The following is a 144,179-nucleotide window of genomic DNA, read 5'->3' on the forward strand; positions in this document are numbered from 1 at the left end:
TCCAGATCCCACATCCTGATCCCAAATCCTGAGGGAGTGCAGAATGAGCTCCCACCCTCCAACCGCCAGGAGGACTAAGGTGGAGCTCTGGGGGAGGACAGAAGTAGCTTCAGCCACCACCTGTGAAGGTACCAGCAGCCCCTGGACCCCTGGGAATGTCAGGATCAGGATCCTGACTCAGTTCTACTCAATTCCCAGAATGGAAGAAAATCTGGGATGCAGTGGCCGACTTCGTCCTGGAACACCTCCTGCTGCGGAACAAGGTCACTTCAATTCCCCTGCCATGTCCCATCCTGGGGGTCAAGGTCACCTCTGATTCATTCCAAAATCCCAATATTCCTCTTCCAGAGGGTTCAGATCCCAAAATTCTGAAACTCCTTTTGCAGGAGGGTGCAGACCCCAAAATCCCAAACTTCCACTTCAAAATCCAAAAATTCTACTTCTGGGAGGAAGCAGATCCCAAAATTCCCAAAATTCTGGTTGCAGGGGGTGCGGATCCCAACCCTTGGTGCCCTGCATGTAGTGCCCTGGCGGGTGCAGGTTGGTGACATGGAGGTGACAACACGGAGGCCGATCTTTTGCCTGGCCAGGAATTTGGTCCAGGGCCACAATTTGATGGATGACTGGGAATTCCGTCCTGGTAGGACTATGGGGATTCTGAGGTGGACATGGATGGAGGGGGAGGATTGAGGGAAGCGGTGGAAAATTGGGAGTTGAAAGATGTGAGAAGAAGCAAAAAAAATGTAAGGAGACCATAAAGCCCCATGAGAAGAACCCAAAAATCACAATGAGCCCCCAAAAAACTGGGATGAGACCCAAAAATAAATTACATGACCCCAAAAAAGCACATGACAAGAACCCAAAAATAAAAAAAAAAGGAAAACCCATAAAACTATGGGAAAACCCCCAAAAAAGCACAAGAACACCCCATAAAACCATGACAAGACCCTAAACGACCATGAGGACACCCCCAAAACCAAAAGGATACTCCAGAAAACCATGAGGAGACCCAAAAATACTTCACAAGACCTCAAAAAAGCATGTGACAAAACCCCAAAAAACCATGAGACCTGAAAAAAACATAGGAAGACCCCAAAATTACAAGGAGATCCCATAAAACAATGAGGAAACCTCCCCAAAAGACAGGGATACCCCATAAAACCATGAGAAGATCTCATAAAACATCTCATGAGAAGACACCTAAAAAACACAGGAAGAACACAAAACCCACAAGAAGACACCAAAAAATCATGAGAAGAACACCTAATACCCATGAGGAGACCCCAAAAATTTTGTGAAGACCCCAAAAACTACTATAAGACCCCAGAAATCACGAGGAGATCCCAAAATCATGAGGAGACATAAATGCATGTTAGGACCAAAAAAAAAAGAGAAAGCCCCCCAAAACCACAAGGAAATCCTAAAAAAACACATAAAGACCCAAAAACCACAAGTAGACCCCAAAATACCATCAGGTGACTCTTACACCCATGTGGACACCCCAGAAAACACAAGAAGACCCCAAAAATCATGAGGACACCCCCCAAAAAGCACATAAATCAAGGAGAACCCCATAAATCAATGAGGAGATAAAAATACAAAGGCACCCCATAAAACCATGAGAAGACTGCAAAACACATGAGAAGACCCCAAAAAATGAAGAGAACACCCCAAAACACTGCAGCAAATTTCAAGAAACCATGAGAGGATCCCAATAACCACAAGGAGACCCCATAAAACATTGAGAACCCCCCGCCCAAACCCCCTGAGAATACCCTAAATCCCTCTATCTTCCATGCCCTCCCAGGGAACCTGGATCCCCTCCAGACTTTTGGAGTGGCCACAGTGCTGGGACTGCCTCGGCGCAAAGTGGAGGGTTCCCTCCAGGCCACCATGTCCCTCCTGTCACAGTGCCTGGGGATGGGTGAGGATGTGGCCCTGGTCCTCAGGGATATTGGAGTCCTTCTGGTGGAGAGGCGCAAGGTCCGGATGAGGTTCTACCACAGCTTCCTGGAGGCAGTGGCTGGGAAGGAGAACCTGGAAAAGGGGATCTTCAAGGTGAGGGGGTTGAGGGGATGGGAGCAGGGGAGTGGGGTGATCCTTTAAAACTACTTCATTCATGGGGAGAAAGTCCCAGCATCTTTGGTCTCCTTCAATGTTGAGTTCCTCATTCACATTGAGGAGGTTCTACCATCTTTGGGATCTCTGAGTCCCTTGGTCATGTTGAGGAGATCCCACCATCTTTGGGGTCCTCTCTGAGCTCCTACAATGCTGCATTCCTCATCTTTGAGGTCTTCCATCACTGACCTTCTCATCCATAATAGGAAGCTCCGGCCATCTTGGCGCTCCTCTAATGCCGAGCTTCTCGTCCATGAGAAGGTCCCACTATCTTTGGAGTCTTCTATTGTTGAGTTCCTCATCCCCATGGAGAAAGTCCCATCCCTGTTCTCTTCCACTGCAGATCCAGGAGCTCCTGGACATGGTGGTGCCTCGGGGAGTCCCTGTGGCTGCTCTGACCTCATTTGGCTCTGTCATCGTCTTCCCTGAGTGCGTCCAGGGGCAATCCAGGGGCTCTGGGATGGGACTGGAACAGGGTACAACCCACTCCAGGATTACTTGGATTAAGAGGGCCTGGAATTCTGCCTTGGGAGGGTATGGAGAATGGTGGATTTTGGGAAAATGTAGAGTATTGCAAGGAAATGGGGGATTTGGGGAAATATGGTGGATTTGGGGGAAGGTGAGGAGGACTTGGAGAAAACCATGATGAAATTTAGAATGGGGTTAATTTGGGAGAAAAGGCAGGATTTGGGGAAAAAAAGATGAATGGGGAAAAGTCATGATGGGTTTGGGAAAATGTGGTGGATTTGGAGGAAAATGCGGTGGATTGTGGGAAAAAACCCAGGTGAATTAAGGAAAATGTGAATGTGGCAGAATTGGGAAAAACATGTATTTGGGGAAAAACAGGGTGGATTTGGGGAAAAACAGGGTGGATTTAGGGAAAACAGAGTGGATTTGGGGAAAACAAAGTATATTAAAGAAAATGTGTTGGATTTGTAAGAAAAAAAAGGTGGATTTGGGAAAAATATGATGGATTTGTAAGAAACAAAAAGGTGGATTTGGTTATAATGGAGTATTTAAGAAAATACACGGTGGATTTGGGGAAAACCAAGGTGAACTTTGGGAAGATGTAATGGATTTTGGAGAAAATGGTGGATTTGGGAAAATAGTGTGGATTTGGGGAAACCTATGGTGATTTTTGAGAAATTGGGTGGATTTGGGAAAAAGTGGTGGATTTAGGGAAAACATCGGTGGATTTGGGAAAAACAAGGCAGATTAAAGAATATGTGGTGAATTGAAGGGGAAATGTCATGGATTTGGGAAAAATGGTGGTGATTCCAGGGTGGTTCTGGGGTGATCATGGAATTTCCCATCCAGGTTTGAGAGAGAAATGGCCCAGGCGCCAATTCCGAAGGCACTGCTGCTCCAGAGCCTCTGGCACCTCCCCAAGGAGATCCCATGTCCCAGGGAGGAAATGGGGCCATGGATCAGGAAAGAAGGGAAAGACAGGAAGTCTGGGAAAAACAGAAAAGGTAAACATTTTTTAAAATTGAGAAAAATGCAAAGAAATGGGGAAAAAAGAAAAAAAGGTGGAATAGGAAAAAAATTGGGAAAATGGGAATTAATTGGGAAAATAAAGGAACATGGGGAAAGGAAAGCAATATGGAAAAAAATCAAGGAAAGGTGCAAAATAGCAAAAAGTGGGGGAAATGGGAATTTTTGGGGATAATAAAGCAAAAAAATTGAGGAAAATCAAGGAAAGGGAGCAAATAGCAAAAAATAGGGAAATGAAAACTAATTGAGATAATAAAGAAAGTAAGTGGAGGGAAAGAAAAGAAACTGGAGAAAAAACAAAGAAAAGAGGGAAAACAGGAAAAATTAGGGAAATGGGAATTTTTGGGGAAAATAAAGCAAATAAATAGCAGAAAGGAAAGAAATTGGGGGAAAATCAAGGAACATGGGGAAAAATGGGGGAAAGGGCAAAGGGGGAATGAGAGTGAAAAGGCAAAGAAATGGGGGAAAAGCAAAGAAATAGATAAAAAATGGGAATGAAGAGGGGGGAAAGCAAAGGAATGGAGAAAGAAGAGAGAAATGTGGAAGAAAAGGGAAGATATGTGGGGAAAAAAGGGGAAGAAAAGTGGGAGAAAAGAGAAGAAATAGGACAAGTGATGTCACCTCTGACTTGACTTCTACTTCTCAGTTCCAGAGGCAGCTTCTGGAATGTCAGGAGCAGAGGAGCAACCTGAGCAAGAGATTCCAGAAAACCAGAAAACCCAGGGGAGGAAGGCAAAGGAGAGGAAGTCAAAAACAGAGCTAGAGGAGAAAAAGTCAGGAAAGTCGGAAACCAAACTGGGAAAAAAGAAGTCAGAAACTGAATTGGACAGGAAGAAAAAACTGGAAAAGTCAGAAACTGAACTGTGGAGGAAGGAAAAGTTGGAAATGACAGAAACTGAACTGGGGAAAAAGAAGTCAGAAACTGAATTGGGGAGGAAGGAGAAATCAGGAATGTCAGAAACAGAAATGGGGAAAAAGGAGAAGTTGGAAAAGTCCGAATCCAAAGGGATGAAGGAAAAGCTGGAAAAGTCAGAAAAGTTGGAAAAGTTGGAAAAGTCAGAAAAGTTGGAAAAGTCAGAAAAGTCAGAAAAGCTGGAAAAGCTGGAGAAGTCAGAAAAGTTGAAAAAGTCAGAAAAGTTGGAAAAGTCAAAAAAGTCAGAAAAGCCAGAAAAGTCAGAAAAGTCCGAGAAGTCAAAAAAATCAGAAAAGTCAGAAAAGTCAGAGAAGTCAGAAAAGTCAGAAAAGTCAGAGAAGTCAAAAAAGTCAGAAAACTCAGAAAAGTCAGAGAAGTCAAAAAAGTCAGAAAACTCAGAGAAGTCAAAAAAGTCAGAAAACTCAGAAAAGTCAGAGAAGTCAAAAAAGTCAGAAAACTCAGAAAACTCAGAAACCGAGGGGAGGAAGAAGAAGTTGGAAAAGTCCTCAAACAGGTGAGGCTGAAGGCTCAGAGACAACATGGTGTCTCCCAGCTCAGGATGACCTTTCTCATTGGATCCTTCCAGGGATCATCCTGAGATTCCAAAGGCCAGACAGCGCCAGGACCACTCTGGGCGTCGGCTCCAGATGCACACAGCCAAAAGTCCATGCTCCAGAGGAGGAAGAGGAGATGGAGATGGGGAAGAGGTGAAAAATAAGGAGAAATCCAAACAGATCAATCTTCAGGATCCCTGGAGCTTCCAAACGCCAGTGATTGCGGTGCTGTCGGCATCCAGCTCTGGCTCCAGCATTCCTGAGGATCCTGACCCCAAGGAGCCCCTGCCCAGCCCTGTGAGGCCGAAGACAATGAGGACAAGCAACGAGAACTTCTGGCCAGTGCTGGATACATCTCTGGAGTAGCTGGGAATCTCTGGGAATCTCCAGGAACCTCCAGGAATTTCCAGGAATCATCAATAAATGCCTCTGGTTGGGAGGGTGGAGGAATAACTAGGAGGAGCTTTCTTCCCTCACTCAGATTTTGCCTTTTTTGCCCCAAATCCCATTGGTTTAACCCAAAATTCCAATAGATCCAAGTTCAAATCCCAACGGATCCAAGTTCAAATCCCAACGGATCCAATGCCAAATCTTATCTGTCCCAATCCTGCCTTCGGGTGTAACTCATGGTGATGGGGTATCCAATGGTCATTTGAGCCACAAATGGTCAGTGTTCACCCTGGACCTCCCGCAGCTTGAGAGATATCACCAGAGGTGTGAGCATGGCCAGGACCCTGCTGGAGTGGAGCCAAGGCTGCCCCTTCCATTCAGGAATGAGGAGTGGCAGTGTGGGTGACAGAGTGAGTGTGGCTGCCCAGGGTATTGCTACCCAGGGGTTTTCAGCACTGCCACCAAAGTCTCCCTGCTTCCCTGCTCCCTGATGCCTGGGAGCCTGGAACCAGCTTGTGCAGTGCCACCTGGGGCTATCCCCACCAGGTCCCTTTCTGTGCCATCACTGCCCAGGAAGATCCCACCCCAGTACTGGAGTGCCCCCTGCTGGCTGCAAGACAGCACCTGCCCTGCCCACCCTGTCCTGCCGGGGCCACCAGTGCCCCCTGTGGGGTGTGGCCAGAACTGCACTCAAGGGGGAAGGGAACTCCTGGGATTGTTCAGCTGTTGTTTATTCTGTTCTGTTGCCATCTTCCTGAGCAGACACCTGTTTTTTAAACCATGACGTTCATCTACCCAGTGACCTCACACAGCACCCCTGTGTGAGCACCCCTGTGCACCATTCTGTGATGTCAAAATGCACCCTGTGATGTCACACCACCACTCTGTGATGTCACACCTTGCTCTGTGATGTCAAAGTCTGTTCTGTGATGTCACACAGGTGCCTTGTGATGTCACAGCCCCCTCCATGATGTCATGCAGACACCTTATTAAGTCACAGCTCACTCTCTGAGGATACAGCTCACTTTATGATGTCATATACCTGCCCAGTGATATCACAGCCCACTCTGTGATGTCACACACCTCCTTCATATTGTCACAGCCATTCTGTGATTTCACAGCCCTCTCTCTTGGACATTCCCTGGTGTCACCTTTTGGGTGGGAAGGAGGGGTGGCCTCCAGGTGCATTTCAGCCCCCTGTGCCTGCAGTCCCCAGTGCGCAGAGGTGCCCAGCAGCTCCCACAGGCTGCAGAACCTGTGTACCATCCCTGACAGCCCTGGTGTACCTGGCACCACTTGGAATCCAAGTTGGAGTGTGGCTGTGGAGCAACAGCCAGGCTCATCAGGGCAGGGTCCCCCCAGAATGCCCCCAGTTCTCTGGCACCTGGCTGTCCGTCTTGGGGAGGGTGATGAGCCGGTTCTCCAATGGGCCGCCCTCCCGGCTCACTGCCTGCTCAGTGCTGATGTCAGTGATATCAGGGATGTTGCGCAAATGTTGGTGCTTTGGTGGGGACACTGCTGGGGTAGCACTGCTGCTACCCATGTCACCACGCCATGGGACCCCCACTGCAGCCACCACCAGTACCTTGGAGCTGCTGCAGCTCCAGGACATCTCGGTCTCTCCAGCGGGGATGGCGATGTCCATGCTGGATCGCAGGCAGGGGATGCACGGACACTCCTCCTCACTGCAGAGGCACTGCAGCCACTTCAGGGCCAGCAGGGACTGGAATTTCAGGTGGGTCCTGTGTGTCCAGAAGCTCCTGACCTCCCACAGGGGTTTGCTGGAGCGGAGGTGCTGGCAGGCAAGGAAGCTGTGCCACTGGATCTGGCCCTGCAGATGTACCGGTATGCGGGACTTGGAGCTGCTGAGGACAGGAGGTATGGGTGGGTGGAGGTGTGTCCCCAGGGATGTCAGGCTGTCCGCAGGGATGCCGGAATGCCCCCATGGCTGTCAGGCTTTCCCAACAGATGACAGGCTTTCCCCATGGATGCCAGGCTGTCCCCATAGGTGTCACAATGCCCCTGTGGCTGTCATGGCCTGATGAGCAGTGGCTGCCAGGCCATCCCAGAAATGTCAGGTTTTCCTCATGGGTGCCACACTCTTCTCATGGGTGCCAGGCTGTCTCCATGGGTGCCAGTCTATCCTAATGGATGTCAGGCGGTCCACAGTGATGCCAGGCTGTCCCTATGGGTTCTAGGCTGACCTAACTGACTCCTGCCCTAAAGGGTGTCCGGTTGCCCCCATGGGTATCAGTCTGTCCCCTTGGGTTTCAAGTTGTCCTAGTGGGTGCCAGGCTGTCCCAATGGGTTTCATGCTGTCCCCATGGGTGCTAGACTGTCCTGATGGATGCTGTCACACTGTCTCCATGGGTTTCAGGCTGTCCCAGTTGGTGCCAGGCTGTCCCCACGGCTGGTGCCACACTGTCCCCATGGCTGCCAGGCTGTCCCCAGCAATGTTCTATGGATGCCACACTGTCCCCCAAGCCCCCAGCTCACCTAATGTGGCTGCAGATCAGTCCAGGGCTCTGCCGCTCCTCTTTGGTGATGTGTGGCACAGCCAGGCTCAGCCCCTCCTCCTGTGTGAGCAGATTCAACCTCATGGCAACGTGACCCCAAGGAAATCCCTGTGGGACTGGGCAGGACACAAGGGTTTGGGGGTGTCACGATCCGCTAGTACTAGCGGGGTCGTGATGATTCGTTAACTGATCTCAGAGTGCAAAAACAACACAGAGAGGATTTCAATATTGCTCAAAACAAATACACCTTTTATTAAATGACCACAGCAAATGCGATTGAGGGATTAGGAAAGAGATAAAAGATAAAGAGAGAGAGAGAGAGAGAGAGAGAGAGAGAGAGAGAAGGGATATAGCTACCAAAAGTAGAGACGAAATCCTTGTGGTCCAGGTCAATGGAAATTTGCCTAGTCATGTCAGGGAGAACCTCAAAGTCCTGGTTAACTCCGGGGTCTATTATAATCCTTTGCCAAGGGTGGGGGGAACAGGTAAAAGACAATAAAGAATAAGTGCCTTGAAACTGCCAAGGGGGGAACAGATATTGAAGATGGATACAGACAGTCCATGTCCTCAGCAGTGAGCGAGACCCATTGTTTTCTTGGTCCAGGGAACACACCTGGATAAACATCTCACTTTGATCAGGCTAGTCCCTTCCCCGTGTTAGGATTATAGGCGTCTCAGTCTCAGTCCTTGGGAGGGGGCTTCAATCTCCGTCTGTCATGGTGGTAGTGAAGCAGATGAAGGGTTTTCCATGGGGGACCACCGAAGTTACCCCTGAAAGTTCATTTGGACAAGAGGTGGGGAAATTCATGGGCTATTGTCAAGAAGCAGGGTGCAAGCATATAGGGCAAGATGGTCCTTTGCCAGGCCCTGCTACAAGCAGTATACCATAGTGGCACTGTAGACACAGCTGCGAACAATCACTGGTGAGCATCCCACTTCAACCAGGCCAGAACTCCAGTCAGGGTCCTCAGCGTCCTGATCTCTGTCCTTGGGATGGTTGTGAGGCAAATGAGAGAAACTTCAGATGGTCTCTTACAGGGGGGTTTTCCCATCTCCTGCTGTGACAGGACACCTGAGGCACCCCAAGACCCCTGGCCCATGGTTTTATTTTCCTCATGTCCCAGTGGCCACATCAGTCACATCCCGTCTGAGGCTCTGGGTTCCTGCTGCTTTCCTGGCTCTATCCCTGGGGTGTATTCCCCCCAGGGGACACAGTGATCCCCATCTGGACAACCTGGGGTGCCCTGCGCCCACTGTGGGATGGCCACAAGCAGCTCCAGGTGAGCCAGGTAAGAAGATCCATATACCCCAGGCACTGGCGGGTGGTGGAGGACCCTGTGCTAATGGCCAGGACCCTGAGTCAACTATTGACATTGAGAGCCCACAGCCAGGACCTACTGTTGAGAATGAGCAAAAAACCCCAATCCCAGAATAGAGACTCACAGGGTACACATGCTGCACAGTGTGCTGTATCAAGTTCCTGCGAGCCCAGAATAATGGAATTAGTGCAGATGTAGATCTGCACAAGAGAGCTTTTAATCCACTTTCTCTGTTTTCCTCCCTCAGGGCATGGAGGGAGCTTGTGACTTCAGCAGGTGACTTGTGTGTGCAAAGAGCAAATCTGGACACAATTGGTTCAGGGAGGGTTTGGGGAATATCAGGATCTGTTCTGGACACAGAAGGTGTTTTCCATTAGTCTAAGACTGTCTGCTGTGGAAAGTGGATTTAATGTATAGCCAGAGGAATGACTTTTGCATTTTATGGTCTGTGCCTTCTCTTGGTTTTGTTTCCCTGACAATAAATGAACATCTCTGTGTGTGTCGGACAGCTGCTTCTCCAAGGAAAGCAGGTGGGAGTTGGAGACAAGTGTTGGAGAATTTTGTTCAGACATGGCTTATAGAAAGGCCATGATTACATACAGCTGGTTAAAAAGTAAAAGGCAGCTGTAAGCAGCAAGTTCTCAGGCTTTTTCCTTTAAAGAGTAAACACCATGTCCTTGAGTAAAGTGGTGAGAAAAACATGGTGGAAAACATGGAGGCCTTGAGAATGGTAAATAACAAGTCAACAACAGGATGAGAAAAACAAGTATTAGCCTCAACAAGAAAACTACAGGTATTGGCAACAAAGGAGGGGTTGGTGTGTAATCTGTAACCAATGATGAGCTTGGGTTTTGTAATATGTATAAGCTTAATTAACACTACTATAACAGTGTGTAAGCTGGATCAATAAATCGGAGTTCGATGCTGATCAATCAGGATGTTGTCGTCTCCCTTCACTTCCTCAGACAAGGAGCTGAAAGCTGCAGGTCCAGCCTGGGGTGGAGGGAACTCAGACTTGCACAAGGCTGCTCTGAGTCCCAGAGGCTGCATGGGGGAAATGGTGGGGTGGGGGTAGGGACAAAATCTGATTGATTGTCAGACATAAAGAGTCTTGATTTTCAGACTGCATTAGGAGGTGCTTGGGATCAATGTCAACTGGAGATTGCTGATATCAATCCATAAAAAGGAAAAGAAAGCTAAACAAGACAAAAAAAGTCCCTGCATTTTTTAAAGATACAGTATATTCACTTGGAGTACATTTCTGAAATCTGTCTAATTCACCACAAAAGAGTTGAAGACTTTAAAACAAAATTATTCCCAGGGACTTGTCTTGTTGGAATGATTTGAAATATTAATGACCATTTGTCACTGAATTCCTGAACTGAAGAGTTGAAGACTTGAATAAGCCAGCTGAGAATTAAAATTCATCAAAGAACCTTCAAATTGCTAAGGATCAATACTCACCAGAGTAGGAATGAATAGATTCCAGGGGTGTGGAAGCCCATGAGCCTACTGGGGAGAGGGCAAGGGTAATGCTCTAGAGAAATGTACCTTAGGCTCCAGGCATTCCTCACAGCTCAGGATGAGGAAGGAAGTTTCCCCCATGGTGCTCTGCAACATTATGTTAATTTGTCTCAGTTCTGTCCTCCCCATTGGCCTGTTGGCCTTCCCTACCCCTTTTACCCTTATATGTTCATATTCTAGTAAGTTCTCCCTTTCCAGTTACCCCATTCATTTATGTAACTCCACCTATCCACCCTAGCATTCCTATTGGTTTCTGTCCTTTTGTACCACCCCTGTGTTCTCATCCTGTTGGCCTTGATGCTCTTTTCCACCCCATCTTTTCCTCTATTTATGCCCTAGACCCTCCTTTGTCTTTGGCCCCTGGACGCTTTCAGCATCACCTGAAATAAAGTACGTCGGAACTCCATCCCTGCACCCTCCCATTACTTCACTGCCAAACTGCTGTGTGCGTGTGTGTGTGTGTGTGTGCGTACGTGCGCGCGTGCGCGGATGCTCTCATGGCTCCTACCTGTTGGCACAAGACACTCTCGGAGAAGGTTGTGTCTACCACCATTGTGGACTGCAACACTGGGGTTTCTAGGATGCTAAAGAGCTATGCAGGCACAGGGTCTCCATGGTGACATCCCAGGAGTCCCCAGGCTGCCAAAGAACCTAGATGTCACATACACTCCCAGGGCTTCCTGTCATGGGCAGAGTAGGAGCTTCTGGCAAAGTTTATTAGAGAAGCTCCTGTTGGATCCCAAGGTGTAGAAAGGACCCTCAACATCCCAATTATACCCCTAAACTCTCCCAAACCAGGACCACCAGGTTTTCTAAACTCCTTCTTTTAGAGGAGCCTGGGAGTGCCTGGATCCAATATGAGCCCCAGACTCTGTCAAGGATTTATGTGTAAAGGATTATACAGGTGGAATTGAACCTTTTTACAACTTTGTCCTGTTATGAATGAGGTCCCATATGTGCAATTAAATAAATCACAAACTTAAAATTTAGCAGCAGTTTTAATTGAGGTTTGCAATTTTAATTGAGATTAATTAATACAATCAGGTATAATTCAGTAGTTACAGAAAAGAAATTTTGCAGTAGTTTGACTAAAGCATAAGCAAAAACTGGTCGATTTGGGTATGGAGAGGGCTTCCCACCCTACTTCATGTAGGTAATGTATGTTAGAAATAATTCATGCTATAAAAAGAATGTGTTTTATAAAGATTGTGAAATCCAAATGAGTCTCTGACCACAAGTAGCCTGGGAGATGGATGTGTATTCAAACTCCAAAATTCCTGAAGGCAACCAGATAACGATCGGCATTTAGCTTATGAATAGACACACCCAGCACGATGATCACTGTTATCCCAAGCCATCGAAAACCGCCTAAGAGCAATCATTGCTCTGTTAATAACATCGGTTAAGATAGCTGAAGTCGCCAGAAATATACATGTGAATAAGCGACTTCCCGGGATTCGATCAATGCTGGCTATCAACCAGGAAATGGCGATTGTCCAGCTCTGCACAGTGAAAGAACCAACCATGAATATGAAGAGTTACAAAAGAAACTTAGACTCCTTTGCCTCGAGCATAATAAACTGTATAAAACATCCCTGCTAGAAGCGGCTCATGTGAACGAGGGGGGATTCGATGCGATAGAGGTCGGATCCAGGTTCATCCAGCGCTGATCCCAGGCTTGACGCTTTCTCTTTGGCTGTGGTGGTTTTGAGGACCATATTTTGGTCGCAGAAAAAGATAAATAAATCTTTTCGCAATTTTGATAATTTGGCTTTTGATTGATCATTTATACCAGTTCTGGTGACCCCAACATGATTTGAATTTGGGGTTCGGGGACCCCTCTCTGGTCAGGAGGCGCCCTGCTGATTTCAGCGGCCTGATAGGATTGGGAGTTCATGAAACCAATCAAACACCAAACCGAAGCCAGAACCACAGCCAAAGAGGGATAAAATGGGCCCAGAGTTCTTGGAAACTCGGAACGATCTGAAGAGCAATCTCCGAGGCTGCGGTGCTTTTTTTTTTCACTCAGAAAATCAACACGCATGAAGAATCCACATGGGAAAGGAACTGTGAGTACCGTGTGGTTGAGTGGGGTGTGATCGAGCGTGTGTGTGAGACGCGATTCTATCACGAAGCGAATGTGAACCCCATGATTGCAGTTCCACTCTCCTGCAAGGGAAGTGGTTGGTCAAGGGGAAAACAAGCACTTTTTTTGTCATATGTGGGACCTGGGACTCATAGGGAGTTCAGGGGATCAATCACAGTTGGGTCAGGAGGGTCTGTGCCAGGGACTCTTGAATTGGCAGAACATTGGTTTCTGCCAGGGAGTCCTGAACTGGCAAAGCATTGGTCTGTGCCAGGGACTCTGTGGAGAGTTAGGGATATGTGTGCGGAAGAAATCGGGCTGTACAGTCAGTCAGGACATTCCCCCGCCCCTGCAGTCAGACCTTTGCTTTGTACCTGGCCGCACCCAGCCGGACGTGAGCAGAAGGAAATGACCCTGACTGCCCAAGCTATAAAAACCCTTGTGACCCCTCAATAAATGCCATTTACTGCCCACCACGTTGGTGTCAGGAGCATATGGACCAAATGACCCTGGAGTTTGGGCCACCATGCCGGACTAAGAACCAGGTCGCCACGCCTTGAAAAGGCAACATCTGGTGCTGAAACCCGGGACACGATCGCCGCCCGGGGTTCGGGGATGGCCTGGACGAGGGACCGGCGGCTGCACAGCTGGCCTAGTGCAGCGGGGGGGACGCCCCCGGACCAATGAGGAGCATGGACTCTATCGCGAAGGTCGTAAGTCAAATCCACGCGCAGTGGGGTATCGAGTGTAAGCTTAAGCTTTTATGTCTCGCAGTACCGAGACTGATTAAGCTTGGGGCTAGAGAAAGCCTGGTAGAAATTCTCCATCCGGAGATATGGGATAATTGCACAAACGCTCTGGCCAAGGAAACCATGTCCTCAGGCTCAGGGAAAGCCCTCAAATCGTGGGGCAGATTTATCCAGGCTCTGCAAAAAGGTTTGAGCAAGAAACCTGGAAAGTCACTCGAACTTGTCTATTAGCCACGCCGCAGTTGGGGGTAGGGGCAGCACCGCGAACCGCGGAGGACTTTGACCCGGTCAGGTGCGCAGAGGTGCGAACGCCGGAATCCCCTCAGCGAACGGACTCACCATCGGAAGGACGGGGGGCGCGCGCGGGCGTTTTGGCAGGAGCTAGCAGAGGAGGCGCGGAATGCTGCTATAATATCAGACCCCGAAGCAGTTGATAAAAAGGCACCCCTGCCACATGCGTTTAAAAATGGCACTGGAGCGCGTGACCAGGGCTGGAATGATGATGTGGGGGGAGGAAATGCAGAAGGCTTGCTGAACAGTGCAAGCGTGGGCGAGCGGGGAGGAGGGGCGGCCCCTGAGAAGGAACTTAAGACCAATCAAAGTGCTCAATTTAAATTAGGTCCTTATAGGGCAAGAACCTCCCCCAGCAGGAGGCGGGGGGAGCCCAGGGGGAGGCAACGGCCCGACCCACCCAAGAAGGGGCGGGGCTGGAGCCCGAGAAAACGGCTGAGCAGCCTGGAAATGTCCGGCCAGTCAACTTCCGACTCGGACTCTGACTCGAGCTGGGACAGGCTCGGAAGGTGCTCGGAGGATTCCGACACTGACTCGGACTTTAACAAAAAGGGAGCAGCGGCATACAAGATCACCAGCTGCAGCGCTCCTGTGTGGGTTAAGGGGATATCAGAGAAAGATCGAACCCCGCTTACAGACTGGCGGAAAATAAAAATGGCTTGCGAAAAGTGGGCTCCGTCTGCCACACTGGTTTTCCCGGTCTGTGTGGGGGGGACAGGTGGAAATCAAAGAACCTACTCCCCGGTAAACCCGAAAGATGTGCAGGCAATTGTTAAAGCGGTTGCAGACAGGGGGATTAATTCTGCCATGGTTTCCACACTCATTGACAGCATTTTTGGAGGCAATGATATGCTTCCCTTTGATATCAAACAGACTTGCAGGCGGATTTTCGATGGGGCGGGAATGATCGTATTTAAACAGGAATGGGAGGACAACTGTGTAAAGCAACTAGCCTTAGTAACAGGGGCAGACCATCCACTGCACGGCTCCAGCATACAGAGGCTAATGGGCACAGACCCCACTATGATCACCCCCCAGGCGCAGGCTGAGGGCCTGCGGGCCCATGAGGTTATGACATGGACCTGTGCTGCCCAAGAAGCCATCCGTGTTGCTTCCAAAGTAATAGCCAGACCATCGGCATGGTCCACTATAAAGCAGAGTGAGAGTGAGAGCTTCACTCAGTTTGTGGACCGCCTTCAGGCAGCATTAGATTCCTCTGCATTACCCTCAGAGGCGAAGGGTCCTGTGCTGGCAGAGTGCCTACGCCAGCAATGCAACTCAGTCACCAAGGACATTTTAAGATCACTGCCACCTAAGTCCAATGTTGCTGCCATGATCAGACATGTTGCAAAGGAAGAACACCTAGCTCCCATCCAAGCAGCAGTTGGCACTGCAATAACCAGTGTGATGGCATGCTTTAAATGTGGCCAGGCAGGCCACTAGCAGTAAACTGCCCCCAGTCAGGATGCCCCCGCAACCCATACGCCCCACTACCAGGAAAGAGAGAGAGACCACCGAGCAACCCGACATCACCTGAGAAGCTCGCACCATCAAAATCAAAGCAGCAATGGTATCTCTGTGTGATCTTGTTTCTAGGGTTAGCAGGCGGAGGACAGGCAGACACAAAACATTACCCTCACCAGCCATTCAGGTGGGTTCTACGCCATCTCTCAGTTGAGGGGGTCATCAAAGAAATTGTTACAGCCGACACCCCATCTTTTGAGTTCAGGCTAAAAGACATTTTTCCCTTGCATACAGGGCACCCCAAATTTGAGGAGACGACATTATTTCAGACCTACTGGTGCCCTGCTTCCAACCCAGGAAAAAGTTACTGTAATTACCCAGGGTGTGGATATTGTGGATATTGGGGGTGTGAAACTATTGTGACAAGCAATAGATGGAAACCACAACAGCCTGATAAGTTCCTGCAAATTAAGTATACTCCCCACAGCTGTCTGGAACCAAAATTTGGTATGGATGGGTACATGATTTTGCCCCAAGGCAGGAAACAGCACACCTGCACAGGCTACATAATGACTATCCTGCAACCGACCCATGATGGCTGGGCCACGGGCAAAGTGTGGACAGCGTTTGTTTATCTCTCTCACCGCATCTGGGCGAACATAGAAATTATCAGATCCCCACCTCCAATATCCCAATCAGTCGGACCCAATCCGATTCTTGCAATGAGTAGACCCAGGAAGGGGATCACAGCTAACGGTAGTTCTAGCCACAAAACACAGATGCTAAAACTTACCTCCTCCCCATCCGATCTCTTAGCCAAACCAACCCTCTCCAATCCATTCTTAAGCGTGTTAAATGCTACCTTCTTATCATTAAACCAATCCAACCCGAACCTCACAGAGTCATGCTGGTTATGCTATGATGCACAACCCCCTTTTTACGAAGGTGTTGCCCTCGATCTCCCATTCATCTTCTCAAAGTCAGACAATCCATGCCAATGCAGATGGGACACCCCCCGGAGAGGCATTACCCTGAGTCAGGTTACGGGCCAAGGCAAATGCTTTGGCAAAGCAACCTTGGCAAAGCAGATGGGCAACGTCTGCCAGGAATTCGTCAAACTTAAGGGAGGGAAGTTCCAGTGGGTGATCCCAGCTGCATTGGGAATGTGGGTCTGTCAACGATCCGGGGTAAGCCCATGTGTACTCCTTGACAAATTCAATCATTCTACTGACTTTTGTGTCCAAGTTTTAATTGTCCCCAGAGTCCTGTATTGCCAGGAAGAAGAGGTGTACCGCTTGTTCGAGGAACCCGACCGGCTCCACAAACGAGAAGTGATAACAGGCATCACCATCGCAATGCTCCTCGGTTTAGGAGCTACCGATGCTGCCACAGGCATCTCGGCCCTTGCAACACAACTCAGGGACTGGCACAACTGCAGATGACTGTCGATGAGGACTTGCAGAGGATCGAGAAATCCATCTCTTCCCTAGAAAAATCCCTTTCCTCGCTCTCAGAGGTTGTCCTCCAAAACAGGTGAGGACTGGACCTTTTGTTCATGCAGCAAGTAGGCCTGTGTGCTGCCTTGAAAGAGGAATGCTGCTTTTATGCGGAGCACACCGGAGTCATTAGAGACTCCATGGCCAAACTGAGAAACTGACTAAACCTAAGAAAAATGGACAGAGAAGCTCAACAGGGCTGGTTCTAGTCATGGTTCAACCGGTCCCCATGGCTCACCACCCTGATTTCTACCCTAATAGGCCCACTCACTATAATCTTACTAACCCTAATCTTCTGGCCTTGCATATTAAACAAACTGGTGCCATTCGTTAAAAAGCGTTTAGAAACTGTTAACATTATGTTTGTTGAGCGCCGACAATTACTTTAAGGCGTGCCAGTTACTAACACACTTACAATTTTATACTAATTTTGCTAACCCATGAAATTTTGTAACCTCTACATTTTATAATTTTATACGATTTTTACTAATCATGAGGGAGGAGGAAATGTGGAGAGTCAGGGATCTGCGTGCGGAAGAAATTGGGCTGTACAGTCAGTCAGGACATCCCCCCCTGCAGTCAGACCTTTGCTCTGTACCTGGCCGCACCCAGCCGGATGTGAGCAGAAGGAAATGACCCTGACTGCCCAAGCTATAAAAACCCTTGTGACTCCTCAATAAACGCCATTTACTGTCCACCACGTTGGTGTCAGGAGCATATGGACTGAGGGACCCTGGGGTTTGGGCCACCGTGCCGGACTAAGAACCAGGTCGCCACGCCTTGAAAAGGCAACAGGCACAGGACATGATATCCAGCATAAACAGAACACACAGATGGGGATACAAACATCCTAACGTCATCTTAGGACGTTAACATGTGGTGACAGGCACTGACACCCCCAATTTGGGCTCTGCAGCCCCAAATTGGGACCCCCCCCAATCTGGGATACCCCACCAAATTGGATGCTGGTGCCTTAAAATTGAGTGTTGAGCCCCTAAATAGGCGATGACCGCCCTAAAATAGAGTGGTGACCCTCCTAAATTGTGAGTTAACCCCTTCAGTTGGGTGCTGACCCTGCCAAAGTGGGGTGCTCATTTTCCAAATTGGGTTCTGATCCTGCAGACTTGACTGTTGGTCCCCCAAAATTGGGTGCTGACCCTCAAACTTATGGTCTGATGGCCAAAAATGGATGTTGACCTCTAAGACCTGGGATCTTAAGGTCCTGATCTCCTATGTTTAGCTTCTGATCCATAAAATTGTGTGCTTAACCCCCCCAAAATTGGTACTGACACTTTAAATTGGGTGTAAAATCCCTAAATTTTTCCCCAAACCCCTAAAATTGGGTCCTGACCTCTCTAAATTGTCTCCTGCCCAAATCGTGTCCTGCCTTTCCAAAATTAGATCCCCGCTCTGTAGACCAGGTCCTGCCCCTCACAAATCAGGGTCCACCTGTGTCAGTGGTCACATCCTGGTGACACAGCCTCGGTGACACCCAGGGGAGATGGCAGGACCGTACACCACTGGGAAGGTGCTGGATGCCATCGGGAGTGGGGATAGAGTCACTGGAGCTCTATTGGGATGGTGGCGGCTGCTGGAGCCACAAGGTGGGTTGCAGCATTCCCAGGGCCTGTCCCCATGTCCCCAGCGTCCCTGATGTCACTGTGCCCCTGTGTCCCCACAGTGTGCTGTTTTCTGGCTGCCGGGGGTTTCTCTTCATGATGTTGATGGCGCGTCTCTGTCAGAGCCTGAGCCTGCAGCTCTTTTCCCACCTGGTGCACCAAGACCTGGACTTCTTCCAAGGAACACCAGCAGGTAACGGGGCATGGCCCAGCCCCATCCCACCTGACCCATCCCACCTGTCCCATCCCATCCCATCCCATCCCATCCCATCCCATCCCATCAATCCCATCCCATCCCATTGATCATATCCCATCCCATCCCATTGATCCCATCCCATCCCATCCCATCCCATCCCATCCCATTGATCCCATCCCATTGATCCCATTCCATTGATCCCATCCCATCCCATCCCATTCCCACCATCCCATCTGTCCCATCCCATCCCATCCCATCCCATCCCATCCCGTCCCATTGATCCCATCCCATCCCACCACTCTATCCCCATCATTCCCATTCCCACCATCCCATCCCATCCCATCCCATCCCATCCCATCCCATCCCATCCTATGCCATCTTCCTGGCTTCATTCTACTCCAATGTTCCATCCTGTCCCCATCCCACTTTCCCATTCTAGCCGCTGTTCTGTCCCCATTATTCTCACTCCCGTGCCTCCACCCTGTTGCATATCCCCAGCTTCCTCCCAACCATCCCATCGCCCCATCCCACCATTTCCATTCCCACCATCTCATCTCCCCTGTCCCACCCCATTCCACCCTGACCATCTCCACAGCCATTCCCATCATTCCATCCCACTGCTCCCCATTACATCATTCCCATCCTGAATGGGATCATCCAGGATGGGATCATGCATCACTATCCCAACCTCTTTTCCCACCCTGCAGCTGAGCTCCTGGCTCAGTTTTCCATGGAAGTGCCATGGGTGTGCAGGGCAGCACCGAGTGGAGCCAACCAGCTGCTGCGGAGCCTGGTGATGGCCCTGGTGGTGGAGGGGTTCACGGTAGGGCTGGCACTGGGGCTGGCACTGCTGGCACTGCTGGAGGTGCTCCTTGGAATCGCCACTCGCTGCATCCAGAGCACCCACAAACAGGTCAGGAGTAGGAAGGAAAGAGTGGGAGGGGACTGAAGAAAGGTGGGAATAGTGGAGCTGGGATGGGGTCTAGGGGAATGGGATAGTGGGGATGGGATGTGATTGAATGGAGAATGGAAAGGAAGACAATGGAGGTGGAAATGGTGGGATGAAATGGGATAAAGACGAGGGGGATGGGAATCGTGGGGATGGGATGGGATGGAGAATGGAAAGGAGGACGATGGAGGTGGAAATGGTGGGATGAAAGGGGATAAAAACCAGGGGAGTGGGATGGTGGGAGTGCTGACATGAGGATAGAACAAAATGGTGGAGATGGGAATGGTGTGGATGGGAAGAGAAGGATGAGGTAAGGTGGGATGGTAGGGATGAGATGAGACAGTGGGGATGGGGATGGTGGGATTAGGACTGGGAGAATGGATGGGAATGGTGAGAGTGAGAGAGAAGGGTGTGGGATGGCGGAAACGCAATAGTGGGGATACAGTGGGTGTGGTGAGATGGGATGTGGATGGTGGGCCAGGAAGGTGACCTGGGAAAGTTGGAGATCCCCCGTTGCTGCCACAGGCCCTTCAGCGATCCATGCTGGAAGCTTCCACCTGCACAGCTGCGGGGGTACAGGAATCTGTTGCTGCCATCGAGACCATCCGAACCTTTTCAGCAGAGGAGGAGGAGGAGGAGCAGCACAGATGTAACCTGGCCAAGGAGCTGAGGCTGAAGGAGCAGATAGAGCTGGAGCTGGCAATCCTTGTCCTTGTCTACAGGGTCAGGGGGGACTGGGAATGGGAACAGCAGGGAATGGGGATGCCAGGATCAGGGATGAGGACACTGGGAATGGGGGTACTGGGGATGAGGACACTGGGACCAGGAATGGGAAACCAGCGGCTGAGATGGGGGCACTCAGAGCAGAATGGGGCACTAGGAATGGGTACAACAGGACAGGGACATTGGGTTCAGGAGCAGGCATGGCAGGAATGGGAATGGTGACATTAGAAACAGGATGGGGACACTGGGATAAAGGTTGGGAACATCAGTGTGGTGGTGTTTGCGGGTCCCCAGGATGAGAAAAGAGACAAAGTTCTTGACTTCATGTTTCAGAAAGCTGATTTATTATTTTATGATATATATTATATTAAAAGAAAATAATATGCTAAAGAAAGAGAAAGGAGACATTAGAAAGCTAGAAAGGAATGAATAATAAAATCTTGTGACTCACCAGAGAGTCTGACACAGCTGGACCTGTGATTGGTCATCAAGTAAAAACAACCACATGAGACCAAGGAAAGATGCACCTGCTTCATTCCACAGCAGCAGATCATTATTGTTTACATTTCGTTTCTGAGGCCTCTCAGCTTCTCAGGAGAAAAATCCTGGTGAAAAGATTTTTTAGAAAATATGTCTGTGACACATCAGGGTCAGAAATAGGGACATCAAGAGTGAGATGGGGACACCAGAACTGGAATGAGGACACCAGGAACAGAGATGAGGCCACCAGGAACAGAGATAAAGGAGTGGGATGGGGACAGGCAGAATGGGGACACCAAGAGTGGGTTGGGGGCAGATGGAATGGGGACACCAGGAGTGGATTTGGGGCAGATGAAATGGGGACACCAGGAGTGGGTTGGGGGCAGCAATATCCCTACAGGTGATCAAACTGGCCATCCGGGTCATGGTGCTCTTCAGGAGCCACCAGCAGCTCCCTGTCGGATCCATCACTCTTGGGGTCCTCGTCACCTTCCTGCTGTAACCAGGACAGAGTTGGTAGCCATGTCCAGGTGATCCCATGGAATGCTTGTGTCTGTCCGTCTAACCGTGCTTCTGTCCATCCCGGTGCCACCCCCTTCCTTCTCCCCAGGTGCTGCTCTACGGCTTCAATGAATTCCTGACCAACGCAGCTGCTGGACAGAGGATCTGGGAATACCTGGATTGGAAATCCACAGGGAATGTCGGGGGGACATGGGAGCCCCCCTGAGCTTCGGGCCACGTCACTTTCCAGAAGGTCTCCTTCACATATCCTGGAAATCCAGAGCGCCCTGTGCTGAAGGTGGGTCTGGGGGGAGGTGGGATTTCCCGGGGGTGGGAATTCTGGCATCACCTGCTGTCACAATCCATCCTTATGAACGGGTTTCTTGATAGTTCATGGATTGATCTCAGAGTGCAAAAAAACCGACACGGCACAGGGGGTTTTGCAGTAATAAAACAAATGCAGCTTTATTGAATGACCACAACAAAATGCGATAGAGGGATTAATGGAGAGAAAAAGATAGAGAAAGAGAGAGAAAAGAGAGAGAGAGGGAGGGGGATATAGCTACCAAACATAGAGACGAAATCCTTTGGTCCAGTCCAGTTGAGGATCCACCTGTTACATGGGGGAGATCTCAGGGTTGCAGTCCATCTGGACCCCAATTATATTCTTTTTCGATGGGAGAAAGGGAATGGATTTTGCAACTGAATCAAAGGTAGTTTATTGTATCTTCGGGGAGGAAAGAATAGTATTTGGAAAAGGAGTACACACAGTCCATGTTCGGCAGTGGGGCAGTGGGCTTGACCCATTGTTTTTGTGGTCCACTGCTCCCATCTGCAACATCCATCTTGCTTTGATCAGCTTGCGTCCCCCACACACCTCCCCCAGGTTAGGGGTCTCAATCCCAGTCCTTGGAAAGAGTGTGGGGGGGCCTTTTCACCAAGGGGTTTCGTGTCTCGGTCTTTGATGGAGAGGCTTCTTACATCTCAGTCTGTCTGTCACGTAAGTTGTAGGACGAGTGAGGGGTCTTCTGTGGGGGACCACCCAAAACTCAGGAGAAGTCCAGCCAGGCAAAGAGGGGACAGGTTCCGAGGCTACTGTTACAAAAAGGCAAGGTGCCCCCTTCTTCTTTTCATTGGGCTCAGTGTAGCATATAGTAAATACACCTGTGGGCAATGGCTTAGCAATGCTCGCAGGTCTCGGGGCCTTGTTGTCATGTGACTTTATCCTTCAGAACCAGAGATTTTAGACAGTGGGGTCTTCTCTTCAGTGGTCCCCCAATGGCGATCGTGAGGCAGATGAGGAATATTTCAGACAGTCTCTCACTCCTGTCCCCATCCCACAGGATGTGAGCTTCGAGGTGCACTCCGAGGAGGTGACAGTGCTGGTGGGGCCCAATGGCAGCAGGAAGAGTGCGGCCGTGGCGCTGCTGAAGCAGGTGTGGGATCCTGGCAGGGGGGTGGTGCTACTGGATGGGATCCCGCTGCCAGAATATGAACACCAGTACTTGCACCTCAAGGTGGGACAGCAGAGACACTGGGAACGCTGGGCATGGAATGGGGAAAATAGGGACAGGGGTCAGGGGACTATTGTGATGGTGTTCACAGGGGTTTTTGGATGAGGGAAGAGACAAGGATTTGACTCCATGTTTCAGAAGGCTTGATTTATTATTTTATGATATATATTACATTAAAACCATACTAAAAGAGCAGAAGAAAGGATTTCATCAGAAGGCTAGCTAAGAATAGAATAGGAAAGAATGATAACAAAGGCTTGTGGCTCGGCTCTCTGTCTGAGCCAGCTGGGTTGTGATTTGCCATTAATTACAAACATCCAACATGGGCCAATCAAAGATCCACCTGTTGCATTCCACAGCAGCAGATAATCAATGTTTACATTTTGTTCCTGAGGCCTCTCATCTTCTCAGGAGGAAAAATCCTGAGGAAAGGATTTTCCATAAAAGATGTCTGTGACAGAAAATAAAATAGAACTGTGACCACAGGAGCATGGGAGCAGAAATGGGGATACTGGGAAGTGGGATGGGGACATCAGGAATAGAATGGGGACAACAAGAAATGGGATAGGAACATTGGGAAGTGGGATGGGGATGACAGGAATGGGAATGGGAAATGTGAGAAGTCAGGGGTGGGGACACTGGGGACACAGATGTGGAGGATGGGATCAGGGATGGACACTATGGGGACACCAAGGATGTGATGGGGTCATGGAACAGGACTGGGGACACCAGGAGCCAAGACAGCATCACAGGGGTTGATGCTGGGGCAGGTGGTGCTGGTGGAGCAGGATCCCGTCCTGTTTTCTGGAACGATCCGTGAGAACATCCTTCTGGGGCTGGAGTGCTGTGAAGAGTCAGAGCTGTGGGAGGCTGCCACTGCTGCTGGAGCCATGGACCTCATCCAGGGGCTGGAGCAGGGCTGGGACACTGGTGAGAGCCAGGGGGATGGGGCACCCCTAGGGCACATCCCCCTGATCCCAGGATCCTCTGTCAGCGATGGGAGAGTGGGGTGGGTGGCAGATGCTGGAGTGTGCGGGGGATCCCTGAGGTCAGATCCCACTGATCCCATGGGGTTGCTCACACAGTGGTGAGGGAGTGTGGGGGCTAGGGGAAAGGGGAGGAACCTCTCATGCTGGGATCCTGCTGATCCCAGGATCCCCCCCCCCAGAGGTGGGGGAGCACAGAGGGTGGGAGAAAAGGGGAGAACTCCAGGGCTGGACCCCACTGATCCCATGTGGTTGCTCCAACAGAGGTGGGAGAGCGCCGGAGGCGGCTGGCGGGAGGGGAGCGGCACCGTGTGGTCCTGGCCCGGGCTCTGCTCCGGCATCCGGCCGTGCTCATACTCAATGAGGCGCTGGATGCTGGAGATGATGGAGCAGCGAGTGGGGTGTGATGGAGGGGGTTGGTCTGGATAGGGGTGCAGTTGGTGAAAATGGGGTGTGATGGTATGGCTGGGATGACTGGAATGGGATGGTGGGATGAGGTGGTGGCAATAAGGGATAATGATTGGCATGGAGTGGGAATGATATGATGAAGACAGGGATTGGATGGGGTGGTGTGGGTCAACAAGGTGGAGAAATAGGACAGGATAGTAGAATGGGATAGAGACCAGGGGTGTAGGATGGCAGGAAAGTAGAATCAAAGGATGAAGACAAGTAGATATGAAGGGGTGGGGTGGGATGGGGTGGGAATGAAAGGGATAGGAATGCTGGGATGAGGACAGAGATGGAATGCAATGGGAAGGGTTGGAGTGGTAGGAGTACGATGGGATGGGACAGTGGGAATGGGGATAGTGTGGGCAGGATGGCATAGTGGGCATGGGGATGGGATGGAGAACAGGGAGGTGGGATGGTAAGAGCAGGATGATGGGATTAGGGTGAGACTGAGAGTGGGGTGGGATTGGTTGGTCAGGACTGGGTGGGATCAGGTGGGACAGGGTAGGACTGAGTTGGATGGGTTGGGATGAGCGTTATCTGAGTTGGATGGGTTGGCATGAGGGTTCTCTGAGCTGGAAGGGTTGGGATGAGCATTCTCTGAGTTGGATGGGTTGGCATGAGGGTTCTCTGAACTGGATGGGTTGGGATGAGCATTCTCTGAGTTGGATGGGTTGGGATGAGCACTCTCTGAGCTTGATGGGTTGGGATGAGCATTCTCTGGCCCCAGGCACAGTGCTGGGTGTGCACTGGGCTGGCCCAGACCGTGCTGGTCGTGTCCCACCGGCCGCGGGTACTGGATGGGGCCGATCGCCTGGTGGTGCTGGAGCGCGGGGCCGTGATGGAGACGGGAACACCAGCGGAGCTGCGGGAACGCCGCGGAGCCTACAGCCACCTGCTCCTTGGAGGAGGCAGCACCTGGCAGCCCGAGGGCCCCGGGACGGGCAGTGAGAAGGGGGCTGCATCTGGCAGGGAATAAAGGGTAATTAGCCCCAGTGTCCCCATTCCCGGTGTTTGTGTCACCAGCCAGCTCCTGGTGTCCCCAGTCACGGTGTCCTGTGAATCCTTCATCCCCACATCCTCAGGATGCCAACTCCCTGTGTCCCCCATGTCCCCACTGTGTCCCCCAGGCCCGCCCATTCCCTGGATGTGTCTGTGTCCCCTGTATCCACCAAGTCCCCATGATCCCTGGTCCCCATGTCTGCTCCTGGACATGGGACACAGGGTGGGAAATCAATCCCAAGGAATGGATCTGGGCATGGGTGTCACGTCCTCATCTCACTCCTGCTGTGCTCACTCCAAGCTCCTGGTGTCCCCAGTCCTTTCCCAGTGTCCCCATCCCCAGTGTCTTTATCCCAGTTCCCAATGTCCCCTTTTCTATTCCTCATTCCCTGAGAGGAAGTGCTGGGCACTGGAGGATGGGACTGAGATTTATTGCCCAAACCAGGGTATCTATACATGAGAAATAAACATTTTGAACAACTGTAATTCTTGTGTTTAAAACATGGCAAAACAGGAATTCAGTCTGTTGGGAAGGGCTGCTGTGTGATGAGTGGGAACAGAGGATGAGCTCTGCCAGCAATTTGTGGCTTTCTGCAGGGAGAGGGAAGGGGTTGGACCTGCACCATGGATCATTCAGCTGGTGATTCCTGCCAGGATGAGAGTAAGAGTTGCTGTCACCCTGTCTCTGTCCCCATCCCATGGGCTGGATCTGGCTGAAGAGCCCACAGAGAGCAAGGATCTCACCAGATCCTGCTGCATCCATTGCACCCCAGTCCTGCTCCACCAACACCACCTGATCTGTTTTGGAATTCCCTCAATCCTGATCTGGAATCCAACTCCAATCCTGCTCCATCCATCCCACATGATCCTGCTCTGGAATCCAGCCCAGATACACTTTAGAATTCTACCTGATCCCGATCTGGAATCATGCCTGGGTCTGGAATCCTGCCCTATATCCCTTCTGGAATCCCGCACAGATTCCCCTCTGTACCTGTGGTCAAGCAATTTGGTTTCTCTGCCTGTTTCTGCAGAATGAGAGGATCGATGAGATTCCATCATGGATCACACAACAGGATTCACCTGCATGGAGATGATCCAGAGCTGGATCTGCCTCTGTGTTAGGTCACATGTGGAGGGTGAGGGGCACAGGAGACAGAGACCACTCACCCTGATGTTCGTGTGGCAAGAGAGGGTTTTGTTTTCCACTTCCTCCTTTATATAGAGCATTTGAGAGGCCTGGTCTGGGTGCTGTCATTGCTTTGAACTCCACACCTCTTTGGGTCCTGGGCCAATGAGATGCCTGCAGGCTTATGAGAGATCAAATTGGCCAAAGCCCTTGTCACTGAGCCCAGGGGCTGGCAAGGTGACGCCAACATCTCACCCTTTCTTTTCTATAAATTTTGATTTGCATTATAGCTGCAGCATTTATGTCCAGGAACTGCTAGGGGAGAGCTCAGGTAAATATGCCCCAGGCATTAGGCTTATAGGTTACAGATTGCAACTTATTTGTAAAAACAACAAACCATTTAAGCCTTGAAGAAAATAAAACAGTCTGTAAGAACAAGAATCATTCAACCCTTATTAAAGGAAAAAAAAAAAACAAATGCAAAAACTAGGAAACAATGTGTAGACAAGCAAAACAGTTTTTAAACAGGGATATAATATGTAAACAGATGAAACTTTATGTGAACTGCAGTCCCAGATTTCTGTGAGGTTGTCATCAATCACTGATCACACGGCTCTGTGTCTGCTGAGGGTTTATCAGGAGGGTGCTGTCAGGATGCAGAGCAGGCTGGATACATCTGGCAGGTACATAATATGTCCCACTGTCTGTTGGAACACATGAATGTCCCCAAGCCCAGGTAATGAGATCTCAGGGACCCGCCCCTTGTATTGGTAAGGAGGTCTCGTGCCATTATCTTGGATTTGGGCAGCTGAACATCACAGGATTGCATTGATAAGGAGTGATTTAGCATAACTGGGTTCTGGGACTTTCCTAATACTGTTAAGTGAGTTAATGTGTATAGAGCTGTAGCTATTCTACTCTGTGGGGTCTCACCACATACCTCCTTTTTGTTTATTAACTATACCTTTTCAAGCACCATGTGCTCTTTCCACTATTGCTTGTCCAGCTGGTAAATGAGGGATGCTGGTTTGGAGTGATACACCCCAGAGCTGTAGAAGTTGCCTGGTTTTCTGTGAAGTGTAGCAGGCCCTTTATCAGTTTTGATGGTTTGAGGAATGCCCAAGGCTGCAAAAGCTGATTGCCAGTGTGCCATGGCATCCAGTCCCCTTTGCCCTGTGTGTACTGTAGCCCATATTGCTGAGGAAAAGGTGCCAATTAAGACATGGGTGTATTTTAAACGGCCAAATTCAGGGATGTGTGTGACATCAATTTGACAGATTTTCAAAGCACACAGTCCATGAGGGTTCACTCTCATCTGCAATGGTGCAGCATGACCTTGATAGCATAGATGCTAACAATATTACAAACCTCTGTGTTTGACAGCTGAAATTGCTGTTGTAAAGCTCAAGCATCTTGGTGGAAAAAACTGTGCAATGTCTTTGTTTGTGGAAGCACATCTGGCTGTGGTGCTGAAAAGGTACCAGAAAAAAGTACCCGGACCGTCTGTAACTCTTTGTTTTTATTGTCTCATATTGTCCTAAATCCTAATTGCCCAAATTTTTATTACTCTAGTAATATTGCTATTTTTATAACCATTTTATTACTATTAAACTTCTAAAGTTTTAAAACCCAAGTGATTGGTGTTTTTCATGCAATGCCTGACACAACGGACAGGGGGGGTCACAGGATGTGAAAAACGCCAATCATGTCACTGCTGTGTCCCGGCGCTGCACCGAGGACATCCCCCTGCGTGATGGCTGTGTCATCCCCAAGGGTATGGCATGGCCAGGGTGTCCCCAGTATCACCACCCACCCTCACTGCTGTCCCTAAAGTGGCCATTCCCATCCCACCAGGGGTCATCTGCCTGATGAGCATCTACAGGACCCACCACAGCCCAGATCTCTGGCCCAAGCCTGAGGTAGAGCCACCCTATGAGGTGTCCCTGTCACCACAGTGGTGACAGCTGTGTTCCCTTGGTGTGACTGTGTCAGTGTCACCCCAGGTGTTCAGTCCTCTGAGGTTCAGTCCAGAGAACAGCAAGGGACGGTCCCCGTCGTCCTTCATCCCCTTCTCTGCTGGCCCCAGGTATGTGGTGGAGTGGGGACAGGAGTGTCCTCAAGTGCCACCCCTGTCCCTGGCTGGGTTCACAGTGGGGTGACAGTGACAGTGGGGATGTGGTGGCAGGAACTGCATCAGGCAGAGCTTTGCCATGGCTGAGATGAAGGTGGTAGTGGCATTGACACTCTCTCGGTTGGTGCTGCGGAGGGACAATGCGGGGCCACCCCTGTGTCGCAAGCCCGAGCTGATCCTGCATGCCGAAGACAGGCTCTGGCTGCTGCTGGAGCCACTGGTGGGAGTGGCCTGATGGACACGGGTCACCAGGACATGAGGACATCCCACAAGGCGGGTGTCACAGCCAGGGGAGGAGCAGGGAATAAATGGTAGCATGAAAGGGACAGTATCATGGTGGTGGTGGGGATGTGTTGTCCTTGGCCATGGGACACTCCATTGCATGGCCATGTCAACCCATGGACTTGTCCCCTAGGCCACTTTTGTCACCATCCATGGCCATGTCCCCCATGTCCTCATACATGGCCATACATCCCCATGTCACCATCTCTATCTGTGACACACCCCCCCCATGCCCTATATCGCCATCCACAGCCATGTCTGCACCCATGTCCTTGTCCCCATCCCCACCATGTCCCCACCCACGTCCCACAATGTCACCATCCGTGTGTTAGTTAAATGTCTTTATATTTACCCCAATGTTGGGTGAAGGACAATTAAAGAAAATAAAGGCCAAAATAAAAGCATTTACATGTCCATGCTGGCTGAGTATCCATGTGCTTGGGTGGGTAGAAGTGACCTTTTTTAAGAGGGATTTCCACTCCATTGTCTCCAAAATCCTGGTTTTTTTGCCCCAGTCCATCACCATTTGGCCGTGGAAGATGCTGCTGAGCCAGAGAGAATTAGAATCATGGAATGATTCAGGTTGGAAAAGACCTCCAACACCATTTGGAATTCCTGGATGCCACCCAAAGCAATGATTGGATGCCAAAGGTCAGATTTTTTTGGTGTCAAAAATAAAAAAATTTGCTATCCCCTATGAAATTCTGACATCAGTTTGCATCCCAATGGATTTTTCTCTGGCTGTGTCCAAGTGCCCAAGGGAAGCCAGGAAGATGTGGAGACCATCAGCCAGGTGTCTTCCCAACATGGATCACCAGGACTATGGATGACCAAGTCTCTGCCCAATGATGGTCACTGTGGACCATCCAGTGGGGGTCCTCTAATGGGGGATGGAGTTGAAACAGCGCTCAAAGCTCTTCCTGTCACTGTAGGACACAAAACAACACGAGCGCACACACTGTTGCTCTCAAGGGGAAGAAAAGGAAAGTTTATTTTCTGACTCCAACACCTATAGTTTTCTAAAAGTGACAGTGGATTGGAGGGTGAAAGTGCCACCTCTCCAATGACACTGGACAAACCAACAGTCCATCAAATTTTTCTGCTTCTATAAAAGAATGCAAAACAATAAGTTATTTACAGAAAGTGTATGAGAAAGTTTGCTACAAGAATGTAAACATCAGAAGGCTTAGAAAATCTTAAAAAATCAAGGCGACACTCTTCCTGCACACAGGGCACTTGTAGGGCATCCCTTACTGCTGCCTCCCTTGGTGTTGGGTCACGGCAGAGTTCTGGGAGAAGCTCTTCCCACACTTGGGACACTGTCAGGGCCTCTCCCCAGTGTGGATACGCTGGTGGGTGACAAAGGTGGAGTTTTTCTTAAAGCCCTTCCTGCAGTCAGGGCAGCAGAAGGGCCTCTATTCTGTGTGAATCTGCTGATGCTTGAGGAGACGGTATCGGCTCTGAAACCTCTCCCCAGACTCAGAACACTCATAGGGCCTCTCCCCAGTGTGGATCCTCTGGTGAGCATTCAGGCCGGAGCTCTGGCCGAAGCTCTTCCCACATTCTCCACACTTGTAAGGCCTCTCCCAAGTGTGGATCCTCTGGTGCATAATCAGGCGGGAGTTCTCAATGAAGCTCTTCCCACACTCTGAGCATGTGTAGGGGTATTCCCCAGTGTGCATTGTCTGGTGAATGATCAGTTGAGAGCTGTCACGGAAGCCCTTCCCACATTCCCCACACACAAAGGGTTGTATCCCAGTGTGGATCATCTGGCAGAGTTTCAGGTGGGCTTCTCCTGAAGCCTTTCCCACATTCTCCACATTGATAGGGCCATTCATTGGTGTGGATCCTCTGGTGGGCGATCAGGTTGGAGCTGATCCTGAAGCTCTTCCCACATTCCCCACACTCATGGGGCTGTTCCCCAGTGCGCATCCTCTGGCGGATGATCAGGTGGTAGCTTGTGGGGAAATTCTTCCCACATTCCAAGCATTGGTGGGGCTTCTTGCCATCATCAAGCTGCTCATAGACCACCACCTCAGAGCTCTGGCCAGAGCTCCGGCTGCCTTCCTGGCACAGGCTGGGTCTTTCATCCTCAGAGCATCCTGGACTGGCTTTGCAGCCCCTCCTCCTGCGGGATCTCCAGAGCTTTTCCTCCCCTTTGCAATCCTGTGCCCTGGAGCCACTCGAAGTGGCCTCTGCCATGAGGTTCTGCTCTGGGGATTTTTCCTCCCTGGTCTCCATCCTTAGCTCCTGCTCTGGGGGAGGAAGGACAAGGAGAGGATGGGATTTGCCTCTGTGCCAGAGAGAAGGAGAAGAAGATCCCCCCAGTGCATCCCTGGCTGGACAGCAACAGCAGTGGAGATGTCCTGCAGCCGGGGGCCATGCTGGGCTGGGAGATGGAGCAGGACAGAGGGGGAACGGGGCAGCGACTTCCTCCTCACCTGCCTGGGTGCCCTGGGGCATCTTCGGCTTCCTTGCAGCCTTCTCCTCTATCTAGATAAGCTTTGGGAATGGGAAATCCTGGTCTGGGGAAAAAACAAGATGTGAGTGCATTGCCTTCAAAGGTCCCACTGACCAAGTCCATCTCTAGAAGTCACTGGGTGTCTGGTGGCCAGAAATATCTCCAAAATCAGGGAGTCCAAAAACCTCTCCCAGGAGTTCCTTGTTTCTAGTGTCCTCACTTTGGGGTTATGGGGCTCCCTCTTCTCAGAGCTGCTGGGGGGCGCATAGGTCCTGGGAACTCCCCCTTTCCTGGGTCCTGTGGGGTTTTGATTATGACCCATGGAGCAAATTATCAACCTTGTATGAAGATCAGCAAGCCACAACAGTTTAAGTAGAGTATTAGTGAAGTTATCATGGGTTGGAAAAGTAGATTTTAGGGTTTTTGGTATGGGGGTTCAGGAGGCAAAATGGAGGGGACTGGGTGTGTTCAGCCTCTCTCCTTCTTCTTGGCCTCCATCTTCTGCTGTGATGTTGGCACTTACAGATTGGTTTAGAGTAGAAGCTCACTGTCTAACATAGGTGATAGGTATTGGAAAGTAATTGTAAACATTGTGTACGTAGTTTGTAGTATAAAGACATAACACTGCCCTGGGGGCAGGCAGAATGCCTGGAACTGTCCTGCTGGAAGGACCTTGGCAGGGCAGGAGAAAATTTTTTATAGATAAGATAAAATAAACAACCTTGAGACCGAGAAATGAAGAGCCCTGACTCCTTCTTCAAGCACCGGCCTGGGAAAAGAGCCTTTGGAACTTTTCTTAGGGTCACTCTGAGCAGCTAGAGATCCCAACAAAGATTAATCAAGGATTAATACAGAAATAGATGTTCTAATCTATCCTTGCACTTCTGCTGGTCCCTAGGAAGGCTGGTGGGTGATTTCTGTCTGTGTTCAAATATTTAAAGCAACAACAAATAATCCCACACTTTTTATTTCAGATAAATAATTTAATGGCATCTTAACATTGTTTTCACGATCTCATAATGTGCATATTTTACTCCTTGTGAAGCTGAAATCTTTTTAAATACAAGTAATTCTACTGAAATTTTAGAAGTTTCAAAACCATTTTAGCATACTGAAAACAAAATAGTCTAAAGAGACAGGTCCAACAGCCATTAAGGCGCAGGAAAAAGAAAGAGGACTTCAGGTAAAAGTACATACATTTACAGCTACATTTCTTCCACTAAGTATTTATGTGTTAAGAAAAACACAGTAAATTTAAAATAATAGTAGTTCTTTAAAAGCAGAATTTCTAACGCCAGAAACAGCTTTGAAACAACTTTACATGTAGTTCTATTTATTTCAAAATTTAAAATTGGCTCATTTTTGTCCCAACATTTTGAAGCACAAGGGAGGAACGGTGGAAAATGCTCTGCAGGGGTTGCAGTTATAGATCTATAAAGTTCATATGTGTAAAGGAATGAACACATTATTAAACACACTGAGTATGACAGAAAAATGCAAAGTCCTAACTCTGAGAAAAAAACAACCCTGCAGGCAATGCCAGGGCACTGGGTATTTCTGCATTTTAAGCAAAGAACTTTACAGCATCTTTAATTTTCCTTTTCCTGTCCATTTTGGAGAGCGCAGACCAGCCCGCCTCGCGCATTCTCCTCATGGTTTTGAGATCCAGAGCAGAGCCTGGAGATTTCACACTGGATGGAGCTGGGGTCTAGGAAGGAAAATAAATCCATCCTTTAGTTTCTGTAAACAATCTGATTAACTATTTGGTTTAATCTTAGGAAAGACTAACTTAGATTTTTTTTGGTGCTGTGGAATGTAATTGTGTAGCTTGTGGATAATCTTTGTACAAATTTTTAAACATGTTTTCTTCTGAGACTATGCTCTAATAAATTAAAAGTTATAAGTTAAATTAAAAGTTACTTAGTCACACTATATTAAAAATACTTTTCCTTTCCCCCTAAGAACATTAACTATGGGGAAAAAAAAACGTTAAGATGTCATTATGAAGCATAATAGTTCAATAAAAAGAATGTTAATTATGTACATACAACTACAGTTCCAGAAAGAACCAATAAATTAAAAAAATACACATAAATATTGGTTTGGATGTGGAAGCCCAAACTCTTTATTTTCATTCTCAGCCCCAGCAGTGAGCACAAAGAGCTCCTCAGCCCATGACTTGTTCTCTGACTCTTATCAGGAGCTCAGTGTGCTCAGAGCTGTCTGAGTGTCCAGCTGCACAAGCACTTTCTGCTTTTTCCTGCTGCTCTGCTCTGCAGGCAGGTTTGTGCTTCTTCCACTTTCCACTTTATCTATTGGAGGAGTCTTTATAACATATGTCTGGGAAAGAAAATGTTTCTATTTTTAGATTCTATTTTATGGGGTAAGTATGGAATCTAAAGCCAAACTCAGGACCCAGTTTACAGTCTGAGTGTCCAAGAATTCACCTGAGAGAAATGGTGGAACTCTGATCTTTCCATCCAAACATGAAGCAAAGACCCAAACAAAGTGGGGTGGAAATATAATTTTTTATATTATTTTTGTTGCCAAAGGAGGAGAATGAACGGGAAGCTATGGAAGAGCTGAGTTTCATGGCACATTGTATTTAAGTTCTCCATGCTTATCTGCAGAAATTCAGGTTATTCTGAACTGTAGCCACTACATGTGGACTATATCAAACATCAAAGAAAATGGGAACAAACAAAACTGCAGGAAAAGGCTTTCAAAGAAAGATTGATAGCTATATCAAGATTGGTGTTACTTAAAATAGTCTTTTCACTAGAAGTTAAACTGAGAAACATTGAATGGTCCAGTGCAGTCCTTTTATAGACAGATAACATCAAAATGGTGCTGGATTCCATTGTTCCAATATGAAAACCACAAGTGAACTCCTGACAGGGAAGAAGGGTAAGTTCTGCAGTCAGGACTACTTTGATACTTGGACCATTTTTACAGCTATATCAGCTTTTTTCTCTTCCATAGAGAAAAAGTGCCTTTACAAATGGACACTTTTAAGACTAAGTAAAATAATTCTAGAGACATAAAAAAATCAACAACTGAGCAAGAAAAATTACGCACTGGGAGCCCTTCCAGAAACTGCTGTCTAATACCTCCATGGAATGGTATGACCCTTTAAAATCCCTTCTTACCCCAGGGGGGAAAAAAAAGCATCTACAGAGAAGTAAGAAATACAGGCAGAAAAATGCAACAAGAAAAATTCACTGTCAGGAGTTATAAAATATCAATGTTGGCCTGCCTAAGGGGCTTCCTGTTCTGAAGGAGACTTTTTTTTAAAATTTTTTTTATTTTAGGAATATTATTTGGAGACTTTCTATTTTTTACATTAATAGATTCACTGTGTAGATCTAAAAAAGGTTTCGGAGTCAGGAACAGAAGTTTGTATTTTCTATAATTTAAAATTTTAAGTCAAAAGCATTCTAATGTCTTTTGTTGAATGCAAATAAATTATCAGGACACTTCAATTGATTCTACACGTATAAACACTACCAAATTCTAAAAGCAATTTAAAAGTTAAAGTTACCTTGTGTTTCTTTTCACTTTCAGGAATCATACTGCAAGAGTTCTCCTTTACAAGATTCTCCTAAAAAAGTTACGTGACAGGAAGGAAATATTTATTTGAATTCAGTTGTTAAAAATCTTCTTGGTGTAATTACAAAGCACAGTCTATAATCACAGACTGCTACAAAGTTCACACAGAAATATGACCACATTTAATACAACCTCAGCATTCACATGTCACTCAAAAATCCTACAGTTTAGGGAAATGTTTTGCTTTAGCTAGTTAAAATTAACTAAAATAAAGGGAAGTTTTGTTTGTTTGTTAATTTATATATAATCTATAATCACAGACTGTTACAAAGTTCACACAAATCTATGACCAGATTTAGCACAACCTAGCATTCAAAAGTCATTGTTTTTCCGTTCAGTTTCATTTTTTATCCAATTTCTCCCACAGCACAAGCCCAGGCCACACCTCTCACCCCCACTGCTCAGTGAATAAAAAACTCCACCTTTTCTTCAATTTCTGCTTTCAGTTGCTCCTTAAGGGAAGACAGTTCACTTTTCAAACATGACAGCTCATTTTCCTACAAACCATTAAATAAAGGACAGGGTTAACTATGCACAGCCCAGAAAAAGGAAAACAGTCCCAAGTGAGACAGTAATTAACAAGGACACTCATTAGATACACAAGATAATTCTATTTGCTTTTCAGCCCTATACTTGAAGCTTTGCTTTAGGCTTGTTTAAAAAAGACTGAAGCACTATAAGAAACAGGTACTTGATCAGAAGTGTTCAAGGTAATACCTTAAAACATTTGGGAGAACAGGGGTGAGAGGGGACAATCTAAATATTTAAAACAAAAGTTTCCTATTCAAAGTGTGAAGTCAGAACATGGCACACTATCTGGAAGAGCAGACACAAACACACTGCTACTCCAACTTATTTTTAGAAACATTTGGAGTTTTTAGTGCCCAGAATAAGATCTGTTGCAGCAGTTTGGGTGGGACTGCTACTTGTAAAAATTCAAACCACAGGGGAAGAGTTCCCAGAGAACTGTCTCTGGTAGGAATGACCCCAGAGCACATCAAGAAAAAGAAACTCTCTAAGCAAACTGAAAAAAGATTTTTAGAAGTCACAAACGGACTGAAGATCACATCTTTTGTCTCTCTGTGCTGTCGGTGGGAGGGATTGGGAAAAAAAGTGTTTTAAAGGTTTATTTTAATTCTCATTACCCATTTTAAATTCTATTAATAATAATTTTTATACTATTTAAGTTTGAACCTGCTTTACCCTCAAAGTGTTTTTCTCCTAATCATTATCTCAACTCATGAGTCCTTGAATTTTTCTTTCCCCTCCTCTGCTCAAGTATAGCAGAGAAAAATGAGTGAATGTTTTTTTTTGTGTGTGCCTGGCACTTAGCCAGTGTAAAACCACTACACAAGGACATCAGCCCCTTCACTGAATTATTGACCATTGCAAAGTGCTCCTTACCAGTGCTCTTTCTGATGAGAACTGCTTTTGCTGTTTCACTTTATATACTTTTAACTCTGCATCTTTTTCTTCAACCATTTTATCATATTCATTCTGTGTTTAAAAAAAACCAAATCAACAACAAACTCAAAACATGTGACTAAATGTTACAATTATAGAGTTATCTGGTCTTAAAACATCATTTTTTCAAACCATGCTCTTAAGATTCAGAAAGAAAAGATTCATTGATGCTTCTGCAGAAACTATAAAACAGGAAATGCTCAATTCAAGTATTATTTTGTGGACTGGCAGAGTTTTATTTCTATGCAGCAATATGTGCTCAGCACTAAGAGCCAGCTGTGCCATCATTATTAATGTATCCGCTAAAGATATTGCAAAAGGAGGAATAGAAAGGTAAACTAAAATGTGTCAGGCTAGGCTGCTGACAGTCACTAAGTAACCTCAGAGAAAGAGCCAAACTGATACTGAATAATATTGCATTCACATGGTATCAAAGGAAGCCTAAATTGAAAAAAAAAATCTAAAAATCCCAGAAGTTTAGATGAATGGAATTTATCTGCCCATAGGAATCTTTTCAAAATCTTCAAATGAATTTGATTTTAGATGATGCAAAGCCCAGCATGTGTTCAGCTTCCTTTTCCCAGATTCAGGACTGTTTCTGCTTTTGAAAGGTCATTAACGTGGTGTCACAAGTTATAAACATGGTATCACACATTGCAAACCACAGCAAGCAGTAAAATCTCTGACCTTGTGCTTTTCTATCAGTGCCATCATCTCAGTTATCTTGTGCTGACATCTGCTATCAGTTTCTCTCTGTATCATTGCTGTTTCATCACAAAGCAACCTCATCTTTTCTACCTGTTAGTAATAAATTGCATTTCATTCATCAACATAACAATATATTTCTTTTAAATCCTAATTTCTTCTGCCCCCTGTGGGTACAAAGTTTACAGTCCCACTTGGGCTTTATTTGTTTTTAAGATCCCTTTCAAATCCCAGATCTTTTCTGCAGATTGTTAAAATGGCCAAGATCAAAGGTACAGCCATGGCAGGCAAGTTCACTTTAAACCAAAAGGCCATTTCAAGCACTCTGCCCTAACATTTCTTAGCATTACCATAAAAAAAAAATGTGGGCAGAAAAATACTAATATGGGAGAAGTTATAATCTAATTAAACTATGCTGACTTTATACCAAGGGTGGAATTTCTTTGACCTATATCTTGAAAGAAAGAAGTCTTAATGGAGTTCTTATTTTCAAAGACACATTCAAATACTTCAACCTAAGCACCTAACGTACTAAAGTTTTGTTCACAGAGATTCACAACAAGTTCCATTTATGTCTGCAATGTAAGAGCAAGAACTCTGGCCAATAAAGCTTCATAAAAACATTTTAAATTAAAAAAAAATAAATTGCAGTAAAAATTAACACCTCTCACCTCTTCATGAAGTTTATTTTCATTTACTTTTCTTGTTTCTATGTCTTTTTGATAGATGTCAACTTCTTCCTTATGTTGCTTGTTCATATTTTCCATCTCTAACTGCAATTTATTCACCTTTGGAGAATGCAGAATCGCTGCTGTTATTTGTTTAGGAATTACTATGTTAATGATTTTTTTCTTACCTCTTATTTTTGAGCACAAACACTGGTACTTTTCAGGTATATGATTAAAGTGTTTCCTATTTAAAAGTTCAGGTTTTTTTAAAAAAGAGTTGAACTTTGGCCTGAGGTGAGTTAGAAAATACTCAAAGAAAGAATGGCAACAGCATAGTGGGGAAGACTGCCCTAAGCAGTCACCCTAAATGCTCTGAATGCCTCAGAAATAAACAAATACAGATGGAGATTTTATTCCCTCTCTTGGAAATCTATATAAGATTTTCACAGGTTTTATGGTACATTTTTCTCCCAGCTGTGCATTTTGATTACAGTTTTTCCATTTTAGTTTATCATATGAATATCCTCAAAAAAGTCCACTTTTCCCCAAGTGCAGTACCCAAAGCTGGACACAATATTCCCATCAGAGGGATTGCCACTGCAGAACACATTTAAAGAAAAGCCTAAAAAGATAAAGAAAGGAAGAGATTGGAAACACCATTAATTGCAATGTGAATCCATCTCTTAAATGTCCAATAGTCAGTGCCCAATGATTAAAAATGGAAGCATCTTCTAAAAACTATGAGCTCATTCCTGCAAAATCTGTATCCCAGACCCAAAAACCAGCTCAGAATGCATTTAATAAGTATTATCATTATTTACAGTGGGACTTAAAAACACTCACCTCATCTTCTACATGATGTTATTTAAACATACCCTCCCTTCGTAAGTATTGCTTTTCTTGCTTTCTGCAGTATTTTTCTTTTTCAGCACCTTATTCTGTTGAAATAAAACAAAACAAGCACTGTACCTTAATAAGTTAATTATGTCATGCTTTAACTGCATCAAGAAATTCCAGCTTTCATCAGGCAAATACCTCTCTGCTGTGCAGCTCAGGTACCAGAACAATTCTTCAAACAAATGAATGTTCTGTTCTGTTCTGTTCTAATCTAATCTAATCTAATCTAATCTAATCTAATCTAATCTGATCTAATCTAATCTTCTAACTAATTATTGTGATAAAACTGTTTCTTCATGACCTTAAGAAAGGCTCCTCCTGAGCAACAACAGGAAATAACAAATGAGGTGCAGAATGGGAATTAAAACTAAGATGCTGCTGACAAGAAGGTGTGAAGATGTCATGACAAAAAATACAAGCTATTTATTTTTACAGTGAAGTTACTACAGTTTGTAGAATTCTGCTAGTGCAGAATTCTTTTCTACTAGCACTAATTTATTACAAGTAAGATACTTATTACAAGTGCATAAATAATACTATTCACTAAATGAAAAAGAGTAGAAGTTTATTAAAGACATTATTTTTGTAATTGTTTTTTTCAAATTAAGGATCATTTAACAAATCAAGTGATTCCTAAGATGACTCCCTAATTTGCTCAGGGTTAGGATAAGAAAGGAAAATTTTTAAATTACATAGGTGTATCTAAAGACATCACAGCAGACACAAACCTGCTGAAAAGGCAGCCCAAAATATAATGTGTTTATGTATTTGTGAAATTAAAATATCTACACACCTCCTGCTGCAACTCTTAAATGCATTTGGTTTTATTTTCCACCTGCTTCTTTAAATTATTCATCTGAAAGAGATAATACAGGCATTAATTATTAAGTTCTACAAATGACTCCCTATGTTAGCAATTCCTGTAAATGTTCTCAAACCTGCACTTGCACCAGTTTGGTTTGTTCCAATGGGACTGAAACACCAGCTGACATGTTAGAATAATTAGTTTTAGCCATAAAGTACTAGAAGAGGTTAATTAATAGCAGTGAATCAGTTCCTTAGTGGTTATGGAGTTAAGAAAGAAGAAGAAAAAAACCCCACTATCTTCACAATTTAAAAATGCACTTGTATGAAGTTCCTTACATCCATTAAAAAATGAATTTCCCAATAATTTTCTAGAATCTTCAATGGCTTTTCCTTTCTTGAAATTTCATTTTCAGTAGTCTTAACCTGAAATTACAATTGTAAATCTTTGACTTTTACAATGAAATTTTGGGATCCATTCTAATTCTAAAAACCCCTTTCTATTGTTTTGAACCAATAGAAAGAAAGTAAAAATGTTTGAATCTATTTAAGCTAAAACTCACACTACATATAAAAAGCTAATCCAGAGCCCCTCCATCACTGAGCGGGTATATGAAAAAACAGAAAAGCAGGTTCTCTGTTTGTCTGAAAACAAACAAATCTTTAATATTAAACTTCCAGCACAGAGTGAACATCCCAGTGACTGTGCTTGTCTTTTGAAATAACAGGGCTCACATGGGGACACACAATGGCACAGCTGGCAGCATCTGGGAAAGAAGAAACCTCTGGCAGAGATCACATCCCCCAGGCAGAGCTTTGCAGAAAAACCCCAACAAAGATTTTACACTGAATGCTGTCCTCCAGGTTCTGTAAGATATTTTCATGACACATGACATACATTTTCTTCTCTTTCATCCAGTGTACTTTTCATCTCTTCACCTGTCTTTCCATTTTCTCCTTCAAAGACTCCAGTTCATTTCTAAGTGCCAAATTAACAAGCATTAGTAAATATTTTCTTACTGTCTTTAACTTATTTTCAGTAGTTCTCATAAACCCATATTTTATTTTCTAAAAAGAGCTGCTAATATTGATGGGAACTTCATAATCTACTCAATGAAAATGTTCTTAAAATGCAGCAACATGTCCAGTAAGTCATTATGTGAATTGTCCATACGTTTTTAAGTAGGAAAAGATATTCCAGCTAACCCAAGGAAAATACATCCTAACCTGGATCATTGTAATGCAGCTGTGAAACATGGGAGCTGCCTGTCTACTGAACTGGGGACCCAGGGAGTAACTCTTATCCAGTTTTGCATTGTCACATTTAATCCAGAACCTTCAACTTCCATTTGAATTTCCTTCACACCTGAGATGTCTAATGCAAAACAAGACAGCTCCTACTATGGAATACAAAATGATGGCAAACATGGCTCCTGTAGCAATTGGTATTTCTAATCTGAGAAAATTTCTACTTGGCCAACAGCAATTCTGAATAGTTTCTGTTTAGCTATATAATCTAGAAAAACATTAATCAAAAAATCCCAGAAAGTAGCATTTGAACATAACCAACTATTTGAGTCTACTTCCTTTAACAATATCAGTTATTAATATTTGTTTTTACATACCTTAGCTGGCTATTTGCCTCTTCTAGATTTTCAACTAACTGCTTTGTATTTTCTTCTTTTTTCTAACTATCCTAAAAAAAGACCCATGTCAGCAAAGAAATAAAATTCAAAGTGACTTCTTAAAAAATTCAAAGACACCCAAAGCATGCCTTATTGACAAGTGTAAATACACTTCCTTTCCAATTCAAAACCAAAAAATAGCTCAGGTACTCTACAGACCCAAGTCATGTTGCAGCTCATCATCTAATTTGTAAAACTGAGTAATTTGTCAAATTGAGTATTGTCCTTTCAAAAAACCTGGAAGTTTACAACTTGCCTCTTGTTGTTCTTGCAGCTTCTTGAGTTCTGCAGCCCCAGCATTTTTCTCTTGTGCTGCTTGTTCTTTCTCTAGTGAAAGCTTACTGAGATACACTGTTAGCTGTTCATTCTTTAACCTAATTTAAAACAAATGGCCAAGAGGAATAAGAAGATGCATTTTGAAATCTCCTTTTAAATAAACATACCCATTATCAAATGTTATTCCATCCTGAAAAATCCCTTTATCTACAAATATAAGATTTGCAGCAGAGTCAGAGAGATATAAAAAGGTGATAGAAGAAGGAAAGAAAATCAGAGTCAACTTTTATATAAATATAATGGTTAGTGAAGATGATGTACTTCAAAGCAAGATTAACAATGAATTCAGAAACTTTCTCTTCTTGTTAAATAAGTGAGAGAGATACAGAGCACCTACATATGCCATAGAATACACACAAATAGAGAAAGTGGAATTTAGAAATGTAAGTATATCATCAATGGCATACTGTGTGGTTCAAAACTTTCATTAGAAAACGATCATAGTTCATTTCACTGTGGATTAAAGCAACTTCTATATTACACCAAAACTAATTAAATATTCTATTTTCAAAATGGTCATACACTTCTTGTTCAAGATCTGTTTTCAGAGTCACAAGCTGCTTTAAATAATCTTGTTCCTTCTCAGCTGTACTTGTCAGCTGTGCTTTCAAACCATGGAATTCTTTCTGCAAAATGAAAAGGAAGAGTTTTGAGTTCCCATGTGCAAACTCCAACTGCTGGAGGTTATCAGACATGAACTAAGATCACAAGGCTTTCAGAAGAACCAAACAACATCCATGCCATGGATTATCCAGATTGGATCTTTCCAATCTCTGCTGGGATCTGGAAGTGGTGTGAGATAGTGAACTGTGACACCAGTGCTGCTCATGTCTGTCCCTTGCTGTGAGTTTCATTACCTGGGCTGCAAAATTCGGGTGGGACACTGCTCTGGGTGCTGTTTCTATGTATAAACTTGTATCCAAGTCATGATGTGTAACTTCACTATTTCTAAAAACATGTTACTATTGCCCTACTTCAGACCTCTCTCATTTGGAGAGCATTTTCATCTCTCTCTCCAAATTTTTTTTTCTCTGCATATTTTCCACAGTAGCCTTAGGATTCTTCTTCAGTAAAAGTCCTCCAATGTGCCCATTTTAGAAAATTAGTGAAACTCAGTTCAGAACACTCAATGCACAGATTATAACAACAAGCAGACACAGTAATATGCACACATGATTTCACACTATCTTAATGGATATGGATTGATATGGATTCTTGTTAGACTTGTAAATATAAAATCATAATGAAAATAAACCTCTGTTAAGAGTGTATTTCATATAGCTTAGACTTCTGTGACAGAAAATGGGCCTGTGTCACAGCACACCAGGGTTCACAGAGGCCAGAGCTAATTACCTTCCTGGAAGGAAGAAAAAATGGGAAAACTTTATATCCAGAGGGAGTGGCATTTGAACGGGCATGAAAAAAGAAGGAAATAACCAAAAACCTTGAGAAGGAAAAACAAAAACATGGGAGACAAGAATAACCAAAAACACAGGAGAAAAGAAAAACAGAGGCAATAAAGTTCTTCAAAGAAAACACTGAAATTGTGTGTGAGAAAGTTTAGAGGAAATGTTCAGGTAGACTGGATGGAGTTTATTTATGGCATTTAAGATACTTACAAAGCAAGAGGAATTTCATATGAAGAGCAAATGCCATGAGATTAATAAAATGAACATTTACCAGAGTTTCTGAGAGCTCTTCAAGTTGCACTTCTTTATCACATTTTACTTGAGTCATCTCTTCTACAGCACATGAAATGTAAAATTAATGGAACAGAAATGATTTTTCATATTTAGCAGGCAGTATAAAACATTTACTCTTTTGCAATACCCAGTTCTCAAAACTTGTTGGATTAAGTTAAGAAACTGAAAAGCTAATTTATGACTTAATCTAAATGTAGAAAAAATTGTTCAGACATTAGCAAATCTATATCTGAAGAGAAACTAAATATTTGTCTTAAATAAAAATTAAGGCCTATTATTTTCCACAATTATAGCTTCAAATAAACTATGGACTGTAAGACTAGAATATTCTCCAAGTATTGATGCCCTGCATTGTTCCAGAAAAAAAAAATCTGAACTGCTGAAGGTATCACATGGATATGCTGAAAAGGAAACCGGTTGTTACTAACTTCCAAATGGTTTCTATGTGCACAGTCACAATTCTGGTATTTTTTGCAAGTACTCAACAGCAAGGCAGAGCTCTGACTCTGGAGACTAAGGAGCACATCCCTAGAAACCACAGGATATCAAATTGATGATATTTAAAGACAACCCCTGCCGGCATCATTCCACTTCCAGCATGGGGAGGGTCACAGAAACGTCAGTGGGAAGGTTTTACCTCTGCTGCAGAAGTCACTCCTGGCACCTGCAGTGCTGCTGCTCTGAGCTGCAAACCAAAATGACCTTCAGAAGAATGCATGCATGAATGATTTTACTATTGGAGCTCTGCACAGCACTGCCCTTTGACTGCTGCCAGCACCAATGACCCCCAAAGAAAAGGGGTCAACTGAGTAAAAATAAATTCAGGCATTCCTGACAGGTACAAGTACTGTAAAATCATTTCTCCAACTACTAGAGACAGTCCATTTCCAGACAACAGCAGAAAACATTTATATTACTGCCTAGCTCATTTTCTGCCTTTCTACAAGCCTTACCCAGTTCAGCAGATTTCTTTTGGAGCTCCAAGGTAAGCAGCTTTGAATCATCTTCATATTTCTTTAATCTAAGAAAATGGTAAATTAAAAATCCCAAATGTAGGGTACAAAGCACTGCATTTGAAACTTACAGGACAATAAGACAAAGTCTTACCACAAGCACTTTAAGAAGATTTACCTTTCAAAAGGCAGATGATATATCTGCCTGCAACACTTATCAAATTTCACTTTCACAACCTCACAACAGTAGATATAAAAGTAAACAAATATATACTTACAGAAATATGTATTTCTTAAAGCCAAAATTATGAAAGTTGGAGGGGGAAAAATTTACTTTTTATACAGTATCAACTATCACAACAAAAAAAAATTACAGTAAATTTCCTGCATTTAGACCACTGTGTGAAAAAAAACCTCCAAATTTCAGCTTTATTTCCAATCGTTCTTGATTTTGTCATAGACTGCAACCTGTAAGATCACTCTTGGAACTTAAACTCATTAATTTACCTATTTTGCTCTTCTTGCAGCAAGCTTTTCAAATTGCCAACAGAAATCTCAAACTCCTCTCTCAGGGCTGCAAGCAAAGCCTTCATTTTTTTACATTCTTCCTTTTCTCCAGTAACCTGAATTAATGTTTTCATTCTAGTCTGGAATTCAGTTTCCAAGTTCTTTTGAGTAACCTTCAAAACATGATATCATTTCTAAACATGTTTTGCAACAAACAGGTACAGCTGTTTCATATCCAAAGTATCCATAATTATTTACGCAAATACTCATCTAGTCTGTTTGTACTGTAAAACTATAAGCAAGGGGTACCTCTGCCTTTTGCAATGGAATTTTAGCCTCTTCCAGCTCTGCCCTCAAATGTTCTTTACTGACCTGGGATTCCTTTAACATTTCTTCCTTATGTACTAAACAAAAAAAGATGTTTAAATTTTTAAAATAGGATATTTACTAAAAAATCCTGACAAAAATGGAAAATTACATACATTTAAAGAATTTAACAAAGACCAATGGTACTGACATCATATACTATAAAAAAATATAAAATTTGAATATAGATGGCTTAAAAATACTGAAAATCAAATTCTGAAAAGTAAGTTTCCTCAGTGACATCTGCCTGACTAAATTTGCAAAACTGAAGCAACACATTTTCCCCTTGCAATTTTCAAAAGCTCTCACTGCTTGACTCACCCTAAAAACTGCCCTGCCAGTCCTGCTCCCACATGAGTAGCTCCAAACAAAAATAAGGCCTTCAAGGCCCCAAAATTCTCCTGCCAACCAGCAACAGAATAAGACTATCATGACCCTGTTTCCTATGCTTCTATAAACAATCACATATAATAAATAAACAATCATATACAATTACATTTAAATTCTTTAAACAATTACATTTAAACACAGCAGGCAGAGCTCTTACATTTTGCTTCCATAAAGTCAGCAACCTTATTTTGTGATGTCTGCAGCTGAACCTTGTTGTCTTTTATGACATCATCTTCTTCATCTCTCTGTATGGTAAGAGCTGAAATCTAGAAAAATGCAAGAATTATCAAAATGAAGTCTGGAAAAGGGACAGATATTAATTTTCATTTGTACTCCAGGTATGGTAAGCAGACATTTTGCTGTCATTCAAGTTAGATTAGATAGCTAGCTAGCTAGCTAGCTAGAGACAGATAGCTAGCTAGCTAGCTAGCTAGCTAGATAGACAGACAGATATATAGATAGACAGATAATATTTGTCTAGATATAATCTTAGCCAAATATTGATGAAGTCACATTACTCTAAACAAAAAAGTTCTCCAATTCAAAATCAAACCATAAATTCCAGTAGATTAAAGGCACTGAAAATCATTAAATTTAGCAGAATTTGACTTAAATGCAGCTTCAGATGTTATTTTGTCTTTTTTACTAATGCCCAGAAACAGTTCTTGGCTCTTGCATTGCCCCTTTAGTCACAAATAAAGCTCTACATATTAGATGGCAAAATGAGCAAACTTGCTTTTCCTTTTGACTGACTTCCAGTTTGCATTCTTTTTCAAACTTGTCCACTTTTTCTGCTTCTTCTTTTACTTTTGAGATACAGTAACATCCATAGTTAACATTCTAGCTGAAACATATTCCAAGTTCAATACAACGTCCAGTTTAAGATTGCTTGGAATTGTACAGCTGTACCATTTGTTTCCCAAGAGTAATTATTGAGGCAATGTTTGATTTTATAATGAAAATACAAACAGAAAAGAGCATGTGAAAATGAAACAGGAACACACCAGGCTATACATACAGAGAGAGAGCATTTAGCTAAAGTTTCTGTAGCTGTACACTAGTGCATTATCATTTAAATAAACAAACTATGTGAAATAAGTATTGATCTCTAGACTGTACTTCACAGACAAAACTTCAATTTTGAGTGACTGTTTGAAAAATAAAGTTCCAAATTTGGTCCAGTGGAACAGAAATAGAAGGGGCCAGGCAGTGACCAAAGGCAGCATGAATAAAAGAAGGGTCCCAGTGTCTCAATGTGAGCTGCTCACCATTCCAGCACTTCACATCTGTCTGCCCTGACACTGCATGTGTAATACAAGCTATGAAGTACAAAATTGAGCCAGCTGCATAAACTCAATAAACAGAATTCTCACATTTGAAACTCATTTCCAATCTGTCAATCTCTGCTTGCACACGAAGCTCTTCAAATGCCACTGTCATTCTCTAAAAACAAAATTTAATATCTGAAGTTCAATATTGGAAACCCTGGAACTTCTCCAGGGGCTGCTGCCCACCTCAGCCACTCTGAGAAATCAGCAGGTAGGTGAAACAGAGCCCAAAAAGAAGCCAGAAGTTGTGGCAGTGACTAAGCACACATCACACAGATCACAGGGATCTACATCCCACACACTGCTGCACTTTCTCCATTGAATGTGTTTTAAATAACATAAAAATAATTCTTGAAAAAGGATTGAAAACCCAACTTCCTGCATCACACATGACATGACACCCATACATGATGGACACAAACAGTATCCCCACATAAACATGGAACTCAGCTCAGCTCACATAACTCACATTCCTTTCATCAAGCTTGGTCACTTCTATGTTGCTATGAAATTCCTCATACAATTGTATTGTTTCTTCCTTTTCCTGTTCATCTATCAAAGCAAGAACATAGGAGAAAGTTTTTCTTTTGAACAAGAATGCCAGCTGCCCAAGTCATTATACTTAATCAGCATAATGAATTAACAAAGGAATTATCAGTTTCATTCTTATTTATTAAGTCATTATGAAACATAGTGTCAAAAGTTACAGAATCTAGGGAAAATGTGTATTTCAATGAAACATTAAGCAAGCTCAGCTTTTAAATTACCTTCCTAAGATTTTTTTTTCTGTGAAAAGTGTAATTCTGGATCAGTTTATGCGACCATATTAATTATTATAGTATTAATGCTGTTGAATAATAATGTATCAAAACTGTTAGTATGTATAAACTGTAACCTAGGGTTTAACACTGAATTTCTTCCTATCAGCAGGTACCTATAACCACAGAGCTGTCATTATAAAATTGCAACACTCCATGTCCATATTTTCCTTCTTTCCTTTCACTTTTGTAATTGATACTAATTTTTCCTAAGAAAACAATTAAAAAGAGAACAGTAAAAGAAACAGCTGTCAAAAAAGAACAGTACATCTATATACAAGTGTTTCTAGAATTAAGGCTAAAAAGAAATAGACATTTCTTGAGTATCCAGGATCAAGTTAGTAAAATTCTAATGATTTTCATAACAATTCTAAATTGCATATAAAGTAGAATTTCCAAGCAAGAACATATTTTAAAACCTCAAGAATTTAAACTTCATTAAGTTATCCAACTGTCTTGGCTTGTTCAGTTTCATGAGAAGAATTCCAGTTACTCATTATACCTTGGGGTTAAGACCTTTTTTCCCCACAAATGTGTGATGGCTGAAAACAGGAAATGTCAGCTCTGGAAATTTGTTACAGAGTGCTGGGAATTTAGAGTAGATTCTACTGCCTAAAACCAGGCATGAAGTGTCACTTCTTATGTCTGAATACATTCCCAGAGTGTGGCTGGGACTGCAAAGCTTCAATGGGCTGAGCAGCCTTGGGGAGCCCTGCCCTGCCCTGCAGTGGCTGCCAGTGCCAGTCGGGGCTGTGGGCACTGCCTCAAACCTGGAGCACTGTTTGGGCACCCAAAGAGCTCCCAGGCTGGCAACCTTGCAGCAAACAATTTCACTGCCTTCAAAAGCCCTCTGCATTCAGCATAACAAACCAAAAGTCTGTTAGACCTGGGGCTTCACTTCCAATTTTGTGAGCCACTTAAAATTCACTTCTCATTTTGAGAGCCACATCCAGTCGATCTCAACTGGAGAACTTTTCTGAACAGCATGAGAAATTTCTTCTTCTTTCTTCTGTTTGTGAATTTAGAGCAAGCTAGAAGTACATTTACTCTGATAAATAAAAACTAAAAAAGCATTTACATTTGCTGGTCTTCTCTGTGAAGCGAGTGCAGGTTTCCTTGAGCAGATTACACAGATGCCTCGAAGCAGCAGCTCTAAAGGAGGGAAAAATGTCATGTTTGCACAGGAGTGCACAGTGCTTTATGTACCTAAGGAGTAACAATGGAAATTACCTTCAAAATTTAACAGCTACATAAAACTGCCCATGTGAAAACTGATTATTTTGACGACAAAAATATATACCTGGTTCTATTACTTACTCTTTCAAGAGATCTTTATTTTCACATATCTCATCTTCCAGTTTCAAATGGAGTTTTTCATTCTCAAACTAATTTCATAGGGAACAAATGCAAAAAGACACTGTCATTGAAAAATATATTAGAAATGCACTTTGACTTCTCAAATCCCTCATGAAAAAGTAATTTTGGGCATCATTAGACAGAAGTCTGTTTTATCTGGTATTACATGCTGAGTCATCTTTTGCATGAAAGATGCAATTATTAATGAACAATAATTTACCAGCAAATGAGACACCCACAGGTATATTCTTCATACACAACCTCACACAGGACAGGTGCCTGCAACTTCTCAAAATAATCATTTTCTCAAGGCACAAACCAAACTGCAACAGTCTTTAAGATTTAATTGTATCAAGAATACTGTCATACTGAATCAGGAAGCACTTAACTTCATCTATTCAATGTACACTATACAATACTGGCCTGCAGTTCTTGAATGGCTTTATTCTGTGCTTCAATAATCTTTCTATTCTCTTGGAGTTTTCTTTCTTTCTGGTTTAGTTCAGTTTCCACAGTCAGTTTCCACTGCTTAATCTTCTCAGCCTCTTTGTAGAGTTTTGAGAACAATTAATTCATTGTTTCTGTATTCTATTAAAACAGGTTCCATAATTTAATCTCAAATACTATCCAATTAATAGTACATAATATCTAATGAATGCTGTTGTAGATAACATATTTCTGTCTTAGAAACATCACAAGAATAATATTTTTCCACAGATGGTGATATAAGCTTAGATATGATCAGGAGCCCAAGTTTAAATCTTTGTGCATCCTCTATGTATGTATCAAAAGACATTACAGAGCACATAGGAGAAACAAATACAATGAAATATCCCAAACCCCCTTCAGACATCACCAAATAGATGGGCTTGAAGACATGGATAACTGCAGTCCACCAAAATCAATAAAAGTTTTGCCACAATTATCAGTGAAGCCAAAATTCCTTCTAGCAGGTTCTTCACACCATTTCTGTCCTCTCTTTCTGACAGACACTGCTGAAGTAAAAGCTGCTTAAGTGAAAGCAGCTTCAGAGACTTTGCCCAGGAGTACCTGTGATATTGCCATGAACACACACAGAATCACAGAATCACAGAATAATGAGGTTGGAAGAGACCTCTCAGATCATCGAGTCCAACCTATGCCCTAACACCTCAACTATAACACCCAGTGCCATGTCCAGTCTTTTTTTAAACACATCCAGAGATGGTGATTCTACCACCTTCCCTGGGAAGAACATTCCAGTGCTTTATTATTCTTTTGGTGAAAATTTTTTTCCTAATACCCAACCTATCCCTTCCCTGCTGTAGCTGGAGACTGTGTCCTCTGGTTCTGTCAGTGCTGCCCGGTGGAAGAGCCCGACCCCACCTGGCTACAACCTCCCTTCAGGAAGTTGTAGAGAGCAATAAGGTCACCCCTAAGCCTCCTCTTCTCCAGGCTAAACAACCCCAGCTCCTTCAAATGTTCCTCACAGGGCTTGTGTTCCAAGCCCCTCACCAGCCTTGTTGCCCTCCTCTGGGTGTGCTCAAGCATCTCAACATCCTTCCTAAACTGAGGGCCCAGAACTGGACACAGCACTCAAGGTGCAGCCTCAGCAGTGCCCAGTACAGGGGCAGAATGACCTCACTGCTCCTGCTGGCCACACCATTCCTGATGCAGGCCAGGATGCCATTGGCCTTCTTGGCCACCAGGGCACATTGCTGGCTGATATTCAACTGGCTGTCACCAGCACCCCCAAGGCCCTTTCTGCCTGAGCACTGTCCAGCCACACTTTCCCCAGCTTGGAACTTTTTGTGGCCAAAATGTGGAACTCAGCACTTAGACTTATTAAACTTCACGCTGCTGAACTCTGCCCATCCATCCAACCAATCTAAGTCTCTCTGCAGAGCCCTCCTTCCTTCCAATAGATCAACACAAGCTCCCAGCTTAGTGTCCTCTGCAAATTTACTAATGAAGGACTCGATGCCCTCATCCATGTTGTCTATAAAAACATTGAACAGAACTGGTCCCAGTACAGAGCCCTGAGGGACAGCACTGGTGCCTGGCTGCCAGCTGGATGCGGCACCATTCACCATCACTCTCTGGGCCCATCCAGCCAGTTCTGAGCCCAGCACAGAGTGCTCCTGTCCCAGCCATGGCTGCAGCTTCTCCAGGAGTGTGCTGTGGGAGACAGTGCCAAAGGCCTTGCTGAAGTCCAGATACACAACATCCACAGCCTTTCCTGCATCCACCAGGTGGTCACCTGCTCACAGAAGACCAGGCTGGTCAGACAAGAACTACCCTTCATAAACCCATGCTGGCTGGGTCTGATAGCCTGGCCATCCTGTAACAGCACTCAGTATGAACTGCTCCATTATCTCACCTGGTACTGAGGCCAGGCTAACTGGCCCAGAATTACCAGGATCCTCCTTCCTACCTTTTTTGTGCATGGGTGTCACACTGGCCAGTGTCCAATCATCTGGAACCTCACCAGTGAGCCATGACTCCTGATAAACAATGGAGAGTGGCTTGGCAAGCTCATCTGCCAGCTCCCTCATCACCCTGGCATGGATCCCATCTGGACCCAGGGATTTATAAATATCCAAGTGTCCCAGCAGTTCTCTGCTCACACACAGAGCAGGAAGGAAAACCACCACCCTTGTGCCGTTAGAACACCTTGAAAGTGCCCTACAAGCAGTGCTGGGTCAGTGGTTGAGGCAGGGAGAGCAACACATGAGCCCAAAGGGCCCTTTGGTTCACTTACAACACCCCCAAACACCATCCTTGTTTTGGCTGCATCACAGTTTTGTTACCGTCCTGATGGTACTTTAACAGCTTAGGATTAAAAAAGTCTAAAAAGTCAGGGATATGAAAATCAGCAGAGAGAGCACTAGAAATGTGTTTTATTTTGTGGTAGCAAACATTGTTTTGTAGCTGCAAAGTACAGAAGCTATTGCAAAAAAAATGAGCTGTACTGAGTTGTGCTAAAGCAGAGATCTGCTGGTAAAGACGCTGTGAAAAGAATCCAGTGCTTGAGGAAATCACTGAATTGTTTTACAGATAAAATAAAGCCAGACAAGGCAATTGGGATAATCTACTTCAGTTTTCCAAAGAATACTCTGACTTCAACCCTTCTGCCCCTCAACAGAATATTCAGAACCAGTTTCACAAGGATACTTAAGCATTTAAATCTTACTCTAATTAAAGCTCATAGACTTCGCAGGCACTTCAAACAAAGAAAAAACAACAACAATATTGCAATCACCTTAATTTTTAAAGATTTTTTTCCCGGCATGTTCACTAAATCACAAAAATCTCCTCTAAGTGGTTCAGCTTTAAACAGGAGACAGAAAACATTATTCCCTTTTGACTACTTCCTTTAGCCCTGAAATATCTACTGAATAATGCTTTAGGCACTGTTTGGGAACAAATTCAGAAGACCCCAAGGAACTAGATGTGCAGAGTTGATACTTAGCTGATCTCTTCATCTACTTCAAAGTTTCACTTGCTGTGAAATTGTATCTGAAACATGAAGAGATTTTGATCAATGTATTTCTAAAAAAAGTAACAGTGAAACTGTATTTAACAGTTACAGATGTGAAACTCTGAGACTACTCATGAAAATTAAAACTTGACAATATATTAAAATCTAAAGAAGGTGCATGGCAAATATTCCAATCATACCTGAATCAGTGATTTCGCCACGGTTCGACACATCGAATGGCAGCTTAAAGTCATCATCTGAGCATCTGTTAAAACCCTGCACAAATTTAAAAGTTAGTTTCTTATGGGTAGACTTGTAAAGAAAGAATGATAAAATCCATAAAAAATCCCTAGAGATGATGTGAAAATAGAATTTGTCATTAAAAAAACAGCTGCCTACAATTTTCAAAGCCCAAGGTATTGGTAATGGCTTTGGAACTCACTTCTTACTTCCCAATGGTTTATCAAACTGTTGATGTCTCGCAGTTTGATTTATAGACTGTGGCCAAAGGGGAGCTTTCAATGCAGGGAACTCAGCAGCTCCTGCCTCTCTGGGCACTGGTGCATGGCAAAGGACTCAAGGAGACAAATTACTTTTGTGAAGACCAGTAGTTAATATTTCTTTTTTGCTTTACTTCCAAGGGCACTTCTAAACCATATCTGATTATGTTTCAGCATGAAAATACCCTTTTACAAGTTTTTTAAGTCACAGAAGTTCATCCTGTAAACAGCTAACTCATCTGCTGTCAGAATATCCCATTTGAATCTCAACATATTTCATAAGGAGCTTCCGCATGAAAAAATAACTTGTTGAATTTCCATAACTCAGTGCGGGGACAGAACATTTTCACTGCACACCTGATCTGGTGAGACCAAGACACCGATGCCAGTGCGAGCATCTGAGTGGGGCCTGTGGGAATCCATAAAATCAAAGGGTTTTGGGAAAGCTGCAAAAGGCAGGCCTCAGAGACAGCAGAACTGTGATTAGAGCCAAGCAGTAGCCATGAGATAGGTCAGCAGAAAAATTATGTCAAAAGTAGAAAAGTAAGGATAAATAGAACAATGGTCTGAGCTTGGTTAGAATAACTCCCTAAATTACAGAAAAGATTATCTACAGAGATATTAGGAAGTTCTAAGCTTAATAATGGAGCTCTGTGCATTGTGTTTTAAGGCTTACAAGCAGGTATTGTATTCAAAATAAGCAAGCATTGTTTTAACCAAAGGTACGTGTACTTATAGTGGTTGGATAGAACTACTGTCAATATGCTTTTGCTTTGTGTGATTGGTCAAAAAACTTCTAAAGTAAGTTATAACATTAAGTTCTCAGTCTGCTGCCTGGGATGTGAGCTGCTGGCATCTTCCCATTGTCATAACCATGTAATTAGACTAATGCTGGAAAATAAAACAGCTCATTGCAGTTCCTCAGCAGTTCTGTCCCATTGGTGATTTGTACACAGACCCTGGCCGGCAATAGAGCCCTGCTCGCTCTCTGGGCTGAATTACTTACATCAAATGCGGACTTACAACACAGAGTGGATGCTCGAGAAGATGATTCCCTTCAGTTTTGATAGAAAACAACAACAAAAGTCTTTGAAATTCAAACGGAAGATGTCTGTGCATATGCCACTCTAGGCATACACACAGAAATGAGTCCAGCGCAGGAGCCATCCCGGCGCATGCAGGGTCAGGTGTGTGTGTGCTCCAGCCCGGGGCAAGGGGCAGGTGTGTGTGTGCTCCAGCTCTGCCGGGGCAAGGGGCAGGTGTGTGTGTGCTCCAGCCTGGGGCAAGGGGCAGGTGTGTGTGCTCCAGCCCGGGGCTGTGCCCATGCAAGGGACAGATGTGTGTGCCAGCTCGGGGCTCTGCCGGGGCACTCCCCAGGCCCAGCACTGTCCCTGTGTCCCCGGGGAAGTGCCCCTGCGCTTTCCCCCCGTCCCCTCATCAGACTCGACCACCAGAGCAGCACAGCCCGAGGAGGCGGCCGGGGGCGGGGTGGTATGGCCCGCCCTCAGCGGCCCTGCGGCCGAGCGCTGACCTGGGATGTGCCTGCAGACACCTGCCCTGCATCAGGCGCGGCAGAATGAACAATTTAAACCGGTTTTTCTTCTCCATGGCTCCGATAAAAGGGCGGGCGGGGCGGCCCCAGCTCCCGGCGGCCGCTGAGGGCGGGCGCGAAGGGCGGGAAGCAGCAGCGGCCCCTCAGCGCGGGAGCGGGGACGCCGCCTAGCGGAGCTCGCGAGGCCCGCCCCAGACACGGTCCGGCCGGACAGAGCGGCGGCCGCGGGGCCATCGGCGGGGCCATCGGCGGCGTCATCGGCGGGGCCATCGGCGGCGCCATCGGCGGGGCCATCGGCGGGGCCATCGGCGGCGCCATCGGCGGCGCCATCGGCGGGGCCATCGGCGGCGCCATCGGCGGGGCCATCGGCGGCGCCATCGGCGGGGCCATCGGCGGGGCCATCGGCGGGGCCATCGGCGGGGCCATCGGCGGGGCCATCGGCGGGGCTGGTTCGTCGCCCGTGGACGCCAGAGAGGTCTCGGGGCAGCCCGGGGGGTCGAGCGGGTTGGGGATGTCGCCGTGGTCGCCGGCCGGGGGAGCACAGCGGGACTTTCGCCGTCGCGGGGAAGGCGGGAGAGGTCTGAGGGGAAGGGGGCGTCCCGCCTGTACAGGGAATAACGGGGAGCCCAGTCCTCCTGTGTGAAAAATACATATTTTATGATTGGCTTTTCGCAAATATTAAAGTGAATATTATATGTGTTATGTCAGAAAGTAATGCTGTATTAATTTTCTTAAGTAGGGTGTTAAATCTAGTTAAGGGTATAACATAATGTTATAAATAAATAAATAGAAACTATAATAAAATAGAAACTATGCTATGTGAGACTTTTTTAAAGAAAGGACTTGCAGCGAGATAGCAGCCACAGGATACCTAAATCTTTCAGAGTAAGAGAATTTATTGCTCTCTTATCAGAAGAAACGAACTTCTTCCTGCCTGCTCAGCCATGAAGATGATGTCAGGATGCAGAGGAAGAAGTTGATACTGACCAGACAGAATCCTGTGTTTGAATGGAATTTATGCATCATGTATAAGGTGTATGAATATGCAATAGGTCATTGTTTTTAAGGGTTAATCCTCTCTTAAAGTGTGTCCTTTTTCAGGCTTATTTTGCCCAGAAAAAGGTACCTGGATGTCCGTAAGTCTTTGTTTCTATTAACTCATATTATCCTAATCCAAATTATCCAAATTATTATTACTCTAATTATATTGCCATTTTTATAACCATTTTATTACTATTAAACTTTTAACATTTTAAAAAACAAGTGATTGGCGTTTTTCACATCCTGTGACCCCCTGGTGTTGTAAATGGCTCCCCCAGAAACATCAGTACATGGGATGTTGTGTGTTAGGCACTGTGTGAAAAACGCCAATCATTTGTTTTTAAAATTTTAAAAGTTCAATAGTAATTAAATTGTTATAAAAAGAGTAATATAATTAGAGTAATAAAAATCTGGACAATTAGGATTTAGGACAATATGAGAGAAAAAGAACAAAGAGTTATGGACGTTATGGTTTTTCTGGGCAAAACCATTGTGATGGTTGGTGGCCATGGAAAGCTGCCCTGGTCCCTTGCTCAGGGCAGGTGTCAGTGCCCAGAGCCAGAGGGGATCCCTTGCTGGGGGCTGTGCCATGGCAACCTGCCCTGTGCCACGCTGGCCGCTCAGGCACCAGGAACCAGCAGCCAATGGAACTGCCAGGGCCAAAGGCCAGGTCAGCCAGACAGAAAGGGGCAGGGCTGGGCACTGTTTCCATGGCAACCGGCACTGGGGGGGACACCTGGGTCACCTGGCCTGGCAGTTGCCATGGAAACCCCTGGCAGGGACTGAGGGCACAGCCCCTGGCACTGAGACACTGCTGGGCCGGGTGCTGAGCACAGGGCTGAGCACGCAGAGATGGTTTTGTTCTTGCTGAGCTGTAGCACAGCCAAGGCCTGTCCTGCCCCTCGTCCAGCCACGCTGGGGAGGGGCTGGGGCTGCAGGGGAGCTGGGCAGGGGACACAGCCAGGACAGGGGACCCCAACTGGCCCCGGCCATACCCCAGACCAGAGGACATGCTCAGTGTGTGAAGGGGGGGAATTTTGGAGGGAGGGCTTATGCCTTGCCAGGTAACACTTAGGCAAGAGGGGGCCCTGTTTCTCCAGTGGGCAGGGTCACTACCAAAGACACAGACACCAGCTGAAGGAATTGTGTCATTTATATCATGCACAGCTGCAAAGAATTACAAAAGGATAAGCTCAGCAAAGCACATCATCATTAGCAAAGAATTACAAAAGTAGCGCAGCAATCCATCCAGTCATGACTACCAAAGACTGCCTGCAGTGATTAAAGAAAGATCCACCAGCAGTTCCCCTCAGATTTTACCATCACCCAGATCTACACATCAGCTGGGGAAGCCAAGGACTGCAGAGCCACTCCCAGACACTGGGAACTCCTGCAGGTGCCTCCACCTTTGCAGGCAAGGAGGCTCCAAGCCTGCTGGGAGAGGACACAGCTTTTATACTGTTAAACAAACAAGCTGACGTCACTGCTACTGTGGCAACATCTGGTTTGATTCTCCTCATTGGTTCCTCCCAAAGCCTGGCCACGGCTCAAGGAGGAACCAAGTGAGTTGACTTTGATCCTTCAGCCCCAAACAAGGCCAGATGGGGCCTGGTCTGGTTTCTAAATACAGAAAGATAAATCCATGTTTTATCAAGGAACACATGCACTGATCATGTTGTTAATCATGCTTCCTTAAGGAGTAGACACAAATATAACATTTGGTTGGAAGGTTCATCTAGAGGTGAACTTTGCCTCAGGGCCTGTTCAGGCCTTGATCACAGCCTGTTCAGGCCTTGGTACTTTGATTAGTCCTCAGACCCACGATGAACTACAACCTTCATACAATTCTTTCAATAACACAGTTTAGATTGAGATATTAGGCATAAAGGCATCTCCTCTTGTGCTTCAATTAAGTGCTGTTTTTTTCATTACTCCGTTCTTTTTAAATCATGCCTAAATAGCTGCTGCTATTCTCTGTTATTTATCAAATGCCTCTTTTCTTGAGACTGTCTCTTTTAAGACAAGTCCCAATACTCCACTTCCCAGCACAAAGCATCACAACAACTCTGACGTGGAATGTCAGAGTGCACACCAAGTGCACACACTGCAATGATGACAGGCACTGCCACAAATGCCTGTCACAGCAGCCTCCAATTTGGCAGCCATGAAGCCAATCCCAGCCAGAAGAATTTTCTTCTTTCTGCCACTCTTCTCCTGCTCTTTGTGTAAAGGCCATTCCTGACTGTTGGCCTTCAAACCCATCCCTGAGAGCAGAGCAACATTCGTGTCCCATGAGAGCCCAGGCTCTTCCTTGGCCAGCAAGCATGTAATCCAAGGCCATGCAGTTCTGTGGAGTCCCCAGTGGTGTTTGTTGGAGCTCACAGGATGTGCTATTGGACATTTTAACAGGATCATTTGCTACTTCTTCTAATAATCCATTTAGCTTATTCCTGTAAACTCCTCAGGACAGGGCAGCACACATGGGGCACAGGATGAACCAGAATCTTTTGCTTGCTGAAAGCCAAGGCACTCCTTGGGGGGAAAATGTTCTCTGGGCCCCAGCTCTTCCTTGTGGTTGTTGCTGAAGGACCCAAAATGGTGGCCCTGCAGCCAAGAGTGGTGTGACACTGACACTGAGCAGCTCCAGCACCCCAAGTTCTACTGACATTGGCAGTGATGGAAAAGCACAGAAATCCTCCACACTGTGGCCTCTGGAACCAGAACAGGGTTTGGTTTCTCCGGAAGGGAAATCTTAGGGAGTCTTGTCCAAGTGATCATTGCATTCCTGTGTCTTCTTTAACTGTCCCTTTACTGACAGTTATGAGTCAGAGCCCATGGACAGAGTTCTGGCCACCCCACAGCGTGGGCCCTCCAAGGGAACCCCACTCCTCCCAACTCCAGCTGAGAACAACCCCGGCAATTGGTGACATGCAGTATTTTGGCTATCCTGATCTTTACAGCTTCATAACTAATCATTACATTTTGAGGAGTAACACCTTGGTGAAACACTAGAGGTGTTTGTGGCAGACAAAGATTCTACCAAGGTACACCATACAGACATCAGTAGTACTTTAGTGACACCGTTCTTCATTCTTCTTTTTCAATCACATTCGAGTTAGGAACAAGAATTCTGTTGTCCATGGAGCTGGCACCTTTTTAATTCCAGAATAATGCCCTGAGGTCCTTTGCTTTTCAGCTTTACCATGTTGTCTGTGGCTAACAAGGCTTGGGGAGCCCTTTCTCCTCTGGCTGGAAGGGGCCGGGTCCCAGTCCCTGAGGGGCACCCAGGCTCCTGGATGGAATTCCTGTGCAAGTTCCTCAGTGTCACAGCAGCCTTCATATGGAGCCCCGTGGATAAGAGCATTTTCCAAAGGGGCCCTTGGGGTCTGGCAGGATGTGTAAAACAGTATCCTGTCAGATCTACTTGTTCTCACACAGAATACTTGGCTGCAGGGACACATTCCCATTGTTCCTGCCCAGGTTTCAGGACTCAGAGTTGTCTTTCCTAGGAGCTGCTCCTTCAGCTGCTTTGGGAGGACCTTTTGGCCTCCGGACCCACACTCTGGCTCCATTATTAGGACTGCTGGATCCAAACCCTTTATCTCCACAAATGATGGGGATTGGAGGTGGATCTCCTTTTTTCACAATCATTCCTGAAATTGCAAAATCAATAATTGTGCTACCCTGTCATGGGGTTGAATAATCCAATCTTGTTCACTATTGTTTAACAGAATTACTGTAATTTCTCCTTGATATTCTGCATCATTTCCTCCTGCCATGACATGAACACTTTGCAAGGCCAAGCTCCAAGGGAGCAGTTACCAAAGCAAAGTGTCCTGGAGGAATCTGAATTCCTGTTTCAGTATTGATAGCTCTCATTTGCTTTGAATTTATCCTAATGAATTCTAATGCATGAAGGCCCAGCCCTGCAGCCTCTGGGCTGGCCCTGCCAGGGGCCATCACAGCCAGAACAATTTCCCAGGCAGCCCAAGTCTCACTGCCCATGGCTGGATTTGCAAACTGGGGGCAGCCGTGCACAGCAAGGGGGTTCCATTTCCCCAGTGGGCCATTGTGAAGGGCATGGAGCACATCTGGGAGATGGGTTCTCCATGGGCAAAGGTTCCCATCTCCTCATTTTTCCAACTGCTCTTTTAAGAACCCCTTCACCCGCACAACCAATCCTGCAGCTTGTGCATAGTCTGGTACATGAAAAACCCTGCAGGCTTAATCCCTGTATTTCTCATCAGAACAGACAAAGCACTCTGCATCACAGTATCAGCACACCCTGTAAAAATAGCCAATTTTCTCCCTTCCTCCCTTTTTCATTGTATACAATCTCACAAAGTTGACCACTGGCATTAGGGTCCTGGCCAATCCTGTTCTGTAGGGTATTTAGTGTTACATCCCTGAGCAGCCAAAGCTACCAAATAAGTAGTGTCAGCACCATTTCCCATTATTATTATTTTATATGTAGATAGCGATATAGAAATATAGATATAGATGGATATATATATATATAAATCTATAAATATAAATGAAGGTCTTATTATCCTATAAATATGTATATAGTTATTTATTATATTGATATTTCACTTGCACAAATGCATCTGAGCTCAAGATTAAAACCTTCTTCTGTTGCTCCGTGTGGGAGCATTCCAACAGTAATTGTTCCTTCTGAAGGTGCTGTTTCCATGTACTCTTAACAAATTCATCTTTGTCTGCCCAAACCCACAAGTTCTTTTCCTTTTCCATGTGCAATTTTTGGGTGCATTTGAAGACATCCAGGGCTGCAGCTTCTTTTACCTGACTGCCCCACTGCTCCCACGGGGCCCCGACCTCAGCCCACTCCAGAGCCAGGGAACCCCAGGGAAGGGCTTGAAGGGCTTCCCATCTGGGAATTTCTGATGGGACTGATTCCTCACATTTACACTGAACAAGTGACATTTTGTTGTCATCTGGCCAGACTGTGCCAGTTTTGTTTTACCAGAGGGCAGGGTCAGCACCAAAGACACAGACTCCAACTGAAGGAATCAGTGTCATTTCCTGCAGTTCAGAGCAGCAAAGAATCACAAAAGGAGCAGCTCAGCAATGCACCTAACCATCCCCACCAAAGATTGCCTGCATCCAGCAGCATTTACCCTCAGCCTTTACCATCCCCCAGATTCACACAGCAGCTGGGGAAGCTGTCACAGCCAAGGCTGCAGAGCCATTCCTGGGCACTGGGAATTCCTGCAGGTGCCTCCAGCCCCAAGAGAGGCTCCAACCCCACTGTGAGAGAGCCCAGCTCTGACAGTGCTGAATGAACAAACTGACAGCACTGCTAGTGTGGCATCATCTGGCTTCATCCTCCTCTTGGGTCCCTCCCAAAGCCTGGCCAGGGCTCAAGGAGGAACCAAGGGAGCTGACTTTGACCATACAGCCCCAAACAAGGCCAGATGTCAGATTTCATGGCCTTGTCTGGCTTCTAAATACACAAAGGTCCATACATGTTTCACTAATGAGTGACTACATCTATTACAGGGCTAATGACCATGCATATTTCATTAGGGAGCAGATACAAAGGTAACCTTTGCTTGGAAGGTTCATCCAGAGGCCACCTTTGGCTCTGGGCCTGCTGTCCAGGCCTCACTCAGGGCTGGTGTCCAGGCCTTGGCACTTCAGGGACGTGGTTTACTGCTGGGCTTGGCACTGCTGGGTGAGCGGCTGCACTGGGTGAGCTCAGAGGGCTTTTCCAACAGAAAGGATTCTGTGATTCCATTATTATAATCCACTGCATTCAGCTGTGTCTATTTTAGTAGCATTACTTTGCTCCAGAAGTTCCCTCTTGCCCAGCTCCTGTGGCCTGAGGCTTCAGCTCCTTCAGCTCCTGGTGCTGAGCTGTTCATGCTGAACTAGACAACTCAGAGAGAAGAACACAGTCCATCCAATTCCTTCTGGGACACGGAGAGGGGAGGCTGTGGAAACAGGAGCATTGTTTGGTGGGGCCCTCCTCTCTGCCCTTCACGCCTTTCAGCTCTTTGAACCAGCCAAGAGCTTTCTCCAAGAGTGCAATGGAGCAGCTGTTCCTGCTCCCAGGCCTGGCTCTCTCCAGTCTCTGCCCTTGCCTGCTTCTGTCCCTCTTGCTGTGCCCTCTGTTCCCCCAGGGCTCAGTGGCTGCTGCCCAGAACTGTGGCACTGGCACAGATCCAATGCTCTAGAACCTCCTTTCTGTGCCCTTGGAGCTGTCTGGGCACAGCAGCCTTTTCCATCTGCAAGCTCCCCATGGACAGGCAGTGCCCAGCTCCGTTCCTTGCACAGCCTCCAGGAGCCCACGGCTGCCATCTCAAGTCCCTGCTGGCACTGAGGGCTCCCAGGTGCCTCAGGCTGCTGTGACAGCGCTGCACACAGGAGGGAAGAGAGGCAGGGGCTGTGCTGAAAGTCAGCTCCATGTGCTGCTGCTGCTGCTTCTGCTGCTGCTGCTGCTGTGGGCTCATTTGTGCAGCCCTGCCCCAGAGTCAGGGATCAGATCCTGCCAGTCTCTTCCAGCCCTGTCTGCTCAGAGGTTGGGCCTTGGAGCCTCAGGTGGCCAAAGGCAGCTGCTGCTGGTCCCTCTGTGTGTGCCTGTGTTCAGCAGTGCTGCTCCACCAGTCTGTGCCTGTGGGAACTCAGCACAACATTCCTGATGTGCAGAGTCACTGAGACCACCCTTGGGGGGCTTGGAGGTCCTGGAACGTTGCCAGAAGTGTTTGGTGGTTGGACTTTGATCCTGCATGGGAAACGACACCTGTATGAGGATGGGAGGATCGCACGGGGATAAATATTGAAGAGGTAGATTAATTATGGAGTGAAAACACAGGTTTTAGAATCTCGGTACAGGGGGGTCCTAGGGAGACAAGATGGAGGAATTAGGGCGTGTCCTGTCCTTCTTCTTCTTCTTCTTGTCATCCATCTTCGGTGGTGATGGTGGCACTTTGAGATTGGTTCTTACTGAATGTGCACGTGTCAATAAGGGTGAAAGGTATTGGGGAGAAAAGGTAAATATCTTACACGTAGTTCTTGGTATAAAGATAAGTGACCGCCCCGAGGGCAGTCAGTGTGCTCATGGCTGACTTGCTGTGCGGACCTCTGTCGGGCCGGGAGAAAATATTGTAGATAAGAATTAATAAACAACACTGAAGACTGAAAAACCTGAAGACTCCTTTGGAGCGCGGGCTGCCCCAAGGCCATTCCGAGCCTTTCTAGGCCATAAAAACAGCCGAGGAACGGAACAACTGGCGTCCACTGCGTGGGCTACTCCCACCAAGGGGGGGTATCAGCTCTGAAGAGCCGAGAGGGCAGCTCCTGACTTGGATGAATTCCCAGGAGAGCACTGATAACTCCTTGGGAGAGAAGCCAAAAAATGACCGAGAGAGTCCGAGAAAAAACACAGCAGTCACTGAGAATTACACCTCTCAGCTTCTGCCGAAGAAGGTTCATAGCAGAACAGCCCGAATCGGAACCAGAAAGGCGCCTCTGGATCCATCTCCTGTGACCTGCTGGACAGAGATCGGGAGCCTTCGGACTGCTCTGACGACAGAGATTCGGTGAGAAGGTCAAAATTAAGAACATGGGGGCACACTCTCCCAGGAACAGCTTGGAATTTTGTCCGCCTTACAAGGCGTGGCAGAGACGTACACAGTCGGGATCCCAAAGAAGGAGCTGAAAGAGCTTATTTTATGGGTGAGACTCAATTACCCATTTTCAGAGACGCGTCTGTTGTTTGAAGTAGGGTTTTGGCAAGAAATTAATAGGCACCTATATCTCCTAGCCACGAAAAAAGACGAGACAGCCTTAAAATTGCTGTCTCCGGCAAGAATTATGTTAGAAGGCATATCAGTGCAGTCAAAACGACTGGAAAGGCAACAAGCTGTTGCGGGTCCCTCAGGAGCAGGGGGAGGAGAGCAAGGCTCTAGGCAGAGATTGGCTCTGGCCCCAGCTAGCCAGGGGGAAAAAGCTCTTGAGGAACGGGAGAAGGGAATAATATCATTGCCTCCAATCCCATAACCCAGAAAGCCCAAGAAATTCCTAAAATGCCCCGAAACCCCAGAGAGTACAGGGACTTCAGGCTCTGACTCAGAAACAGCGGGGTCGGAGGGGGGGTCCAAGGGGGAGAAAAAGGGTCGGGGGAAGCGCTTTCTCGCGGCGGGCACGGCGGCGTGGCGGCGGCAGAGCGAGCCAGAGTGGCTGCGGCGGTGCAGGCTGGGGCGGGGGGGGCGTGAGTGAGGGGGTGATGGGAGACAGATGGGTTCTGGTGCGGCTTTCGTGAGCACAACGCCGGGAGCGGCGGCTGCTCCAACCGGCATGGTGGCAAAGACGCGTGCGAAGGGCAAGGCTCGTGGCACCTCTGGGGGGGTCTCAAACCAGTGCAGGAGCGTCACACATGGGCAGCGAGTTGGGAGAGGCTGCACGGCCCCAAAAGGCCACCGTAGAGAGACGCAGGAGACGCGCGGTTGTGATGTCAGACCCAGAAGTAGGGACGCGGAGATCGGCTCAAATCGCGGAGCGGGCCCAGGTGTCGGCAGGGAGCGGGCTGCGCGCACCGGGTGGGAGGAGTGGATACAGCGTCAGAGGAGGAGGAGAGAGAGTCAGGGACAGATCAGAGGGAAGAGATTTCAGAGGTGGAACGGGAGGGAGAGAGTGACGTCAGCTCCGGGGAGACGGGGGGGTGGGTTCCGAAAAGACGCATGCGCAGAAAGCAGAGCGCGGGCAGAGGCGGGCTCGTTCCCCTATGACGTCTCGGGCAAGGAGGGGCCGTGCTCGGGGTTCCACATCCCGAGGCTCCACCCCCTCTCCAGTCCCAGTGCCTTCAATCCAAACCCTTGGAGTCCAAGCCTCTTCCCTCCAAGGGAGACGTTCACGTATTCCAGCTCCATTGTCAGCTGAATTAAAAGCCATGCAGAATCGGTCTCAAACGAGATCACAGGCACGGCAGTCGGCCGAACGAGGGGCAGTCGAATTCATGCCGTCATCCGAGATACGTAGTGCGGTGACAGCGCCACCTCGTGGGGGGATGACCGAAGTGCACGACATGATGGATCTGTTCGGTGGAGCCTCGGCGCCATCTCGTGGCGAGACTGCAACAATGCAGCGATTTTTTCCAACAGCATATAAAAAGAGGGGTACATCTAAGAAAACAATGACAACGCAAGAAATGGATTATCCTTCAAGTTCGGGATTTCACGAGGACGAGGAAAATTCGGATGAAGCACAGCAACAAGGAGAAGACATCATACGGATCACAGCATCAGAAGGTGTTCCGGCATGGATGCTGTCAGCAGCAGAAGCAGTAAAAAGCTTCTTGCATTCTTTTGATACAGCAAAAAACAGATATCAACAGGATCCTCAAGTTTCCTTTTCGGATTTAGGAGCGAGGCTGAAAACCTCAAAGCAAAGAATGAGGTACAACGAATCACCGATGACCTCCACAACCCCATTGTTCATGCAGATACCGATGGAGTCTCCAGACGAGGAATTTCAACAGCCGGTGAAGACGATGGATTGGAAGCGCATCAGAAAAGCGTTGGCAAAAGACAAGCATTTATTTCCTGGTTCAGGGGATTTGACAATGCTGGTGACATATGATGCCCAGGGACAGAATCCAAGATGGGAAAGGATGGGTCACGAAACACTCAAAGACTTAGGGAAGGCGGTTTAAACTTTTGGGCTGGATTCACAATATTACAAACAACTATTAGGAGGGACATTCACCCCGTATGATCTTACGCCATATGATATTCGAAGCATTGTGGCAATGATTCTCACTGACACACAGAGTCTCATCTGGGAAAAAAGATGGAGAAAGTATCTTTCTGAGTTGCGGAATAGATATCAATGTGGGCCAAACATGAATCTCACAGAAGCGCAGTTAGCAGGGGATCCTCCAGATGACAACCCAGGGGAACAAGCAGTGCGGCTTTCACGAAGAGTGTTAAATGACATCAAAGAAGCAGCGCGAATGGCAATCATGCAGATTATGCCAACAGGAGCTCTGGATGTTCCATTCTCTTGTATCAGGCAAGGTCCCGCAGAACCATCCATGTCGTTCATCGATCGACTCACGCAAGCTGTGGATGGACAGGTGACGATTGAAGAAGCGAAGAGGCCTCTCTTGGAGAGCTTAGCTTTCGGCAATGCAAACCCGGATTGTCAACGGGTCATTAGTGCCATGCCAGGACAGCCATCCTTGGCAGAGATGGTGGAGGCATGCAGCAAAGTGGGGACACCTCAGCATGTCGCATTGATTGTGAAGAACAAATTAAGAGAGGAATGGGAAGAACAGATAAAGGGACACTCAGAGAGAAAATCAGAAGACAAGGCACTGGAAAATATGCTGGAAAAAATACTTCATCAACAGAACGAGAACACCAACAAAGTTCTTGCAACAACGCAGAAGAAGAGCAATCCCCCAGGAGGACAGTGTTACAAATGTGGGGAGTTTGGACACATGAGAAAGAATTGTCCACCAACACATACACCAGCACCAGCACAAAAAGCGGAAAGGCCAATTTGTGCACGGTGCGGAAGAGGAAGACACTCTATGAAAGAATGTTATTCTCAGACAGACATGGAAGGAAATCCGTTACCATGTCTGGGAAAACGAAAAAGGAGCACGGCCATAAATCGCCAGTGCGCTCAGACACAAGTGCTGGCGGTGACACAAGAGCAGACAGGGCAATCATCAGTGAGCGACAAGCAGACGCCCTCAGCAAAACCCTCAGTCGATTCCATAGCGACCCAGACCTCCTCCCACCAGGGGCACAGTGTGCATTGGCAGCTTCAAAACTAGTATGCTTTCTAGACGAAAATCATGCAGAGATACCAACGGGTATCCACGGAGATTCATACAAAAAACAAGATTTCTTGATAGTTGGACAAGACAAATGCAGCATCCTTGGACTCATTGTTTATCCTACAGTTGTTTCTGCAGACAAGAATACAGAATTGATGGTTCTGGCAAGAGCGCTTCGTCCCCCATTGACTGTGCCGGAAAATACTGTGGTTGCGAGAGCTTTCACCTTGCTGCCACACGCCGTTGGAGAAGTCATGTCAATCTTCGACGAAGAAGAATTCCCTATGAAAGAACATGTTGAAGTACATACTACATAGGTGAAGCACAAAGGTCGAGATTGACCCACACTCATGTGCCAATTGACATGTGGAGACAGGACGATAGCAATCAGAGGTATGCTCGACACAGGGGCGGATGTCACAGTAATATCGTACATCTTTTGGCCATGCAATTGGAGCTTGGTTGCGCCCTTGGGTTCTCTCTCAGGCATAGGGGGAGCTTCTCTGTGTCTGCAGAGTGAGAATTCCGTCGTTGTCACGGGACCAGGAGACAAGACGGCGATCATTCGTCCTTTTGTCATCCAAAAGCCGATCACAGTCTGGGGTCGAGACCTTTTGGCACAATGCGGCGCGAAGATCGAAGTGGATTTTTAATAGGGGTCAGTGCAGCACTCGCCACATTGAAGTTGACATGGAGAACAGACGATCCAGTTTGGGTGGATCAGTGGCCCCTTGAGCGGAAAAAGTTGAGTGCTTTGAAAAACCTGGTCCAAGAACAATTGCAGAAGGGACACATCAAGCCAACAGACAGCCCTTGGAACTCTCCAGTGTTTGTCATCAAGAAAAAGCTATCAGGCAAATGGAGGTTGTTACATGATCTCAGGAAGATCAACGAAGTCATAGAAGACATGGGACCACTTCAACTGGGACTTCCATCTGTCTCAATGATTCCCAGAGATTGGCCACTTGTGGTCATTGACCTCAAGGATTGTTTCTTCAGTATTCCGCTGCATCCAGATGATGCTCCAAGATTTGCCTTTTCAGTTCCGAGTATCAACAAGGAAACGACTCAGCAGCAGTACCATTGGTTTGTCCTTCCACAAGGACTGAAAAATTCTCCAGCGATCTGTCAATGGTACGTGGCACGAGCTTTGGCACCAGCGCCGAAGAAATTTCCGAAGGTGAAGATCATTCATTACATGGATGATTTGCTCATTGCAGCGTCAACGCAACAGGCGCTGCAAGAAGCTCGTGACTGTGTGATCGCAGAGGTGCAAAAGGCAGGTCTGGAAATCAGCATTTCAAAGATTCAAAAGATTGCACCTTGGAAATATCTAGGGTGGAAGATTTCAGAGAAAACAATAAAACCTCAGAAAATGGAGGTCAGCACAAAGATCAGCAATTTGCATGATTTACAAGCTTTTGGGAGAGATCAACTGGATGAGGCTGATTTTGGGAATCACAAACAGCGACATTCCAGCGTTGCTCGATCTTTTGAGAGGAGACACAGACATTCGATCTCCCAGGACACTCACGGCAGAAGCGAAGAAAGAGTTGGAGAAAGTCACAGACGCGATACAGAAAAGGCAGGCACATTGATTTGTTCCAATGTTGCCTTTTCAGTTGTCAGTGCGGGGGAAGAAAACACAGTTCCATGGTTTGACCTTCCAATGGGATGAATCACAAAAAGACTCTTTGATAATCATAGAGTGGGTTTTTCTACCATACAGGCCTTCAAAGACAGTTCTCACAGATTTAGAGATGGCAGCACAAATCATCATAAAGGCGAGAACGAGGTTGCTGACAATGGCAGGACGGGAATTCTCAGTCATCAGATTACCTCTGAAGCAAGACTATTTCGATTGGGCAATGCAACAATCGAAAGACTTGTTGATCGCGTTGTTAGCTTTTCCAGGAATTTGCACAATCCACTTTCCACAACATAGAATACTGCAATCGCAAATATGTTACAGAGTGAAACCAAGAATAAGTGAAGAACCTTTGGACAGGATCATAGTGTTGACTGATGGCTCAGGGAAGACACACAAGTCGGTGATGACATGGAGAAACTCAGCGACAGGGGATTGGGAATCAGACGTGAGGATGGTTCAGGGCTCTCCACAAATTGTGGAGTTGGCAGCCGTTGTCCGAGCATTTCAGTTGTTTAAACAACCTCCCAATCTGGTCACAGATTCCGCATATGTTGCGGGTGTGGTCAAACGACTGAAGGGTTCGCTCTTGAAAGAAGTCAGTAATGGGGTTTTATACTCATATCTGGCGAGCTTGAAAACATTGCTAGAAAGCAGGGAAAGAGAGTATTTTATCACGCACATTAGAGTGCACACAACACTTCTGGGGTTTTTAGCGGAAGGGAATGCTCGGGCAGACAGGTTGACAATGCCCATTTTGCAAACACTGCCGGACATTTTTGAGCAGGCAAGATCAAGTCATGCGTTCTTTCATCAGAATGCACAAGCGCTGATGGAGTCCTTTTGTCTCAAAAAGAGTCAGGCGAGGGAGATCATTAGTGCTTGTCCAGACTGTCAGCTTGTGCAGCCACCTTCTTCTACAGGAGCAGTCAATCCGTGGAGACTGCAAAGTCTTCAATTGTGGCAAGCTGATGTCATGAAGTATCCATCTTTTGGGAGGCTCAAAAATGTTCATGTTTCAGTAGATACATTCTCAGGTGCAGTCTTTGCTTCAGCACATGCAGGGGAAACAGCAGACCATGCTTGTTGACATTTTCTGCAAGCATTCGCATCATTAGGTGTGCCTCAGGAGATAAAAACAGACAATGGTCCAACATATACAGGCAGGGTGCTTGACAGATTCCTGAAAAGATGGGGTGTCAAACATATGTTTGGTATTCCACATTCGCCCACAGGTCAGGCAATCATTGAAAGAACACATCACACCCTGAAATCCCTTCTGGATAGACAAAGAAGGGGTGAGCCAGAGGCAACACCTCACATGAAATTAAATAAAGCGTTGTATGTGTTGAATTTCCTAAATAGTTCATCCTCAGAACCTAATCCACCGATCGTGAGACATTTTCTAAACAGCACACAAGCAAAGCTAAGGGAAAATCCTTTAGTTTTGATCAGAAACCCAGAGACAGGACAAATAGAGGGTCCTTTCAAACTAATCACTTGGGGCAAGGGTTTCGCTTGTGTTTCCACAGATCGAGGTCTGAAGTGGGTGTCAGCGCGGCACGTGAAGCCATTTCGAACGTGAGAACAGGAGAACACTGATCCGAGAAACAAAGAGACGAGTACTCAGACAGAAGTCGAGACTCAGACTGCAAAAGACGACTCAGAAGAGAAATAAAAAGAACAAAAGACTTTGGGGATTTTTCCTTTGGAGTCTTGAGTGAAAAACATAACAATGATTTCGCACGAAAGTGAAGTCATGAGCTTCACAATGCTTATATGCGTCATTCTTTCATTCATTGCAATAAGCAATGGGGCAAATTTACCTATTAATCAACTGAAACAAAATGTATGGGAGGCTTTAGCTCAAGCAGCGAATTTGGATAGTATTTGTCTGACACATTTGAGGCCAGGGAGACCATTTTCAGCATGCATGGTTGGATTGCCAGTGGACGAATGGCCAATTCCAGGGCACTCCGCAGTTAACATCTCGCAGGTCATTAAAGATCCTGTGAAGGAGTGGTGTGCTTGGACACATCTTCTTCCTGTGGCTTCTACAGAACCTCAGGAATTGGAGATTTTTGGGTCCATGACAATGAAACTCTGCATGCAGTTTGAAACTTCAAATGTCACAAAGGCAAAAACTATCAATTTGACTCCCAATCATGAATTCTATAAAAATGCATCAGCTTGGTGCAAATACACAGAGAAAACTGCCAGAGGATCGATATAAGTCCCAGTGCAATTACCACGGGGTTTGTTTCTAATTTGCGGGGACAGAATTTGGCACGGCATTCCTGCTAATGCCACTGGAGGTCCATGCAGCATTGGGGAAATTTCAATGTTGTTACCAGATTTGAAATCGCTAAGAGAGAAAAAGCACAAAGAAAAAAGATCAATACAACATTATGCGGCAGATTGCAATGACAAAATATTTACTTGGGACAAGGCAGCGAGAGTTGCTACAGCAATCTTCTCACCTCAAGCAGCATCGGGGGTGGCCTTGACTCAAATTGACTGCATGGGTTGTTGGTTGAGCAAACATGCGCGGTCTGTGTCTGTCACATTGGATGACATGTTAAAAGACATCAGAAGTGTAAGACAGGTGGCTCTTCAAAACAGAGTGGCGATCGATTATCTATTGCTCGCTTATGGACATGGGTGTGAAGAATTTGAAGGGATGTGCTGCATGAATCTCTCAGACCGTTCAAGATCAATTCATGAAAGTATTCAGAAAATAAAAGACAGCATAAATAAACATGGCGAGATCACAGGATCGTGGATCGATGATCTGGTAGAATTTTTTGAAATCTCTCCCATATGGAGAGGAATTTTAAAGATAGCATTCTATATCCTAATAATTCTCTTAGTCCTCATACTTGTTATTCCGTGCATCCTTGTATGTCTAAGGTGTGTCATGAGTCAGGTCGCAAAAGAAGTGTTTTTAGTGCAAACAGAAGGGGGAGATGTGGGAACTCAGCACAACATTCCTGATGTGCAGAGTCCCCGAGACCACCCTTGGGGGGCTCGGAGGTCCTGGAACGTTGCCAGAAGTGTTTGGTGGTTGGACTTTGATCCTGCATGGGAAACGACACCTGTATGAGGATGGGAGGATCGCACGGGGATAAATGTTGAAGAGGTAGATTAATTATAGTGTGAAACACAGGTTTTAGAATCTCGGTACAGGGGGGTTCTAGGGAGAAAGATGGAGGAATTTGGGCCTGTCCTGTCCTTCTTCTTCTTCTTCTTCTTCTTCTTGTTCATCCATCTTCTGTGGTGATGGTGGCACTTTGAGATTGGTTCTTACTGAATGTGCACGTGTCAATAAGGGTGAAAGGTATTGGGGAGAAAAGGTAAATATCTTATACGTAGCCCTTGGTATAAAGATAAGTGACCACCCCGAGGACAGTCAGTATGCTCATGGCTGACATGCTGTGCGGACCTCTGTGGGGCCGGGAGAAAATATTGCAGATAAGAATTAATAAACAACACTGAAGACCGAAAAACCTGAAGACTTCTTTCGTCCTTTGGAGCGCAGGCTGCCCCAAGGCCATCCTGAGCCTTTCCAGGCCATCAAAACAGCCCCATCCAACCTGACCTTGAATACTTTCAGGGATGGGACACCCACAACTTCTCTGGGCAACCTGTTCCAGTGTTCCAGCACTCCCACAGTAAAAAAGGCCTTCCTTTCATCTCATATGTGTAGGAAATCATCAATCTAGGCATAGAAACTTGGAGTGCAAATTTGAAATTCTTTTGATTTGAAGCACATTTTAGATGAATACTGACTTACAGATGACTAAAAGATGTTGATGGGCATTTCAGCTCACAAGTTTTGAAAAAGTGCACGGAATTTAAAATTGAAACCAGTAAAATGAAAAACTTCTTGCCATTTTCTTCTTCCTCTCCTATTCAAAATTGCATATGTCAGATATCATTGCTTCATGCAAACCTCTCAGATGCTCTCAGAGAAAAAGCTTTTCTTTCAGACTAAGTTGCGGTTGACGTAGAGCACTAGTAGTAGTGAAAGTTTTTCTGGGCATCGGGGCAACACCTTCTCCTTGGATTTGTGTGCAGAATGCATTTGATCCAAACTGGAAAATTGATCCCGGCTCTGTTCTATTCATCATTCTTACTGCATCAGGCCTGAAGATTCTGTGAAAAGTAGCCTGTGGACCTTGAAGATAGCTCATGTGAAAGAGATGAGAGATGATGGAGAAGCTGAGGGAGAGAATAAAGAGCATATGGCCCAGTACGGACACCAGAAAGTATTTCTTCATGTGATCTGTAGCCTGAACAATTGTTTAGCACCCTTTCAAGGTGGTGTTTGACAAACAGGGCTGAAGCAGATCTTCAAAATATCCAGGAGATCAAAATCCATTGAAGCAAATTCTCCTGGCCAGTCACCTTGCTGCTGCTGCTAATTCACCCTCCATACCAGCTGATCAGGCCTACCAATGCTGCTGCAAAAAGATTGTGAAAAAGGTAGGCACATTTTCACAGATGCAGGGAAAATCCCCTTGGATGATGATTCCAAGGCATAACTTGATGGAGCAAGTGATGCAACCTTGTCTACTGGCAATATCTAAGCTCCTGTTCTTCTGAGAGAGACCCCGGCGCCTTCTTGTAACGCATGTCATGGGGGGGATTCTGTTTGTTAATAAACTGTTGGGGGTTTTCCACTTTCATCTATTAGGAATAATTACCTTTTACTGGGAAGGGATTGTTGGAACACTTTAGAGGAAACGATTTATTGCACAATATCCTGTTTGAAGTTGTCTCAAACTGTGAGAGACAGATGGCTTCACACAGGAGCATCCCCAAGGCTGCTGAGGGCAAGGCACAGAGGAAGACAAACCAAATTTCTGAGGGAACTCCTTGACACCAACCCAACCTGAGTTGTCAAACAGCAGACCTGATGTTTCCAGACATGGGCCAAAGGGGAAACCTTTCAGGGTGTTTGGTCCAGGCTGGGTTATGCTCAGGGCAAAGGTGTATCAGTGTGTTGGATAATACTCGTTTCTTGACCTAGAGATGGGGACACTGAGAGGTGTTTTAAAACCTTTTATTCCATTTTCAGTCTCACGAGAAGGGTGAGACAATACAGATGTCATAATTCACGCCATCACAATTAGAAGCCAACTATTTCCTAATTACAGTATTTCTTGGTCTGTCAGCTTTTTGCCATGCCATGTTGTGGATGCCTTAAAGCCAATTATTTAAAACTACCCCTTGTGGGTCCCACTACAATGCATCTTTCATAGCTCTATTTTTCCAAAGTCTTATTTGCAAGGCCATCTTTTGAAACTTTTTTCCAACTCCATTTCTCTCTCAACAATATCTGTCCTATTCCATGGCATTTTTAAGTTAGCATTTCTTGTCTCAAGGTTTATATACAGATTCATACTGTGTGGGCCTTCTATTAGGCTCTAAAAACTTTCTACAAATCCATTTCCCACATCAGTGCACTTGGCTCCTTCTCTCCTCATTGTGTCTGGCAAGCACAGGAGCCCAGATTTCCTGCAGAAACCATCACAGCACTCAGTGGGAGCAAACTTGTGTCCAGTCCTCGCCTGGAGCTGTGGTGTCCAGCATTCCACCACATTGGAATGAGGAACTGTTCCTGCTCTTTCAGAAGAAGCTAAGGAGCTTTGGCCTTCAGATCAATTGTCTGCAGGCTCCCGCAGCGCCTGGTGCTGCTCCCTTGCCAGAGGCACCCCAGGCCAGGGGGGCACATCTGGGCTGCTGTGTCTGGCTCTGGGGCTCCCTGTTCTGGGCAGTGAGGAGGAGCTGCAGAGGCTCTGCAGGACTGACAGGATGGGCTTTGGAGCTGGCAGGAGAAGCTGAGGGACCTGGGCTGCTGGAGCTCCTGAAGAGGAGGCCAAGGGCTGATCCTGCAACTGCTCCAAGGGTGGTTTCAGAGAATCCCAGAATTAGCAAGGGTGGAACAGGCCACGGAGATCATCAAGTCCAACCTGTGCCCTGACACCGCCTTGTCTCCCCTGAGCCTCCTCCAGGATAAACAACCTCAGCTCCCTCAGCCACTCCTCACAGGACTTGTGTTGTTCCAGACCCATCCCCAGCCTTGTTGCCCTTCTCTGGACACGCTTCAGCCCCTCCATGCCCTTCCTAAATTGGGGGCCCAGAACTGCAAACAGCACTCGAGGTGCTGCCCAAGCAGTGCTGAGAACAGGGGAAGAATCCCTGCCCTGCTCCTGCTGGCCACACCATTTCTGATCCAGGCCAGAAGTCATTGGCCTTCTTGTCCACCTGGGCACACTGCTGGCTCATGTCCAGCCTGCTGTCCATCAGTCCCTGCAGGTCCCTTTCTGCCTGGCTGCTCTCCAGCCCCTCTGGCACCTTGTTGAGGGAGGCGGGCAGGGAGGGAACGGGTCCAGATCCAGTCCTTCCTGAAATGTGGTGTTTGCTGGCACTGCCAGTTCCCAGATCTTGATATTTCTCTATTCTGGCACAGCCCAAGTGCAGCAACTCGCTGGCAAAGAAAGCCAAAACCAAGCAAATACCTGGCACCTACAGCAACCCGATCTCGGGTTTGCTGACACCGCCAGTACCCAGATCGGGAATGTTTCAGATGCCTGCACAGCATAATTCCAGCAATTTGGCACAGAAAATTAGCATCTGGAAATTTCTCAGCGCCAGCACAACCCAAATGCAGCAATTTTCTGGCAAAGAAAACCACAACCCGGCAGCTTCCCAGTGCTGCCACTAGCACCACCCAGGTCTGGTGTTTGCTGCGCAAGTTCCCAGATCTGGAAATTTTCCAGTGCTGGCACAGCCCAAGTCCAGCAATTTGCTGGCACAGAAAGCCAAAGTCCGGCAATTTCCTGATGCCAATACAGGCACACAGACCTGGTGTTTGCTGCCACTGACAGTGCTCACATCTGGATATTTCCCTGTTCTGGCAGAGCCAAGTCCAGCAATTTTCTGGTAAAGAAAGCCGAAATCTGGCAATTCCCTGCTACCATCATTGGCAATGCCAAGATCCAGTGTTTGCTGGCACAACCAGTTCCCAGATCCAGAACTTTTCAGGTTCCTGCACAGCATAGTTCCAGCAATATGCTGGCACAGAAAGTTAACATTTGGCAATTTCCTGGTGCTGGCACATTCCCCACCCAGACCTGGTGTGCGTTGGCACTGCCAGTGCTCACATCTGGCAATTTCCCTCTTCGGGCACCGCCCATGTCCAGCAATTTGCTGGCAAAGAAAGCTAAAGCCTGGCAATTTCCCAGGAAAGAAGGAAGGAAAGAAGGAAAGAAAAGAGGAAGGCATCCAGATGCTGTTCTTCCTGGAGCCTGGAGCCTGAAATGGGCTGTTTGCTGGCACTGCCAGTGCCCAGATCTGGAAATTTCCCTATTTTGGCACAGCCCAAGTGCAGCAATTTGCTGGCACAGAAATCCAAAACCTGTGGCAGCTTCCTGCTACTGGGTCTGGCACCACCCCCACATCTTGTGTTTCCTGCACCAGAACCCAGATTTGGAAATTTCCTGATGCCAGCAGAGCCCAAATCTGGCAGATTTTTGTTGCTGGCAATGACACCACCCAGATCTGGTGTTTGCTGGCCGCACCAGCACCCAGATCTGAAAACTTCCTGGTGCTGGCACAGCCCAAGTCCAGTGATTTGCTGGCACAGACAGCCAAAGTTTGGAAATCTGCAGGTTCTGGCTCCAGCACCATCCAACTCTGGTGTTTGCTGGGACCGCCAGTGCCCAGATTTGGAAATTTCCCGACGCCTTCACAGCCCAGGTCTAGCAATTTGGTTTTAGCTCGCTTAGGCTAGAGAAGATCCTTGGACTGTGACTTTCCTTTTTCTTCGAACTGTTTAAACCTGCTCTGGACTGAAAACCCAGAAAAACACCGGCAGCAGTTCACACCTGTGGCCCCCCGAGCTCTGAGACGCTGCATTCCAGCACCAAAGGGACTTAGAAGAGACTGAGTGAGCCAACTACAACCCACAAAAAGGACTTTCTGAATTTGCCATCTCTTCAGCACTGTCCAAGGTTTTATTTAATATTATTAATTTTTCATGCTTGTGCATACTTTATTTGTTAAATAAACTGGAGTTTTTCACTTTTCTGAAGGGAAGTCTTTTCCTGAACTAGTAGGGGGAGGGGCCGCTTGAACTTGCTTTCTAGATGGACCCCTTTTAGAGGTTTCCTCCCAAAATTTACCCTAAACCAGCACAGTCACAATGAAAATTTCACCAGTGGCATAATTTCCTGGTGGCAAATCTTGTGACAGAAGCTTGATCTGGTTCTCCATGAGAGGTTCTGGAAAAGAGCAGATAGGAGAAGACTCCTGGAAAACTGCAACAGCTTTCCAGAAATGAAATGAAAACGAAAATGAAAGAAACAATCCAAGGTGTTTTCCTCTTAATTTCTATGCTCCCCTTTTCCATGTTGCATCCCAGTAATTCCAGATGCACCTCACCTCTAAGATCGGTGACTTAGTTTAGATTTAGTTTAGATTTTTAGACACTCTAAAATGCCATGAGCCACACACAGTTTTCCTTCCCCTGTTTTTACAGGAAAGCAACCCTGGATATGTAACTGCAGTGCTGGGCAGAGGTAGGAATCCTACCCCAAGGGAAGGTGCCCCTACAGTGTTTGACCCTCAGCAAGGACAATGCACAGCAGCAAGCGAGGGGATTGCTGTGCCAGTGTGCAGGAGTCGGGGCTCTGCATCTGGGCTCAGCACTGCAAAGTTCCTGTGTTTGGGCAGATGGAGGGGCTGTCCCCAGGGTGCGCGGGGCTTGAACGTGGGGCGCGTGGGGGGAGCGGGGAACGGACACAGGGACGAACGGCCCCAGTGCCTCAGTTGCAGCGGCGGCAGCGGCGACGGCAGCAAACAGATACTTTTGAACACTCTTTCGCTCTTTCTTTTTTTCTCTTTCTCTCTCTCTCCCTTTCCCGCTGGCACAACCTTCTCTCTGGGTCCCTTGCCCAGCGTCCCTCTCCTCTGCCGTGCCGCGTTCCAAGGAGTGAACGCCTGGGCATGGCCGGCCCGGGGCAGGTGAGGGGCGCTTTGGGGCCATTGCTGGCCCCAGGCCTGTCGTGGTTTGACCGGAAATGGGACATCTGGGATATTTTGTTTTGCTGTGATTACCAATGGGTAATTGGAATTTAAGATGGGCACTTAGTTTGACCAGTGGGACATTTGGATCCGCCTCTTGAGACTACGAACTCAAGGGGTTAAAAGCAGGGCTCTTGGCCTTCGGAGCTCTCTTGGGATTTCCGGCGTGAAGAAGTCTCTCCCCCGGCCCAGTTTCTGGCTGGGCTGGGGGAGGGGAGAGCCACGTGGGCCATCTACGGTAGGCCCGGGTTCGGAGGAAGGGTGGCAGACCCTTGAGCGACCAGTTTATTCCCCCCCCAGAGAATGCAGCCCGTGCTCGAACTGTATATCTTGAAACTTGATATCATGTGCCGGCAGGCAGCACGGCTGGGAGGAGAAGGGGGGGGGGGGGCAGCGGGCAGTCCGGCCGCCTGGGAGACCTTTTAACCCTTTGGGGAATGAAGGCTTCGCAGAACATTGCCTTTCCTGGGAAAGGGACAGGAGTGGAAGATGAAGGAAGAAAATTAGGCCAGTAAGGAGGGTCTGGCAAAGGGAGAAGAGAGATGTTGAAGGAATGGAGGAAGATGGAGTGGCAGTTTTTGCTGGACTCTTTTTTGTTGTATTTCCATGGACTGTTTCCTGGTGAGGCAGAGGCTGTATTGCAGGGGGAAGCGGAGGCTCGGCGTCAAGAGAGTTTGGTTTTGAGACCCCTCGGCCCCAGGGGGCATAGAAGACATGGGGGGGACAGAGGTCCCAGGATTGTGACTGTACTCTGCTTGGAACGAGACGAGGCATTCTTAAAAGGCCCTGAAGGCAGGCCCCTGCCCCATCCCATGCCAGGTGGTGAGAGCACCTCGGCATGGAAAGGAGATGTCACGAGGTAGCAAGATACCGGGCGGATTGCTGATTGTGACAAGAAGTCCGTGGCACAAGGAAGGACTCCGTCTATCCCTTATGAGCTGAAGATTTGATTTTTTTTTCCAAAGGGTGGTGCCAGACCGAGTGTGGATAATTTTTTGGGAAATGTAAATGTGTTTGGGAATTTGGTGGGAGGAGGATAAGGAAGTGTTTCTGTGTAGTTCTCATTCTCCTTGTTTTTTTCCCTGTGTGTGGGTAGGTTAGTAATTGTGTGTGTAGTTTAGTAATTGTGTGTGTAGTTTAGTTAATAAACTTCTTTTTATGTTTAAGTTGGAGCCTGCTTTGCTTATTTCCTGGCCACATCTCACAGCAGATATCAGGTAAAAGGTATATTTATGGGGGCCTTGGCTTTGCCAGGCCTTAAACCATAACAAGGCCGAGCGCTGACAGTCGCGTCCTTCCTGCAGGGAAGGCGCAGGAGGCCCTGCAGGAGTGGTACCGGCTGGGTTCGCTGCTGTGGCGCGACGACTTCGGCAGCGTCTTCGCGGCCACCCGGCTCTCGGACAGCGCCCTGGTGAGCAGCGGGGCTGGCGGCGGGCGCAGGAGGAGGGGATGGAGGAGGAGGAGGGCGGAGGGCAGAGGATGGGGCTCGGAGTGTGGGTGGCGAGCTCACCCCGCTGCTGCCCTTGGTTTGCAGGTGGCCATCAAAAGGGTGCCACGGAACCGCGTCCGGCACTGGGGCGAGCTGGTGAGTGAGTGGGCCAGCGGCAGAAGCTGGGGCTGCCGGCCAGGGATGAGCCGGGGCCCGGCAGGGTGGGAGCTGCCAGGACACCCCGAGGGAGAGCGGGCGTGGGGCCAGCGCAGGGCGCAGAGCATCCTGGGCTGGCTGAGGGCTTCCCCAGGCCTGGCATGGCATCGGCCCCACTGACGGCGTCATGCTCCTCCCACAGCCCGACTGCACCAGTGCCCCGCTGGAGATCGTGCTGCTGGCTAAGGTGTCCACTGGCTTCCCCGGTGTGGTCCAGCTACTGGAGTGGCTCGAGCTCCCCAACTACATCGTCATGGTGCTGGAGCAGCCAGAGCGGTGTCAGGACCTGCAGCGTTTCATTCGAGCACGGCGGTTTCTGCCCGAGGTGGAGGCGCGGGAGCTGTTCCGCCAGGTGCTGGAGGCCATGCGGCACTGCGCCAGCTGCGGGGTCCTGCACCGCGACATCAAGCCAGAGAACATCCTGGTAGACCTGGACACCGGGCAGGCCAAACTAATTGACTTTGGCTGTGGCACCTACCTGCAAGACACAGTCTACACTCACTTTGTAGGTGAGCCCACGCAGGGCTGTGCTCCCGGTGCTGGCATCTCATGGCCAAACATCTCCCAGCCCAAGCTGGCTGTGGCAGCGGGAGTTCTCCCTTTTGCTGCCAGTCAGGGCACTGAGTCTTCAGCTGAATTGCTTTAGAGCAGGGCTGGGTGGGCAGCCATCTTCCAGCCCTGCTGGCAGCCTTTGCCAGCCACTCTGCCCAGGACTGGGGCTGGGCTGGGGCAGCCAGCCCGACCAAAACCCCCATGGGTGGGGGTAGCAGAGAGGGGGCGGAACCTGTGCCCCAGCCAGTTTGGTGTGCAGACGAGAGGAAGGGCTTGGACTGCTCCACTCACCGTTTGCCTTGGCTTCATAATATTTTTGGGGCAATGCAGGCAGGGAGGATAAGGGCAGGTTTTTTCCCCAGCCCAGAGAGGGTTTTTCCTTTGCTTGTCATGGTCGGGCCTAGCCAGGGCTGCCCTCTTCCAACACCAGAGGCTTCTCTTCCAACCCTTACTTTGTGCACAAGTCCCAGGTGCTGGCGAGAGGGCAGTGGGCACCCTGTGTGCTGCTGATGCAGCCCCCGCAGGCGCAGGGATGCTGGGGCCAGGCTCTGGGAGCAGCAGCATCCCCCTGCTGAACTCCATTTGTATTCCATAGGAACACTGCCCTGCACCCCCCCAGAATGAAACGGCTTTGGCTGGTACCATGGCGAGGCAGCAACGGTCTGGTCCCTGGGCATCCTGCTGCACCAGATGGTCTGCGGGGAGCACCCTTTCAGGAGGGGCCAGAACCTCAGCTGGGGCCAGCTCCCGCTGCCACAAAGGCTCTCTCAAGGTGGATCCTCTTCTCTGGGCAGGGGGGGAATCCCAGTGCTGGGAGCCAGCAGCGGGCTCATGAGCATCCTGCTCTGGCAGCTGCTGAGGAGGTGGCACATGTCCTGCTCTCCTCCAAAACAGGGAATTGATGGGAAAGTTTAGGCCCAGCTCTGAGTGCATCCAGAATGGCCTGGGCATGGGAATAGTGGGGCAAAGCAGACAGAAGCCTTCTCTGGCTGACCGTCAGTTTCTGCTTTCTCTCCCCAGAGTGCAAAGATCTGATCAGGTGGTGTTTATCCGTGAACTCCTTGGACAGACCCACCTTAGAAAACCTGTTCTGTGATCCTTGGGTGCAGGATATTCCTCTGCCATAGAAGAAGGGAGAGAGCCACAGGCACACTTTGATCCAGGGCCCTGGTAAGTTCCAGTTCCACACATGCGTTGGCAGTCAGAAACAAAGGAACCCAGAGCTTTTTGTGCTGCCTGTGTCACTGCACCAGGGTCATGGGATGGGAACACGCAGCCCTTGTGCTGGAGCTGAGCTGCTCTGCCCAGCACTGGTGGCCGCCATCCCAGCTGGTTTTGCTTGTCCTGGTTCCCTGACAGCTGGGGCCCTGGGCAGAGCCCTGAGAGCCTGGTCTCCCCCCAGGGAAGGAGAAGGAGCCCCTGGAGAAGCTGTACTGGGTGGGGATGCTGCTGCTGCTGCTGCTGCTGCTGCTGCTCCTGGAGACAGCGAGGGTGACATCAAGGATGACAAGTTCTTCCTCAGCCTGGCCACGGGAGGCTGAAGGTGATGGACTTTGATTCTGGCACCTTCTTCAAAGCCAAACTCCACAGGGAATTTGCAGATGAGTCCCCATCTGGGGAAATTCTGCCAGATTTGGGCATGGCCCAGCCTGGCTGGGAACCAAAGGCTCCCCCTTTGCTGGGGCAGATGCAGCTCATTCTTCAGTGGCTGCCCAGCTGCTTTTGGCAGGGCTGGGGCATGGGCCGGGGTGGGTACGAAACGGGAGTGGGCTCCTGGCCCTGCCAACAGCCCCCAGCACCCACCGTGCCGGGGGCTGGGGCTGGGGCTGGGGCAGCCAGCCCGACACAAACAAAGCCCCTGGTGGGAGCAGAGGTGGGACTCCAGAACCTGTGCACAGCTGCTTTGCTGTGCAGGCAAGGAAGGGCTGGGCTGCTCCATTGCCCTTGTTTGCTTTGGGATCACTGTGATTTTGGGGGGCAGTGCAGGGGGGAAGAGAGAAAGTGTGGGCTTCCCACTGCCATGGCTGGGTTTTTCCATGGCATGCAGAGGTTGGGCCTTCCTTAAGGCCCTGACAGACATAAGAGTTTTTACATTTTTTCTTGTTTTCCCTTTTTGCATCTAACCTCTTATCAATAATGTGTTGTTTGTTTTTCCAGAGGAAGTATTCAAGGTGGTCCAGTGTGGATGGGGAAGTGCTGGGGAGCAGCTGTGGCGTGGATGGGCCGTGCCCTTGGAGAAGGCTGAGGCCATGGTTTGGGAGCAGCTTTTCTTCCAGCTGTGGCTGGCATGAGGTGGGTCCCTGTGTGCTTGGCAGGGTGGGATCAGAGCTTTTGGGAGCTGGCAGCGAGCACAGGAGCATCCTGCTCTGGGCAGCTGCTGAGGCAGGACATGTGCCATGGCTGGCTGCAGGCTGGGCACATGTCCTGCCCTCCTGCTCTGCTGCCAAAGGCAGCAGGGATGGGCAGCTCTGGGCACAGCCAGCATGGCCTGGGCACCGCAGGCCTTGGCACAAGGGCACAGGAGCCCTCAGCTGATGGGCGGTTTCTGCTTTCTCTCCTTGCAGCCGGGCTCTGTGGGTGCTGAGGCTGCTCTGGGCTCTGCCAGGGCTCTGCTGGGCTCAGCCCTGGGCCCAGCTGGACTGGCTCTGCCCTCACATTGCTCTGACAGCTCTGCATCAGATGAGCCCATTGTGAGCACAGCGGATGAGCTTTCTGCTTTGGCAGGTGAGTGAGACTCTGCTGCAGGCCCAGAGATTGCAGCTGGGGACACACATCCAATTGGCAAGAACCCAAACTCTCCACAGTCCCAGCTGAACGCCTGGATCTGCACAGGGTGTTTTGTCTGTCCCATTCTTCCATCTTGATTGGCTGGAATTGTGCAATTGCACTTTGTTCCTCCTCTAGAAGTGCCACAAGTGGGTCAAAGCTGGCGAGTGGGCCGTGCTCCTGAGGCAGTGCAGTCTGGAGCTGGTGGATGGAGAATTGCCCTTCTGCACTGCCAAACCAGAGCAAAAAGCTGTCAGTGGGACTTTGTGACTCTAAGAAATCCCTGACAGTTTCAAAGGGAATGTGAAGCTCATTCCCAGGGTGAGAAGGAAGGTGATCTTCTCAAGGATTCGGGCTTTGACAAAGTTTCCATTCCGAGTCCTGCTTGCAGCTGGAGGGGCAAAAAGCAATTTCCTCTTCCTTTGAGCACAGTTTCAAATACCAATGTTGGAAACAAAGCCCAAAATCTTTTAAGAGGCTGCTGAGGTCAGTAAGATGGATCCATGCCATCAGCACATTTACAATATAAATGACTGAGTTCTCTTTTTAAAAAGATCATTTACCTTTTAATGCAAAGAATGTAACTTTGCATTTATGTTTTGTTTTTTTACTAACATTGTGTTATGTTTATTCACTAACACTTGGATTTTATTCTTACCTTTTACAATTTATCAATTTTTTTTTTCCTTTTTCCTTTTTTTTCCTTTCAAAAGAAAACATGTCTAATCAAAGGAATGTCCTTTGCTCCTGGTTCCCATGTGGAGCAGCTCCCTTCCTGCTGGCTGAGCTGCTCAGGCAGAGCCCGGCAGCTCCTGGCTCTGCAGGGCTGAGGCTTTTCCCCGTTGCTGGGCACAGACTGATGGAGCAGCACTGCTGAACTCGGGCACACAGAGGGACCAGCAGCAGCTGCCTTTGGCCACCTGAGGCTCCAAGGCCCAAACTCTGAGCAGACAGGGCTGGAAGAGACTGGCAGGATCTGATCCCTGATCTCTGGGCAGACAGGACAGCACAAATGACCCCACAGAAGCAGCAGCAGATGGAGCTGACTTTGAGCACAGCCCCTGCCCCTCTTCCCTCCCGTGTGCAGTGGTGTCACAGCAGCCTGAGGCACCTGGGAGCCCCCAGTGCCAGCAGGGACTGGAGATGGCAGCCCTGAGCTCCTGGAGGCTGTGCAAGGAACAGAGCTGGGACCTCCCTCTACATGGGGAGCTTCCAGATGGAAAAGGCTGCTGTGCCCAGGCAGCTGCAAGGGCACAGAAAGGAGGATCTGGAGCATTGGATCTGTGCCAGTGCCACAGTCCTGGGCAGCAGCCACTGAGCCCTGGGGGAACAGAGGGCACAGCAAGAGGGACAGAACGAGGCAAGGGCAGAGACTAGAGAGAGCCAGAGCCAGGAGCAGGAACAGCTGCTTCATTGCACTCTTGGAGACTGGTTCAAAGCAGTGAAAGGCGTGAAGGGCAGAGAGGAGGCCACAGCAAACAATGCTCCTGTTTGCACAGCCTCCCCTCTCCGTGTCCCAGAAGGAATTGCATGGACTGTGTTCTTCTCTCCGAGTCGTCTTGTTTAGCATCAGGAGCTGAAGGAGCTGAAACCTCAGGCCACAGGAGCTGGGCAAGAGGGAACTTTTGGAGCAAAGTAATGCTGCCAACATGGACCTGACTGAATCCAGCAGATGGAATAATGGAATTATAGAATCCTTTCTGCTGGAAAAGACCTCTAAGCTCATCCAGTCCAGCTGGTCACCCAGCAGTGTCAAGCCCAGCACTAAACCACGTCCCTGAAGTACCAAGGCCTGGATGCCAGCAGTGAGTGAGGCCTGGACAGCAGGCCCTGAGCCAAAGGTGACCTCTGGATGTACCTTCCAAACAAAGGTTATCTTTGTAACTGCTCATTAATGAAATATGATGGTCATTAGAGCTGTGATAGATGTATCCACTCATTAGTGAAACATGTGTTGACCTTTGTATATTTAGAAGCCAGACAAAGCCATGAAATCTGACATTGGGCCTTGTTTGGGGCTGTATAGTCAAAGTCACCTCCCTTGGTTCTTCCTTGAGCCCTGGACAGGCTTTGGGTAGGACCAGGAGGAGAATGGAACCAGATGTTCCTGCACTAGAAATGCTGTCAGTTTGTTCATTCATCACTGTCAGAGCTGGGCCCTCTCCTAGCGGGGTTGGAGCCTCACCTGGGGCTGGAGGCACCTGCAGGAATTCCCAGTGCCCAGGAGTGGCTCTGCAGCCCTTGGCTGTGACAGCTTCCCCAGCTGCTGTGTGGATCTGAGGGATGGTAAAGCCTGAGGGTAGCTGGGGCTGGATCTTAATCACTGCAGGCAATCTTTGGTGGTGATGATTTGGAGCATTGCTGAGCTGCTCCTTCTGTGATTCTTTGCAGTTTTGCACTATAATAAATCACACAATTCCTGAACTTGGTGTCTGTGTCTTTGATGCTGACCCTGCCCACCAGCAAAACAGAGACTGAGGGCCCACAGAACCAAAGGCGCCTTGTGACACTGTGGGGCCTGGTGGGACCAAGGGGACCAGAGTGACACTGTGGGGCCTGGTGTGACCAAGGGGACCAGAGTGACACTGCGGGGCCATATGGAACCAAGGGGACCTTAGTGACACTGCAGGGCCACATGGAACCAAGGGGACCAGAGTGAGACTGTGAGACACCATGAAACCAAGTGTTCATTTTGACACCATGGGGGCCGCGTGGAACCAAGGGGCAATTCTGACATTGTGGAGCCTCGTGGAATAATTCCACAGGGCATTTCAAAGTTCCAGGGACTTGTATGTCCAAAGATCCAGTGATTTCTTCTCCTTGGCACTGCCCTGTTCAGCTCTCGCTGGCCCTACCTCAGCCCTGCAGAACAGCCCAGCCATGTCTGGCCCTGCAGCAGGAACTGGAGGCCCTGGAGGTCAGGGACAGCCACTTTGTGTCTGGAATGCTCAGCAGATGCTCAGCTCAGGCAGCTCCTGCAGCCCTAGGGCCAGCCCCGCTGCCCAGCCTAGCAGCAGAGTTGGCCCTGGGGCTCCTCAGGCAGCGCCTGCTGGCCCAGGGACAGGGCATCCTCTTGCCAGAGCTCCTCTGCACACCCACGGGGTCCTGCTCTTCTCCTGGACCATGCCAGCTGCCCCCAAAGCCCTTCCCAGGGGAACATGTCTGCGCTGGCCCGAGCAGCCACTGCTGCAGCCCCTGCCCTGCTCCCCAGAGCCTGAGCTGGGGCTGCTGCTCTGCAGAGCACGGGGGCTGTGCTGCCTGGGGCCCTGGGTGCCTCTGCTGGGCTCTGCTGCTCAGCCTGGCACACAGAGGCAGCTGATGGTGCTCCCTGCATTGACCCGCTCCCACACAGGCTCTGCGCGGCCATGGAGGGGCTCAGAGGTGCCTGCCTTGTTCCAGGGCTGCCAGAGGGGCTCAGGGCTGCCCTGGATCCTCCTGGGGGAGTTCCCTGAGGGTCAGAGGAGTCAGTGCCCAGAGTCCTTTCCCTGTGCCTGCTGTGTCCCAGGGCTGCAGAGCTCTCCTGGCTCACAGCAGACATTCAGTGCTTGATCTCAGGGTGACCCCACCCTGGCCAGTGCCCAGTGAACTCCACTCCCTGTTGCTCCCTGGCACACACTGTTCCTGCAGGTCCCCTGTGCTCTCCTGTCAGCTCCCAAGGCCCTCCAGACAAACATTTCTCTGCCATCAGGCCTGGCACAAGCTGCAGGAAGGTTTAGCACAGACCATCCAGCATCTGATGGGCACTGGCCACCAATGAGCAAAACCTGCCCCAGACCTGAGTCCCCTAAAGGCCACCCTGGGACCCTGATCTCATCCCACGGAGCCCTGGGAGAACAAGGAACACAAGGAGCCTCTTCAGAGTCTGTTTCTTAGGCCTGCTCCTGAGAGTGGTTCTGGAGGAGAGCGAAGCCTCCCTGCCCTGCCCTCAGGTGATGCCCTTTGCTGATGGAGCTGCTGTGCTGGAGCCCAGCTGTGTCCCACCAGTGCCCATGGCCTGGCCCTGCCTGTGGCCACAGCAGGGACACACAGCAGGACAGTGACCAAGCTGCCAGAGCACTGCAGCCTTACAACCACAGCAGGGCTGGGAAGGACAGGGTGGAGTTAGGCAAAGCAAATGTGGGAAGAGCCAGGGCCATTGTCCATGGCTGTGGTGCTGTGCTGGGAGTCTCTTCCCTCCACCTCTGCTCAAAGGCAGAGACAGAGAAGGGCTCAGGAAGAATCCGGGATAGGGAGCTTAGAGCAAGAACTTGTTTATATTTAAATGACAAGAGAACAAGCCTCTTTTAAGTCTTTTTATTTCAAAAGAAAGGTGGATATTCGTAGAGAAATGCTAAGAGTAATACTACAGTATTTTGTGAGAAACATTACAACAATAGAAAAAGTTGCCATAGTAAAAAATAGACAAATAGGGGGAAAAGGCTGTAATTGTAAAGAGTTATATTCTGAAGGTTCTGTAGCAGAAAAGAGAATTTATTGCTTCTGTAGTTGCAGTCACCAGTTTTCCCAGGGCATCCTTGAGCTCCTGGTTCCTCAGGCTGTAGATGAGGGGGTTCAGGGCTGGAGGCACCACTGAGTACAGAACTGACACTGTCAGATCCAGGGATGGGGAGGAGATGGAGGGGGGCTTCAGGTAGACTAAAAAGCCAGTGCTGACAAACAGAGAGACCATGGCCAGGTGAGGGAGGCAGGTGGAAAAGGCTTTGTGCCGTCCCTGCTCAGAAGGGATCCTCAGCACAGCCCTGAAGATCTGCACATAGGAGAAAACAATGAACACAAAACAACCAAAATATAGAAGAGCACTTAGCACAATGAGCCAAAGTTCCCTGAGTTTGGAGTGTGAGCAGGAGAGCTTGAGGATCTGTGGGATTTCACAGAAGAACTGGCCCAGGGCATTGCCATGGCACAGGGGCAGGGAAAATGTATTGGCTGTGTGCAGCAGAGCATTGAGAAAGCCACTGGCCCAGGCAGCTGCTCCCATGTGGGCACAAGCTCTGCTGCCCAGGAGGGTCCCGTAGTGCAGGGGTTTGCAGATGGACACGTAGCGGTCGTAGCACATGACAGTGAGAAGTGCAAATTCTGCTGACATGAAAAAGGCAAAGAAGAAAACCTGTGCAGCACATCCTGAGTAGGAGATGTCCCTGGTGTCCCAGAGGGAATTGTGCATGGCTTTGGGGACAGTGGTGCAGATGGAGCCCAGGTCGCTGAAGGCCAGGTTGAGCAGGAAGAAGAAGATGGGCGTGTGCAGGTGGTGGCCGCAGGCTATGGCACTGATGATGAGGCCGTTGCCCAGGAGGGCAGCCAGGGAGATGCCCAGCAAGAGGCAGAAGTGCAGGAGCTGCAGCTGCCATGCGTCTGCCAATGCCAGCAGGAGGAAGTGCCTGATGGAGCTGCTGTTGGACATTTGCAGCCTTGAGTTATGGTTATTTATAGAGGATTATCACCTGTCTGGAAAGGAAATGGCAGTGCCTGATTGGACATTTCTTCACTCTGGGAATCGTGGACTGTTGAAAGAAGACTTGAATTGCTGGACCAAGTCTTTAAGTTAATCCTATATGTTTTATTTGGAATCCCCTCAAAATTACTTCTCTTCCCTTAAGGGAATTTTGTTAAACTTTGAGTTTGGGTTTGTACTGCTGAGTTTCTGCCTCATATTCAGCACTGCCCTGAGCCTGAACACTGCGGAGCCCAAAGGGAAAACAGGACTCCCTGTGCCCCAGTGCAGTCAGACCTACTGGAACCACACAGGAACCCTTTGTTAATTCCACCACTTTTGATTTCAGCGTGATCACACTTAAAACTTTCCTGAAAAATAAAGTGAACTTTTTGAGTTCTCCAGTTTAAAAAGAATTTTCTCCAAACCCTTCTCTCTTTCCCTGTGCAGCTGGACAGGATGAGATACCAAGGGTTGGTCTGGCTCTCTGCTCCCTGGAGTTGTGCCTACTGGGAGTGGTTTCTCTCTATCCAAGCCCCATCCCTGCCAGTGCTGCCAGAGCCCAGCCCAGTCCTGGGGGCTCAGCTCTGCCCTGCACACCCCTCTCAGCACAGGGCACTGCCCAGGGGCATCTCTCTGGCAGCAGGGCCTTAAGGGTAGGGCAGACAAACAGAGATGCTGCAAGCCAATGTGCTGCTGCTGCTGTCTTTAGGGAGAGGAGGCTGAGGACTCACTTTCTGAGGGAGATCTGAGGCGCAGCTGCTGATGCTCAGGGTGACAGTGCAGGAGTCTCAGTGACACAGCCAAAGCTGACAGCCCCTTTCCCTTCCCTTTAGGAGAAAGCTGAGAGCAGCCCTGGCCATGCAGCACCATCTCCACAGCAGGAGGAATCTGCCCTGAAATGAGTTGCTTCTTCCAACACCAACTTCTCCCCTGCAGCATCCATGGGGAGCTGCCAGGCAGGCTGAGAGCTGCCCCTGGCAGGTGGCACATGCCCTGGGCTGGCCAAGAGCCCTGAGGACTGCAGGAGCTGCTCTGCAGGACAGCCCTGGGCAGCCCTGGCTGCAGCCCCAGCTTCACCCCCTGCAGCCGTCCCTGGCAGCAGGAGCCATCCTGCCCTGTCCCTCTGACGGTGCCCAGGGCAGCCTTGCTCTGCAGCACATCCTCCCTCAAAGCAGAAATGGCAGCAGAGCTGTCCTTACAGTCACATCAGTCCTGTCCTGGGTCAGCTTCAGGATATCCCTCCAGGAGCACAGGGGACATTGCCCTGCACCGACACACTCACCATGCACAGGGCTGTGAAGATGTTTCCCCAAGTGAAGTCTCAGCTCAATTGTCTTCCCAATCCTGATTGCATTCAGCCTGTCTCTGCTTGGGTCCTGTCCCCTCAGTGCCTGCAGGCAGAGCCCTCAGCCCTGCTGGGCTAGGAGAGGACCTGGTCCTGGCAAGAGCTGTTCCTTTAAAGCTCAGCAGCACAGACAGAGCACAAGGACTTTAATGAGCCTCTTGGGGATTTGGTGTTGTTTACATCAGACCCAGTCGCTGAGAGAGTTATCAAAAAACTTCTAAAGAACTCAAAATTAAATTGAAATTCCAAAGTTTCTTGAAGTTTTAAGGGCTCCCACTGAGGGACTTGACTGAGAAAGTGTCCCCAGGTTCTAGGTAGAGCAGAACACTGAAGGCAGTGATGACAGCTGGGAATAAACAAGGCAAAGGTGTCTCTGGTGCTGAGCAAAGCTGGATGTGTTTCAGGAATGCAAAGGTCCAAGGCCTGAGCCCTAGCCCCTGGCCAGGCAGATGCTGTCCCTCCCTCCTTGCTCAGGGTTGTTCCTGGGATGGGCACTGGCATGTGGAGATGTGCAATGCCAGGGGCAGGAGCATGGGATGGCCAGGCTGCTGAGCAGGGACAAGGAGGCAATGAGGCCCCAGCCCTGCAAGGGTCACTTGTCTCCTGCTCCTGCCTCAGGTCCAGGCCCAGCAGCCATGGCCAAAGTGCTGCCCAAGTTGGCTCTGGCAGGGCTGTCTTGCAGCTGCTGCACATGCCCTGTGCCCTGTGCAGCCCAGGCTGTCCCACGGTGTCCCTGCCCTGCGCCTCTGTCCCTGCAGGCTGTCGGCATCCCCCGACTGCCCCACCTGGCTGGGCCCTTCCTTTGCTGACAGCTCTGCCTCCTGCCTGCCTCTGCCTGCCCACACAAAGCCTTGGGCTGACCCAGACTCCTTCTGGGGAACATGTTGCACCAGAGCTCTGCCCTGGGAGAGAAATTCCTTTCTCTTTGGGTCCTATCTGGCCCTCCCTATCTGCCCTTTGCAGTAATTCTTTTTTTCTCTGGCTGTTCTCTATTATGCCAAAAGGATCCACCATCTCTGAAAACATCCTTCAATCCCTCCCAGGTCTCCTCTGCTGTCCTCAGTCTCTACTCCACTGAGCACAGAGCTGCTTTGTCCCTGTATTTTGCTTTGTCCCTATATTTGTCCCTATATTGTGCTTGAGGCCTCCAAACCACATCTTGGGAGATCTCTGGGTCCTCTCCAAGGTGTTGACAAATGAAAACATTCTGCTCATAGTCTAAGAAAATCACCTCAGGACAGAACCAGTCAGACTTGTGTGTCCTGGCTACTTTTCCCATGGAACAATCCTTGGATAGATAGAATTTTTTAGGCTGAATTCCAATTTTACCCATGGGCACTTTCATGTGAACAACAATTCTTTTCCATTGGAAGGAAAGCAGAGGCCCAGTGTTTCAGGGGCCAATGAGCAGCAGCCACCAAGTTCCAAGGCAAGCCAGACCTTTTTGGAATTGCAGCTTGTGCCTTAGAGAAATCCTTGGATACACAGAATTTGAGAGGTAGAATACCAATTTTGGCCACTGGTCCCTTGATGAAAATGCCATTTCTTTTCCATCTGAAGGAAAGCAGAGAGCCCCAGGGTTTGATGGTAGATGAGAAGCAGCCCCTGGGAGGCCAAGCCAGCCAGACTCGTCTCTCCTGGCAGCTTTTGGCTGGGAGTTATCCATGGATATCTGAAATTTGGGGGCCAAACCTCAAATTTGGCCAAGGCCAGCCACTGGACGAGAAGACTGTTCTATTTCCATCACAAGGAAGGCAGGGAGCCCCAGTTTCTCAGGGGTAGATGATAGGTGGCCATCAGAGCCCACAACACCAGCCAGAGCTGGCAGCTTTTGTCTGGGAGAAACCCTTCATACAGTGAACTTTTTAGGAGGAGTAGCAATTTTGGCCATGGAGGAATAAGAAAATTCTTTTCTTCTTTTCTATAGGAAGGAAAGCACAGAGCCCCAGTGTTTCAGGGCAGAATAGAGGCAACCACCAGAGGCCAAGGTCAGCCAGAGCTGTCTGTCCTAGGAAGTGTTTTCTGGGAGAAAAAACCCTTGCATGTAGGAATTTTGGAGGAAAAGTACCAATTTTGGCCATGGGTGCCTGTGCAGGAGGGACAGTTCTTTTCCATAGGAAGGAAAACAGAGCTCCAGGGTTTGAAGGCAGGTGAGAGCCAGCTCTCAGGAAGACAAGGGCAGTCAGGCTTGTTCGGAACAGCAGTTTTTGTCTGTGAGAAATCCCTGCGTATTGGGAATCTTGGAGGGGGAATCCCATTTTGGCCATGGATGCTTAAAAGAGAAGGGCAGTTCTTTTCCATTTAAAGGAAAGCCCAGAGCCCCAGAGTTTCAGGGGTACATGAGAAGAGACGCTCAACATGCCAAGGGCAGTTGCACCAGTCAGGCCAAGCAAACCAGAACTGTTACCTGTTCCCTTGGATCCATGGGGCCCCACATTGTCACATTGGCCTCTTGTTTCCATGGGGCCCTGCAGTGTCACAGTGGTGGTGTCACAATGATCCCTTGCTACCATGAGGCCTTGCAGTGTCACAGGGGTCTCCTTGGCACCTCAGTATCCCAAAGGACCCTTGGTTCCATGGGGACTCACAATGTCAGAAGGGTCTCCTTGGTTCCATGAGGCCCAGCAGAGGCCCTTGATTCAATGAGGCCTCAAAGTGTCAGAATGGCCTCTAGGATTGGAATGGACGTTTGGTTCCATGGAGTCCCACCCCATGACACAGATCCTTAGTTCCATGGGGCCCTGGTAGTGTCACAATGGGCTCCTTGGTTCCATGGTGCCACACAGTGTGACAACTGCCTGCCAAGACTCCATAGTGTCACAATGGTTCTGTGCTTCCATGAGGCCTTGTAGTGTCACAATGGCCCCTTGGTTCAGTGAGGCCTTTGGTGTCACAATAGTCTCCATGATTCCATAAGGCCTTGCAATGTCACAACAGACCATTGGTTTCACCGAGCCCCACAGGCTCACTGTGGTCCCCTTGGCTCCACAAGGCTCTGAAGTGCCACAATGGCCCTTTGGTTTCACAAGGCCTCAAAGTTTAAAAATGGCCTCCATGGTTCCATGAGGCTCTGCTGTGTTACAATGGACCTTTGGATCTATGATGCGCCAGAATGTCACAATGGTACCCCTGGTTCCAGTGGACCCTTCATCTCATGGAGACTCACAGTGTTCACTGGAGTCCCTTTGATTCCACAAGGCCCTGCCATGCTGTAATGGCTCCTTGGTTCCAGTGGGTCCCAAAGTGTCAGAACAGTCTCCATTGTTCCATGAAGCCCCACAAAGTCACTGTCATCCCCTTGGTTCCACAGGGCCCCACAGTGTGACAATGGACTCTTGGTTTCATGAGGTTCCTCAGTCACAAGGGTCTCCTTGGATCCACAGTGTCACAGTGGCCCCTTGGCTTCATGTGGCCATGCTGTGTCACAATGGCTCATGGTTCCATGAGACCATACAGTTTAACAAGGGACCCTTGGTTCCATGAGGCCTTGCTGTGTCACAATGGACTTCTGGTTCCATGAGCTTTCACACTGCCAACAGTAGTCTCCTTGGTTCTGCAGTGTCACCATGGACCCTTTGTTCCATGAGGTTCTGTAGTAGAACACGGTCACCTTTGTTCCGTGAGGTTCTGCAGTGTAACAATGGATGCATGGTTCCACAGGGCCTTGCTGTGTCAGAATGTCCCCTTGGTTTCAAGAGCTTTCTCAGTGTCACAATGATCTCCTTGGATCTGCAGTATCACAATGGGCCATTGGTTCAATGTGGCCCCAATGGGCCAAAATGGATTTTGGTTCCATCAGGTTCTGTCGTAGACATCTTTTTGTGAAAACCCTTTCTTAGGATTTTTTTTCCCTTCTGGGAAGCTGAGGCCTCAGAAACAAAATATAAACAATGGTTATCTGCTGCTGTGGAATGCATCAGGTGGATTTTTGATTGGCCTATCTTGAATGTTTATAATTAATGGCCAATCAAGGCCGAGCTATCTCGGACAGAGTCTGAGAGACCTTTTGTTATCATTCTTTTCTATTCTATTCTTAGCTAGCCTTCTGAGATGAATCTTTTACTTCTATTTCTTTTTAGTATAGTCATAATGTAATATATATATAATAAAATAATAAATCAGGCCTTCTGAACATAGAGTCAACATTTTCGTCTCTTCCCCCATCCAAGAACCCCTGTGACCACTGTCACAGGGATTCACTGTGTCAGAATGGACCCTTTGTTCCATGAATTTGCACAGTGTCACAGTTGACTCCTTGTTCTGTTAGGCTCCACCATCACCAAATTTCCAAAATATCAGAAAAAGTTTCATTAACACTAATTTCCTATTAACAAGAGTATAATTTATTCAGGCATGGGGTCTAGTGAGGGACAACCCCAAACTTGAATGGACAGGTAATTCTACCAGCATCGCTAAAAGTGTTTTGCGATTCACCCATTACCATCAGACACACTGCAGGTTCCCAGATTCAGTCCTTCTTTTTTCTGTCACTGCATTCTTGAGCGACATGTCTTCTTCTTGTCTTCCAGCCATCCTTGCTGAGAAAGCAGGCCCTGCATGCCTTGTTCCTGTGCTAAAAGTTCATAGGCAATGTAAAAATTGAATAAACCCTTTTGGTATCAAGGCCAAGGATTTGTGTGGGCAGGCAGAGGCAGGCAGGAGGCAGAGCTGTCAGCAAAGGAAGGGGCCAGCCAGGTGGGGCAGTCGGGGGATGCCGACAGCCTACAGAGACAGAGGCGCAAGGCAGGGACACCGTGGGACAGCCTGGGCTGCACAGGGCACAGGGATGGGTAGCAGCTGCAAGACAGCCCTGCCAGAGCCAACTTGGGCAGCACTTTGGCCGGGGCAGACACAAAGAGCACCAAAGCCTCAGAGGCTCATGAAAGTCCTTGTGCTGTGTCTGTGCTGCTGAGGTGGGCCGGGCTCCTGGCCCAGAGGCAACTCCTGGAAAGGGCAGCGCTGCAGAGAGACAGCTCTGGCCAGGAGCAGCTCCTGTGCAAAACCCAGTAGGGCTGGGGCACTGCCAGGGCCCCTCAGGGACACCAGCAGGGCACAGACAGAGTTCACAGGGGCTCAGCACTGGCAGGGGCTGTGGGATGTCCCAGAGGGGGCTGTGTCACAGCAGCACCTCTGTGGCTGTGTCATAGAGGCACAGAGCAGCTGTGATGTCAGCAAGGGTCTGTGTGACAGCACAGAGTGGGCTGTGTGAGGTCACAGGTTGGGCCTGTGTGACCCAGGTCACACACATCACAGAGTTTGTTGTGTGATGTCATTGAGCAGCTACAACATCATAGAGGGGATTCTGTGACATCACAGCTAGGCTGTGACATCATGGCACGATGGTGAAATCCTAGAATGGGCTTTGAGTTCAAAAGGCGTGCTGTGACAATTCAGAGTGGCAGTATGACATCACAGAGAGGGTTTTGTGACATTGCTGAGGGGATTGTGACATCACAGAGTGGGTTGTGACATCACAGAGTAGGATGTGAGGCCATAGAGGGGATTCTGCCATCACAGAGGGTGGCTCTGTGACACCAGAGTGGGTTGTGACATCACTGTTTGGCTGTGTAACATCATAGAGCCGGCTGATACATCAAAGAACAGACAGTGACATCACATGGTGACTTTGTGACATCAGAGAGCAGCTGTTTGACATCACTTGGTGACATCACAGGGAGGATCTGTGACATCATAGGTGGTGTGGTGACATCACAAGTGGGCTCTGTGACCCCACAGAGGCTGTGTGACATCACAGGGGCTGTGTGAGGTCACTGGGGAGGTCACTCTGCCCCGGCCCCACTCACAGCTCCCCCCAGAGCAGTCCAACCCTGCTCGTGCACAGCGGGGTCCCCTGTCCCCCCGGGTCCCCCCGCCCCCGGCCCCGCAGCCTTCCCCAGAGGATGTTCCACGAGATTGACCCCAGAGCCTGATATGGGGACAGGGGGCTGGGGCCCTGGGGGCGGCACAGGGGGACAGGGACCCCCCGGCAGCGTCCCCATGTCCCCCAGGGCCAGAGCCTGGGCCAGGGCTCCTTCACCCTGCTACCAACAAGGGCTTGAGAGCACTGAAAAAATCCCCGGCAAGGGAGCAGCAAAAACCAGATTTAATATTAAGGTGCAGCAGCACAAAGTTCCTTGGCAAGAGTCACTCTGCTCCTGACTGGACACTTCAGGCACACCAAGGAAACAAAGCAACAACAAAACCAAACAGAATCCAGGTAATCAAACCAGAAATGAGCCGAGAACTGTCCCTGTCTGTGTGTGTGACACAAGGACAGTGAGGGCAAGGATAAAAGGAATATGGCCTAAAGCTTAACAGGGCTCAACCTTAAGAGGACTGAACTTATACCTTGACTGATAACTTAAACTTCACAATTTGGCAAAAGAACAGAGATTAACAGTATTTAACCTTACTTATAAGATATGACTTTGCAATTTAACAGAGGAATAACACTTCAAATATTCAACTTAACTTATATTAAACATAACAACTTAGCAAAAGAAAAACTCTTAGTAGCATTTAACTTAGCTTAGACCTTGTGATTTAACCTTCCCTACAGGCCTGACTGACTCAGCTATCCAAGGCACTCAGACCCCTCAGAGAGCAGCATTTCTGCCACATTTCCCCAGCACAGGCACTCCTGTGTGCACGCAGACACCAAGAGTCAGTGCAAGGCACCTGTGAGAAATTCCCCTGAGGGCAGGAAATGACCAAGGGACCATTGTGACCCTGTGAGACCCCATGAAGCCAAAGGTCTATTGTGACATTGCAAGGCCTCATGGAACCATGGAAAGACCATTAAGAGACTTCATGGCCTCATGGAACCAAGGAGACCATTGTGACCCTGGGGGTCCCCACAGAATCAAGAGAACCATTCTGAATACTTTGGGACCTCATGATACCAAGAGGCCTTTGTGACACTGAGGGCTGCATAGGGGCCATGGTGACATTGTGGGACATCATGTCATCAGGGATCCATTTTGACACTGTGGAGCCAAAAGAGACCATTGTGACACTGCAAACCCCCAGTGTCCAAAGGTCCATTGTGACATTGCAGGGCTCATGAAATAGGAGTGACATGACATTGTGGGGCCTGGGGAACCACAGAGATCATTGTGTCACTGCAAGGGCTCATGGAATCCTTGGGACCATTGAGACACTGCGGGGCCATCTGGAACCTTGGGGCCATTGCAACACTGTGGAACCCAATCAAAAGAAGGGTCTCTTGTGACACTGCTGGACCCTGTGGAATCAAGGCACCATTATGACACTGCGGGGCCCCATGGGTCCAAGGCACCATTGTGAAATGATGGGGCGCCATAAAACCAAAAGAACACAGAACAGGTCTGGCTGGCTTGGCCCCCCAGGGACCACCTGACCTTGGCATGTTGAGGGTCACATCTCATCTGCTGCAGAAACACTGGGGCTCTGTGCTTTCCTTCCAATGGAAAAGAACTGTTCTTCTTGGCCAGGTGCCCATGGCCAGAATTGGAGTTCCACCTCCAACATTCCCTGTTGTGACAGATTGGAGGAGATTGTTGGCTCAAAACATTTCATGTGCTTGGGAGGAAAGGGCAGGTCCAGCCTTGCCCTGTCCTGGAACCCCAGCCCTGACCTGCCCTGGAACCCCAATCCCCCCAGAGCCTCTATCCCAGCCCAGCAGTGGCTGCCAGTCCCTGGCACAGCACAGGCAATGCTCCACACCCACCTCTGCAGCCCCCAGCCCAGCTCCTGAGGGACCAAATGGGCCCAAGTCCCACCTGGGGGACGCGCCCAGGGAGGCCAAAGGGGTATTTAAGGCTGACCGCAAGGCAAACACACATCTGGACCCTGGATCCTCTTGGAATTTCCACCTGAATATTGCTGGAATCCAGGAGTGGTAGCTGTGTGTGTGCTTCTCTGTATCTTTTTTGTCTTTCTCTCTTTCTGTGTCTTCTTCTGTTTCTGTGCTCTTGGAAATTTTGATTAACATTAAATTGAACAGGCTTAGAGTTTGTGAAGTTGGACAAGTGAATGCTTTGAAAAGTGTTTTCTGTTGATTGAATATCTGTCAGTTTGACATGAGAAGAATTTTAAAAAGCAATACAAAACTTTTTGTGTAACTGACAATCTGTTAAACCACTAAGATACTGAACACGCCTCTGTGAAACACATATGTTAAAGATGAAAAAGCCCAGGAACCTCCTCTTTCTTTTCCTGTCAGCAAAGAAGCAGCGAGCCCCAGCCCCCATCTCAACCAAACCAAACCAAACAAAACCAAACCAAACCAAACCAAACCAAACCAAGCAATCCTGCCCTGGGCTGAGCCCCTTCCTTCCTCCCCAGGCTGCGCCGCCCCATCAGCCCCATTCTAACCAAACCAAACCCCAACAACTACCAAACAGGAAAACAAAAGAGGCTACAAAACCCCAACCAGAACAAAGCCAGCCATAGCTATTAAAATCTTACCATCAGGCACCCTCCCCCCAACACAACTAAAACCAAAAACTCTTACAACTTACAACCCATACAAAATAACCCCAAACGAAAAACAAAAACAAACAAAAAAACCCACAAAACCAACCATAAAACTAATCCTAACACAACCCAACCACAACTTCTACCACAAGTTACTGGTGGGTCAGTAATCCTTTCAATACTTCAATCCTCCCTTGAGTAAAAGAAAAACAAAATACAAGCATATAAAGAAACAACGTAAAACCATCAAAGTAAATAAAGAAGCAATGAAATCCCAAATAAAAAAAAGAAACAAACCCCTTAATGTTAAAAATAAAATTGTCTTATAAACTGTAGAGAAAAAACTCTGTTTCTTTAGAACACATAAAACTATAAAAAAATTTCAAATTAATATCAAACAAAAACCTCCAAAAATCTCCAAAAACCTCCAAAAACAACAAATGTTAAAATAATTGTAATTTCATAAAAATTTTAAACAGGGAAAAAAAATTAATCCAGCATCCCCAAGAGACAATCTCTATTCCCAGAGATAAAAATAATTTTAAAAGTAAATAATAAAAACTTTTACTTTTAAAGAACTTATCTTTAAAACAATACCCCATAAGTTGACATGGCCCATCAACAATCTGTAAAAAAGCTTGTAGCAAAAAAAACAACTTCACAATAACAAAGTTCCCCAGACAATAATATCCAGGACAAAATTAAGAACAACAAAAAAATATTTTTTCCTCTTGTAAAAAAACTCCATAACCTTAACAAGAAAAACTTCTCTCTCAAAGTAAATTACAAAAAAGACTATTCTAGAAAAAGTAAAATAACTGAAATTTTAAGTTTACTTTCCTTACATTATCAGTAAAAAGAAAAAAAGTGTGTTCTAAAAGGTTTATTTTCTTGCTACTTTTTTCTTTTTTAACTTATTTTTAATAAAATTTTCTTTATACCATTTTAAAATTTTAAGCCTCCTTTACCTTTCTCATAATCCTATCTCACAACAAAATAAATACATAAATAATTAACTGACACGAAAACCCACCACACTCATTAATACATTAATTAAGAAATCTCAAATTGGAAAAATCTTCAATTAACAAACCAAAACCACTACAATTCCAAAATAAACCTTTTGCCAAAGTTTCTCCTATTTTCTAAATTTCCCAGCAAAGGATGATTTGTTGTGTTGAGCTCCTGAGAAGCTCTTGTTGGTATTTCTCCAGGGAGTCCAACTCAGAGGACAGAAACAATTGTAATTCATTTTAAATGTCTCATTGAGAGAGTTGTTTGGGAGATGGGGGTCAGGGCTTGTCTGTCCTGCTTGGCACAGCCCAGGCAGGGCTTTCCCAGCCACATTCCACACTCCATTGCCCAGCTGGAGCCCCTGGTGCGTCTGAGTTGTGCTGCCCCAGCCCCAGGGACGCTCTCCTTGTCTGCCCATTCCCCCACGGTCTCTGGGCAGGGATGGCCTCAGTGGGGGCTGCTGACATCCTCAGCAACTTGGAGGCTGCTGCTGAATTTTCCTGCTGCAGAGGCTTGTTCATCCTTCAGCTCTTCAGTGCAGGAATTCAGTGTCCCAGGGCTCATTAACATTCAGAACAACTTAAGAAGCCAAGCCTCTGGGAATAATTTGATTTTAATTTTCAAATCTTTTGTGGTGAATTTGAGAGGTTTCAAAAGGGCATTCAAAATAAATGTACTTGTTTTCCAAAGGCAGACAGAAAACATTTTTTAGGTCCTTTTTATGTGTTTTTCCCTTGTTAATAAATCAATATGTGCAATCTCCAATTGATACTGAATCCAAGTACCTCCTCATGCAGTTTGAATAGATATGAAAATCAAGACACTTCATGGCTGACAATCAATCAGACTCTGTCCCTATCCCCACCCCATCATTTCCCCTACCGGAGTCCCGGCACTCAGAGCAGCCTTGTGCAAATCTGAGCTCCCTCCAGCCCAGGCTGCACCTGCAGCTTTCAGCTCCTTGGCTCCAACTCCCACCTGCTTTCCTTGGAGAAGGAGCCGCCTGAGACACAGAGGGATGTTCATTTCTTGTCAGCCAACAAAGCCAAGGGAAGGCACAGCTCCATTTAATGCAGAAGTCATTCCTCTGCTGCATATTAAATCTGCTTCCACAGCAGACAGTATCAGAGCAATGGAAAACACCTTCTGAGCCCAGCACAGATCCTAAGGTCCCCCCAAACCCTCCCTGCCCCAATTCTGCCCAGATTTGCTCTTTGCACACACGAGTGACTCGCTGAAGTCAGGAGCTCCCTCCATGCCCAGAGGGAGGAAAAGAGAGAAAGGGGATGAAGAGCTCTCCTGTGCAGAGCAAAGGTCCAAGTGCGGCCCCTGCAGTGGGAGCAACAACTCAGCAGGTTTGTGTCCTTTGAGGTCAGGGACTGGTGACATTCAGAGGCACAAAAAGGTTTCTTGCCAACGAACACAAGTTGAACATTTGAACAGTTAAATAACCATCACAGCTCTTCCCTTAGCTCTCTGGGATGCCCCAGCAGCATCTGATGTGTCCACCATCCCCAAGGGATTCCAGTACAGGAACAGTTTTGGACAGAGACATAAGAAAAGGTAATTCTGTGATAAACGAAATTATGATGTTGACTAATGTGATATTCATTTGAACTTCAAAAAGACTGGGCAACTCCCTGCAACTCAAAGCATGAAACCACTCAGTTGAGGGGAACTTGAATGACCAGAGAGCATCTGGAGGAGGAAATCTGAAAGCAGCAAGAAGAACAGAGATCCAGCTGGTCAAGTGAAGAGATGTCCTTAGACATGGCCATTTCAACAGGAGAGCTGGAAACACCTGAGGGAAGAGACAAATTAAATAAAAGACTGAAAATTGCTGACAATAGTAGAAGGGAAGATCAGTATTTCTCCTCCTTCAGCCATCAGAACACTTCCAGGAAATTCATGTTCCTAATGGGAAAATTTTGCCATTCATTAAAAGTACTCAAGTGACCCAGATAATAAAGATTTTCTGGTATATTATGAAGTTTAAAAGTACTAAACCCTGTGCCCCTTTCCAGGCAGACATCAGCTGTGTGCCCATGAACAGGCAGTGCCACTTGTGCCCTGAGGTGCCCAGCTGGGATTGGATCTCTCTGAGAGAACCTGAGGGACAGCAGAGCACCTTGCAAGCTGCAGGTCCCTCACAGCCCCGCAGGACTCCTGTCCCATCAACATCTGCTCTGCTCCAGTCTGAAACAGGGCCCAGCATGGTGCCGGCATCATCAGAGAGCTGAGGTGTGTGCTGGAATTCAATGCCCTCCCCATCCCGCAGCAGCCCTGCATTTTCCTCCTGCAGCCTTGGTCTCCAGCACAACCATGGAGACTCCTTGGGCTCTGGAGCGTTGCTGCAGCCCCCAAGGGCAGCTGAGCTCTGCCTTTGGCACAGTCAGGCCTGGCCAGCGCAGGCCATGCTCAGCAATTCCCTGTGTGTGCCTGGCCTTGCTGTCAGCCCCGGCAGTGGCTGTGTGGCCCCTTTGTGGCCCTGTGCTGGCCCAGCCATGGTGGCCCAGCCCCTGTGCAGGCCCAGCCCAGGCCAGGAGCATTGCGGCTGGGAACAGCCCCTGTGCCGTGGTGCCCACGGTAGCCTTGGGGCTCTGTGCCCCATGGCCTCCCTGCTGGGCAGCCTCTGCCATCTCCTGCAGAGCTCGTGGCACCTGTGGGGCTGCACAGACAGCCCTGCCCCGGGCTCTGCCAGCCTCTGGGCCAGCAGAGAGGCCGGCCAGGGCCGGCCATGGCTGGGAACAGGCTCTGAGCCCAGCAGGAGGATGGAGCTGGGCCACAGCCAAACTCAGCCCAGGCCAAAGCTGGGCTCAGCAACCAGGGCTCCCAACACATGGGCACAGAGGCTGGCGCTGACAAACGTCCTGGGCCCCCTCCCTGCTCTGTCCATGCCGCCGACGACACAGAGCAGCCTACTCTCGGGGCCACTTGCCTGTTCGCAATGCCTTGCACAGGCGCTGGCCCTGCCCCACGAGTCCTGCCCCTGCACGCTCAGCCAGGCTGAGATGGACACTGATGGTTTCTGGGCCAGGCTCTCTGAGCCCAGCCCAGCTCCCTGCAAGCTCTGCCAGCTGCCCTGAGCTCTGGGCAGCACCAAGGGCCTCTCCCCAGTCCAGACCAGCCGGCTCTGGCCCCACAGCTCTGCTCAGGCCAGGCTGCTCTGGCCACTGGCCCCACAGCCTCAGCCTCTGGCAAGGGCACAGCAGCAGCTGCAGCTGCCACAGGACTCAGCCCCAGCCATTGGGAAAGGTGCTGGGCCAAGGCCAAAGGAGGCTCCCTGGCTGCCCTGCTCCCCTCTGGCTGAGGTGCTGAGAGCTCTGCAGCCCCTGCTGCCATCCCATCTGCCCAGGGCAGCACAAGAGCCCCGGCCTTGGGGCCCTCAAGAGCTGCTCCTGCTCCAGGCCCAGGGCCCATGCCAAAGCTGGGGCAGACACAAAGCTGTGCCCATTTCTGTTCATTGCTGCTCTGATGGGGTTGGATCCTCAGCCACTTGGAGGTTGATGATGAATTTGTTACACCAGATGCCTCTTCTTCTTTCAGCTCTTCACTGCAGGAATTCAGTGAAAAAGGCTCATAAATATTTGTTTAATAAACCCAAACATGAAAAGCCCCAAGGAATATTCTAAGTTTTCAACTCTTCTGTGGTTAATTAGACAAATTTCAGAAGTGTATTCAAAGTGAATCTGCTATATTGAAAGAAAAAACAGCAGAGAGAACTTTTTTGTCTTGTTTTCTTTTCCTGTTCAAAGATTGATATCAGCAATGCCCAATTGATACTGATCCCCAGTACCTCCTAATGCAGTTTGAACAGATATGAAAATCAAGATCCTCCATGGCTGACAATCAGTAACACTTTGTCCCCACCCCATCCCCACCGTTTCCCTCATCCAGCCCCTGGCACTCCCATGGATCAGGAATGGTGTGGCCAACAGGAGCAGGGCAGGGATTCTTCCCCTGTGCTCAGCACTGGTTGGGCAGCACCTCGAGTCCTGTGTCCAGTTCTGGGCCCCCCAATTTAGGAAGGACATGGAGGGGCTGGAGCGTGTCCAGAGAAGGGCAACAAGGCTGGGGAGGGGTCTGGAGCACAAGTCCTGCGAGGAGCGGCTGAGGTAGCTGCTGGGATTGTTTATCCTGGAGAAGAGGAGGCTCAGGGGAGACCTCATCACTCTCTACAACTCCCTGACAGGAGGGTGCAGCCAGGTGGGTGTCAGGCTCTCCCCCAGGGAATAGTGACAGGACAAGAGGACACTGCCTTCAGCTGCACCAGGGGACATTTAGGCTGGCCATTAGGAAATATTCTTCACACAAAGGGTGATTGGATATTGGAATGGGCTGCCCAGGGAGGTGGGTGAGTCACTGTACCTGGAAGTGTTTAAGGAAAGACTGGAAGTGGCATTCAGTGCCATGGTCTGGGTGACAAGGTGGTGTTGGGTCCCAGGTTGGATTTGATGCTCTCCAAGGTCTTTTCCAGCCTGGTTGATTTTCTGATGATTTTTGCACTGCAGGGTGTCGCAGACATTTTTTCACAGAAATCCTTTCTTTCAGATTTCTGTATCTGTCGCAGACATTTTTTCACAGAAATCCTTTCTTTCAGATTTCTGCATTTTCTGGGAGGCCAGAGGCCCCAGAAGATGAATGTAAACAGTTGTTATCATCTGCTGTGGAATGTAACAGGGACACCTTGATTGGCTCATGTTTGTATGTTTATAATTGAGGGCCAATCACAAGAGCAAGCCAGGGGACCGAGTCCCTGGGCACAACTTTGTTTTGGATTTCTTTCTTTTCTATTCTTGGCTTAGCAAGCATCTGCAACTTCTCTCTTTATTCTATTTAGTACAGTCATAATGTATTTTATATCATATATCAATAAATCCAGCCTTCTGATCAAGATACAAGATTCACCATCTCTCTCTCACCAGCAGCGACCCACTCAGGCGCTGTAACATCTGGTGACCCCTCGTGTCAGAGCAAAAATTAATTTGATAAGACCAGAGGAGCAAAATTGCTGCACTGGGTAAAAATCCTGTATGTGTAGCATTTGATGGTTGCTTTGAAGTGACCACAAAGAGAACCTTCTTCTGGAAAACCGTCAGGAAAGATGATGGAAAAGAGCAGCAGACCTGTGGAGCTGGCCAGAGCAAGCTGGACTCTTTCAAAAGGTACTGTGGGCTTTTCTATCCCTGATGAACCAGCCCTTCGTAGTCTGTGGCTGTTTGTATGGCAGACACATGCCTTGCCAGAAGAGATTCAATTCTCCCCTTCAGAGGAGAAACTTATAGCCCTCTGGAACCATTGGTCTAGAGAAGATGGTTGCTTTTTGTCAGAAACAGATCTCTATAAATTCTTTAGATGGGCAAAGCTTTTTGGGTTCTTTACTGATGTCCTGTACGCTTTAGATGCTTTTGTCTGGGAGTGCATGGACTCCATTTTCCAGTTCGTCTGGAGCCAGGGACGTGTCCTGCCTTCTATCTACCCAGCATTTATACAGCTTTTCCCACTTCTGAAACGCAGAACAGCTTGTTTCCAATGGATTTCTAATTGTTATGGCCAGGCACCGTTTCCCCCCTCCTTGGCAGAAGACCCGGTGGGTGATGACTTTGGGCTTTTCCCCCCGCCCTGCTTCGCGGCGGGGGGGGCTGAAACTTCGCTGGGCGAAGAAGTTTTTTTCACTCTTGCTCCGGAGCATGCTCAGATGGAGTTTTCTCCTTCCCCCCCTTCTCTCTCTCCGGGGGGATGGGAGTGGCCGCTCAAGCCAGCGCCGGCCTCTCAGACTCCGCCTTCAGACATGGGGGCGGCACCGGTCTCTGAGGTTTCTCCGGTCCTGCCAGCTCCGCCTCTCCAGGAGATCCCGTCTCCGCCTCTCCAGGCTGTCCCGCCCGCGGTTTCACCGGCCTCCCCGCCCCCTGAGCTGTTGCTAGGCAACGACGAGGATGCGTCTCCAGCTTCCGGCTCAGCGTCGGAGAAGGCAGAAGAGACAGCACTTCCTGTGCTTGAGCTGTTGCTAAGCAACAGCGATGCTCCGCCGCTTCTCCCGGCTCCGCTGCTGCCTGTGCCGTGCCTGCCGCCGCTTTCAGAGCCAAGGGACGCAGCAACAGCGTGTTCCCGCGCATCCCCGCCGCCTCAAGGCGAGACAGTTCCTGTTCAGGATGGGGCTGAAAACGGCGCCGAACCTGCGGGACCCTCCGAGCAGCCCGCGGCTGATCCCACTCTCAGCGCGGTTCCCTCCCCAGTTCCGGCCCCCCCCTCGCCGCTCGGACTGGCCGCTCCAGCGGCTCTGGCGTTGTCGGAGGCTCTGTCCTCCGTGTCGGCGTCAGAGACTGCCATGGCACCGGCGGCTTGTTCGAGCCCGGACCGTCCCGGACCGGCTGCCCCAGCAGCCGCCCCGGCGGGGGGTCACTCCTTCAGTGGAGTGGGGGCTGCCCGCCAGCTGACTCTTGCGGCAGTCCAGCTGCCTGTTTTTAAGATCAGCGTTCTCCGCGGTTTGGGGGGTGGTGTTTCGGTTGCTGTCCCATGGAGGCTGCCGCCTCTCCTGCGTCCTAGTGGCATGGGGGGGCAGGTGCATCCCGAGAGCCCTGCCTCTGATCCCCAGCCCGAAGGGGATGGGGATGGTGATGCCACGGGGCGGATGAGAGACAAACCCGATGCAGTGCAGGGGAAGATGGCACAGCTGGAGGAGACCATAGCTGGTTTGCTGTGGGAAACAAACATCTCCAGACCCCAGATGGGATTGCTGGGGAAGGCTTCTATTTCCTCACTGCTGGCATGCCTCAGTGGTTTTGGGGAAAGGAAGCATCTCACTACCCGTGCTGCCACTGTGCTGGCAGCAGGGTTCAGGCCTGCGGGAATGCAGAGCCTCTGTCATGGGTTTGGCCTGGGCCATTGGGCTGAGAAAGTTTCTGGGCCAGGGCCAGCATTTGGCCTCCTGATGTTTCTGGGGGTTGTGGTCTATCCGACAGGCCCTGGTCCCCCTTTGTGAGCCAGTTTTGGGGTTCCTGGTCCAGCATGGGCCAGGGCCCCCAGGGCCTTTACTTCTCTGGCACTGCTCTGCTCGGCTGCTGCTCTTTTGCTTCTCGATAAAAAAAAAAAAAAAAAAAAAAAAAAAAAAAAAAAAAAAAAATTTAAAATTAAATAAAAAAGATTGAAAATAGTGGGCAGCAGCTCTGAAGCACTGAAGCATCGAAGGGCCAGAAAAGGACATTCCAAAGTTGTTCAAATTGTTTGAAATTGTTTGAAATTGTTGTAAGACTGTCAGTGGGTTTTTGATAACTATTGATGGGATTCTTTTTGCAGCAAGTTTGTTTTCAGGACCGAAAAGGACTCTCAGATGTCCAAAAGAAACAACTTCAGCTGATGGACTGTTCCTGAAACTCAGCTGCATGGACTTGAATTCTCTTTGCATTGTTTTTTGCATTTTCTTAGATTGTAGGATTGTTTTTAGTGATTTGTTAGTATTGTATATTTTACAGGTGAAGAAATTTCCTGTTCATTCCACATCAGCATTTTTCTTTTATTTTATACAATTTAGAAAGGTGAGATGTCGCAGACATTTTTTCACAGAAATCCTTTCTTTCAGATTTCTGCATTTTCTGGGAGGCCAGAGGCCCCAGAAGATGAATGTAAACAGTTGTTATCATCTGCTGTGGAATGTAACAGGGACACCTTGATTGGCTCATGTTTGTATGTTTATAATTGAGGGCCAATCACAAGAGCAAGCCAGGGGACCGAGTCCCTGGGCACAACTTTGTTTTGGATTTCTTTCTTTTCTATTCTTGGCTTAGCAAGCATCTGCAACTTCTCTCTTTATTCTATTTAGTACAGTCATAATGTATTTTATATCATATATCAATAAATCCAGCCTTCTGATCAAGATACAAGATTCACCATCTCTCTCTCACCAGCAGCGACCCACTCAGGCGCTGTAACACTGTATCTTCTGGGAAGCAAAGGGCCCCAGAAAAAGAATGTAAACAATTATTATCAGATGCTGTGGAATGCAATAGGATTCACCTTGATTGGCTCATTTTCTATGTTTATAATTAAGGGCCAATCACCAGTGCAAGCTAGGGGACTGAGTCCCTGGACACAACTTTGTTTGAGATTCTTTCTTTTCTATTCTTAGCTGTAGCAGCATCTGCAACTTCTCTCTTTATTCTATTTAGTATAGTTATAATGTATTATGTATCATATATCAATAAATCAAGCCTTCTGATCAAGAAACAAGATTCACCATCTCTCTCTCACCAGCAGCGACCCCACAGAGGGTGCTGTAATATCTGATGACCCCTCGTGTCAGAGCAAATATTAATTTGATAAGACCAGAGGAGCAAAATTGCTGCACTGGGTAAAAATCCTGTATGTGTAGCATTTGATGGTTGCTTTGAAGTGACCACAAAAGTGGATTCAAGCCAGGAGCTGAAGAGCTGAAGATCCTGATTTGGACAGAGTTCATAGCCAGGGCAGACCACAAAGAGAACCTTCTTCTGGAAAACCTTCAGGAAAGATGATAGAAAAGAGCAGCAGACCTGTGGAGCTGGCCAGAGCAAGTTGGACTCTTTCAAAAGGTACTGTTCACTTTTCTATCCCTGAGGATTCAGCCCTTCGTAGTCTGTGGCTGTTCATATGGCAGACACATGCCTTGCTAGAAGAGATTCAGTTCTCCTCTTCAGAGGAGAAGCTTATTGCCCTCTGGAAACACTGGTGTAGAGAAGATGGGGGTTTTTTGTCAGAAACAGATCTCTATAAATTCTTTCGATGGGCAAAGCTTTTTGGGTTCTTTACCGATGTCCTATATGCTTTAGATGCTTTTGTCTGCGAGTGCATGGACTCGATTATTCAGTTCGTCTACAGTCAGGGACGTCTTTTGCCTTCTATCTACCCAGCATTTATAAAGCTTTTCCCAGTCCTGAAACGCAGAGCAGCTTGTTTTCCATGGATTTCTAACTGTTATGGTCAAGCTCCGTTTCCACCGTCCCTGGCAGAAGAGCCGATGGGGGAGGACATTCTGCTTTCCAGCCCCCACTGCTTCGCGGCTGGGGGGGCTGAAACTTCGCCGGGTGAAGAAGTTTTTTTTACTTTTTCTCCGGAGCATGCTCAGATGGAGCCTTCTCCTCCCTCCCCTTCTCCCCCGCAGGGGGGATGGGAGTGGATGCCACTCAAGCCACACCCGGCCTCCCAGACTCCGCCTCCTTCAGACATGGGGGCGGCACCGGTCTCTGAGGCTTCCTCCACGCCCCTGCCAGAGCCGTCACTCCAGGAGATCCCGTCTCTGCTTCTCCAGGCGGTCCCGCCCGCGGCTTCACTGGCCTCCCCGCCCCTGACAGTGCCTGTGTCGGAGACTGCAGAAGAGACAGTGCTTCTGGTCCCGGTTGAGCTGTTGCCAGGCAATGACGAGGATGCGTCTCCAGCTTCCGGCTCAGCGTCGGACACGGCAGAAGAGACAGCACTTCCGGTCCCGATTGACCTGTTGCTAAGCAACAGCGATGCTCCGCCACCGCTTCTCCCAGCTCCGCTGCTGCCTCTGTGCGCTCCGACGGAGACTGCGACTGTGCCTCCACAGCGGACCCCAGAGTCAGCGGCAGAAAATGGCGTTGAGCCCGCGGGACCCTCGGAGCAGCCAGTGGCTGATCTTACAATCAGCGTGATTCCCTCCCCAGTTCCGACTCCCCCCCCGCTGCTTCCACTGGACGTCCCAGCGGCTTTGCCATTGTCGGAGGCTCTGCCCTCCGTGTCGGCAGCTTGTTCGAGCCCAGACCATCCCGGACCGGCTGCCCCAGCAGCAGCCCCGGCGGGGGGTCTCTCCTTCGGTGGAGCGGGGGCTGCCCGCCAGCTGACTCTTGCGGCAGTCCAGCTACCGGTTTTTAAGATCATTTTTCTCGGCGGTTGGGGGGTGGTGTTTCAGTTGCTGTCCCATGGGGGCTGCCATCTCTGCCGCCCCTCTTGTGCCCTAGTGGCGAGGGGCAGGTGGGTTCTGCCGAAAGTTCTGCCTTTGGTCCCCAGCCTGGTGGAGGTGGTGCCGTAAGGCAGATGGGAGACACACCTGATGCATCTGCATTGCAGAGGCAGGGGGCACAGCGGGAAGCGATCATGGCTTGCTTGCTGTGGGGAACAAACATTCCCAGACCCCAGATGGGATTTATGGGGAAGGCTTCTATTTCCCTGCTGCTGGCATGTCTCAGTGGTTTTGGGGAAAGGAAGCATCTCACTACCCGGTTTGGCCTGAGCCGTTGGGCTCAGATAGTTCCTGGGCCGGGCCCACTGCGTGGCCTCCTTATGTTTTTGGGGATTCTGGTTTGTCCTACCGGTCCTGGTCCCCCTTTGTGGGCCAGTTTTGGGGTTCCTGGTCCAGCATGGGCCAGGGCCCCCAGGGACTTTCCTCTCTGGCACTGCTCTGCTCGGCTGCTGCTCTTTTGTTTTTTGATCAAAAAAAAAAAAAAATTTAAGATTAAATAAAAAAGATTGAAAATAGCGGGCAGCAGCTCTGAAGCACTGAAGCATTGAAGGGCCAGAAAAGGACATTCCAAAGTTGTTCAAATTGTTTGAAATTGTTGCATGACTGTCAATGGTTTTTTGATAACTGTTGATGGAACTCTTTTGCGGCGAGTTTGTTTTCAGGACCAAAAAGGACTCTCAGATGTCCAAAAGAAGCAACTTCAGCTGATGGACTGTTCCTGAAACTCAGCTGCATGGACTTGAATTCTCTTTGCATTGTTTTTTGCATTTTCTTATATTGCAGGATTTTTTAGTGATTTGTTAGTATTCTATATTTTATAGGTGAAGAAATTTCCTGTTCATTCCACATCAGAATTTTTCTTTTTATTTATACAATTTAGAAAGGTGAGATGTCGCAGACATTTTTCACAGAAATCCTTTCTTTCAGATTTCTGTATCTTCTGGGAAGCAAAGGGCCCCAGAAAGAGAATGTAAACAATTATTATCAGATGCTGTGGAATGCAATAGGATTCACCTTGATTGGCTCATTTTCTATGTTTATAATTAAGGGCCAATCACCAGTGCAAGCTAGGGGACTGAGTCCCTGGACACAACTTTGTTTGAGATTCTTTCTTTTCTATTCTTAGCTGTAGCAGCATCTGCAACTTCTCTCTTTATTCTATTTAGTATAGTTATAATGTATTATATATCATATATCAATAAATCAAGCCTTCTGATCAAGAAACAAGATTCCCATCTCTCTCTCACCAGCAGCGACCCACTCAGGACGCTGTAATAGCAGGGCCCTGGGGAAGGGAAGGGCCATTGTGACACTGCGTGGCCTGGTGGCACTAAAAGGACCATGGTGACACTGTGTACGACATGACAGCCTAGAGCCAAGGGGCCATTGTGACACTGTGGGGCTGAATGGAAGCAAGGAGTCCATGGTGACAGTCTGAGTCCTGGTGGAGCCACAGAGGCCACTGTGACAATGTGGAGCCTTGTGGAACTAAGAGGCCGTTGTACCACTGAGGAACCAAGGAGACCCTTGGGACAGCCTGGGGACAATGGAATCAAGGGTCCATTGCTCCATTGCAAGGACTCTTGGAAGTGAGGGAACAATTGTGACACTGTGATGCCCCACGGAACCCAGGGTCCCTGGTGATACTGAAGGATCTTTTGTCACCAGGGCTCCATTGTGACACTGCACCACCAAGGAATTCATTGTGACACTGTGAGGCCTCATGGAGCCAAGACGCCACTGGGCTCCTTGCAGGGCCTTGTGGAACCATGCAGAGCATTGTGACAGAGCAGGACCTGGTGTCACGATGGGGCCATTGTGACACTGCAGGGCCCCATGGAACAGGGGGGCCAGCGCTGCTCCTCAGGGACTCCTGGAATGAAGGAAACATGTTTGACACCGTGGTGGCCCTTGGGACCAAGAGGCAAATGTGACACTATGGAACCAAGGAGAGCATTGCTGCTCTGCCAGACCTCGCGGTTGTGACACTGCAGGGTCTTGGGGGACACGGTGACATTGTGACACCAAGGGATGCCAGGGAACCAAAAGGAACATTGTGACCCTGGGAGGCCTCATGGAATCATGGAGACCATTGGGACACTCTGGGGCCTCATGGAACCCTGGTGACACCAAGTTGGCTGGGAGTGTTGATCTGCTGGAGGGTAGGAGGGCTCTGCACAGGGCCCTGGACAGGCTGGATCCAGGACCCAAATCCGACAAGGCGAAGTTAACAAGTCCCAGTGCTAGGTCCTGAACTTTGACCACAACAACCCCCGCAACATTACAGGCTGGGGACAGAGTGGCTGGAGAGCAGCCAGGCAGAAAGGGACCTTTAGGGACTGATGGAGAGCAGGCTGGATATGAGGCAGCAGTGTGTCCAGGAGGCAAAGAAGGCCAATAGCACCTGGCCTGGATCAGGAATGGTGTGGCTGACAGGACCAGGGCAGTGATTCTTCCCCTGTGCTCAGCACTGCTTGGGCAGCACCACGAATGCTGTGTCCAGTTCTGGGCCTACAATTTAGGAAGGACATGGAGGGGCTGGTGCATGTCCAGAGAAGGGCAACAAGGCTGGGGATGGGTCTGGAGCACAAGTCCTGTGGGGAGCAGCTGAAGGGAAGCTGGGATTGTTTATCCTGGAGAAGAGGAGGCTCGGGGAACAGAAGTCAGTGTAAGGGCACAGGTTGGACTTGATGATCTCCATGGCCTGTTCCACCCTTGCTGATTCTGTGATTCTCTGAAACCACCCTTGGAGCAGTTGCAGGATCAGCCCTCGGCCTCCTTTTCAGAAGCTCCAGCAGCCCAGGTCCTTCAGCTTCTCCTGCCAGCTCCAAAGCCCTTCCTGTCAGTCCTGCAGAGCCTCTGCAGCTCCTCCTCACTGCCCAGAACAGGGAGCCGCAGAGCCAGACACAGCAGCCCAGATGTGCCCCCCTGACCTGGGGTGCCTCTGGCAAGGGAGCAGCATGAGGCACTGCAGGAGCCTGCAGACAATTCCTGCAGCACCTGTAGGATGATCCTGCTCCCCAAGAGACATTCCCATGGGGCCAAGCCAGAAACTGCAATGGGGAGTGGGGCCAGAGGGAAAAGGGCAAACAGGGATGGGCTGTTTGCAGGGGAGGAAACAAGACCTGGCAATAGGAAGGAATTTGTATCAGGAACAGTAAAGAAATCAAAGGTGAAGCCACGGAAATGCTGAGGGCAGTTTGGGGGTAGCTGCCAGGCAGCCCTGGCTCTGAGCAACAGCATCTGCAGTGGGACAGGAAACTCCCAGCTGATGGGAACAAACTTTCTGGCTGACTGCAGAGGCCAGGACAAAGCTCAGTGGTTTCCCTGGTGTCCCCCAGCCCTTGCTGGCCCCAGGGGCTGATGGCATTTGTGCTGCCTCAGGTTCATGTCCCCACAGCAACAGCATGGGGGTGCTCCCCCTGCTCTGTGCAATGCAAAGAGGGGCTCCTAAGCCAGTGCTGCCGTGTCTGTGCCTGCAAGGATGGGGCACCTGTGTGAGCTGGGGGAGAGGCCAGGGCTGCAGAGGGGGGATGTTGTTGGCAGCTCCATGAGGACGTTCTGGGACGTTGCCCTGGGCTGTGCAGCGCACTGAGGATGGACCAGCCCCTGCTCTGCTGCTCCTTCCCGTCTGCCCCAGGGCCCTTGCAGAGCACCAGCCATGCTGTTTGCCCCCAGCCTGCCCACAGCCAGCCTGGGGTTGCTCACAGGGGTTTTCTGTGCTGAGCATTGGCCTGGCCGTGTTCTTGAGAGAGCTTGGGCAAGGAGCCTGGAGTCCCCAGGGCCTGGGCTGAGGCGTCAGCGCTGCCCCAGCAGTGCCCATGGCCTGTCCCTGCTGCAGCCCCGGCACTGCCATCCCCAGGACTGTGCCTGGCCCTGAGAGCACTCAGGCCCTACAGCAACACCAGGGCCACCAGGGCAGCGGAGCACAGCCACGGCAGCAGCACTGGCAACACCAAGTGCTGCTGCTGCTGGGCACAGCTGCTGTGCCAGCACTGATCTGCCCCAGCTCTGCACACAGACATTGCTGCTACAGCTCCAGAGAAGGCAACAAAAGGGCATCTCTGCAGAAAACTCTGCTGGGACATCCTTTAGTTCATTTACAGACACTGAGAGCAGAGCCCCTCATTGACACAGTCTGTGACCACATGGAAGGTGGAGACAAACAAAATGAGCAATGGCACAAATGATGACATTTCTTTGTGGACAATATGAAAAAAGTAAAACAAAGAAAAGCAACCTCCAAATTGAAACCAACAGGAATTATCAAAGATTACTTTTATTGCAAGTGATTTTATTGCAGAAATTGGCCAGCATTTTAATGTTCCTGAAAGCACCCAGTCATCATTCTCCACACTGTAGCCTTGAGCTCCTGGTTCCTCAGGCTGTAGATGAGGGGGTTCAGGGCTGGAGGCACCACCGAGTACAGAACTGACAGGGCCAGATCCAGGGATGGGGAGGACATGGAGGGGGGTTTCAGGTAGGCAAACACAGAAGTGCTGATGAACAGGGTGACCACAGCCAGGTGAGGGAGGCAGGTGGAAAAGGCTTTGTGCCGTCTCTGCTCAGAGAGGATCCTCAGCACAGCCCTGAAGATCTGCACATAGGAGAAAACAATGAACACAAAACAACCAAATGTTAAACAGGCACTAACTGCAATGAAGCCAAGTTGCCTGAAGCTGGAGTGTGTGCAGGAGAGTTTGAGGATCTGTGGGATTTCACAAAAGAACTGGCCCAGGGCATTGCCATGGCACAGGGGCAGAGAAAATGTATTGGCTGTGTGCAGCAGAGCATTGAGAAAGCCACTGGCCCAGGCAGCTGCTCCCATGTGGGCACAAGCTTTGCTGCCCAGGAGGGTCCCGTAGTGCAGGGGTTTGCAGATGGACACGTAGCGGTCGTAGCACATGATGGTCAGCAGATAAAACTCTTGTTGCAAGAAAGAAAATAAGCAGAAAAACCTGAGAAGCACATCCTGTGTATGAAATGTTCCTGGTGTCCCAAAGGGAATTGCGCATGGCTTTGGGGACAGTGGTGCAGATGGAGCCCAGGTCAGTGAGGGCCAGGTTGAGCAGGAAGAAGAACATGGGCATGTGCAGGTGGCGGCCGCAGGCTACGGCACTGATGATGAGGCCATTGCCCAGGAGGGCAGCCAGGGAGATGCCCAGCAAGAGGCAGAAGTGCAGGAGCTGCAGCTGCCGCGTGTCTGCCAATGCCAGCAGGAGGAAGTGCCTGATGAAACTGCTGTTGGACATTTGCAGTGTCTTGGCATGGGGATCTGTAAAAAAAGTAATCATGGAATAATTGGGTTTGGAGAGGACTTGAAATATCCCATCACAGCCTGCTCTGCTGCCTGGAGCTGTCCCTGCCAGCAGCTGCTTCCCTGTGCCCAGAGCTGGGCCCTACCAGTGCTGCGACAGCTCAGCCCAGCCCTGGGGTCTCAGCTCTGCCCTGCAGACCCCTCCCATCTCAGGCACTGCCCAGGGGCAGCTCTGCTCTGCAGGCTCTGATGGCAACATCAGATCAACCCTGAGGAGGCTGAAAAAGCGACACTGATGCTGCCTCTATGGGGCCCTGTGCTGATTTCTGTCACTGCCAGGTTCATTCAGATTTGGGAGATTTTTTTTTTTTTTTTTTAATACTATCCTGAACTGAGAGATGAATATCTGTGTGCAATTTCCCATCCAGGCAGCCCAGAGGAGTAAATTATAAAAGCAGGGTTTTCCCTTTTATACAGCTCCCTTTCTTGCTGTGATCCCTGTATAATAGGCTCTGAAATGTTGTAGAGTTTAGTGTCGTGCTGGGAGCAGTCCTGTACAATGCAGCATCCTCACAACACAAGGGGAACACTTCCAAGCCTTACCAGCTGTCTCCTCTCACCCAGATCTTGTCCCCCAGTGCTGGGAGCAGCTGCCAGGGCTGGCTGAGAGCCGTCCCTTGCAGGCAGCAGAGTCCCTGCCCCAGCACAGTGCCCTGGGCTGCAGGACCCTGCTCTGCACAACAGCCCTGGGCACCCCTGGCTGCTCTGCACAAGAGACAATCAGAGAATGTACTCACAGGGTCTGTAGGCATTGGGATGTTCCAGCTTTAGGAGATCACTCCAGGAGCTGCAGCTGCATTGTCCTGCAGCCAGAGGTTCCTGTGGCAAGAGCTGGCAGTGATTCTGCCCCAGGCACTTCTCAGCACCTTCCCAGCCCTGACTGATTGAAGCTCTCTGTGCCTCTGTGCTGTGCCCGGGGTGGCTGCAGGCAGTGCCCCATCCCTGCTGGGCTGGCAGAAGAGCTGCTCATCAAGAGAAATGTGCTTTTGAAGCTCTGCTTGGTTACCAGGAGCTGCCTCTGGGCCAGGAGCCCAGCCCAGCTCAGCAGCACAGACACAGCACAAGGACTGTAATAAGCCTCTGTGGCTTTGTGCTCAGGCCCTGAATATCAGTCCCTGAGAGGGAGCTGAAGAAACCTCCCCAGAACTCCAAGTCAGAATCCAACTCCAAAGTTTCTTGGACTTTTAATGGGTCCCACTGAGGGACACAACTGAGAAAGTGTCCCCAGGCCCCAGGCAGAGCAGAGAACTGGAGGCTGTCATGACAGGTGGGGACAAAGAGAATCCAAGCCTTGGTGCCCTGGGGCACAGCAGGGTCTGTGCCACCAAGGGCTGTGAGGAGACACCTTGTCCTGAGGCCCTGGGGCCTCCTGACACAGCCCCAGCCAGGATGGGCACTGTCAGCCCCTTGTCCTGCCCTCAGCATCCCCCCCTAGCCCACATCCCAGAGGCCTCAAGGATCTGCTGGAAGGAGTCCCTGGGGAGCATTGCTCAGGAATGGCCCTGGGGGCTCTTTCATTCTCCCTGCAGGGATTGCAGGTTTTTCAAAGGACTTTGGGTTTGGCTTTTGCCTTGGAGTCTCTGAGAGGTTTGTGCAATCATGGCCTCCAATTATCTGCTGTAATGAGTCCTATGAGAGCTTTGTACTGACACTCAGTGGGGCTCATTAATACTTTGAGATACTCAAGGTTTTTAAGGTACTTTGGATTTTCCTTTCTACTCAGAGTCTCTGAGAGGTTTTTTGTGCCATCCTGGCCTTCAATTCTCTCCTCCAAGGAGTCCGGGAGGATCCTGTGTTGGGGATGGACCTCACTGGGTCCCATTCATGCTTTGAGACACTTTGGAGTTTTTGTCTGACTGACTGAGTCCTGTAAAGGTTGGTGCAATCTCTTCTCAAGGCCTGAGGTTCCAGGGTTTAGCTCCAAATGCACCACAGGGCTCATCCGGATCAAGCAAGTCCTGACAAACCATGGCTCTGCCTTGATTTCCTTCTGCTCTAATGCAGTTCATTAGGAAGTTTTCATTTTGCAGTTATGGAGAAATATTTCAAAGAGCTTCTAAGTAATATGTATTCCTTTATTAGAGGGCGTGGTTTTTTGCTGTTCTTATTATATAGGAGGTGATTGCAGCATTCTGTGATTGATATTGATGTCAGGCTGCTCCTGAGGAGGTCTGGCCAGGTCAGTGAAGTTGTACCTTGGAGCTGACCCAGTGTGGACAACCTTGCTCCACATTCCCCAATCCTATGTGAGAAATTATTTTCACTTCCAAAACTCAAATGGATTTTTAAGACCTTGTCAAAATACAGCAGAAGACTGAAAAAAGAAAAAGATACAGCACTTGGAGCAAAGGATTCAGTCACTGTGTGCTCATCTACAAAATGGATGTTCTGTCTTTTACACCTCTAGCCCCTCCCAAAGTCTTGGCAATCGACCCCTTCTTCTCTGTCTAGTGGTGGAGATCACTGTCTTAACACCTTGATTGGAGGTCAGGTGCTGCCATAGTAACAAGCCGGCCCTCCCAAATGCCCCGACAACTGAGGCCATCCTGTGATAACAATGCAAGGGGACGGGAAGGAAAACTATACATCTACAGAACTTCTCTTAACATATATTTATTATTCACCCCTTAATTGTGAGAGTCAACCATAGGATTACTCATCTATAACAAACCCCCCTTTTCTTTTTCTGTAAGTAATTTTGCTTGAAGAATTAGGTAAAAACTTTCTGTCTCTCTTGATTGAGTCATACCAGCATCTGTTGATATGGGCAAGGACAGTGGGAACAGGAGAAAAAGTCTCAGGCTTTCCTTAGACACATTTATTTGGAATGGACAAAAGGGCATCCCAGAGGTTCAGTATGGCTTTGACTCCCACCTACCATGCCTATGTGGCTGCTACCCATAGTCAGTGTATCTTAGGAGTGAGTATGGAGGCCAACTCAGTCCTGCCCTCCAGTCCCTGTTGAATGAAAAGACAACTGAGAAATGACAGAGGTCTGGTATGGCCTTTTGTCCCTACCTTACCATGCCTACGGGGTTGCTACCCACAGCAGGGCTATGGAGCCTTCTTGGTAGCAAACAAAGGAGCCAACCTGGGCTTGCTCTCCTTCCTTTGTCTTATTTCTTAAGGAACCTGTCCCATTACCTTTTACAGCCCCATGTGTACTTACCCTCAACAGATGCTGGTAATTCTCACCCATGAAAACAGGAAGACAGCTCTTGAGCTGGTTTGTGGGAGCTTGACTCTACTTTTTGGCGTCTTGGTGTTTTTTTCTGGTTGCCTTTCAGTCTCTGCTTGACAGTCAATCTTGTTTCACCCAGCCTGGATGTTACAGTCCACTCTTTGGGTTCTTCTACTGGGCCTTTGACTCTGTTGCCATGAGTCCATCCCTGCTCTGCAGTTCGCACGGCCGATTCGGTAGTGAGCAGTACCTGAAAGTGACCTTCCCACTGAGGAGTTAGAGGCTGATCTCTCCATGACTTAATAATCACCCAATTCCCGGACTTAATATTATAGATTCTGAAATCCAGGGTGGTGGTTGGAGGAATTGCCCCTTTATGTCTTAGCCCATCTAAGGTTTGTGCTATAGACATTACTTATTTCTGGCATTGGCTTCCCCTTCCTCATAGGCGGTAACCTTCTGGGGTGAGGTCAGGAAGGGCAACCCAAACATCATTTCAGAGGGTGACACCCCCAGATCTGACTGGGGTTGGGTTCTATTTCTTAATAAGGGTAAAGGGAGACATTTTATCCATGACATTTGGGTTTTAATCATTAGCTTAATTCGAACTCTTTTAAAAGTTTGATTCATTCTCTCAACCTGAAAGAACTCTGTGGATGCCATGGAGTGTGTAATTCCCATTTTAGTTCCAGGGCCTGAACAACTTTCTGCAATATCTTCAATGTGAAATGAATTCCCCAGTCGGAATCAATCCTGTTTGCCATCCCATATCAGGGGATGATTGATTCTAGAAGTGTTTTACTCACGACACTGGCACTGGCTTTCACAGTGGGTACCACATCTATCCAATGAGTCACGTGATCTACTATCACTGGCAAAAACTTCCACTGTTGTACCTGGGGAAGCTCGGTAAAGTCTACTTGGATAATTGGAAAGGGTTCTAAGGGTAGTTCTCGCCTGCCTCTGGGTGTTTTCCTCATGCTTTTCTTATTCGCTTGTTGACATATCACAAACATATGAGCCTTTTCCACTGAATTCCTGCAGTGAAGAGCTCTAGAAAGAAGGGGCCTCTGGAATAGTAAAATTCATCATCAACCTCCAAGTGGCTGAGAACCAATCCCCATCAGAGCAGCAATGAACAGAAATGGGCACAGTTTTGTGGCTGCCCCAGCTTTGGCATGGGCCCTGGGCCTGGAGCAGGAGCAGCTCTTGAGGACCCCAAGGCCGGGGCTCTTGTGCTGCCCTGGGCAGATGGGATGGCAGCAGGGGCTGCAGAGCTCTCAGCACCTCAGCCAGAGGGGAGCAGGGCAGCCAGGGAGCCTCCTTTGGCCTTGGCCCAGCACCTTTCCCAATGGCTGGGGCTGAGTCCTGTGGCAGCTGCAGCTGCTGCTGTGCCCTTGCCAGGGGCTGAGGCTGTGGGGCCAGTGGCCAGAGCAGCCTGGCCTGAGCAGAGCTGTGGGGCTAGAGCCGGCTGGTCTGGGCTGGGGAGAGGCCCTTGGTGCTGCCCAGAGCTCAGGGCAGCTGGCAGAGCTTGCAGGGAGCTGGGCTGGGCTCCGAGAGCCTGGCCCAGAAACCATCAATGTCCATCTCAGCCTGGCTGAGCGTGCAGGGGCAAAGAAGAGCAGCCCAGAGTCTGCAAATTCTCTGTGGGAGCTGAGCTTGTGACACCCTGAGCTCTCCCAAGTGCCGAGGCTACACCTCCAGCTCCAGAGGAGATGTGACAGATGGGAACAGAGACCAATAATTCCGGCTGCATTCTATATTGTTTGCTTATCCAGGTGACCTTGAGCTGAGTGTAGATGAGGTGTTTTGCATCAGATAACACTGGGAAAGTGATAAGAATAATATTTTTAGCTGAAAATAATACTTCACACATAATACACAATTAGAAAGAAAAGACACATAATCAGAAGAGCATCTGAGTTTTTAAGAGCGTGAGACTCATTGATGTCCCAGCAGTCAAACCTGTGCAAATACTTTCCTCAGGGCTTCCTTGAGATGAGAGGTGACCACCAGAGGCCAAGGCCAGCCAGAGCTCTCTGTCCTGGCAGCTTTTGTCTGGGAGAACCCTTGCATACAGGGAATTTTTGAGGGGAGTATCAATTTTGGCTGTGGGCACCTCGAAGGACAAATGGTTCTTTTCCATAGGAAGGAAAGCACTGGGCTCCAGTTCTCCAGGGGCTGATGAGAGGCAGCCCTCAGCATTCCAAGATCAGCTGGACCTGTCAGGTGGGCCCTGGGTGGCCAAGCTAGCCAGATCTGTTCCACGTTCCCTTGGTTTCATGGCGCTCTGCTGTGCCACAATGTTCTCATTTCTTCTGAAGTGTCACCATGGCCCCTTGCATCCAAGAGGCCCTGCAGGGTCACAGTGGCCTTTTGGTTCCACAAGGCCCTGAAATGCAGCAATGGCCTCTTGGTTCCACAAAGCCCTGGTGCTTCACACTGGACCCTTGGGACCATGCAGCCCAACAAAGCCACAATGGTGTCCTTGGTTCCCCGGGGCCCCACAGTGTCACAATTGTCCCTTGGATCCATGAGGCCCTGAAGTGTCATCATGGTTCTACAGGAAGGAAACCAGGAAGGAAAGCATGGAGCCCCAGTCTTCCAGGAGCTGAAAAACAGCTGAAAAACACTAGAGGCCGAGGCCAGCCAGATCTGTCTGTCCTGGCAGCTTTCATCTGGGAGCAACAGAAGAAATTTCTTGTATCTCAGATATAAATATTCTGTATCTCAGATATATGGGATTTGGGGGGAAGAATCCCAATTTCAGCCCATGAGCACCTGGATGAGAAGGCCAGTTCTTTCCCTGAGGAAGGAAAGGACAGAGCCCCAGTGTTTCCAGGGCAGATTAGAGGCGACCACCAGAGGCCAAGTTGAGCCAGGCCTGTCTGTCCTTGCAGCTTTTGTCTGGGAGAAACCCTTGCATGTAGGGAATTTTGGAGAAGTACCAATTTTGTCCGGAGCTGTGAGCAGAGACTGCAGGAGCTGGGCTGGTCCAGCCCAGAGCAGGGAAGGCTGAGGGGCTCCTCTGTAGAAGCGAAGGGAGACAACTCATTTTTTGATTAGCATTGAACTCTGATTGATTGATTTAACATGTACATTTTATAATTGTGTTAATTAAGTTTATACATATTGCAAAACTCGAGTTTATCATTGGTTACAGAGTACACAGCAACTCTTCTTTTTGTTTTCAATACTTGTGGTTTGTTATTGAGACTAAGACTTGTTTGTCTCATCTTGTTATGAACGGTTCTCAAGGCCTCTATGTTTGTCACTTTGCTTTCTCATACTTATCTAAGGACAAGATATTTACTTGTTATTAAAAAACAACTTGAGAACTTCTGCTGTTTACAGAAACGTGCTTGAGAATTTCGTTGTTTACAGGAACAAGCTTTGAGAATTTGCTGCTTACAGCTGCCTTTTACTTTTCAATCAGCTGTATATGATTATGGCACGTCTGAACAAAACTCTATAAGCCATGTCTGAGCAAAATTCTCTAACACTCCTCATCCCAGCCTGGCAGTGCCAGCGAGGAGGGGATGGAGAACACAGAGCCAGGCTCTTCACTGGGGGCCTGGTGGGAGACAAAAGCCAATGGGTGGGAGGGGAAAGAGGGGAGATCAGCCAGGACAGGAGGAGATGAAATGAGTCAGGCTGGTTTCAGCATTTCTTCAACACCAAGAGCAGCCTGACCTCCTTTCTCCATCCACCACTGACAGCTTTGCAAATCAGGAATTGTTTGAGCTGTTCTGTCCTCACTGCAGGACAAGAATCCTGATACAAGAACTTAATTGTGTTTATATCTGTCACAGAACCACATTTGTGTGAAATAAATTTTAGTATGGAAATCACTTGTGAATGGTGGACTCATCAGACACTGCTGGGACATTGCACATAGCTCAGGGAAGAGTTTGTAATTGTGTGATTGCTATTTTAATTGAGTGATTGTTATTAAATTGTATCCTGTTCAACTGTGGTCTGTTGGCTAGGTCCAGTGTGGGCTGGAAGGAGCTCAGATTGGCACAAGGCTACTCTGAGTGCCAGGGCTTGGATGGGTGAAATGGTGGGATAGGGGTAGGGACAATGTCTGATTGATTGTCAGCCATGAAGGGTCTTGATTTTCATATCCATTCAAACTGCATGAGGAGGTACTTGGATTCAATGTCAATTGGAGATTGCACATGTCAATGAATTACTAGTGAAAAAAAAAATTACAAGACCTAAACCAATATTTTCTTGCTGTCTTTTTAATCTCAGGGTATTCACATTGAATAGGCTTCTGAAATCTGACTAATCAACCACAAAAGATTTGAACACTTAAATCAAATTATTCCCAGAGGCTTCGGTTGTGAAGGTGTTCTGAATGTTAATGAGCCCTGGGACACTGAATTCCTGCACTGAAGAGCTGAAGGATGAACAAGCCTCTGGAGCAGCAAAATGCAGCAGCAGCCTCCAAGTTGCTGACGATGTCAGCAGCCCCCACTGAGGCCATCTCTGCCCAGAGACCGTGGGGGAATGGGCAGACAAGGAGAGCGTCCCTGGGGCTGGGGCAGCACAACTCAGAGGCACCAGCGGCTCCAGCTGGGAAATGGAGTGTGGAAGGAATCCCCAGCTCTGCCTGCAGACCAGCGGACAAACTGGAGTCTTCCTCCTCCTCTGTGCCACTTCTGGGGGCAGTAGCAGTGTGCGACCCATCGGATCACCCCACCTGAGCTGATTTTTAATAAAAGCATTAAAAAGGAGAAAGATCTCCTGCCCTATTTATTTCGTTTATATTAAAAAACCAATACATTTTCAGGAACTAAAAAAATTATTGGCCGTTGGTTCTAAGTAATGCATTTCTCTTCATTTATTCGTTAATATCCATTGGCTATTTATTTATTTCTCTTTCTGGTAACTAGTAATATTTGAGTCTTTTTGTCAGCTTTTTTATCATCTTTTTCTCAGAAAGGGTCAAGGGGGGCACTTTGGGGTCCCTGGTGACATTTCTGGGACACATTTGGGGCAATTTTGGGTCTGGGGAGGGAATTCAGAGAGAACTTGAGGGTCTGGAGGACACTTGGGGGAACCGAGTGGGCACTTGGAGGGGCACTCAGGGATTCTGAAGGACAGTTCGGGGTCTGGGACAGCACTTGGGAGTCCAGGGGGGTCCTTGGAGGTCAGGGAGGGGAATTTGGGACCCTTCGGGGTCTGGACGGGCACTCAGGGGGCTCTGACGGGGCTCTCTAGGGCGTGGGGTGTGATGGGAGTTGTAGGCGCGGGTATAATGCAGTTTAACATGGCTGCGGAGCATCACGGGAGTTCGAGGCGCAGCTTCAATGGCTCTCGGTGGGGCGCAGGGAATGACGGGAGATGAAGTCCCGGCTGGAAAACCGCTGGACGTGCGCCACGGAGCGTGATGGGAGCCGTAGTCCCAGAAGTGGCTCCAACGTGTCGTTTGGGGGTCCGGGAAGGCTCCTGGGGGACACTTCTGCGTCCGAGCCACGACTTGAGATCCTCGGGGGAACGTAAACGATTCAGGAGAACTTGCGGGGAAGGTCGGGGAGCTCTAACCGGGCTCTTTAGGGCGGGGGCACGGCAGGAATTTTAGGCGCGGGACTGTTCTGAGGGCTCTGGGGTCACGGGGGATGAGAGGAGATGAATTCCCAGAAGTGGCTGTACCGGGCATCTGTGGGGTCGGGAGAACTCAGGGTATCCAGGGACACTTTTTGGGGGTCCCGAATGGGTGCTGAGGGGGCACTGAGGGATCCTGGAGGTCTGGGGGACACTTAAGGGACAAAAAGGGGGGCGGATCCTGGGGTTCTGTGGAGCGCGGGGCATGACGGGCGTTGTAGTCCCGCCTTCAATGGGGCTCAATCGGGCCGCGGGGCATGACGGGAGTTGTGGGTACCGTAGGCACCGTCCCCAAGTCTCCAGTCTCCGGCGCTGATTGGCTTCAGGCTGTGATTGGCGGGAGTCTTGGCAAATGGGATGCGGCAGAGGCGGGAACAGCCCATTCAACCTGTCCAGTGCCTCCCAGTACAGCCCAGTTCATCCCCAGTACAGACCAGTACAACCCCAGTACAGCCCAGTTCATCCCAAGTAGAACACAGTACAACCCCAGTGCCCCTCCAGTCCCTCCCAGTACAGCCCAGACCATCCCAGTACACCTGAGTTGAGTCCCAGTCCTTCCCAGTTCATCCCAATGTCATCCACTGGATCCCCCAGTGTCTCACAGTCTTCCCCACAATGACCCCAGTGTTTCCAGTATCCCCCAGTGTCACTCCCAGTATGTCCCAGTGTCTCACACAGTGTTCCCAGTGTTCCCCAGTATGTCCCAGTCCTCCCCAGTGTTTCCAAGGACAGTTTCATTTCTCACGGAGGCCATGGCAGCCAAACCCAGCAGTGGGGTCAGTGCAGTGCCCATGGCCACAGCCCCTTGCAAGGGCCCAGTGCAGCTTGGGCTGATGATCCACCCTCACAGCTGGCCCAGGGCAGCTCTGCAGTGCCTTTGGTGGCACCTGGGGCTGGCACACACCTGAGCAGTGTGTCTGCTTGCAGTGGGGAAACTCAGAAGTTTCAGATTCCTTCAAATAACCCCAAAAAGGGCAAACCCCTCTTAGGCTGGGTGCAGCCAGCTCTCCAAGCACAGCAGGGCCCAGGGGAGTGAGGACAGACAGGATGGGGCTGGGCAATGTGGAGCAAGGTTGTCCACACTGGGTCAGAGCTCCAGGCACAGCTTCTGAGAGCAGGCCAGAGCTGCTGAGGAGAGACCCTGGGTCAATATCAATCACAGAATGCTACAACAACATCTGCTTTAAAGAGAAATAAAATAAAATACTTCATTTAAAATAGGAATGTGTATTTTTACAAGTTCTCTGAAATCTTTCTCCAAAACTGGACTAGGAAAAGTTTAATGAGCCTCTCAGGGTTTTGGTGTTGCTTACATCAGACTCAGTCCCTGAGAGTGTGTTCAGAAAACTTCTCAAGAACTCATAATTAAATTGAAACTCTGAACTTTCCTGAAGTTTTAATGGCTCCCACTGAGGAACACAACTGAGAAAGTGCCCCCAGGTTGCAGGTAGAGCTGAACAATGGAGGCAGTGATGACAGCTGGGGACAAACAAGGCAAAGGTGTCTCTGGTGCTGAGCAAAGCTGGATGTGTTTGAGAAATGCAAAGGGCCAAGGCCTGAGCCCCAGCCCCTGGCCAGGCAGATGCTGTCCCTCCCTCCTTGCTCAGGGCTCTTCCCATGATGGGCACTGGCATGTGGGGATGTGCAATGCCAGGGGCAGGAGCATGGGGCGGCCCCTGCCAGGCTGCTGAGCAGGGACAAGGAGGCAATGAGGCCCCAGCCCTGCAAGGGTGACTTGTCTCCTGCTCCTGCCTCAGGCCCAGGCCCAGCAGCCATGGCCAAAGTGCTGCCCAAGTTGGCTCTGGCAGGGCTGTCTTGCAGCTGCTGCCCATCCCTGTGCCCTGTGCAGCCCAGGCTGTCCCATGGTGTCCCTGCGCTGCGCCTCTGTCCCTGCAGGCTGTCGGCACCCCCCGGCTGCCCCACCTGGCTGGGCCCTTCCTTTGCTGACAGCTCTGCCTCCTGCCTGCCTCTGCCTGCCCACACAAAGCCTTGGCCTTATACCAAAAGGGTTCATTCCATGTTTACCCTGCCTGTGAACTTTCAGCACAGCAACAAGGCATGCAGGGTCTGCTTTCCCGGCAAGGATGGTTGGAAGAGGAAAAGAAGACATCTGGCTCAAGGGTGCAGGGATAGAGAAAACAAGGTGTGAATCTGGGAACTTGGGGTTGGTTTTATGGAAGTGGGTAAATTGTTATTCACGTTTAGTGACTGTATATAAGTAACACACTGGTAGAATTCCATGTCCACAAAGGGTTAGGAGTTATCCCATGTTGGACCTCAGGCTGAATAAATGATCCCCTCTGAAATAGCAAATGAGTGTTGAGGAGCCTTATTCTGATATTTCAGAGATTTGGTGACAGTGGGGCCTCACAGAACCAAGGAGTCAGCTGTGACACTGTGCAAACTCATGGAACAAAGGGTCCATGGTGACACAGCAGAACCCCATGGAACCAGAATCCATTTTGGCACATTGGGGCCACATTGAACCAATGGTCCATTGTGATAGTGTGGATCCAAGGAGACCATTGTTACCCTGAGAAACCTCTTGGAACCAAGGGGCCATTGTGACACAGCACGGCCTGGTGGAACCATGGGTCCCTTGTTAAGCTGTGTGGCCTCATGGAACCATGAGCCATTGTGACACAGCGTGGCCACATGGAGCCAAGGGGCCACTGTGACACTGTGACAAGGAGACCACTGGGACTGAGGAGCCTCATGGAACCAAGAGTCCATTGTCACACTGTGGGGCCCTGTGGAACCAAGGGGATGACAGTGACATTGTGGGGCCTCATGGAACAATGGAGACTGTTCTGACACTTTGGGACCCACTGGAACCAAGGGGCCATTACAGCATGGCAGGGCCTGGTGGAATCAAGGGGACTCCAGTGAACACTGTGGGTGTCCATGTAATGACACCGTGGAACCAAGGATACCATTGTGACATTCTGGGGCATCATGGAACCAAAGGCCCATTGTGACACAGCAGGGCCTCCTGCAACCATGGAGACCATTTTTACACTTGGAGGCCTTGTGAAACCAAAGGGCCATTGTGGCACTTCAGAGGCTTGTGGAGCCAAGGGGACCATAGTGACTCTGTGGGGCTCCATGGGACCAATGGTCTGTTGTGACACTGCAAGGCCTTAGGGGATCATAGAGACCATTGTGACGCTACAGGCCTCACTGAACCAAGGGGCCATTGTGACAATCCAAGGCCTCATGGAAGCACAGAACCATTGTGACATTGTGTGGGCTTGGCAAGTCAAGGGGCAGTTGTCACATTGTGTGGCACCATGGAACCAAGGAGGCCATTGTGACACTCCAGGGCCCCATGGAACTAAGGATTCAGGGAACAGTGCAGGACCCCATGAAACCAAAGGTCCATTGTGACATTGTGGGGCCTCATGGAATCCTGGAGGCCATGATGACACTTGGAGGCCTCGTTGAATCAAGGGGCTCTGCAGGGCCTCATGGAACCAAGGACCTGTTGTGACACTGCAGCACCAAGGAAACCCCTGTGACACTGCCAGGCCTCATGGAAGCCAGGGACCATTGTGACACTGTGGAGCCCCATGGAAACAAGAGGCCAGTGTGACACATCTGGGCCTCATGGAACCAAGGATCCAATATGACACCACCACTGTGACACTGCAGGGCCCCATGGATCCCAGGTAACAGGGAACAGGTCTGGTTGGCTTGGCCTGACTGGTCCAACTGCCCTTGGCATGTTGAGCGTCTCTTCTCATGTACCCCTGAAACACTGGGGCTCTGGGCTTTCCTTTAAATGGAAAAGAGCTGCCTTTCTCATTCAAGCATCCATGGCCAAAATGGGATTCCCCCTCCAAAATTCCCAATATCCAGGGATTGCTGCCAGACAAAAGCTGCCATTACAGACAGGTCTGGCTGCCCTTGTCTTCCTGAGAGCTGGGTCTTACCTGCCTTCAAACACTGGGGCTCAGTGCTTTCCTTCCTATGGAAAACAATCATCTCTCCTGCCCAGGTGGCCATATCTGAATTTGGTATTTTTCCTCCAAAATTCCTATATTCAAGGGGTTTTCCTCCCAGACAAAAGCTCCCAGGACAGACAGCTCTGTCTGACCTTGGACTCTGGTGGTTGCCTCTATTCTGCCCTGAAACCCTGGGGCTGCACCCCTTCCTTCCTATGGAATGTAACCATCCTTCTTCTCTAGGTGCTCATGGCTGAAATTGGGACTCCACCTCCAAAAGTCCTATATCCAAAGATTTCTCCTGCAGAAAAGCTGCCATTACAGACAGGTCTGGCTGGCCTTGGCCTCCTGAGGGCCAGCTCTCACCTGCCTTCCAAACACTGGGTCTCAGTGCTTTCCTTTCTGTGGAGAAGAATTAGCCTTCTCCTCCAGGCCAAAATTGGCTGAAAATGAGATTCAACATTCAAAATTTTCAATATCCAAGAGTTGCTCCCAGACAAACCTGCCAATACAGAGAGACAGGCCTGGCCTTGGCCTCTGGTGACTGCAAGTCATCAGTCCCTGAAACACTGGGGCTCCGTGGTTTCCTTCCTGTAGGGATCATTGTGACCCTGTGGGGCCTTCTGAAATGAAGAGATCCTTGTGACACTGGGAGGACGCTGTGGAACCAAGGCCATCACTGTGGCTCTGTTGGGCCACACGGTCCCTAGGGCCCAGTGTGAAGCAGCAGGGCTTTGTGGAACCAAGAGGCCATTGCTGCACTTCAGGGCCTCATGGAGCCAAAGAGCCGTTGTGATCCTGCAGGGCACTGTGGATCCATGGAGAGCATTGTGGCATTGCAAGGCCCCATGGAATCATGGAGACCATTGTGACACTGTGGGGCCCCACAGAACCAAAGGGCCACTGTGACCCTGCAGGGCCTCATGGAAGCATGGGGCCACTGTGACACTCCAGAAGCAAGGACAACATTGTGATACTGCAGAGTGCCATGAAAGCAAGGGAACATGGAACAGGTCTGGCTGGTTTGGCCTCTCAGGGGCCACGTGACAGGTCCAGCTGATCTTGGAATGCTGAGGGCTGCCTCTCATCAGCCCCTGGAGAACTGGGGCTCCGTGCTTTCCTTCCTATAGAAAAGAACCGTCCCTCTTTCCAGGTGCCCACAGCCAAAACAGATACTCCCCCTGAAAAATTCCATATCTGCAAGGGTTCTCCCAGTCAAAAGCTGCCAGGGCAGGGAGCTCTGGCTGGCCTTGGCCGCTGGTGGTCACCTCTCATCTCAAGGAAGCCCTGAGAAAAGTATTTGCACAGGTTTGACTGCTGGGAAATCCATGAATATCTCCTCCTCTAAAAAACTCAGATGCTCTTGTAATAATATATGCCCTATTGTGCATCATGCATAACTGTTGCATTCTTAAGGCGTAGCGACCTGGTTCTCAGTCCGGCACGGTGGCCCAAAGCCCAGGGACAGTCGGTCCATATGCCCATATACTCCTGACACAAACGTGGTGGACAGCAAATGGCGTTTATAGAGAGGTCACAGGGGTTTTTATAGCTTGGGCAGTCAGTGTCATTTCCTTCAGCTCACGTCCAGCTGGGTGCGGCCAGGTACGGAGAAAAGGTCGGACTTCAGGGAGGGGATGACCTGACTGAACGCACAGCCCCATTCCTGCCGCATACACAGATCCCTGACTGACCGTACAGCCCCCTTCATGCCGCACACACAGCCCTGACTGACTGTACTGCTCCATTCCTGCCGCACGCAGATCCCTGACTGACCGTACAGCCCCATTCCTGCTACACACAAAGCCCTGAGTGAGCGTACAGCCCCATTCAAGCCGCACACACAGATCCCTGACGCACCCTACAGCCCCATTCCTGCCGCACACACAGCCCTGACAGACTGTAGAGCCCCATTCCTGCCACACACACACCCCTGACTGATCATACAGCCCCATTCCTGCTGCACACGCAGCCCTAACTGACTGTACAGCCCCATCCCTGCTGCACTCACACAGATCCCTGACTGACTGTACAGTCCCATTCCTACTGCACACACAGATCCCTGACTGACAGTACAGCCCCATTCCTGTCACACACACAGATCCATGACTGACTGTACAACCCCATTCCTGCCGCACACACAGATCCCTGACTGACCGTACAACCTCATTCCTGCTGCACTCACACAGATCCCTGACTGACAGTACAGACCCATTCCGGATGCACACAGAGATCCCTGACTGACAGTACAGCCCCATTCCTGCCACACACACAGAACCCTGACTCACCGTATAGCCGCATTCCTGCCGCATACACAGATCCCCGAATGACTGTACAGCCCCATTCCTGCGGCACTCACATAGATGCCGGACTGACCGTACAGCCCCATTCCTGATGCACACACAGCCCTAACTGACCGTACAGCCCCATTCCAGCCACACACACATCCCTGACTGACTGTACAGCCCCACTCCTGCCGCACACACAGATACATGACGGACCGTAAATCCACATTCCTACCGCACAGACAGATACCTAACTGACTGTACAGCCCCATTCCTGCAGCACTCACAGAGATCCCTGACTGACCGTACAGCCCCATTCCAGCCACACACACACAGCCGTTACTGACCGTACAGCACCATTCCTGCTGCACACACAGATCCCTGACTAACCGTACAGCCCCGTTCCTGATGCAGACACAGCCCTGACTGAACGTAGAGCCCCATTCCTGCCGCACAGACAGATCCCTGACTGATCGTACAGCCCCATTCCTGCCGCACACACATTCCTAAATGACCGTACAGGCCCATTCCTGATGGACACACAGCCCTGACTGACTGTATAGCCCCATTCCTGCAACACACAGAGTCCTGACTGACCGTACAGCCCCATTCCAGGCGCACTCACATAGATCCCTGACTGACCATAAAGCCCGACTCCTGCCACACACACAGATCCCCAACTGACAGTACAGCCCCATTCCTGCCGCACACAGATCCCTGACTGACCGTACAGCCCCATTCATGCTGCACACACTGCCCTGACTGACCGTACAGCCCCATTCCTGCTGCACACACAGATCCCAGACTGACCGTACAGCCCCATTCCTTGCGCACTCACACAGATCCCTGACTGACCGTACAGCCCCATTCCTGATGAACATACAGATCCATGACTGAGCGTACAGCCCCCATCCTGCCGGACACAGATCCCTGATGGACCGTACAGCCCCATTCCTGCCGCACACACGGCCCTGACTGACCGTACAGTCCAATTCCTGTCCCACACAGATCCCTGACAGACCGTACAGCCCCATTCCTGCCACACACACAGATCCCTGACTGACTGTACAGCCCCATTCCTGCTGCACAGACAGATCCTTACTGATGGTACAGCTGCATTCCTGTTGCACACAATGATACCTGGCAGACCGTACAGCCCCATTCCTGCCGCACACACAGATCCCTGACTGACTGGACAGCCCCATTCCTTCCAGACTCACACAGATACATGACGGTCCGTAAATTCACATTCCTACCACACAGACAGATCCCTAACTGACTGTACAGCCCCATTCCTGCTGCACTCACACAGATCCCTGACTGACCGTACAGCCCCATTCCAGCCACACACACAGCCCAAACTGACCGTAAAGCCCCATTCCTGCCGCACACACAGATCCCCAACCGACCGTACTGCCACACTCCGGCCGAACACACATTCTAACTGACAGTACAGCCCCATTTCTGCTGCACGGAAAGACGTGACTGACAGTACAGCCCCATTCTGGCTGCACACAGAGATCACTGACTGACCGTACAGCCCCATTCCTGCTGAACACACTTCCCTGACTGACCGTACAGCCCCATTCCTGCTGCACACACAGATCCCTGACTGACCGTACAGCCCCATTCCTGGCGGACTCACACAGACCCCTAAATGACCGTACAGCCCCATTCCAGGCGCAATCACACAGATCCCTGACTGACCGTACAGCCCCATTCCTGATGCACATACAGATCCATCACTGAGCGTACAGCCCCCATGCTGCCGAACACAGATCCCTGATGGACCGCATAGCCCCATTCCTGCCACACACACAGCCATGACTGACCGTACAGTCCAATTCCTGTCGCACACACAGCCCTGACAGACCATGCAGCCCCATTCCTGCCGTACACACAGATCCCTGACTGACCGTACAGCCCCACTCCTGCCGCACACACAGCCCTGACTGATGGTACAGCCCAATTCCTGCCGCACAGACAGATCCCTGACTGAACGTACAGACGCATTCCGGATGCACACACAGATCCCTGACTGAACGTACAGCCCCATTCCTGCCGCACAGACAGAACCCTGACTGACCGTACAGCCCCATTCCTGCTGCACACACAGATTCCTGACTGACCGTACAGCCCCCTTCCTGCTGCACTCACACAAATACCTAACTGACTGTACAGCCCCATTCGTGCCGCACCGAGCGATCCCTGACTGACCGTACAGCCCCATTCCTGCCCCACAGACAGATCCCTAACTGACCGTACAGCCACATTCCTGCTGCACACACAGATCCCTGACTGACCGTACAGCCCCATTCTTGCCGCACTCACACAGATCCCTGATTGAAAGTACTGCCCCATTCCTGCCAAACACACAGATCCCTGACTGAGCGTACAGCCCCATTCTTGCTGCACACACAGATCCCTGACTGACTGTACAGACCCATTCCTGCTGCACACACAGATCCCTGACTGACCGTACAGCCCCATTCCTGCCGCACACACAGATCCCTGGCTGACCGTACAGCCCCATTCCTGATGCACATGCAGATCCATGACTGAGCGTACAGCCCCCATCCTGCGGGACACAGATCCCTGACTGACGGTACAGCCCCATTCTTGCCTCACACAATGCCCTGACTGAAGGTACAGCCCCATTCCTGCAACACACAGAACCCGGACTGACCGTACAGCCCCATTCCTGCCTAACACACAGATCCCCAACTCACAGTACAGTCCCATTCCGGCCTCAATCACAGCCCTGACTGAGTGAACAGCCCCATTCTTTCTGCACACACAGCCCTGACTGACTGTACAGCCCCATGCCAGCCACACACACATCCCTGACTGACCATACAGTCCCATTCCTGCCGCAAACACAGCCCTGACTGACTGTACAACCCCATAACTGCCGCACACACAGTCCTGACTGACCGTACAGCCCCATTCCAGCTGCATGCAGAGCCCAGACTGACTGTACAGTCCCATTCCATCTGCACTCACACAGCTCCCTGACTGACCGTACAGCCCCATTCCTTCCGCACACACATCCCTGACTGACCGTACAGCCCCATTCCAGCTGCACACACAGCCCTGACGATCTGTACAGCCCCATTCCGGCTGTACTCACAAATATCCCTGACTGACTATACAGCCCCATTCCTTCTGCACACACAGCCCTGACTGACTGTACAGCCCCATTCCTGCCGCATTCACACAGATCCCTGACTGACCGTACCGCCCCATTCCTGATGCACACACAGATCCCTGACTGACCGTAGAGCCCCATTCCTGCCGTACACACAGATCCCTGACTGACCGTACAGCCCCACTCCTGTCGCACAAAGATCCCTGACTGACCGTACAGCCCCATTTCTGCCGCACACAGATCCCTGACTGAACGTACAGCCCCATTCCAGCCACACACACATCCATGACTGACCATACATTCCCATTCCTGATGCACACACAGATCCCAGACCGTACAACCCCATTCCTGCCGCACTAACACAGATCCCTGACTGACCGTAAAGCTCCATTCCTGTTGCACACAATGGTCCCTGACAGACGGTACAGCCCCATTCCTGCCGCAAACACAGATCCCTGACTCACCCTACAGCCCCATTCCTCCCGCATTCACAGAGATCCCTGACTGACCGTACAGCCCCATTCCTGCCGTACACACTGCCCTGACTGACTGTACAGCCCCATTACTGCTGCACACACAGATCCCTGACTGACTGTACAGCCCCATTCCTGCCGCACACACAACCCTGACTGACTGTACAGCCCCATTCTTGCGTCACTCACAGATCCCTGACTGACCGTACAGCCCCATTCCTGCCTCACACACTGCCCTGACTGACTGTACAGCCCCATTTCTGATGCGCGCACATCCCCGTACAGGCCCATTCCTGCGGCACTCACACTGATCCCGTACTGACCGTAAAGCCAAATTTCTGCCGCCCGGTGAGATCCCTAACTGACCGTACAGCCCCATTCCGGAAGCACAAAAAGCCCTGACTGACTGTACAGCCCCATTTCTGCCAGACAGAGATCCCTGACTGACTGTACAGCCCCATTCCTGCCGCACACACAGACCCCCAACTGACCGTACTGCCCCATTCCTGCCGTACACACATCTCTGGCTGACCGTACAGCGCCATTCCTGCTGCATGCAAAGCCGTGACTGAATGTACAGCCCCCTTCCTAGCGCTCTCACTCAGATCCCTGACTGACAGTACAGCCACATTCCAGATGCACACACAGCCTGATTGACAGTACTGCCCCATTCTTGCGGCACTCACAGATCCCTGACTGACCGTACAGCCCCATTCCTGCCTCACACACTGCCCTGACTGACAGTACAGCCCCATTGCTGATGCACACACAGTCCTGGCTGACTGTACAGCCCCATTCCTGCCGCACTCACACAGACCCCCGACTGACAGCCCAGCCCAATTCCTGATGCACACACTGCCCTAACTGAACGTACAGCCCCATTCCAGCCACACACACATCCCTGACTGACCCTACATCCCCATTCCTGCCGCACAAACAGTCCTGCCTGACCGTACAGCCCCATTCCAGCTGCATGGACTGCCCTGACAATCTGTACAGCCCCAATCAGTCTGTAATCACAAGGTTCCCTCACTGACTGTACAGCCCAATTCTTGCGGCACTCACAGATCCCTGACGGACGGTACAGCCCCATTCTTGCCTCACACAATGCCCTGACTGAAGGTACACCACATTCCTGAGACACACAGAACCCGGACTGACCGTACACCCCCATTTCTGCCTCACACACAGATCCCCAACTCACAGTACAGCCCCATTCCGGCCGCAATCACAGCCCTGACTGAGTGAACAGCCCCATTCTTTCTGCACACACAGCCCTGACTGACCGTACAGCCCCATGCCAGCCACACACATATCCCTGACTGACCATACAGTCCCATTCCTGCCGCAATCACAGCCCTGACTGACTGTACAACCCCATAACTGCCGCACACACAGTCCTGACTGACCGTAAAGCCCCATTCCAGCTGCATGCAGAGCCCAGACTGACTGTACAGTCCCATTCCATCTGCACTCACACAGCTCCCTCACTGATCGTACAGCCCCATTCCTTCCGCACACACAGTCCTGACTGACCGGACAGTCCCAGTCCTGCTGCACACACATCCCTGACTGACCGTACAGCCCCATTCCAGCTGCACACACAGCCCTGACAATCTGTACAGCCCCATTCCGGCTGTACTCACAAATATCCCTGACTGACTATACAGCCCCATTCCTTCTGCACACACAGCCCTGACTGACTGTACAGCCCCATTCCTGCCGCATTCACACAGATCCCTGACTGACCGTACAGCCCCATTCCTGATGCACACACAGATCCCTGACTGACCGTACAGCCCCACTTCAGCCTCGCACACAGCCCTGACTGAGCGTACAGCTCCACTCCTGCCGCACACAGATCCCTGACTGACCGTACAGCCCCATTCCAGCCACACACACATCCATGACTGACCATACATTCCCATTCCTGCTGCACACACAGATCTCTGACTGACCGTACAGCACCATTCCTGCAACACACAAATCGATTACTGAACGTATAGCCACATTCCTGATGCACACACAGATCCCAGACCGTACAACCCCATTCCTGCCGCACTCACACCGATCCCTGACTGACGGTAAAGCTCCATTCCTGTTGCACACAATGGTCCCTGACAGACCATACAGCCCCATTCCTGCCGCAAACACAGATCCCTGACTCACTCTACAGCCAGATACCTGCCGCATTCACAGAGATCCCTGACTGACCGTACAGCCCCGTTCCAGCCGTACACACTGCCCTGACTGACTGTACAGCCCCATTCCTGCTGCACACACAGATCCCTGACTGACTGTACAGCCCCATTCCTGCCGCACACACAACCCTGACTGACTGTACATCCCCATTCTTGCGGCACTCACAGATCCCTGACTGACAGTACAGCCCCATTCCTGCCTCACACACTGCCCTGACTGACTGTACAGCCCCATTTCTGATGCACGCACAGCCCTGAGTGACTGTACAGCCCCATTCCTGCCGCACACACACAGATCCCATACTGACCATGCAGCCCCATTCCTGATGCACACACTGCCCTAACTGAATGTACAGCCCCATTCCAGCCACACACATATCCCTGACTGACCGTACTACCCCATTCCTGCCGCACACAGAGGCCCGACTGACCGTACAGATCCATATTTGCCATACACACAGATCCCTGACGGACCGTACAGCCCCATTCCTGCCACACACAGATCCCAGAATGACCGTACAGCCCAATTCCTGATGCACGCAAAGCCGTGACCCACTGCACAGCCCCATTCTTACCGCACTCACAAGGATCCCTTACAGACCGTACAGCCCCATTCCTGCCACACACACAGATCCATGACTGACAGCACAGCCCCAATCCTGCTGCATGCAAAGCCGTGACTGACTGCACAGCCCCATTCCTACCGCACTCACACACATCAAGACTGACTGTACTGCCCCATTCCTGCCAAAAACACCGATCCCTGACTGACTGTACAGCCACATTCTTGCAGCACACACAGATCCCTGACTGGCCGTACAGCCCCATTCCTGCAGCACACATAGCCCTGACTGACTGTACAGCCTCATTCCTGCCGCACTCAAGCAGTTCCCTGACTGACAGCAGAGCCCCATTCCTGATGCACACACAGCCCTAACTGACCGTACAGGCCCATTCCAGCCACACACACATCCATGACTGACAATACAGTCCCATTCCTGCAGCACAGACAGATCCCTGACTGACCGTACAGACCCATTCCTGCCGCACACACAGATCCCTGCCCGTACAACCCCATTCCTGCCGCACTCATTCAGATTCCTGACTGACCGTACAGCTCCATTCCTGTTGCGCACAATGGTCCCTGAGTGACTCTACAGCCTCATTCCTGCCGTACACACAGACCCCCAACTGACTGTACAGACCCATTCCTGCCGCACACAAATCTCTGGCTGACCGTACAGCGCCATTCCAGGTGCACGAAAAGCCCTGACTGACTGTACAGCCCCATTCCTAGCGCACTCACACAGATCCCTGACGGACAGTACAGCCCCATTCCGGAAGCACACAGAGCCCTGACTGACTTTAGAGCCCCATTCTTGCGGCACTCACAGATCCCTGGCTGACCGTACAGCCCCATTCCTGCCTCACACACTGCCCTGACTGATAGTACAGCCCCATTGCTGATTCACACACAGCCCTGACAGACCGTACAGCCCCATTGCTGCTGCACACACAGCCCTGGCTGACTGTACAGCCCCATTCCTGCCGCATTCACACAGATCCCTGACTGACAGCACAGCCCCATTCCTGATGCACACACAGCCCTGACTGACCATACAGCCCCATTCCTGCCGCACGGTGAGATCCCTGACTGACCGTACAGCCCCATTCCTTCCGCACAAACAGATCCGTCACAGACCATACAGCCCAATTCCTACCGCAAACACAGCCCTGACTGACTGTACAGCCCCATTCCTACTGCACACACAGTCCTGACTGACCGTACAGCCCCATTCCAGCTGCATGCCGAGCCCAGACTGACTGTACAGTCCCATTGCATCTGCACTCACACAGCTCCTTGACTGACCGTTCAGCCCCATTCCTGGTGCACTGACACAGATCCTTGACTGACCGTACAACCCCATTCCTGCTGCACATACAGATCCCTGACTCAGCATACAGCCCCATTCCTGCCGCACACAGATCCCTGACTGACCGTAGAGCCCCATTCCTGCCGCACACACAGACCTGACTGACCGTACAGCCCCACTCCTGCCGCGCACACAGCCCTGACTGACCGTACAGCCCCATTCCTGCCGCACACAGATCCCTGACTGACGGTACAGCCCCATTCCTGCCGCACACACATCCCTTGCTGACCCATTCAGCCCAATTCCAGACACACACACATCCCTGACTCACCATACAGCCCCATTCCTGCTGCACTCACAGATCCCTGACTAAACGTACAGCCCCATTCCTGCAGAACACAGATCCGTGACTAACCGTACAGGCCCATTGGTGCCGCACCCAGAGCCAAGACTGACCGTACAGCGCCATTCCTGCCGCACACACATCCCTGACTGGATGTACAGCCCCATTACAGCCGCGCACACTGATCCCGGACTGTACAGCCCCATTCCTGCCGCACAAACAGCCCATCTGACCGTACCGCCCCATTCCAGCCACACAGAGATCCCTGACTGACTGTACAGCCCCATTGCTGCTGAAATCACACAGATCCCTGACTGACCGTACAGCCCCAATCCGTCCACATACACAGATCTCTTACTGATTGTACAGTCGCATTCCTGCAGCATGCAGGAATGACTGACTGTACAGCCCCATTCCTGATTCAAACAAAGCCCTGCCTGACCATACAGCCCCTTTCCTGCAGCACTTCCATAGATCCCTGACTGAATGTACCGCCGCATTCCAGCTGCACACACAGCCCTGACTGACTGTACAGCCCACTCCTGCTGCACTCACACAAATCCTGACGGACTGTACAGCCCCATTCCTGCCGCACACACAATTCCGTCATTGACCGTACAGCCCCATTCCTGCCGCAAACACAGATCCCTGACTTACCATACAGATCCATTGCTGTTGCACACACAGATCCCTGACTGACTGTACAGCCCAATTCCTTATGCAAAAACAGCTCTGACTGACCGTACAGCCCCATTCCAGACACACAGAGATGCCTGACTAATCGTACAGCCCCATTCCTGCTGCACACACTGATCCATGACTGAGGGTACAGCCACATTCCTGCTGCACACACAGATCCCTGAGTGACTGTACAGCCCCGTCCCTGCCGCACACACAGCCCTGACTGACTGTACAGCCCCATTCCAGCTGCACACACGGATCCCTGACGGACCGTACAGACCCATTCCTGCTGCACTCACACAGATTCCTTACTGACTGTAAAGCCCCATTCCTTCCGCACGGTGAGATCCCTGACTGACTGTACAGCCCCATTCCTGCCACACACACAGATCCCTGACATTCTGTACAGCCCCATTCCTGCCGTACACACAGATCCCTGACTGACCGTACAGCCCTATTCCGGAAGCACACAAAGCCCTGACTGACTGTACAGCCCAATTCCTGCTGCACACACAGATCCCTGACTGATGGTACAGCCCCATTCCTGCTGCACACACAGATCCCTGACATTGTGTACAGCCCCATTCCTGCCGGAAACACAGCCCTGACTGACTGTACAGCCCCATTCCTACTGCACACACAGTTCTGACTGACCGTTCAGCCCCCTTCCAGCTGCATGCACAGCCCTGACTGATGGTAGAGTCCCATTCCTTCTTCACTCACACAGATCCCTGACTGAGAGTACAGCCGCATTCCTTCCGCAAACACACAGCCTTAACTGACGGTATAGCCCCACTCCCGCTTCACATCCCTGACTGACCGTTCAGCCCCAGTGCTGCTGCACACACAGCCCTGACTGACAGTACAGCTCCATTCAAGATGCACGCACAGCCCTGACGGATTGTACAGCCCCATTCCGACTGTACTCACAAAGATCCCTGACTGAACGTACAGCCCCAATCCTGATTCACACACAGATCCCTGACTGATCGTACAGCCCCATTCCTGCCGCACACACAGGCCTGACGGACCGTACAGCCCCATTCCTGCTGTACACACAGATCCCCGACTGACCGTGCAGCCATACTCCTGACGCGCACACAGCCCTGACTGACAGTCAAGACCCATTCCTGCCGCACAAAGATCCCTGAGTGACTGTACAGCCACGTCCCTGCCGCACACACAGCCCTGACTGACTGTACAACCCTATTCCAGCTGCACACACGGATCCATGACGGACCGTACAGACCCATTCCTGCTGTACTCACACAGATTCCTTACTGACCGTAAAGCCCCATTCCTTCCGCACGGTGAGATCCCTGACTGAATGTACAGCCCCATTCCTGCCGCACACACAGATCCCTGACATTCTGTACAGCCCCATTCCTGCCGGAAACAGAGCCCTTACTGACTGTACAGCCCCATTCCTACTGCACACACAGTTCTGACAGACTATAGAATCCCATTCCTTCTGCACTCACACAGATCCCTGACTGACAGTACAGCCGCATTCCTTCCGCAAACACACAGCCTTAACTGACCGTATAGCCCCACTCCCGCTTCACATCCCTGACTGACCGTAGAGCCCCAGTGTGGCTGCACACACAGCCCTGGCTGACAGTACAGCTCCATTCAAGATGCACGCACAGCCCTGACGGACTGTACAGCCCCATTCCGACTGTACTCACAAAGATCCCTGACTGAACGTACAGCCCCAATCCTGATTCACACACAGATCCCTGACTGATCGTACGGCCCCATTCCTGCCGTACACACAGATCCCTGACTGACCGTGCAGCCATACTCCTGACGCACACACAGCCCTGACTGACCGTACAGCTCCATTCCTGCCGCGCACACACACCCCGGACTGACCGTACAGCTCCATTCCTGATGCACACACAGCCCTGACTGACTGTACAGCCCCATTCCTACCGCACACACAGCCCTAACTGACTGTCCAGCCCCATTCCTTCCGCACTCACAAAGATCCCTCACTGACAGTACAGCCCCATTCCTGATGCACACACAGCCCTAACTGACCGTACAGCCCAATTACAGCAACACACACATCCCTGACTGACCATACAGACCCATTCCTCCCGCACACACAGATCCTTGACTGACCGTACAGCCCCGTCCCTGCCGCAAACACAGCCCTGACTGACTGTACAGCCCCATTCCAGCTGCACACACGGATCCCTGACGGACCGTACAGACCCATTCCTGCTGCACTCACACAGATCCCTTACTGACCGTAAAGGCCCCTTCCTTCCGCACGGTGAGATCCCTGACTGACTGTACAGCCCCATTCCTGCCGGAAACACAGCCCTGACTGACTGTACAGCCCCATTCCTACTGCACACACAGTTCTGACTGACCGTACAGCCCCCTTCCAGCTGCATGCACAGCCCTGACTGACTGTAGAGTCCCATTCCTTCTGCACTCACACAGATCCCTGACTGACAGTACAGCCCCATTCCTGCCACACACACAGATCCCTGACTGACCGTATAGCGCCATTCCTGCTGCAAACACAGCCCTGACTGACTGTACAGTCCCATTCCTGCCGTACACACAGATCCCTGACTGACTGTACAGCCCCATTCTGGAAGCACACATAGCCCTGACTGACTGTACAGCCCAATTCCTGCTGCACACACAGATCGCTGACTGATGGTACAACCTCATTCCTGCTGCACACACAGATCCCTGACTGACTGTACAGCCCCATTCCTGCTGCACACAGAGATCCCTGACATTGTGTACAGCCCCATTCCTGCCGGAAACCCAGCCCTGAATGACCGTTCAGCCCCAGTGCCAGCTGCATGCACAGCCCTGACTGATGGTAGAGTCCCATTCCTTCTTCACTCACACAGATCCGAGACTGACAGTACAGCCGCATTCCTTCCGCAAACACACAGCCTTAAATGACCGTATAGCCCCACTCCTGCTTCACATCCCTGACTGACCGTACAGCCCCAGTGCTGCTGCACACACAGCCCTGACTGACAGTACAGCCCCATTCAAGATGCACGCACAGCCCTGACGGATTGTACAGCACCATTCCGGCTGTACTCAAAAAAATCCCTGCCTGACCGTACAGCCCCATTCCTGATTCACACACAGATCCCTGACTGATCGTACAGCCCCATTCCTGCCGCACACACAGGCCTGACTGACCGTACAGCCCCATTCCTGCTGTACACACAGATCCCTGACTGACCGTGCAGCCACACTCCTGACGCGCACACAGCCCTGACTGACCGTACAGCTCCATTCCTGCCGCACACACATCCCGGACTGACCGTACAGCACCATTCCTGATGCACACACAGCCCTGACTGACTGTACAGCCCCATTCCTACTGCACACACAGCCCTAACTGACTGTCCAGCCCCATTCCTTCCGCACTCACAAAGATCCCTCACTGACAGTACAGACCCATTCCTGATGCACACACAGCCCTAACTGACCGTACAGCCCAATTACAGCAACACACACATCCCTGACTGATCATACAGACACATTCCTCCCGCACACACAGCTCCTTGACTGACCGTACAGCCCCGTTCCTGACGCACACACAGCCCTGACTGACTGTACAGCCCCATTCCAGCTGCAGACACAGATCCCTGACGGACGGTACAGACCCGTTCCTGCCTCACTCACACAGATCCCGTACTGATGGTAAAGCCCCATTCCTGCCGCACGGTGAGATACCTGACTGAATGTACAGCCCCATTCCTGCTGCACACACAGATCTCCGAAATTCTGTACTCCCCATTCCTGCCGCACAACAGCCCTGACTGACTGTATAGCCCCATTACTACCGCACACACTATCCTGACTGATCGTACAGCCCAATTCCAGCTGCATGAAAAGCCCTGACTGACTGTAGAGTACCATTCCTTCAGCACTCACACAGCTCCCTGACTGACCGTACAGCCCCATTCCTGCCACACACAGCCCTGACTGAACGTACAGCCCCATTCCTGATGCACACAGATCCCTGACTGACCGTACAGACCCATTCCTGCAACACTCAGATCCCTGGCTAACCGTACAGCCGCATTCCTGATGCACATACGGCCTGACTGACCGTATAGTCCCATTCCTGCCGCACACACAGATCCCTGACTGACCGTACAGCCCCATTACAGTTCATAAACAGATCCCTGACTGACCGTACAGCAACATTCCTGCCACAATTCCACAGATGCCTGACTGACCGTACAGGCCCATTCCGCATGCACACACGGCCCCTCACTGACCGTACAGACCCATTCCTGCTGCACACAGAGATGCCTTAATGAGCGTACAGCCCCATTCTTGCTGCACACACAGATCCCTGACTAACCGTACAGCCCCATTCAAGCTGTAGGCACAACCCTGACTGAATGTACAGCCCCATTCCTGCTGTACTCACACAGATCTCCGACTGTACAGCTGTATTCCTGCCAAAAACACAGATCCCTGTCCGACCGTACAGCCCCATTCCTGCCGCAAACACAGACACCTGACTGACCATTCAGCTCCATTTCTGTGGCACACAAAGATCCCTGACATACCGTACAGCCCCATTCCTGCTGCACACACAGATCGCTGACTGACCGTATAGCCCCATTCCTGCTGCACGCAAAGCCGTGACTGAATGTACAGCCCCATTCCTGCCGCACTCACGCAGACCCCTGACGGACCGTACAGCCCCATTCCGGATTCACACACAGCCCTGACTTAGAGTACAGCCCCATTCCTGCCCAACACACAGATCCCTGACTCACCGCACAGCCCCAGTCCTGCCGCACACAGATCCCTGACTGACTGTACAGCCCCATTCCTGCCACACTCACACAGATACTTGACTGACTGTACAGACCCATTCCAACCGCACACACAGCCCTGACTGACCCTACAGCACCATTCCAGCTGCATGCATGGAACTGACTGACTGTATTCATTCCGCACTCACACAGATCCTTGACTGACCGTACAGCCCCTATCCTGCTGCACACACAGATCCCTGAGAGACAGGACAGCACCATTCCAGCTGCACGCACAGCACTGACAGTCTGTGCAGCGCAATTCCTGCTGTACTCATACAGTTCCCTGACTGACCGTACGGCCCCATTCCTGCCACACACTCAGCCCTGACTGGCCGTACATCCCCATTCCTGCCGCAAACACAGACACCTGACTGACCCTACAGCCCCATTCCTGCCACACACAGATCCCTGACTGACCGTACAGCCCCATTCCTGCAGCACTCATACAGATACCTGACAGACCGTTCAGCCCCATTCCTCCTGCATGCAAGGCCGTGACTGACCGTACAGCCCCATTCCTGCTGCACACACAGATCCCTCACTGACTGTACAGCCCCATTCCTGCTGCACACACAGATCCCTCACTGACTGTACAACCACATGCCTGCAGCACACCGCTCCCTGACTGACTGTACAGCCCCATTCATGCCCAAGACACATCCCGAAATGACTGTACAGCCCCATTCCTGCCGCACACACAGCCCTGACTGACTGTAGCGTCCCATTCCTGCTGTACTCAGACAGACCCCTGAATGACCGTACAGCCCCCTTCCTGCGCACTCACATCCTTACTGACCGTACAGCCCCATTCCTGCTGCACACACAGATCTCTGACTGTACAGCCCTATTCCTGCCAATCACACAGATCCCTGTCTGACCGTACAGCCTCATTCTTGCTGCATACACAGATCCCTGACTGACTGTACAGCCCCATTCCAGCTGTACGCACAATCCTGACTGAATGTACAGCCCCATTCCTGCTGTACTCACACAGATCTCTGACTGACTGTACAGCCGTATTCCTGCCAAAAACACGGATCCCTGTCTGACCGTACAGCCCCATTCCTGCCAGAAACACAGATCCCTGACTGACCGTACAGCCCCATTCCTGCCGCAAACACAGACACCTGACTGACCATTCAGCTCCATTTCTGTTGCACACAAATATCCCTGACATACCGTACAGCCCCATTCCTGCCTCACACACAGCCCTGACTGACCGTACAGCTCCATTCCGGATGCATACAAAGTCCTGACTGACCATACAGCCTCATTCTTGGTGCACACACAGATCCCTGACTGACTTTACAGCCCCAATCCTGCCGCACACACAGCCCTGACTGACTGTAGAGCCCCATTCCTGCTGCACACACAGCCATGACTGACTATTCAGCCGCATGCCTGCCGCACACAGATCCCTGACTGACTGTACAGCCCCATTCCTGCCGCACGCAGATCCCTGACTGACTGTACCGCCCCATTCCTGCCGCACACACAGCCCTGATTGACTGTACAGCCCCATTCCTGCCGCGCACACAGCCCTGACTGACTGTACAGCCCAATTCCTGCCGCGCACACAGCCCTGACTGACCATACAAGCCCTGTCCTGCCGCACACACAGGTCCATGACTGACCGTACAGCCCCATTTTGGATGCACACACAGCCCTGACTGACCATACAGCCCCATTCCAGTTGCACATACAGATCCCTGTCTGACTGTACAGCCTCATTCCTTCTTCACATCCTTAACTGACTGTACAGCCCCATTCGTGATGTACTCAGAGAGATCCCCGACAGACCGTACAGCCCAATTCCTGCCGCAAACACAGAACACCGACTGACCATACAGTCCCATTCCTGCCACAAACAGATCCCCGACAGACCGTACAGCCCCATTCCTGCCTCACACATAGATCCTTGACTGACCCTACAGCCTCCTTCCGTCCACATACACAGCCCTGACTGACCGTACAGCTCCATTCCTGCAACACACACAGATCCCTGACTGACCGTACAGCCCCATTCCAGGCATACACACAGCCCTGATTGACTGTACAGCCCCATTCCTACCGCACACACTATCCTGACTGATCGTACAGCCCAATT

At 49.4% G+C, this 144,179-nt stretch overlaps 3 protein-coding genes and 1 pseudogene across 3 annotated transcripts; 2 read left to right on the forward strand and 2 right to left on the reverse strand.

The window, feature by feature from the left end:
- Positions 1-18,415: 18,415 nt before the first annotated feature.
- Positions 18,416-25,308, forward strand: LOC128948242 (antigen peptide transporter 2-like). The gene is given in 13 exon segments (XM_054292863.1): positions 18,416-18,476; positions 18,479-18,518; positions 18,596-18,726; positions 19,437-19,642; positions 20,204-20,401; positions 21,282-21,380; positions 21,382-21,411; positions 21,492-21,680; positions 22,726-22,899; positions 23,667-23,826; positions 24,065-24,083; positions 24,166-24,283; positions 25,060-25,308. Coding segments are annotated over 13 exon segments (1,674 nt in total).
- Positions 25,309-28,667: 3,359 nt separating this feature from the next.
- LOC128948243 (serine/threonine-protein kinase pim-1-like) lies at positions 28,668-80,342 on the forward strand (annotated as a pseudogene).
- Positions 80,343-86,416: 6,074 nt separating this feature from the next.
- Positions 86,417-87,226, reverse strand: LOC128948244 (olfactory receptor 14A16-like; the record flags this gene model as incomplete). Its single annotated transcript, XM_054292864.1, has 1 exon — positions 86,417-87,226. A coding segment is annotated over one exon (810 nt), but the record flags the coding sequence as incomplete, so codon positions are not given.
- A 25,278-nt stretch (positions 87,227-112,504) lies between these two features.
- LOC128948282 (olfactory receptor 14C36-like) lies at positions 112,505-113,438 on the reverse strand. The gene is given in 2 exon segments (XM_054292928.1): positions 112,505-113,113; positions 113,115-113,438. Coding segments are annotated over 2 exon segments (933 nt in total).
- Between the last annotated feature and the right edge of the window lie 30,741 nt (positions 113,439-144,179).

Source organism: Melozone crissalis, unplaced genomic scaffold, assembly GCF_028551555.1.
Source record: "Melozone crissalis strain CALT ecotype California unplaced genomic scaffold, PUWL_Pcris_2 ptg000120l_1, whole genome shotgun sequence".
In the NCBI taxonomy this organism is placed as follows: Eukaryota; Metazoa; Chordata; class Aves; order Passeriformes; family Passerellidae; genus Melozone; species Melozone crissalis.